Source organism: Copadichromis virginalis, linkage group LG3, assembly GCF_057382275.1.
Source record: "Copadichromis virginalis isolate Kocher_CV1m ecotype Utaka linkage group LG3, C_Virginalis_male_GT1.1, whole genome shotgun sequence".
Taxonomy (NCBI): domain Eukaryota; kingdom Metazoa; phylum Chordata; class Actinopteri; order Cichliformes; family Cichlidae; genus Copadichromis; species Copadichromis virginalis.
Window position 1 is genome coordinate 22712555 of NC_140620.1, and position 144179 is coordinate 22856733.

Below are 144179 nucleotides of genomic sequence, written 5' to 3' on the forward strand. Positions count from 1 at the left end.
TGTTTAACAACTCTTTCATTTAAAATAATGTATAATGATGGGTTGGTGACACATTTCTTATCTTCATCACATTCCTACAGATGCAAATTCAGACATAAGAACAGTGGTTTTCATTACTCTAACTCATTTCTTATTTCCCATATTCACCAAACTTATAGTTTGACTTTTCTTTGATTAAAAATAAAGATGATTTACAACTAACAGGAACATTTCTGTTTTAGCACTCTGATCATTTTTACCACATAAGGATGGATGTTAAGATCATCAGATGTGAAGTCAGGAGGAAGCCGGGGGGCTTTAATCTCTTTGTCTCACCGCTTTCAACACTTGGGGTTCTCAAATGGTATAGAGGAAGGTGTTGAAATAGTTGAAAAAGTAGTAAACATAGGAAAGTTTGCACTGTCACCTTTTCTCTGTCTACCTCTATTTCATCAGTGAGACAGCAAATTTTAAAAGGAGACTTACTAAGCCCGCTTTTAATGTCATTCCTTCAGCACTTTGGTGGTGTTTAATGGATATAGGTTCAAGTGAAACCTAAATATATATTAAAAAAATAAATTTACAATGTTTTCGTGCTTTCTCTTTTAGTATTATGTAACAATATAAAGGCACAGAGGGCAGTGAAATAGCTTTGATTGCTTACAATGAGAACATTTTTTTTTAGTGAATATCCAAAAGTATTAAGTCCTTTCATTAACCACAGATGATCCAAGATCAAAGAAAAGAGAACAGATTGGTCAGTAGGTACTGCTTAGATCTGGGGTTTAAGTTTTGATGGCAATGAACCCCAAAAAGATCTGATTTTATTCTCTAAAAGATTTTTCCTGGACGATTGAGAATGCATCAAGACATCAGATTTTATTGTTTTATTATGAGGGTTGTTGCTTGTAGTGTGGAGAAATGGTCACTAGGGGGAGCCGGTGGTGTATTGTTTACAGCCAGAGGAGGCGTTCATTCCAGCAACAACCTCAGAAGAAAACACGAAAGTGTCACTGCTGTTTTTATAGTCTGAATCACTTTCTTATTTTATCCTTTTCCTTATTTAGAGGCCAAATTTCTATTTTATGATAAAGCTGGTTTTATATTCAAATATGGTGAATATGGTAAATGAGGAATCGCTGTAATTCACATCCAGGGAAGCGCTGAATTAACTGGGCAAAATGTCTTTATTTAAATAGCATGATATCTGAAAAATGCCTAAAATATTAGTTTGGTCCTCTGTATTGCCATGCTTTGTTACTTCCATGCTTCTGTTTCAAACTAAATCCAAGCAAACATCTTGTATGTAGATGTTACATTTGAAATATTATGTTCAGAAATACTGAAAATCAAGGCTTCTCCAGCTTTAAATGTGGTCTGATAGTCATGGTTCACTGAAGACCATAAAAACTGCAGACAAAAATGAAGATTTTAAACTTTTGAAACCATGTAAAGCAGAGTTATAGCAACACCTTTCCACCTGGAGTGGAGTTTCTTGCTAAATTATAGTGTTCAAACTTTTACTTTTTTTATAACTTCACACAGACAAACAAGATACTGTCTGCACATTTAGGGCATACTAACAAAAAAAACAATATAAAACAATTAATTGAAAAACTGAAAAGAATACATTCTTGTGATGATCTTCTATTAAAGTGGCAAAAGACCAGATTTAAAACTAGCGTCACAGCCAGAGGCCAATTCAAGGAAATAGACTAACGCAGACAGCACTCAGAAACATCTGAGAAAAATCTGAGAGCAAAAGACTTTATTTACAGAGTGCGTGTAGGTGCACAGAGTAAACAGAAAGGCGAGGAGAACTTCAAAAATAAACCATAAACTTAAATGGTGCACAGAGCAAAACAATGATTCTATTACTCAATTTACTTCTATGAACTCCAACTAGAAGCATACTATGGTTCATAAACACAACTCCTTAGACAAAAAACACACAAACACTACCTGAGAAACAAGGGGTTAGCAAACATAATCGGTACTGTGAGGTTTCCGTGAGGGAGCCTTGGGGCTATCTGACACTGGGTAACTGCCAGTGCAGGACCTCTGGGGCGTGGGACGAAGAAAACGGGAGTAGTCACTAGAAACGAGGGAAACAGGAGTTAGTTGGTACACTATGATGCCGATCCAAGGTAAACATGGTGAATTGAAAACAGTCTTACTTTGGAGCAGGCGGAGGTGTACCATAGAGGGGGTCCAGGTGAGGGGAAACCTGATCCGATGATGGAATCCGTGAGAATCAGAATGCTGGGTGGGGAGGCAGGCGAGCATGTGAGAGAAGCTGTGGGCTGACCAACGATTGTTTCCAGGTAGGTTATGGCAGTGACTTAGCAGTATCCAGAGATCTTCTGCAAGCAGAAAGCACAAAGGTCAAATTACATGGAAAAACCTGTGACAAGAAACAATAATAATAATAATGGATTGCATTTATATAGCACTTTTCAAGGCACCCAAAGCGCTTTACAATTCCACTATTCATTCACTCTCACATTCAATAACTGTGGCAGCCTTGACTAACGCAGGTTTGCAGACAATCTGGTGAAGTGTGATTGTGAGCGTTGGTCTTAAGAAGTCGGCAGTTCAAATTAAATACAGGTGCAGCCTATCAGCGTTGATGCAGCGGCTCCACCCAGAGATGGAAACACCAGCACTGAGGAAGAACCAAGCACTCCCCTGGACGATGACAGTTCGTTGAAAAGTTGTGTTATGTGTTGTGATCGCAAATTTTGAAGTCAATAAGATACCCTCATTACGCTAATGATGTGGAGGTCCAGCTTTTCAGATCCAATTAAAATCAAATCACTTAAAAAGATCTTCTGGAAACTAGTAGAATTCTTGTATAAGAGTTTAATACACAGAATCATATGAACAGCAAAACCGTACATTTTACAGCAAAATAATAGCAAAAAGCAAAGCTGTTGTTGGGTATTTTCCATTCCACCAAACAGGTGTCAGTTTGCACTTTGTTCCTCTTTTAGTCTCCGACACTTGTTTTACATAACTTTCTGGCGCTACTCCATAACTTCCGAGCGCTGTTGCCAACATCAGTTATTTTTAATTGGGTTCCTTTGACGAAGACAGGCAGAGAGGCTCCCAGGTGCATCTTAGCAGGGCCAAGTTTATGTAACCCTTTGTATGTTGGCCATAATACAATCAAAGGTTACTTATTGATCACATATGCTCATACAACATTCACGCTCATACAACACGTGGCACAAACTTCAATAATATATTTGTGGATAACATTTGACCTAAATATGTGGGTCTTGTGATTTTAAGCATTTAGGTTAATTGCTTATCACAGTGATTCCATTATATAAACACAGATAGATAGATAGATAGATAGATAGATAGATAGATAGATAGATAGATAGATAGTTGTATACACTATCTATCTATCTATGTATGATTGCATAGTATATTGGAAGCAACATATAAAGGAATTTTTGCATAGAACCTGTATCGTATTTTTCAGACCATAAGGCACACTGTTGATTTTTGAGAAAATGAATGAATAATGTAGCAGCTGAGCAAAAAAAAACCAAACACAAAAAAGTGCTCAAAAATACTTCAGGGCATACAAACAGGGTATTTTACTATTAAAATATCCTGTGGTAATAAAGTTTATTCCACTAAGTAGAAAAGTAAAAGAAAACAGAATTAAAAGCCACAAGTAGGTGTGAAAAAAATGAAAGTTTGATGTGACGTTGACATAATTTTCACAAGACATTACACAACATCATATCTTAAAAGCTGTGGATGCTAACAGACAGACAAACAGACAACCTGAACCAATTGGATACCGCTGCCTTCAGGGAGAAAAATACTCTGGTATGTACAAAACAGAAGATAGAATTTTATCATTTCTAATTACTATAATCATTCAGTCTCTTTATAACTATAAATGTTTTCCCTCTTGCTGGAGAATTTTTAGATCTGGCTACCTAACTAAGCTCAGCCTCGAGTATTTCAGTCTCACTCCATTTTATCCGAGCATTCTTCCAACAGTGCCTCAGGTATGTCTTGCTTTGACCCCACAAAAGATGCAATAATGTTTTCTAGATGTGGATTTCCCTTTTCCTCCTCCTCAACTCTTTCCACCACCTCCCCATAGCCCTCTTTCTTCAGATTATCCACAAAGTTTTCAAATAGAGTGAACAGAGGAAAGGCATACTTGAGCACACTCTGATTAGGCTTTAGAAGCCCAAAGAAATATCCACCAGTGTGCAAACCAAACACTCGTCCATGACCGTCGAAAACTGGGCAGCCAGAAGAGCCGTAATACATGAAAAAGTTGTAGGTCACATAGATATTTTCAAATGGGTTATTTTTGATCACCTGATTGACTGCATAAAGAGTGATGTCCTCACAATTTTTATTAACAGCCTCCTCTCGTCTGTCTTTCTCAATGATACATATAGGATCCATTTTTTTCACTCCTCCTCCTGGGTGTCCAACGATACAGGCCTCACCATCTGAAGGTACAGGTCCAAATCTCTTGAGGAGCCCTGGTGGCACTTCCTCTGTTTCTAGCTTAAGTATGATGTAATCAAACTTCTTGTTGCCAAAAAACACCTTGGCATTAATCTTGTTCTTCTCTGATTCGTGTTTTTCAAAGTTAAAGACAGCAGTAACGTTTACAGATTTATGACAATTAGGTAATTTTGATTGAACCCAGTCTTCAAATAAGTGGGCATTCGTCAAGACATAGTTGTCAAAAAGCACAAAGCCTGTGCCCTGCTTTATGGAGGAACCAGTTATGAGACAAACTGACTTGCTGAGCTTTAGCAGCTCCTTGACTTTGTGAATTTCACTAAAAGACTCCTGGATCTTTCCAAAGTTCTCTTTCCCCAGGTTAAATGCTTCCTGTAAAGAATTCCCAGGGAATCTACTTTCCATGTGTTGTTTCAGAGGTGGACACTGGGCACGCAGTAGTTCATAGATGTTCTCAATGCTGCTGCCGCTTTATTTGGCTGCTCTTTTTAGACTGATTCCTGTCCGCTGTGCTACATTTAGATTAATCTTATTTCTGTCTTTCATTGTGATCATTTGATGCTTGTTTAGGTTTTTGCTGTTTGAGTTGTACATGGTCAGGCTGTTGATTTAATTCTTTTGCTTCAGTATTTGCTCCTCGTGAAAGACATATCTGGAATTTCTTATTTTCCAGATTATCAATTTTGTCTGTGCACTCAGTCTTACATTTGTCATTGATGTTGACCAGCTCAAAGTAGCCCAGGTCATCAGTGAAGCAGCCATCTCTTTTTAGAGCCTCCGCCACAGTTATCCCCTTCCCTCCGTAAACACAGAGATACCTGAACTGTTTTAAAGTGCCACTTTTAAAAAGTTGTTGTTTTTTTTTGGCATTTAGTCCTCCCTTTGTATCAAAGTAAAAGATAGAATAGGCATCTCTTGGATGTACTATTTTGGAATCTCGGACCTGAGCCGATTCTACTTTTTCTGATTTACATGAAATGGTCAGAACCTCATGATCCCCAACACAAGAACATGGGAAATGTGTTGGAACAATTGATACGTCATCTCCTGTACCCATCTGAATGATAACATTTACATCTGCACCCTTGACCATCTTCTTATACTTATTTGAAGATGTTATGATGTCCATGTGGTTCCTGCAGGAAATCAGAGTGGGGAAATGGAAGTTTCAAACTTTTGTGGTAGTGAAATGAAGTGTATTTTGTACAAAAGGGAATATGCACCTTATAGGCATCACCATTCTCTTCCTTCATTGTCACTGGATGAGGTGTAGCAGTCTGCAAAATAAGAAAACAAAGTATATTTTCAGTTTAATGTGGTAACTATTAGAATTACTGAATAACCCTATTGAAGAGTTGTTTGACAATGTCAGTAAGGGAAAGATTTATATTTATTTCTAAGGTCAAACTTTGCGTTACACTGGACTAAATATTACATATCAAAAACACAAAAAACTTAAAGATGTATGTATCTTTCAGTCAGCTCAGGTCACATTGATGTGGCCTCACCTGAGAGGCTGGAGCTCCCTGTAGCTGCATGCTCACTCTGCGGCTGTCAGGACCAGGACTGCCCTGATAAAAACATGTGCACGTACAAATGAAACCAGACAAAAGACAAATGATGAAGCATGAATACTGTAGTATTATTAGACAAGCTGTTACTTACAATTTTCTTCCCCAAAAAGGGCCTGACATCCTCAGTTATCTTTTGCCATTTCCTGGGAAACATTTTCTTCTGATATCATAAACATAAAGTCAGAGTATGTAAGATGTTTCTACAGCTGCTTCAATCATTATTATTTTATATTTTTTAATACAGATCTTGTTTACTCACTGTACCACAGTGCAAATACACAAACTTTGATGATTCTGCCATTGAAGTCCTGAAGAAGTGATTTTCTGTGTCAGGCCTTTAATGTATCTTCAAACAAAAATCCAAGTTCAGAATATAGCAAACGTAGTTCAATCTGTGTTAAAAGCAGAATAAATACAGATATAACTTAAAAATAAGAAAGTGTCAAACTCATTAAATGCAATAACAGTTTAAAAATCTATATTTGCCTTGCCAGCGTGCTGGAGTTTTCAAAACTGGATCTGGGCATATAGGGTGCTGTGCAAAAGTTTCAGCAAGGTGTGGAAAAAATGTTGTAAACAGGAAAATAAAGAATGCTTTTTTTCCCTTTTTTTTTTGACTGTTTATTGGCCTCAAATGGCGTATTGCACATGGTTCGCTGGCTTACATGCCAGTCAGACCTCACGACTGTCCACAAGTGTCTCTATTCGGGCCCACTCTTGCTGGTGACGAAACTTGAGTCGCTCCACACTTGGGCCCTCAGTGAACTGAGCAACCAGCCCCTCCCCTGTCGTGGGATGGTGCAGGTTAGATGCTCAGCTACTGGGAGAGGTCTTGGGCCTTGTCCTACCTCAGCCATCAACTGAGTGGCCGAGCTGCTGTGGCAGGCTCTCTCTCCCTGGCAATGTGTCACTGCTTAGTGCCAGGTGGGGATCTGTTATGACGCCGCTTCTCCGGCCGGCAGCCCCAACTTCCCGTCTGCAGCATCGTCCGCATTTCGCAGGTTTCTTTCACAGTGATAGCCAGCTGCCATGCTCAAGTGGCCTGGTAGGCTGTGCTCCCCTAGTGTATTGCCTGCAGTTCGCCGGCTTACACACCAGTCGGACCTCGTTGTGTCTGATATGTCGGCCAGCGAGTGAGTGTTATCCAGCCTGCAGCGCTGGCTCCCTGTTTGGCGTTGCCCGCTTCTTGCAGGGTTGCACAGCCAGTGGGGTCCCCACTCAGCAGCTCGTGAGCTACGCTTCCTCTCCTTACTCTGCCCCTGGGATTCTGGGTTCTGGCCCTGGGCACCCCAGGCCCCAGCTGGGGATCGTTGGGGAGCATGCACGCGGGCTCGTCCTTGCCAACCGCCTGTGCTTTCTGGCGTGCTAACCACGTGCCGTGCGTTTACACGCTTGTCAGATCTCGCTGTGTCTGATACTTCAGCCAGTGAGTAAGAGCTCTCCAGGCTACAACGCTGGCTCCCTGTCTGGTGCATTGCCTGTGTGTCACAGGCTTACACGGCCAACACAGGCCCACTCAGTGAGCTGGGACTTATGACTGACCTTAAGTGTCTCGTTTGAGTTCACTCTTGAGGTTCATCTGTCTGCGGACAGCACGTAGTGACAGTGCTGGGGGTGGACTTTCAGATCGTCGCCTTGCTCAGCCCTCCACTTCAGCAGGCTAGGCTGCCAGCAGAGGTGGGTCGAGTATCCAAAAATTGTACTCAAGTAACTTTAAAATATTATTACTCAAGTAAAAGTGAAAAGTAGTCTTCACAAAAGTTACTCGAGTAAGAGTAAAAACTCTCAAGTAGTGAGTAACTGTTTGAGATGTCTGATTTGATAAATAAATGCTATCAGACAAACAAAAATAAATAAATATACACATTTTTGTATTTTAAAAAGGAATATATGTAAAAACATCAACAAAATAAGGCACAACAATTCTAATTTCCAGATTTCAGATTTCCACAACATTTTTCAAGCAATGATGGTTAAGCTTCAGCAGCAGTTTGCTCTCAAGGTTCTTTCTGTGAAGCTCTAACTGTTTAGCAGTGAACAGGAGTCCTGCATGACTGAGAAGTCCTTCACAAGCTCCAGATGCAGGAAGAGCTGTATTGATTTTGATCGACAGCTTCTTGATGTGAGGAACGCCATGTAATAGAGCCACACCTCCAGTGAATGGACATGAAAGGTACCTCTCCAGCCCTACTTCTGGCTTTCCTGACCCCATGGATCCATCATCTTAGTCGGTTAGGCTGCTGTTTGTGCTGGCCTCATCCAGCTCTGAGTCTAGGTGATGTCTGATGAAGTGGAGACCTGTGGAAAGATGTATGGTTTTCAAAAGAATTAGGTCTGGTCATTATAATGCTGTATACACTGCAGCTGTGGATGTTTGGCAAGAAGATTTGATCACACTGGAGATGTTTTTTACTAACTCTTGTAGAAAAACAAAATCTTGTCATTCATATCCCGCACAAACAGTTTGCAATGAATTCCAGATTAAGTTTAAAATAAGAATGCGTGCAAGGCCAAGCAGTGCTAGCCAATAGATCCTCCTGTTTGGCTGTTACTCTGGGAAAAGACAAGAAAGACGGTGATGCAAGCGTGACTGGAGCTGCGATGTAGCCTATATAATATTTATATTGTAACGTGATAACGTGATGATTCTGTATATTGTAATAACGTGATATTATATTGTTCAAACGTGAAAAGTATATTGTTAGAACAATATATTTTTCATGTGTGATATATCACATTATAACGTGATATATCTCTTCTTTTCTTTTGCCTGGGTGGCAGCTCTACGCTTCCGTATCCGAGGCTTTTCAATGTGGCCTCACAAAATTATCACGACTACAACAACCATGAAAAGAGTTGGATGGACATTGCTGCTCAATCACAGCTGCCTGGTCAATGTTTTTCATTAGTAATTTAGCAAAGTTGACGGTGGTGTGTGTGTCTGTGTGAGTGAAAGACAGAGAGAGGGAGAACGAGAGACAGATTTTGTATGATAAGCTTGATGTTATGGACGCACAGTTTGAGCACTCAGGTCGCATCAGAGCATCAGGCCGTATGGTGTGAGACCTGCATCGTGACCTATGAACTTCTAACCCCTGAGATTCAATTGTACAGTTTGAGCAGGAGCTGAATAACATGACTGAAAGAAATTGCACAGTGTTTGCCCAGCTTAATGCAGACTGTTTAAACTAAACAAGCTGCTGTTTCACATAATAAAGCCTGTCAGCCGCAGTATTGCCTTCTGTTTTAACAGTTAAAGCAGTAGAGACGAGCTGTTGGCATGTGCGTGGAACTCTAGCGTCATTAACCATGCGAGCAGTTAAAAGGACAGCCGAAGCTGCACTCGCAGTTCGAGCTCGACACCGCTGCTGTAACATAAGACTGACATCCAGCGAACCACAGCTAAAAAGATATTTAGAGAAAACTTACCCTTTCCTCAGGTTACACGAGTTGAGTTTTTTCACGCTGAAAAGTTGTTTTGGCTCTCACTGAAGACACCGACGCTGAAGACATAGCTGTTCTTTTGTACTTCTTTTAAGCAAAACATTCTTTGTATGTGACGCCAAGGGTGTTCATCCTCCTCAGCTCCTTTGGCTCTGCGGATGGACAGGTCTCATTCCTAGCTTGACCTGTTACTGCAGGCTGTGTTCCTGTGTTCATGTTGCCTGCTTCACCGGCTTACACTCCAGTCGGACCTCGCTGTGGTGAGTGAGTCTTCTCCAGCTTGTCGTGCCGACTCTCTATCTGGCGTATTGCCCACTTGTCATACGCTTATGCGACCAGCGATCGTAGCTCAAGCGTTGGGAGTTCGCCTTGTAATTGGAAGGTTGCCAGTTCGAGCCCCAGCTTGGACTGTCTCGGTCGTTGTGTCCTTGGGCAAGACACTTCACCCGTTGCCTACTGGTGGTGGTCAGAGGGCCTGGTGGCGCCAGTGTCCGGCAGCCTCGTTTCTGTTAGTGCGCCCCAGGAAAGAGGAGGGAGACGAGGAACCATCATGGAAGGACAAGCCCCTGCACGGTATGTACCACCGGCAGATAGAGGAGGTGGCTGATATCCAGAAATCCTACCAGTAGCTGGACAAAGCTGGACTGAAAGACAGCGCCTATCACACCAGGCAAGACCCCAGGTGCAGGCTGTGTAAAGATGCCCCTGAGACAATCCAGCACATAACAGCAGGGCATACATGGAACGCCCTAACCAAGTGGCCGGCATAGTATACAGAAACATCTGTGCCGAATATGGCCTGAAAGTTCCAAGGTCAAAATGGGAGACGCCCCCAAGGGTGGTGAAGAATGACCGAGCTAAGATCCTGTGGGACTTCCAGATACAGACGGACAAAATGGTGGTGGCTAACCAACCGGACATAGTGGTGGTTGTTAGGTTTGTAGCTTGAACCCATCCGCTGGAACGTTGAAGACAATATAATTACACTGCTAAGCAAGACACAAATAGGCAAAGTTCTTCATGTTACTCGTGCACGGGAGAGAACCAGACAGAGCGCCGTTCCTTCGCTTGACCCCAGTAGCTCTCGTCCGTTCTCCCATACACTGTCCTTTTATTGAGGTTACATGAATATGCATAGGTTCATTAACATACGACGTCTACATACAAACAAAGAGTACCTTGCCTGTGTGTGTGTGTGTGTGTGTGTGTGGGGACTGCTGATCAAAGGGTCAAACATCCTTGGTCAGGAAGAGGGTAGCCTCCCCCTCACCCTAGATGGTTCATCCTAGATAACACGGTGAGGAAGTCCTGCAGTTCATCTAAACAAAGAGCACTTAGACTAGAACAGACGCAACTACGTTAATCCTACCATAAAATAATAAGACACGGTATGACCTCTCATGCTCCCAAAGTGCTGTCTAATACACACAAAGTTTGCAGACTATCAAGGATCAAAACCTCTACCAATCTACAACTAATTACAAAACTCTAAGCATATATAAGTAAATATTTCTAAGCATAAATGACAATCAACAATACAAATCTAACATTTCCCCCCTTTTTGACCTTTATGCCTGAAAAGTTCCCAGTTATGCATACCTCATGTCTGACAGTTTCAATGTAAACATTTTTTTACTCAGCATATGTCAAATCACCCTAAATTACTGTAAAAGTTACACAGTTTAATAAATGTATTAGCAGTTACCCCATTCATTGAGCTCATCTCATGGCAAACTGCATCTTACGAGCAACCAAAGAAATTGTTAATTTAATAGTGAAACTAAAAAAGTAACATTTTCAAAAACATCTCAGCTTGGTGGTGCTTCCTCCGGGTGTGCACATCACATGTCTCTCTGCAGGGTGGTTTAAGCTCTGCAGGGCGTCATGAATGTCTCTTCCAGTTGTTTCCATCACTGTCCATAGGACCAGAGTCCAAATGTATGTAGAATAGACATTCAAACATACTAGTTGGTTTTGTGGTTCGTCAACATGGGTCTCAGCTATTTCCAAGCTGCAGACCTCTCAGCACTCTAGTTTTATGGCCTCTTACCAGCCCCCATCACCTGACTTCAGACCTTCGTCTTGTGAGGGGGATATTTATGACTCCTTAATTGTCCACGCTCTGCAGAAAAAGCTCTCTGTGGAAAGGGTGCTGGGTTCCGTCATCTTACTGCTGTTATGATCCCAGCAGCCTTCAGAGTGTCATCGTATGCACAGTACAGTGGCACAGCGTTAGGTGATGTTCATAGGAAACTGCTGTTATCACCACCATAGCTTCTGGTTCCTGTGCTTTCACAGAATCATGATGTCATCCTCGAACTCCTTCTGCGCTGTCGATGGAGCTTGGCACGCTCCCCTCATCCCACGAGTTTTCATGTTCCAACGCTGCTGAAGGTTTAAGGCAGAGCACGTCGTACACCTTAGTTGTCTTCCTCAGCGTCAATATTGAATCTCTCATTTTATTTAAAATCTCCTGGAAGCTCAGTAGCACAGCTCTCTGTGTGATGTCTGCTGTGCTGAAGATGATCTCTGATCCTCCTGAAGCCTCTCTCCTGGCCTCAGCTCCCATCTTGTGGACGATCCTCTCCTCTATTTTGCAGGCAGTTTCATGGTCCTTGCTGTGGCTCCAAGGTCTGATTTCATGATGGGCCCCAACCAGCTTGACCTTTGACCTCAATCACTGCCTGACTGTCAGCTATGCGCTTCTCACTGGGCCTCTGAAGATTTCTCAGGAGATTACTGCTGCACCTGTATTTCCTTGCTAAGAAGAAAAACTTCTATTTGGAGAGCATGTCAACAATCATCAAACCACATTCTTTAGTTCAGTGAACTTCACTTATAGGCCATCAAAGCCTCATCTGAACATGGGTGCACCACTTGCATAGGTTTAATATTTGTAAATAAAACGGCTAATCACACAAATCACTGCAACAATAATAAAAAACATTGTTTAATGTTAATCCTTGGACCCCTCCTCTTGACGCATGGACACACCCATGCGTCAACTCACCAAACCTGGATTCCTGTCTTAAAGAAAAAGATTAGCTAGATCATATCCCAGGCAACATCAGGGCATCTCCTCCCCTGGAGCAGCACCACCCTGGACCTATAATCCTGCAATGAAAATGTTAGTGTGCTTTGCATATTAAGTTTGCTTAACACCTGGCTCTCCCAGGAGCCTGCATACACACCATCATGGCCTGGAAAACAAAATCTGGAAGTAAAATCAAACTTCATACCTGTAAACAATTGTATCATAAGAGTAATAAGCATTCAACATCAGCAAGACAAGTGTCATGTGCAGGTTTTCTCAAATCAGTAACTACAACTATTACCCTAATTCACCTCAGACATGGATCATCCCATGTACTCTGTTAACATTAATGTAATCAGTGACTTCTCTTAAGCAAAGTCACTCCACTCATATATTATTATTATGGGTTCAAAAGTGGCCAGCAAATGAGCCCATAATAAACTATTCCATAAATACCGTAATCTCTTATTTGTTCTACCCATGTCACTTGTCCGCTTCAGCTGAATCTACCACAGCATTCTCAAAGAAACAAACATTAGCAATACACATTGACTGTGGTCAGACGGAGGTCAGACACAGGTCAACGGATTCTAGAGGTGCCATAAAACACCATTAAGTTAACACTCGCTGTGGAAACAGTAACACTGGTCTCACCACAGTATGTCTCAAACTATATTAATTTCTCCATCAACATATGCCTGTAACTACAGTTTTCTTCACACATAAACCCAGAAATCTCGTAGTAGAGAAACATTAGCCAGTATTCCTATAAATCACATGATCAAACACATGAAGAACCGTAATGCTGTAAAAACGAAAATGCAAATGTTAGCGCTTGCGCAGGCGTATGCATACTTTGTCACAGATATCTCTGTGAGCACACAAGCTAGTGAATGACGCACACATAGTAAATTCACAGACACAGAAAATGGCATTTAAAATGTTAAATCATCACGCAACCTCGAGTGTTGCTGTCATCTTTCTGCTCCTGTAAAGGGAAGCACACACAGACTCATCTGCACCCCTGCCAGGCGGGGGTCAACTTCACACAGTCGTGTTACATCAGTAAAGTCTTGTCAGCTTTTGTCAGCTTTTACCAGTCAGTCAGTTTGTTTTCCTTTCACTCACTCATTCATGCATTCATTCTTTCTTTCTTTGCTGATAGTGGAACCTATCGTTGCATTTAGTTTCCACTCTCAGCAAAATGACGTCATTTCAAAAAGAAAAAGAAGAACTTTAGTTTGGATTACATCGCTGAATCCTTTTGGACTGGGACTGTCATTTAATAATTGTCCCAAATAAGTGGCTTTCTCCAGAGTCCATTTAAATGTGGAGAACTCACTTGGCACAATTTTCTCGACGACGTGTAGCGCTTTTAATTCCCGACGTGCAGATCTGCTTAAAGAACAGAGATTATCAAACAAAACTTTCAGTGCACTGTGAAAGTATCAAAATAAAAAGGCCTTGTTAAGTCATGACACAAGCTCCTCATCTCAGGAGGGTAAATCATACCATTAGCATGGTTTATCATACCATCATACTAATCGGCAGGCTCAACTTCACAACAAAAGAAAAATCATCAGCTAGATTCACTCCAAATCAACCATCAGCTGCACAACACACAACATAATCCTAATGTCTTATTAGCTATGAGTTTAATTACCAGGTCTGTGCTCTTCACTCATTTAGGCCACAGATCTATTTTATTCAATTTTCCTTTTCCCTTCATCATAAAACATGTGACATGCTGTCATGCACTTCACAAAACAGTCTGTTCTGACGTATTCAGAGTTGTGTATCTAAATACAGGATTCACTCGCACATCAAAGCAGGAAACTCAGTGTTTTAGAGTCTCTACTCAACACACAACAACTCCAACACATCTCATTCACTCGTGCTAGAATTCAGTCACCTTTCATTAATCTAAAACCGATCACTAATTTGCATATCAACTATTAACCCACTAAGTTGACAGGACGACAGAAAAGCATGTTCAAAATAGTATCACAAAAGACAATTTCCCTCATACAGTAAATTACTTATGCTGCCTCAATCAAGCAGGAAGCTTCTCCCAATTTACCATTTTAACAACTAAATTTATTGTCTGATCACTGGTTGGTCAAACCAGGATCTTTTTTCTCACAAAAGTTAAACTGTTGTCCTGCAACTTGGAGAGTCAATTTTTTTCTTTAGGATAAATTCAGCATTTGATAACAAGTGTCTGCTAAATTGACACTATTGTAACACTGATGAAAGATAACAAGCTAATTTTCATTGCATGTGTTTGTGTTATTAGGCAGGTCTAATGCATGTCTGTGGAGCTGCATCTCCAGCAGAGCATGTTCTTAAAGCTGCCTTTCCTACACATTTCTCTGCTATTATTTAATCATTTCTTAACTAATGTGCTATGAGTCTTCATGAGTCATTTTGTGTTTGGGATTGTTAGTAGGGTTAATGCATGTTCTGCTTGTGTGTGTGTGATTTTGTATATGTTTCTATTTTCGCAATATTTCAGACTCCGTCTCAATTTTCCAACTTAAGCAGTCAGTTTTCTTTTCCCCAGGTTTGCTAACCCAAATTTTGATTTCCCACATTAAATAATTCCTATGTGTTCTCACCTAGTCTTCTCACTCTGTTGTCCTCTCACTCTTTTGTCCTCTCCCACTTCAACAGTCCCGGCAGTTCTCCTTCAGCTTTGTCCTGTCTAGTAGCTGAAGTGCTGCTGCTGCCTTCTTGGGCGACTTCTTAGCAGCTGCTGCCGGTTTCTTGGCTTTGGCTGCGGCGGGCTTCTTGGCTTTGCTCTCAGTAGCCTTGTTCATCTTGAAGGATCCGGAGGTCCTGGTGCCCTTGGTCTGCACCAGAGTGCCCTTCGCCACCAGGCTCTTGATGGCGGTCTTGACACGGGCCTTGTTCTTGTCCACATCGTAGCCTCCGGCAGCCAGAGCCTTCTTGAGAGCGGCCACGGCTTTCACAATCAGCTCGCCCACGCTGAGGCCGACCTTCTTGGGCTTGGAAGTCATCGTCTTCTTCTTCTTGGCCTGAACCTCGGCGCAGGGCGTGTTTATGATGGAGCCTTTCCCACCACAGCGCTGGCACGTTGAACGCATCATGAAGGGTCCATTTCTTTCATGTCGCTAGCCAGCATGCTAGCTGCATGTGGCTTGCCCGAGTCACTCAGTCCTTTTTGAGCATTTCAACATGCTACCACCGCCATCTTGCTCGCCCCTCCGTGGAATTCATCCAATCAGACAGGAAGATGGGTTTGCTTTCTTCTGCTGCTGTTTATCCACATTGCTGCTGCTTTGCTGGGACTTTTTGTGCTCAGGACTTGCTGCTGTCTCTTTATCATGGAGCTGCATTCCTTATCTTCAGGGAGGAGTGAGCTCGCTTGTGAGGTTGAGAAACACATGGCACTGTAAATAAGTCAGCCAGAAACTTGGCCTGCATGTTTCCAATGATGTTAAACTATAACTTTCTTCCGACCGCTGCATGTGGAAAATTGATTCAGGTCTGCTTTTCACCTGAAAGTGACAAACTAAGACATTTCATTATTATCATCACTGCTTAATCAACACACATCTCTCTCTCTCTCTCTCTCTCTCTCTCTGTGTGTTTTTGTGAACAGTCTTTTCTTAAAAGCAGAAAATGAAATTGTAGTTGTTTTTGGCTGATCAACACAAAACCTTTTTCCTATGATTTTTCTTTTTCACTCTTTTTTTCTTTTTTTTTTTTTTCCGTTACAATAGCTGGTGACCTGCAGAATCACCGCTCTCACTCACAATCAGAGGCAATTACTTTTACACAGCGCACAAAAACACTGTGATGTCAGACACATTCACACTCACTTTTTCATCTGCATAAATAAACCATATGGCTGGAGATATGTGCCATGGTGATCCACAAGCATGATCACCAGTTTATTTAATTATTTTTAATCCAACAAAACAAATAAACAAAAACATGATGCTGATGTTATGAACACTCTACACACAAGAGTCAAGATTCAGGAAAACTGCTCATGGAAACGCTGCACACTCCAGTTATCACAGTTAACATAGTGCTGTTTCCCTCTCTTAGAGTAGTTCTTAGACAGCTCTCGATCTGATAATGTGTAGCTTGCTCATCAGCTCAGAAAAAAAACTGCAACGCAACATCACACAGTAGTTGCATGCTCTGCCCACAGCGGCAAAGTCTTACACTTTCATATTCAATTCAGCTTCTCCATCATGTACTTTTAGATGTTTCATACAGGGTTCAGCATATTAGTTGTTTTCACAGGTGTGCTCCATATCTCAACAATGGCTCATAACAAGATGACAGTCTTTCACACAGGTCAAGTGCCTCTATGCACTTCATTAGTTTAAATATTTACCTATATCACTTCACCTCACATGTCATTGTACTGAATTTAAGCAACCACAAGCTTAATGTAGATTACTTTTAACAACTATCCACCTCAATTACGTCTATGGTCTGGCACACAGGCTGTTGTCGATCAGGGCAAGCTAAAGAATAAACATTTTGTGTCAGCTGCCAGGAGCAAAGTCCAGCACAAACGTCTTTCTCCCTCTAACTCACTCTTGGTTGCTTAGAAACCCATGATAACAACAACAGTCGGTGTTACAGACCACGTGTTCTGCTCCGCACACACTCACACAACAACAACAAAAACGACGACGACGACAACAATGACAACAACACAAAATAGGCCTACTCCGGACGCTCACCCACTCGCGCGACAAAACCCAATGAAGGGACGCTCGGGACACACACCCAGGGCGATTTCAAAACCGGACACTCACCGGACGCTTGGGACCCTTGGGCGATTTAACCAAAACTTCTTTTTCGGGACACTAACCCAGTTATCGCTCCACAAAGTAGCGAACTTCTCAACGCCTCACACAGTGGCGGAGACTGCACAACGACACGGTTATAGAGTCGGCCTCTTTAAACTTACTTGGCGTTGCTTAGAGTGTAATATCAGCCCGAATCCCGCCGATCGCCATTCATCGAGGAGAAAGACAGACAGCGAATCCACAGGAACTTCCTGGCTGACGTCAGTCTTTCAGCGTGCCTCCCCCCCTCGGTGAATGCGATCCCAGGGAGCCGGCATCGAAGGACCAATTAATGTTAGGTTTGTAGCTTGAACCCATCCGCTGGAACGTTGAAGACAATATAATTACACTGCTAAGCAAGACACAAATAGGCAAAGTTCTTCATGTTACTCGTGCACGGGAGAGAACCGGACAGAGCGCCGTTCCTTCGCTTGACCCCAGTAGCTCTCGTCCGTTCTCCCATACACTGTCCTTTTATTGAGGTTACATGAATATGCATAGGTTCATTAACATACGACGTCTACATACAAACAAAGAGTACCTTGCCTGTGTGTGTGTGTGTGTGTGTGTGTGGGGACTGCTGATCAAAGGGTCAAACATCCTTGGTCAGGAAGAGGGTAGCCTCCCCCTCACCCTAGATGGTTCATCCTAGATAACACGGTGAGGAAGTCCTGCAGTTCATCTAAACAAAGAGCACTTAGACTAGAACAGACGCAACTACGTTAATCCTACCATAAAATAATAAGACACGGTATGACCTCTCATGCTCCCAAAGTGCTGTCTAATACACACAAAGTTTGCAGACTATCAAGGATCAAAACCTCTACCAATCTACAACTAATTACAAAACTCTAAGCATATATAAGTAAATATTTCTAAGCATAAATGACAATCAACAATACAAATCTAACAGTGGTAGACAAACAGAAGAAGACGGCCGTAGTGATCGATGTAGCGGTTCCGAATGACAGCAATAACAGGAAGAAGGAACACGAGAAGCTGGAGAAATACCAAGGGCTCAGAGAAGAGCTCGAGAGGATCTGGAGGGTGAAGGTAACGGTGGTCCCCGTGGTAATCGGAGCACTAGGTGCTGTGACTCCCAAGCTAGGCAAGTGGCTCCAGCAGATCCCGGGAACAACATCGGAGATCTCTATCCAGAAGAGCGCAGTCCTGGGAACAGCTAAGATACTGCGCAGGACCCTCAAGCTCCCAGGCCTCTGGTAGAGGACCCGAGCTTGAAGGATAAACCGCCCACAGGGGCGTGCTGGGGAAGAAAATATATATATATATATATATATAAGTATATTCTTATACTCTCTAGACCGAAGAAGTCACTTGGATGAAACAAAACGTTTCTCCCACCAGTTTTGAAAAATTGAATCACTCTAACATGAAGGTGAGATTAGCATTTATTTATTTTTTTATTTTATTCAGAACTGAAATAATAACAGGAGAAAAGGATTGGTGTTACTCACTATGACACGTTTTATATTTGGGAAGTTTTGCCAAAAAGACATGTACACCAAACCTCAAAAAATGTGTCTGACAGAAAATCTTTTCCTGTGTGGGTTTTTCAAGAATAGAGTGTAAAGAATCTTGACTTGAAATAAACAAATTTCCTTTTTCAACAGGAAGGAAAGTTTAAAACAAAGAAACATTACAGTTCATAATGACAACACTAAACATGTCACAAACAGGTTAACAGCATATGGTTTGTATTACATTGTACTAAACATACACAGCAATGTTAAAACACAAGGGGTAAAAAAAACATGATTTTCAAAGGATGGTTTTCATTCCACCAGTAGTTATAAAACAAAAAAAACAGACATAATAAAAACCCTGGGTAATACATCTGAACAGAAAGCTACACACCCACTAAGTAGAAACTTCTACTAAAATCTAAACATTAAACTAAGGCCAGCTACAAGCTTGGTTTTAAAACATCACATCTATATCATTGTAGTGTGCCTTTAAGGGTAAATAGAAAGTATCTGTGTTTTTCAGTCGCAAAGTCAGAAATGTTCTTATTATATAAATTATTTTACTCAGCATGAGGTTATGTCTGCAGTGTAAGCTTTGACTGTAATCTCTCTCAGTATAGGGCTACAGTAACTTCACTAAGCTTCAAATCCTCCTGTCCCCAGAGGCACAGGTTCAGGTTACATCTTATGTGTTCAATTCTTTGAAGAATAATGCATTAGAAAAAAAGGAATCTCTGAAATCAGACATAGTTTGCAACTTGCCCTAATCTGTATACCTAACTGACTTCCATTGGCTCCTCAGCATTGAGTATCTCTTTCAGGTGTGGGTTTCTTTTTGCTGCCTTTTCAACTTTCTTCAGCAGCTCCTCATTTTCACTTTCCTTCAGATTTTCCACAAAGCTTTCAAATATAGTAAGAAGAGGAATGGCATATTCAATGACACTCTCATCACTGTTGACTGAATCACAGATATAACCTGCAGTGTGCAAACCAAAAACTCTGCCAAGTCCATCAAACACTGGAGAACCAGAGGCACCGTGATACATGAAAGTGTGGTAGGTCGCTACCTTTTCTGCTTTACGTCCACCTATCAATATGTCATTAATGCCATGCTCTTTGAGCCAATCACTGATCGTTTTGATGATGAGCAGGTTTTTGTACTGATACAAATGTTCATCAATAGCCTGCCCTCTCTTATCTGTCTCAATGATACATGTAGGATCCATTTCTTTTACTCGCCCTGCTGGGTGTCCAATGATGCAGGCTTCACCATTGGCAGGCAGTGGTCCAACCTTGCTGAGCAGCCCTGGTGGTACCTTTATGTTCTGTGCTCTTGTTCGCTGGTTTGGTTTTGAGCCTTCAGGGTTGAGCTCCAGAACTGCATAATCTAGCTCAGCATCAAAGTCAATGAATGTATTCTCTGCTCTAAAGTAGTAGAAATTTGTTTCTGGCTCAGGCTCCTCATAGTCAAAAATAGCAAACACTTCTACATCCTGCTGCAGCTTCCTTCCTTCAACGTAACCATCAAACAAATGTGCGTTAGTCAGGACGAAAGTATCAAACAGCACAAAGCCTGTTCCCACAGACGAATCTTTAAAATTGATTTTACAAACTGACTTTCCCAGTTCTAGCAGCTTCCTGACTCTGTGAACTTGACTGAAGGACTGTTGGATCTTTCCAAAGTTCTCCTTTGTGAGGTTCAGTGCTTCCTGGAAAGAATCACCAGGGAATCTACGCTCCATCCACCGTTTCAGATCTGGAAACTGCTCACGCAGTAGTTCATAAATCTTGTTTCTATCAACATCACTGCTGGTTTCTATCACTGTTTTTACACGGATTCCCTCCTGTCGTGCTAAATCGATAATCTCTGACTCTGATTTTCTTTCACATTTCCTTTGAGAATTTTTTGATGGGCTTTCTTGCAGCTTTTCATTTTTAATTTTTTTTTTATCTTTTGGAAGGCGTATCTTAAATTGTATCTCGTGTAGTTTTTTCACCTTTTGTGTGCATACAGTGAGGATGTTGGGATCTTGATTGTTGGACAGCTTAAAGTTGCCAAGGTCATCAATGAAGCGACCGTCTCTCTTCAGAGCCTCAGCCACAGTTATTCCCTTTTCTCCATAAACACAGAGGTTCTTGAACTGTTTTACATCATTATTTTTAAAAAGTTCCTTTGTTTTAGTGTGTAGCCCACCAACTGTGTCTATATAGAAGACAGAATAGTGCTCTTTTGGATACACTATTTTGGAATGTTGGACTTCACCTTCAACTTTTTCTGCTCTACATGATATGATCAGACACTCACCATCATCAATACAAGAACAGGGGAAATGTGTTGCAACAATTGACTTCTTATCCTCTTTACCTAACTGAATGATAATATTCTCATCGTCACACTTAATCTTCTCATTGCATTCCTCATTTGATTTTATGGCTTCTAGAACTGTGCAAAGCTGATCACACTGAACAGTATATTCATAACTATCTTGACCAAATTTCACTGTGAATTCATGTGAGTGTTGGACCTAGAGGAAATTAAAGAGATGGTTAGAAACAGAGTGGTGCTTAAAAAGCAAGGCAGAGCAAAATACTCATGTAATGTAACAGGATATACTTACAATGAAATCACTGTCATTTTCCTTCTTCACACATCGTGGAACTGGTGTAAATCCCTGCACAAATGACAGATATTAAGGTGAAATATAAATGAGGTGAAATGTCTCAAAGAAGTCCAGATGCTTTTCTTTCCAAAGCTCCTTAGACTATGATGACCTGGATGACTGATAAGCTACACGGACATTTCAAAAACTTAGAAGTGTATTTATTACTCAATTAGATATTTTCACATCGACATAAGACCTCACCTGAGGGGATTTAGGTCCCTCTGGCTGCATGCTTGCTCTGCTGCTGCTGCCACTGGGACTGTCCTGATGAAAAACAAAAACAAAAAAAGAAAAGCACAGATAAAATTATTTGGCTGATAGATACAGAGTAGAAATGGGGAAGCGATAACACTGCAGCATTGTTAGCTTTTACTTACCCTTTGCTTAGCAAAAAAGTCCCTAATATCACCTGTGTTCTTTGGTCGTTTGGGAGGCATTTTCTCCTGAAATTATGACCATAAAAGCAGAGTATGTCAAGTGCTTGTTCTTAATGGGGGAAGTAAGTCTCTGTTTTCTACTCTATTCTTCAAGGAGTGATGAGTTCAGAAAAATAATTAATATCTAAAAATATCCAGAAATGAAAAATGATGAAAATGCCTGTTGACACATGTCATGAGCAAATTCTTAAAAAATGTCACAATACAATCAAACTCAGTTGAAGCAATTGACCTTGGATGTCTTGGGGTTTTTCCAACTTTCTCCAAGCTCAAGCTTGGCTGCTTTTGGAAAATACACTACACAAGTAGCACCAAATTGCCCGCCAAAAGTCAAAGCTATGTCACACTTCTAGTTACTCTTGAGTAGGGCTGGGCGATATGGCCTAAAATTCATATCGCGATATAATTTGAAGCATGTGCGGTAACGATATATATCATGATATATTCTTTTCTTCTGTATAACGTATTTTCCACACTATAAGGCACACTTAAAATCCTTTAATTTTCTCAAAAATCGAGAGTGTGCCTTATGTGTGAATTCTGGTTGTGCTTACTGACCTCGAACCGATTTTGGCGTGCAGAAATCTGTTAAAAAATGTTTTAGTACAACTTTGGTAAGCCGCACAGCTTGATGGATTATCAGAGCATTATGGCTGCCGTGGTGAGGAGCTTCGCGGAGTAATCTGGGTCCAAAACTCCGTCCGCTTCAGTCCCAAAGTCAAACAAACACTGAGAGTTACAAACGGTCTAAATTCTTTCATCTTTAATTTAATCATCAGTGTTGCTGCTTTATTGGATGTAACTATTAATAAGTTTTACATCCATGAAAACAGAATTTATTAAATTTAACGGAGTCAGAAGTTAACAGGAAGTTAGCTCGCTAGTTTACGCCTAAACATTTCATACCATGTTCTGACTGAGAGATTTTTGAAACTAATTAAAACGTACAGCTCCTTTACCACTTCCAACATAAATGAAGACAGAAAACTAAACAGCAGTGGCGTTTGCAGGGTTACTGAAGTTGGACTACCTGGTATATAATGTTGTGCTACGTATTAGCACAGAGAAGCTGGAGGATGAACGCCAACTTTTTTTCCACTCGATAAAGGTTAACGCGAGGGATTCTGGTGGTTAGGGACAAACGCAATCGCATAGCAGGATGCTATACACGGGCCAAACTTCAGTCAGGAAAATACACAATACAAGGTTAGTTATTAATATACTGCAACAACATGGGAATAGAACAGCTGCAAGAGAATTCAACATTAATGAATCAATGTTACGGAAGTGCAGGAAGCGCAGTTTTTGGCTTTCCCCATATTTCAAAAGTGCTTCATCTCTTTGCTATGATTGTCGCCCGCCATAATTTGCAGATGATAATGTGATAGAGCGATATAGTCAAAATCTCTATCGTTGGCCAAATTTATATCGTTTCTATCGTATATCATTTCTATCGCCCACCCCTACTCTTGAGCTATGCCTCTAAACTAATCAATATAGAGCCCTGCCCAGCAGCTTAATATGGTTGCTTAGAAGGACTTACACTAAAAAAGGGATACCTTTTTGTTTCTCCCAAAAAGGCCTAACAGGAACATTTCAGGAACCAACAGGAGCCAAAATACGGCATCTTCATACTCATTTTTTGCAAGTGTTGGATTTTATTTTTTAACAAATTAGATGTAGCCTGTCTGTATATGGGTATTTTATACTCCAACAGGTATAATTTCAAAATTACAAGCAGAAAAAACCTGGACTAGCTGGCTCATTGGTTTTTCCTGTGATTAGCATGTTTTAGCATGTTAAGACAAGACTTGTCTAATAACTTTATGTATACAGATGTCCCTGGTGAGTGTGTTTGATGCAAGTAAAACAAAGGCTGACGTAAGCTCTTTGTTCTTTAACGTCTCAATGGTTTGGTTTAAAAAAAAAAGAATGCCCCAGTCTGTTATTATCGTGAATAGTCATGCAGATAGCTTAGGTTTACTGGCAAAGGCCAAGTAGATTTTTATAACAAAATTGTCTTCCTTTACTCCTCTTGGCATCAAACAGACAACTTTCAGCTTACACTGAAGCAGACAACGGGTGGATCTGTAAAATCTGACAAAGCTTGAGGAATTGGTGTGTCCGCAGTTATCAACTATTAATGGCTTACACATGTGTGATCTGTGATTGTTTGAATATGAAATTTCAGCGGGTAATGAACAATGAATCACTGCTCGCTTCCACATGATAAGGGGGGGGGGGAGGGGGGGTTCTATTGTTTAACAATGTTTCAGGTGGGGCTTTATTTTAAGTTTGACTCATCTAAGGAGCTTGGAAAGAAAAGCGTCTGGACTTCTTTAAGTTGCTTGAAGACGTTTCACCTCTCATCTCAAGCTTCTTCAGTTCTGAGGGTCAAATGATGGAGAGTCCCAGATTTAAGCCCTGTGGGAGTATCCCACCGAGAGGGACAATGGACCCCCTAATGATCCTCTACCTAATCACATGAGCCAAGGTGTGAAAATGGGTGTAGATCACAATCAGCCAGGGTTTCGGGTGAGTTCATTGTGAAACCTGGCCCCACCCTCTCATGTGATTTCCTGAGGTCAGATGGCCCAGGATGTGAGTGGGCGTTAAGGCGTCTGGGAAGGGATCTCAAAACTGGATTATAGATGGCAGAGAGTTGGTGTTGTAAACCACCGCCTCGGTTCAAAGATGGTAGCTCACAGTGGACATAAATGTCTTCCTTTACACCAACACCAACTGTCTGACTTGTTTGTAATCTCATCACTAAATCCAGCATCAGTGCATTAATATGCATAAGATGGAAAACAATTAATTCTTACAAATGCAGGCCAAGAGTTGTCTGCTGATAGTAAAAATAGTTTTATTAACCGTTTACTACCCACTGGGTCCCTGGTGACGTATCTAGCCAACTCAGGTGCCAGTGATTCTAAAAATCAAGCATGTAAATTCTGCTAACTCATTTTGCCTTCCAGACACTATTTTTTAAAGACATGCAAATTCTTCAACTTTCTATTAATCATTAACAAAAACAAAAAGAAAAAAATATTTAAGTAACTTTTCTTTAAGTTTTCTTAAAAAAATATAACTAAGTTATTGTGGTGAATGGTTTCAACAGAGTTGTTCCTCCCACATTTCCAAATTTCGCTTCCCCAGCAGTGTAACAATGAGATACAATTTGATATTAGGACCAACTTGTTATGCCGAATATTGTAGTGATCTATAACGGTCAGCATGTTCAGCAAGTCATAACTTACACTGAATAAATGCTAAAACTTGAATAATAAATGTGCATTAGTCACTCAGGATGGAAGAACTGCGTATTCTGGAAATAAAGAGAAAAAATAAAAGACAATAATAAACACAATAATTATGACGGGTTTTTTGTCTGTGTGTGTGATTTCTGGCTTTAACATTATGGGTTTTTTTTGTCTTTTCTTCTTTTTTTAATATGCAGAGATTGTTTAACATATCTCCTAGAATAGGGTCCTGTTTATTTGTGAAGTGTCAAAAAAACTACAGCAAAAACATAATAAAAGCGATGAATATCAAACAAAACAAAAAAAAAAATCACACATATCCAAATATGCTTTAAGAAATTATAAAATTTTCCGTTTTTATGAAAGAGAGGAAAAAATCCCATTGTCTTTCCACAACAGTATGTACACTCAACAAAAATATAAACGCAACACCTTTGTTACTGCTCCCATTCCCCATGGGATGGACGTAGAGACCTAAAATTCATTCCAGATACACAATATAACCATCCCTCCCAAACAGTGGTCACAAATCAGTCCAAATGTGTGGTAGTGGGCACATCTGCTATATTGAGATAATCCATCCCACCTCACAGGTGTACCACATCAGGATGCTGATCTGACATCATGAGTAGTGCACAGGTGTACCTCAGACTGCCCACAACAAAAGGCCACCCTGGAATGTGCAGTTTTGTCTCACAGCAAAATGCCACAGATGCCACAAGCAATGAGGGAGCGTGCAATTGGCATGCTGACAGCAGGAATGTCAACCAGATCTGTCGCCCGTGCATTGAATGTTCATTTCTCAACCATAAGCCGTCTCCACAGGCGTTTCAGAGAATATGGCAGCACATCCAACCGGCCTCACAACCGCAGACCTCGTGTAACCACACCAGCCCAGGACCTCCACATCCAGCAGGTTCACCTCCAAGATCGTCTGAGACCAGCCACCCAGACAGCTGCTGGAAGAATTGGTTTGCACAACCAAACAATTTCTGCACAAACTGTCAGAAACCGTCTCAGGGACGCTCAACTGCATGCCCGTCGTCCTCATCGGGGTCTTGACCTGACTCCAGCTCGTCGCCGTAACAGACTTGTGTGGGCAAATGCTCACATTCGATGGCGTCTGGCACGTTGGAGAGGTGTGCGCTTCACGGATGAATCATGGTTCACATTGTTCAGGGCAGACGGCAGCTGAGAATGTCCCAGTTCTTGCATGGCCAGCATACTCACCGGACATGTCACCCATTGAGCATGTTCGGGATGTGCTTGACCGGCGTATACGACAGCGTGTACCAGTTCCCACGAATATCCAACAACCTCGCACAGCCATTGAAGTGGAGTGGACCAACATTCCACAGGCCACAATTGACAATCTGATAGACTCCATGCGACGATGTGTTGCACTGCATGAGGCAAATGGTGGTCACACCAGATACTGACCGGTTCTGGGTCCCCAGACCCCCAATAGCGCAAAAAACTGCACATTCCAGGGTGGCCTTTTGTTGTGGGCAGTCTGAGGTACACCTGTGCACTACTCATGATGTCAGATCAGCATCCTGATGTGGCACACCTGTGAGGTGGGATGGATTATCTCAATATGGCAGATGTGCCCACTACCACACATTTGGACTGATTTGTGACCACTGTTTGGGAGGGATGGTTATATTGTGTATCTGGAATGAATTTTAGGTCTCTACGTCCATCCCATGGGGAATGGGAGCAGTAACAAAGGTGTTGCGTTTATATTTTTGTTGAGTGTATTAAAACATTGTTTAAGACACTGAGGCAGTGTGTATGAAAATCTGATCATTTTAAACTCAAAACTGCCAGAAGATTAAAATTCTACAAGCACCACAGTCAAATTGTTATTTGTAAAAAATTCTAAATAAAATGTAATTTTCAAACCCAAAGACAAGTTCAAAATTCATGTACGATCTTTCTCCTATATGTTGCTTGTTGTGTGATGAAATGGACACTCGGGGGAGCTGGTGGTGTATAATTTACTCAAACAGCCTGTGGAGGCGTTCTTTTCAGCAACAACTTGTGAAGAAAAGAACCAACTTCTCAAAGTATTTTTTATTTCATCTGCTTAATTGGAAAGGGCTCCCTCAGTGTCGACTATATACATTTAATTTTGTGAAATATACTGGAATATTTATAATTAGATTTATTTGTATTTATTAGAGCTCTTTTGTTATATTTTGTAACTGTATCAATTAACTAATGATTAATTATTATTAATAATAATGAATCCTAAAAATAATAATTACATATGGAATTATTTGGTACAGTTTTTTTGTGCGGCTCCTGGAAAATGTGAAACTTCCCAGAGTTTTGGATGCCAGGGGTTTAACAGCCATCTGTATGTGCTTATAATGACAAAACTAGAATCGATATTTGCTTAAAAGAGATTTGCTAAGCGCTAAGGTATTACTGAGGTCATAGTAGGCGGTGTTGTTATACCAGACCTCAGATATCAAAAACATTAAAAACCTAAAGATTCATAAGGGTTCACCTGAGAGTTAGTTATCTCCTCGTGGCTGCGTGCACACTCTGCTGCTTCCAGGAATGTACTATAAAAAGATACACATAAAAATGAACTCAACCAGAATGTTAAGATCATAAATTAAGAAGTATAAACCAGCAGAATTATTAACCAAAATGTTACATTTTTCTTTATGTATGTAATGCATGTGTTAAGTTGGAGTTTCATTTCACAGACATTTTATTGACTTCCTGGTTCACACTCCAAAGGCACACAGTGAGCAAACAGACTGCTATAGTCCCTCCTCTCAAACCTAAAGGACTGTTTGAAGAGCTCAGGTGTGGCTTACACATAAAAGCAACTCAGATCCAAGTTCACTTGGACTTCATCTGAAACTTGTAAACTTGACAGTTTTTTCTTAGAGGTAATAATCCTTAAAAAACAACAACAAAAAAAACCTATAATAACTGGTTATATCAGATGTAATTTATCTGACTTTATAACAGAGGAAATTAGATGACCAAAATAGTAACACTAACTCTCTGAGTGAGTTTGTGTCTGGTAGAAAGGCACAACGGCAGCTACACATCCACAGACGATCGTTTTTTTACTCACCAAACTACTGCTGCGCTGGAGAGATCCGCTGACTTCTGGAAGGAAGCAGGAAGCAACTGAATGATACTGAGCGGGAGGAACCTGTGACCAAGAGAGACTTGATCTCATGGTAACCTATTAACCAATCACATGTGAAGAGGTCTTTTGGGGGCGTTTTTACTTTGTGTGTTAAAAGCTGGATGGGTGTGGGAATAAACCCACAGTTGAGTTAAATGAATCAAAAAAGTAATTTAAGCTTTGCACATGTCTGTGGCTCTTAGAAACACTGGTCTAGAGTTGTGTGTGCGGACAGGGGTGAAGAAAGAGAGGGAGATATTATATGATTTTATAATGTATAACCCTCTGTAAGACGAATAAATGAATCAGTATGGTGTTTTCCTTCATTTACATGCTGTTTGATTGGCTGCAGTGTCCTGAGAGAGAACCTGGCACTCTGTGGATTACATCTTTCTCTTGGATGTGCTTTAACCCTTTAAAGCCTAGTGCAGGGGTCCGCAACCTGTGGCTCCGGAGCCGCATAGTCCTTATTTAGTCCTTATAGTGCGGCTCAGCGTGGTTTGGGAAAATAAATTATAAGTATGTAGCTGAAGTGTATTTTATTTATTTTAGTTCTTTTTTTTTTTTTTTTTTTTTTTTTTTGGATATACAATTTTTATTCGTTATCAAGAATAGCATAAAAAATAACAACCAAACAGAAAAGAAAGAAAGAAAGAGAATAAAAAAAAAAAATTTACACATCCACACACACACACACACACACACACACACACACACACACACACACACACACAAAAACATATTTTCACTCAATTACCCACAGATATAGAAAGAGAAAAAGATAAACTCCAAGAATGAATTGTCCTTTACACTTACTTCCTATTTAACTGAGAACATCTTAATCGCAACCACCCCCCCTCAACAGTTGGAACAAATCATTTGGCAAATAAGAAAGCAAAGGGGACCAAACTTTGAGAAAGAGACCCTCATTTCCTCCTAAAATAGCAGCAGTTCTTTCGTGAGGAATAACTTTAAATAATTCTCTGTACCACAACGTCACAGAGGGAGGTTTATCCTTAACCCAATTAATCAGAATACATTTCCTAGCTACCAGCAATAGTTTGTCACATAATTTGCGCTGCAAGTGATTCAATGTTACTTCTTTTGAGGGTAGGCCAAGAAGAAAATACCCGGGGTCCCTTTGAATCAGGTTGTTAAAAATATTACTTAGTTCTTGAGAAATGAAGCTCCAAAATCTTTAGATTAATTTACATTCCCAAAAGTAATGAAAAAAAGTGCCAGTTTCTTTTTGACATTTACTACAAAGATGGGAAATATGAGGTGCAATCTTATGCAAGACATTAGGAGCTATATAAAGGCGATGTATGATTTTGTATTGGGTTTCTCGCAAGCGGTTACAAGTAAAAGTGGAACTACTCATGTTAATGGCTCCTTTCCACTCCTCTTCGGTGTATTGATTATTAAGATCTCTCTCCCATTTATAAATAGCGCTCAGTGTGTTGCTACTAAGAGTATATAGGAGAGAGTAAAAAGCTGAGATAAAATGAGTTCTGTCTTTTCGCTTAATAAGAAATGTCTCAATATCATCATATATAACTATTTCTGAAGACTGTGGAATTCTAGAATGAACGAAGTTACGAACCTGGAGAAAGCCAAAAAAATGGTCTCTAGGGATATTAAAATTTGACTGCAATTGCTCAAAGTTCATCAGTGTGTTGTTTTGATACAAATCGCCAATTACCCTTAATCCCTTTTTGTGCCACTTATCAAACATGCTACAAGACATTCCTGGAACAAAATCGTTGTTTCTCACTAAAGGAGTCAAGAACGAAGTGCAATCTTCTCTACCCAACCTTTTACGCATTTCCCCCCAGACCCTTATTGTATTATAAATGATTGGGTTATTCTTAATCCCCATTTTTAATATTGTTTTTTGTCACAGACAGCTAAGCTCCAAAGGGAATAAGGTAAAGTGGACCAAGAGTCTAGGTGAGAGTGAGAATTTAGATAAGCATGTAGCCACTCCCATAAGACACAGCTATGACATGCCCAATTATAAAAAAATTAAATTTGGTAGGCCTAAGCCTCCCCTATCCATAGGCAGTTGTAGAGTTCCAATCCTTAATGTAGGTTTCTTGCCACGCCAGATAAATTTTGAAAAGGCTTTTTCTATATCACAAGAAACTTTCTGAGTGATCAATAAAGGTAGCATTTGTAGGGGATATAATAAACGCGGGAGAATACTCATTTTGATTAAGTTCACACGCCCCATAAGAGAAAGCGGCAGTTTTTGCCATCTAAATCTTTTTTGATTTTTGGTGATAAGTTCAGTTTCCATAAATCTTTAAGAACTGGTGGAATGTTTAGCCCAAGGTATGTAAAGCCGCTGGGGGACCATTGAAAGGGATTAGAGAAATCTGGCAAAGAGTTAATCTGATCACCCAGTGGCATAACTTCTGATTTCCCAAAATTAATTCTGTAACCAGAGAATGAGCTGAACTCATGTATGGTAGACATAATAGCTGGTATTGATTGTTCTGGTTTTGATAAGAACAGCAGAATATCGTCAGCGTACAATGCTATCTTATGATTTGTTCCACCTATTGTTATACCATGCACATCTTGGTGCTGGCGAATAGCCTCAGCTAGAGGTTCAAGTGCTAATGCAAAGAGGAGAGGGGACAGGGGACAGCCTTGCCTCGTACCTCTTTGCAATGGAAACGCTGATGATTGTATACCATTAGTTATGACACAAGCTTCTGGAAGTTTGTAGATAGTTTTAATCCATGCAATAAAACCCTCGCCTAAGCCAAATCTCTCTAATACACTAAATAGATATGTCCACTCGATTCTGTCAAATGCCTTTTCGGCATCTAAAGATATAACATAGGCTTTATGATTTGTCTGATTCGAGTATTGTATAATATTTAATAGTCGTCTAATATTTGTAGATGAGAAACGATTTTGGATAAAGCCTGTTTGATCAGGGTTTATGAGCAGTGGGAGAATGCCCTCAAGCCTCCTTACTAATAACTTGGAGAGTAATTTAGCATCGACATTAATGAGACTGATCGGTCTGTATGATTCACACCTATCTGGAGATTTATTTTTCTTTAGAATTAACAAAATATTAGCCAGTCTGAGTGTTGGGGGCAACTGTTCATTCTTAAAAGAGTCTAAAAACATATCAGTCAATGGTCCTGCAAGAAGGTGACTTAGTTTTTTATAAAACTCTGGGCAGAAACCATCAGGCCCTGGTGCTTTTCCTCCTTTAAGGGAGTTAATAGCAAGTCGCACTTCCTCCTCTGTCACAGGGTTATTTAACTCTTTCCTGTGACTTTCTGATAACGATACAACAGGCACCTTCTCTAGAAATTCCCGCATCTTCCCATCTGTATTACTACACTCTGATGAGTATAAGTGTATATAAAACTGCTTCATAATTTGATTAATATCCATTGTTTTATAATGCTTAACATGTTTATTATCAAACAGTGATTGTATAACGTTTGAATCTGTCCTGCCTTTTGCTATTTTTGCTAAGAGACGGCCAGGTTTATTCCCAGATTCATATAATTTATGCTTAGCAAAGAAAATTGCTGCCTTTGCTCTTTTAGTCAGTAATTGATTTAAAGCTGAGCGGGCTGCTTCTAACTTCTTAAGTATAGTTTTGGACCTGGAGATTTTAAACTGCACTTCTAGTTTTTGTATTATGTGCTCTAAATCGAGTTGTTCTTTCATTGACGCCTTTTTCTGCGCTATAGTGTATGAGATAATGCTACCCCTGAGATAGGCTTTAGCAGTTTCCCACAATAAAGATGGGCTTACATCTTCCGTTTTATTAGTGGTCATAAAAACATTCCACTCTTTAGTGATATACTCAATAAATAGTTACTCAATAAATGAGGATTCATCCTCCATCGGCGGGAATTTGGCTCAAAATAAGGTGGGTGAATATTTATACTTACTACTGAATGATCAGATAATGGACAAGACCTTATTGAGCACTCTTCCATCCTATCCAACACCGTCCTGGATGACAGGAGCAAATCTATTCTTGAGAAGCTCTGGTGGGGGCAAGAAAAAAAAGTGAAGTCCCTATCTGTGGGGTGAGCTACTCGCCAGGAATCAAAAATTTCTAGATCAGAACAGAACTCTTTCAATCTAATGCTTCTTGGCGACAATTCACTCCCTGGTGGAGATTTATCAACCCTAGGATCAAGAACACAATTAAAATCACCTCCCAACACCAAATATGGGGAAGCTATGGCTGAAACATGGGTTAAGAGATTGGGAAAAAAAGAGACATCTTCTGAATTTGGACCATAAACACATTCTATAGAAACAGATTCTCTAAATAAGGAACCAGATATAAGAATGTAGCGTCCTTCCTTATCTTTTATGACTTTTTCTATGATTAGAGGCAACTTGCTATGGATAAGGATGGCTACTCCTCTGCTTTTTGTGTTATATGATGAGTAAAAAACTTGGCCAACCCAATTTCTTTTTAGTTTTGAGTGTTCCAAATCATTTAAATGAGTTTCTGAAAGTAAGGCAATTTGTGTTATTTCCTTTTTCAAAAATGAAAGAAGTTTTTGTCTTTTAACAACATTATTCAGCCCTTTAACATTTAAAGCAATTATTTTGAGGTCAGTCATATCAGCTCAATCTCTTTTGTTATAGTTTCTTTTTCCCCCTCTATTATAACATGATGTGTGGGAAACCATTTGGAGTGCGCTACTGCAATTAAGGAAACAGATGTTTCCATAGAAGGGGATGCGGGTAATTTTAGATACATTATATAGACACAAACATGAAAAAATAAATAAATAAATAAATAAACAACAGAAACAATAACCACACATATTAATGATAAAAATAAAATAAAATTTAAAAAAAAAGGGAAAAAAACAACCCCTAAAATCCCCCCCCCCCCCCCCCCCCAAAAAAAAACGATCCTACGATCCATCAAAAAAGAAAACTTGGTCTCATGAAACCGAGCAAAAGTCACTGACAGAGAGGCAAGGAAAAAAAAGAAGAAAAAAAAGAAAAAGAAACAAAACTTCCTCTCCAAACTCCCGCATGCCACCGAGAGAACCTCATTTATATATCTGAGTTAAACATGTTTTACTTTATAAAGTTTGTAAGAAAAAACAAATAACAAGGGACGGGACAGTTAAAGCATTCCTTAATAAGTGTGCAACTTCCAGTTACAATATACCTTAACATGGACTGGCTATCCTTAAATTAAGAGTAATATTTAAGTGCCGTAATAGAGTTAATCATATTCAATCAATTACTGTCAGTGTTCAAATTAACTCAAACTGTTCAAAAAAGCAAGAGCATCTTCAGATTTACGGAAGGAGTAATTGTTTCCTCCGTGAGAAAAGTTAAGTGTAGCAGGATAGCGCATATAAAAGCGCATGTTTTTCTGGATACGTTTTTGGCACACTCCGTTAAACGCACGTCACATCTCTTTTACTCCTGTTGCCAAATCTTGTCGAATATGAATGATCTGTCCATCATAAGTCAGGGGGTCATTATCTTTAGCTGCAGTGAGGATCCTAATCTTGTCTACCGGATTATGCACCTTAATAATCATTGCACGAGGGTGATTAGGTCTTGATAATCCAATGGACCGATGGGCTCTGTCGATTTAGATTTTCCCCTGTTTAGTTTGAATACTCAACAAAGTCGGTAACCAGCCTTCGAGGAATTTCACCGGTTCACGACCTTCAGTGCCTTCCTTTAAGTTCAGAATTACAATGTTGTCTCTTCGGCTCCGGCCCTCCAAGTCTAGACATTTTTCCATAAGAGTATTCACTTTAGTCTCCATATCAGCCAGTCTAGTTTCCATACCTGACAGCGAGTCTTCTGCAGTTGAAATGCGATTCTCCGTGTCAGAGATCCCTTGAGAATTTAATTCCAGTTGTGCCGATATACTTTTTAGTGATAATGAGAGCTCGTCGAATTTATTCTCCATCATAGTAGATATTTTGTCCACGACTGTCTTTGATATTTCCGCAGCGAGCGCGTCGGTGTCCACAGGTGTACTTGGAGTGGTAGCTATGCTCGTCGACATACCCTCTTTCGCTTCTGATTCTTCAGGAGATTTGTTAGATGCAGATTTTGCAGCTCTTGTAGGAGGCATTTTAACAGACTCTTGTTTAAAGTTTTTATCCCTCAAGGTTGTACAGAACGTATCGATAATAAAGCAGGATATGCTCAGTGGCGGCTGGAGCTCAGAAAGACCTCCGCTCAGTCTGACACCATCACGTGACCAATCAATTTTAGTTCTTTTTTAACTTGTGGTTCTAAATTGGAAGATTATTGTGATATTGAAATATAAAAATAAAATTATATTTTATTATTTTTTTCATCGCTCAAAATAAGCGTCACACTCGTGGAAGTCGGTGTACCCGCCGAAACGCCGTGCATTTATCGAGACTTTCAACCATTATTATTATGGATCTTTGGATCCACATTATGTCAGCAGCTGTTCTCCACCGTGAACTATGTTAAAAACAAACACGGCGCTCACACCTCACAGATGACAGCTTACAGTCCTGCATAAAGATGAAAGTGACTTCGTACAGCAGCGGTCTGCAGACGCTGTGCGCAGAGGTTCAGGAGCAGAAGTCCCATTGTAAACATATCACGGCAGACCCGACGATGTTTGCATGAACATGCTTTTCAGCATCTCTTTATTGACTACTTTTCACACACGGTTGCTGTACGCATACAGCCGGCTGTAGCTTTCCAGCTCACAGCCCGACACACACCAACACAACAGCATAGAGAGCACAGACGTTAAGGCAGCGTGATTGCGGGTGCCACTAAGGTGCGTCCTTCTCACCTGCAGCGGCGTTGCAGATCACGCCCCGCCACACACATTAACCAGGTAAAATATTTAGGCAGAATTTTGCAAATATCTATTTTTTAGCAGCATTGTGCTTTTTTTCCAATTATTTTTTAAAAGTCAGGTCAAGGCTCCAAAATCCCAAAGGCGATATAAGGGTGGTGGCTCACAACAGTTTTTGTTTGCTGGATCATTTTAGTTCAGCTGGGTGTCTTTCCTTTTGTTATATGTCTTTAAGAGTTCAAAATGTGTTAATTACATAAATAAAATGTAATTTTCTCTGTAGCACTTCATGGATTTCATAAGCAACACACCTTAGTTGTTCACACAAAGCATAAAAGTAAAAACCAATATACTGTCACAGCCAGGGGATCAGCAGGCCGCTGCCTAGCGTTCTCTCTCTCTCGCTCTCTCTCTCGCCAGGGTGGAACTTATGGTGGGTTCACGCCCTCGGCCCATGCCCCTCTGAAGAGGAAACACCTGGGCATCATCAGTGCAGCCAGCATTTAAGCCAGGGAGTGGCTTCTACTCATCGCTGGATCGTTGTGTGTGACTCGCGTTAGTGCAGCCCAGCTCTGAGCAAGTTCTCTTTCGTTTCCCTGCGCAAAACCTCTAACGTGTGTTTCCTTCTGTACTGTCCTGTCCTGGACCCGACCCTGCATTCCCCGAGTGGATTCCTGTTTTTTATGTGAGTGTTTGGAGAGAGACTGGTCACGATAGGAGAGAGTCAGAAGAGGAGCAAGTGTCTTTTCCCTACCTGGATTTCCCCGGAGCCTTTTCCCTGTCACCGCTTTGTGTCACGGCTGCCGAGGCGAGCCGTGTGGAGTTGGAGAAAGGACCCAAGAGCGAGCAGTGTATGAAAAGATTAGTGGAGTTTATTTACAAGGTGTCAGTGGCAGGAACAGAAAACGAATAATGAGACAAACTAACGGAAACCTAAACTGGGAAAACTAAAGAGCAACTAGAAATCCACAGGACACGGGGTGAAAGGCAGAGAGACGCAGACTGACGGAGGATACAAAAAAAACGCAGAGAGACACAGATGAATGCAGAAAAGCGCGGACTTACATGGAGTAATACAGACGAACCGGCAACAGGCAGGAGAACACACAGGGCTTAAATACACACACCAGTAATCAGGGGATGAGAGACAGGAGGGCAACACAGCTGGGAGAAATTAGAGCTGACGGGACAGGGGAAATGTAAACTGAACACACTCACATCAGACATGAACCTTCAGAATAAAACAGGAAATTAACAGACAGAGAACCAGACAGGACACTGAACTTGACAGGCAGACTCATGAGCAGACACAATAACACCATGGACAGACAGAGGGAACACAGAAGTGGGAGCAGGCAGGCAAAGAACAGAAACCTAACAAATGGCAAAATCACAACAGAATACACACTCGGAATGAACAAAAGCATAAGGAAACACAAAACACTGAGTCCTCAGACTCAGGCCATGACACTTTGTATATAGCACTATCCCCTGCACTATTTGTATATACACCTGGTGGAACTGTAATAAATACCAACTGTGCCTCTGAGTCCTGCGTGTGAGTCCTCAAGCGAATATATATATACACTATTATCTTCATTTTAGATGTCAAAAAGTATTTGTGGCTCCCAGTGTTTTCATTTTGCGTGGAAACTGGGTCCAAATTGCTCTTTGGGTGTTAAAGGTTGCTGACCTTTGGTTGTATTAAATTTGATACATGTTTTTCGTGACTTTAAATTACAATACATTTTGAAGCAAATGTTATTGTAAATGCTAGATTTAGCAAATATGATACAAATTAAACCCTAACCCTAACCCATTAACTAAAATGAACAAAAGTATAGTAATTAAAATTTAGAGAGTGCCAAGATGAGTAAGCCTGATGAAACTTTACACTAAAAAAAGAAAAAAATGTATTAATAGCAGAAGGAAGCACATTGGTGGGTTTCATCACAGTCTCTAGTCACATGTATTCAACAAAAATACAAAAGACTTATTCATCAAGATACTGATCAAAGGGCAAGTTTATTGCAAAGGTTTGCTTTTTATAGCAACAATAAAAGACCACTTTATCTTGAAAAAGGACATTTATGAGGCACTGAAATATGGACTTCACACGACCAGGGGTTCGCTATCTGGCATGGGCAATGACTCAGAGGAGTTATTAAAAGTGAGAAGCATTTACTATAAGCTTTAAAATGTGTACTTTTAGAATGTGAATAAAGGGTTGTTTTTTAAGATATTAAATGCATCACCACAGGTGAGTAATCAGGAGGGTTTTCCATTTTCATTTAAACGCAATCATGAAAATTCTCATAAGTGAGCAAAGGTAAACAGGTAAGAAAGCAAATTATTAACTGCTCTTTTTAACTTTCTCTATTTCCAAGCTAACGTTAGCTAGTCTTGCTCACTGATGACAATGGCCCTCACGAGTGCAAGTTCATAAACACTTATCCAAGTCCTTAACATGGAAATAATCTCAAAAGCTCTTAGGTGAAACTGTGAGATCTGATTTTTCTAAGCACATTACCAATAAACAGCATTTACTACAATGAAAAAGCTGCCCAACACACATTTATTTAGTAAATGAACTATATAAATCTTAATTATGCCAACAGGAATGACCCTTTAGACATAATTAATATTTCAAAACATGCAACAGAATTTTCTTTATGAAACCACATGTCCAATAAAAAAAATAAATTTCCATCATTTTAACCACCTTTTGTTGTTTTTATTACTTATTTAATACAAAGTCATCAGCAGTAGTCGTGATAAGAGAGCAGTTTGACTTTGCAAAGAAAAGCTTTGTTTCTGACGCATATACAAACTGTTAAATGTTTACAGGTCATCACTGTTACTGAAACAAATTCCATTTTAAACATAAGAGTGGGACCCTGTCCCTACGGGTTCCTTACACATTCTCATAGACTGGCTTTATCTGATAAGTATGGTGAGCCTGAGAGGTCAAACACAATGCAACTTAAGAAAGCACCCGCAAACAGAAAAATACTCCGGAAGCACACAAAACACAATAGAAGTAAAAAAAAAACTAATAACCAAAAAAAAAAAAAAAAAACAAATCAACAGGCAACACAAAATAGGAGTGTTTTTTGGGGAGACATTAAGGTGACAAAACAGCTGTGGGAGTGCCAGACACCAAAGTATGCAAAGAACTGCACAAAGAGATGTAAGAAGCAAAGGGTTCATCAGTGTTGTGAGGGAGGAAATTATGCTTGTAATGTGCTTTTTAATCATATTCATATAATACTGTAGATAAATATTCACCATTAGCTATTTACTGCTAGCCGGTCCCTTCCGCAGCTGTTCCATCACGTTATAATCTCCTCAAAAACACTTCAGTTGAATAAAACACACTGCAATTTAACTGAAATTGCAGTGTGTTTGACTCAGGGCCACTGTAGATTAGCATCTGTGGGCAGGCAGACTATGAGGACTGACTCGTTTGTGGAGCCATTAAACTACAGTCTTTGGCACTTGGTCACTTGATTCATTTTAGTTCTGGAGTTTAATGCACCTTACATCTCATCAGGCTTTATATTCACTGGCAAAGCACATGTATTTATATACATTTGTGCTGAATAACAGCAGAATCTGTGTCTTTATGCAAATATAAACCAATGGTAATATCTTTGTTTCTACGTTGTGATTACATGTGGAATCTACTGGTCATTCTTAAATAACTCAAATTTGTAACCGTGTTCCTGTTCAGTAAGTATTAATGTTCTGAATTAACCTCCAAACGAATGGAGTGACTGCGGTTATGTGTCAGACTGGAACTGGGCATTTAAATGACCCTGTTCTGCTCGTCCATGGAGGTTTTGCTTCATAAGTCTATTCATTCATAAACACACATGTAACAAGTTGACACCTACTGCTACATTAAATTAACCACTTACCAACTTCAGCTTCATATAAATTACAACAACAGACACTCAAATTATTTTCAAAAACAAAAGAGTACATTAAATGTAAACAGTGCAATGTGTACACAACAACAATTTAGACTGGACTGGGTAACACTTTACAGTAAATAGTAGGGAAATTTACTTTAATGTTTATGATAATGTTTACTTATTAAAAACTGATTTGAAACCCAATCTGTGAACATTATCCAACTGAGGGCTGTCGAGGTGCCATGTGCTGAATCTAGTAATAGTTTTTATTCACATGTACTCCTAAACTCAGTTTACAGGCCAAACCAAAGACTATTAAATGCAAGTGAAACACTCAAACCTCCAAGCCCTACCACCAGCATTTACTTACTCCTTTCCATGACAACAGAAAAAAAAAAGTTTTCTTTCAGTAACCAAAATCTTTCTTTAATATAAAAATCCTGAATCCAAGAAAACAACTTTTAAGTTGGTTTTACAGGTGAACTGGTGGTTGATGGAAACAGTATCACCCCTCCAAGTAAACAAATATATAATATAAAAGTAGTTTGTGTGTGGCAAAGTTTATCTAGAAAAAAAAATTTGGATATTTTGAATGTGCCAGTGCAATTCGTATTATATAACTGGACCACACACTAATTCTTCCTGGTCCTGGAGATATTTATATGGACATGGCTGCAGGAAAGGGATCCTATTCTTCAGATTTTCAGCTGAAATTTGGAAACCGTGGGCCTCACTAGAAGAGAACCTGGAGGACACAATAAGCTCTGAGGTGATTTTTATCACAACCTTACATCCTCTCACAACAAGAGTAACATTAGGTGAAAGCATGATAGAAATCTCAACATTTAAGTGTGCACTTTGTGACTATAGAGGCATGAAACAACCAGAAGACCATGTCATAAATCCAGGCTGAGAATTCAGAGTGATTGATGTCATCCAACTGTGGCTGCACAGTCAAGGGAAAACTATTTTTCATCAAACCTGAACTGTGACTTTGATAAACATGATTCAGTTATTACAAGTCTGACACCTGATGAGACCTGTTTAAACTTGGAATGGCATTCACATGATTAAATATGCCAGAGAGCTAGTGCATAAGAGCAGATTTATTTTCACTTTCATTAACATGGCAGAATAAATTACAACACCTTATGAATTCTATGAAAACTGTGCAACAAATTGCTGCCGAGAGTCACACCGGACCTTTGCGTTTTATCAATGCTGTGAGAGACGTATTCTTTCATTTCTACCACAGTTCAGCATAACAAACAGAATCAACATTACACATAGTACACAGCGTACTTCAGTAATTTGCATTGGCACAGTCAAATACTGTCATGTTACAATTAATCAATGTGTCCAAATGTTACCCAGAGCTGTCCTTATTATAAGCAATGTGCAAAGAGCTACAACAATCCAATACCGATAAAGTCTAATGAGAAAGAGAAATGTTTTATTAAAAAAAAAAGAAACAAAAAAAAGGGGAGTGTGCAAATTAAACACGAAAATCTGTAAGACGGAACAAAGTAAAGCATCTTTCAGCTCAACAGAAACAGCATGCATGACAGCAACACTTCCAGAAGGACCAAAAGATTGATCTGTCAAACTACTGGCTCTGCGCTCCAATCATTCTGTTTGGGTTGGCAGCAGTTTTGGGGTCGTGTTGAGACTCTGACGCTTTCAGTTTACCCTGCAGTAAACCGTGCGAGAGTTTAGTCCGAGAACACGAAGCAAAAAACTTTGAAAGCAGCTGCAATCGGTTCCTTGTAGCGCCTACTGTGACAGTTTGCTATCACACGTGTCCTGAGTGTAACTCGACTCCAGTTGTACTTATGGCGGTGTTCCTCTGGGCTTTACTCCAGGCCCAGGGAGAAATTAATGCCGTGAACAATACCAATGATGATGGGTTGCCAAGCAACCAAATATCTGAGCCAGTCGAGAAGCTGCCCGTAAAGGACATGCGTCTTCTCCCAGCTGGAAATTGAGGAATTAAGGACAAAAATCATGTTTTCTAGACAAATTTCAGGGGTGCACTGTACTGATAAAGAACAGTGAAATCAAATAAGTAAAAGCACATTATGTTGAATGTTACAAGGACAATGTTAATACTTTATGCTTTTTCAGTTATTTGGAGATGACTTGCTTCATAGAAATCACTTTCTATGAAGAGCTTAAGAAGTTCCTACTTTTTTGTTCATTAATTCAATGTTATCTTCTCTTTCTAAAGAAAAACAACAACAACAACATATAACAAAAAAAACCCCAGCAATACTTCAATTTTCAGCCCTTAATGGACAGCAAAAGGATACGGGTTGTTCATCATCCTCTTCAAGTCAACCTTCTCATTGCAGTAAGGACACGTCTGCTTTTTACCCACAATGCACCAGCCACGGATGCAGAACTCGTGGAACCTATTGGTTGAGGATCGAGTTAAGGCCGAAAGAGCAACCTGTTTACTGAAATAAATCATCATCATATAAACTCCATCTGTGTAACTAAAGCCATTTTGACTTACAGGCGGCTCCCTGACATATGTAGCTGCTACTTTTCTGCTAAGCTTGGCTAACTAAAGTCACTGAACCAGACCTCGAGCATGTTTTTTCACTTTTGGAGCATTTTAATGTAATCGTATATCAAATAATATCACTTGCTGTGCGGTTAAGAGGCCATCCAATAAATTTGTCCTTGAAGCTAGCAAGCATGAAAGTTAGCGTAACACTCCACCTCTAATATTCTTCAGTTCAAAAAGATGATGGAGACGATGATGGAGGACTCAGTCCTACCTTTGCCCCATGTGACCTAACAATTCACATGTGAATGGGGCAAGTTAGGGTCTCTCAGGAACACCTCCACAGATGATTAAATAACTGGGACTCCCCGTCAGCTGTTGGAGTTGAAGAAGCCCTTCAGATTAGAGGTTAAATGTCTTCAAGAACCTTAAAAGAAGTCGAGCTGCCCTCGATTTAAGCACTTAAGATTCCTGGACCTGGGGATCTATGCAGATATACGTCAAGATCTTTTGAAATTATAAAAAGCCTTTGGACCTGTAGGAAACAACAGGACTTTAGGATACAAGTGTCCACAGGAGAGCTGGTAGGTGTCTTCTATAAATCCTTCCTCCTCCACGTTCACCAGGATCCTCTGACCACAGACCGCACAGATATCATTGGTTAGGCTCCTGCTGGGCATGCCACCCTTGTTGTAGTACTGAAAACACACAGGTGCAACATCAGCAGGCATACACAAATGTTGTTATTGTTTTGTGTTTTACTTTTATTGATTTATATACACAAACAACAGTCAAGTTTCTGTAGCCATTTTCTGTCAAAACTGTTTTTGATTGTGTTTGTGTTAAACTTCAAAAATGATGACAGCCTCCAAGACTATGTGTAGTGTTTGCAAGAACTTAAGCTTAAATGTAATTGTACTTTAAAACACTGTTAGCTTTATTTATTCACAAACCACCTAAAGGCTGCTATGTTAAACTGGGAGGGCAAAAAACGTGTTTTACCCCGATTGTAGAGGCCATGCAGTCCGAACAGATTTCAGCAAAGTCTCTGCCCATGACGCCGTAGTAAAGTCCATAAAACAGCATAATCACACCAACATCCATCGAGTCCTCTGCTTTGATCCTGTACAAAGAGAAAAAGGAATAACTCTGTTATTTAGCTGTACTCATGTCAGTACAGCTAATTTAACTGTACTCAATGGAACTGAGGGGTGTTTAAATGGAGCTTTGTAACTACCACTTAGTATCCAAAAAGCCACTAAAGAGGCGTTACACTGTATCTGAAGGTATTCTGTCCTGGACATGTAAAAGGTGAAAGGTCAACTGTTTGACAGCTCACTCAGCCAAAATCATATTTAAGATGTTAAGACCACAGTTTAATCAAATTAACCATATCTTCAACTCTTGACCCCTCAGAGTCACCTGATTTATTAAACTTTAATCTGTTTAAAACATGCAAACATTTACCTTCACAGCATGAATATTTTCTAAGCCAGTTAACCTAGATGAGGTGGATTAGCATTTTGTTGCTCTTAATTATGTTTCCTGTATCCTTTGGCCTGCTGGATATCTTAAGCAAGGGGATACCCACATCTGGACTGAAAGTATGTTTGAGGTCTGTTAAAAACCACAAGCACATCAACTGCAAAATCTAGTTTGTATCAGGATCAGTGGATGCTCTCTTCATGATTTGTTTACCTGCCTATTCAACTTGTGATAAATGTATGGGGACATGAAGGGACATTTATATCCACTGTATCGTCTTCATATACTGGTTCAGAACTGATTTTTCACGGAGTGACTCTGAACTAAAACTTTTCAATACTTCCATTGAAAGAGGTTTATTTGTGTTTTGTCCCACTATCTTAAACTCTTCCATGCAGTTGAAATCTCAAATAAAACAGAACTCAGGGAAACTCAACCAGAAGTCAACACTGTAGCACCCTCTACAGTTCACTGCTACACTTGAGTGGCACTGGTAGCTTTCTGCATGTTTAGCCCGTTCTGGAAATGAAACTCAGCGCAAGTGAAACTTAATGAAGTGAAACTTAATGAAGTGAAACTTAATGAAGTGAAACTCAGTGAAAACAGAAAGCTCAAAAATAAAATGTATTTACAAAGTACACAACTCCAATAACTTGAGTTTCTGACAGTATGTGAAGCAGACTGTGTGTCGTTGCTCTAACTGCTCTACATTTGGATTTCTGAATGCTTTTTGTTTTAATACTTTCAGTGTTTAACAGCCACTATTGTATGAACAGTGGCTCCATTCTGCATAAGGGTTTTGTCAGGAAGGGCATTCAATTCAATTTTATTTATATAGTCCCAAATTACACACAACAGTTGCCTCAAGGCACTTAATATAGTAAAGTAAAGATCCTACAAGAATACAAAAACCAGAAAAAAGCCAGCAATCATATGACCCCCTATTAGCAAGCATTGGAGACAGTGGGAATGAAAAACTCCATAATATAAGGTGAAAAAAATCTGCCAGAACTACGCAGATCTACCTGCTGTGGTAACTGCTTGTGAATAAGGGAACAGCCCAAATTAGTTTTGAATGACCTCTGTGTGATTAAACAAGCTCATTAAGAGCTGAGCTGTCAGCACTGACTCACCTGAAGAAGACGTTGAAGCCGAACATGGTGAACATGATGGCCATGTAGCCCAGAACCCCGACTGCATAACTCAGCTTGTAGATGAGCAGAAACCACTTGTAGACCATCCTGGAAATTCAAAGAGACAAAGACAATAGTTGTCCTGTTAGTTATCATTCACCATGACACACTGTATGTGTCACTGGACACATCTGCTTTGAATAAAAGGGTTTTAAAATTAGGAGCTAAAGTTCTAATTGGTTTTGCTTTGTTAAATTTTATGTATGTATATCTTTTTATTTGCCTTTGTTTTGCAGTTTTCTGCTGGTTTTATGTTTTTCATCTTATTATAAAGTATTAGGCCAAAAAGCCAAAAAGCCAAAAAGGGCTCCCAAGTGTATAAACAGAAAATACTTAATTTTAAAGCTTAAATTCTACATTATTTATAAACATAATGACCCAGATGTCTACAACTGTAATGGGTCTCTATTTCTAAACTATATATTAATTAGCCAAAGGATAAAATACGGTGTAATTGTATGTAAGTTGCCATACCTCAGATAATCCGTTGTGAAATCTTTGGTCTTTCCTTTATTTCAGTAAAATAAACTCTTTAGTTTGTCTCCACTGTTCCCCTTACCTCGGCGTCCTGCAAGACAGCGGCTTGCGGGTGGCTCTGAAGATGACGTAGCTAGTGATGACGGAGAACATCCCCCACATGGACAGAAAACGCCACCAGTACAGTTTGATGGTGAAGTAAAGAGGAACCACCCACATCTGGACCAGAGTCACCAGCTGTTGAGGACAGAGACAAAGTCCATATTCAGTATCAGACTAAGCCTGCTACATACAGTGGTGCGAATGGTAAACGAAAATAGCACATTTCTTCTCTCCCAGAGGACCAAGTCCTTTATACAATATCCTTCATTCACCCAGTCACACAAACTAAACTTTAGCTGCTTTTTCACTAACATTCACACACATTAACAGCAATTTGGAGTCACCATCTTTCCCAAGGATAATTGCCTGAAGCAGAGTAAATACAACATGAATTATTTAAATTATTTCCAAAAGTTATCCAAACCTACCTGGCCATATGTGAAAAACTAATTGCCCCTAATCCACATAACTGGTTGTGTGACCCTTGTGGGGGGGGAAAAAAAAAAAAAAAAAAAAAAATGCAAACAACTAACTAACAATGAGCACTGTGGAGGAATTTTGGCCCACTCTTCTTTGCAGAATTGTTTTAAATCAGCCATAATGGTGGAGTTTTGAGCATGACCTGTTTAAGGTGAGGCCAAAGCATCATGACTGGATCATGTCCAGACTTTCACTGAGCCCAAAACCCCAAAACCTTCAATTTGGTGTTTTTGAATCACTCACTCGTGGATTTGTTCTGCTGCATAATTGAGCTAAGCTTAACTGGACATTATCCTTCAGGATTTTCACCTGCAGATGGGGAAACACCATTGTTGTACATCACTGCTAGCAGGAGTGAGTATATGCTAACAGCTGCAGTTAAGCTTACATGTGCAGAACGACACTGACAATGACACAATAAATGCTTGTAAACAAGTGTAAGGTGACTTGTTTCCTCTAAAGGATTTCCTTTGTGAGAAAATAACATCAGTAATGTAGTTAAGGCTATAAAACAGGCAAAAAGGAGCCTGAGAAAACGTAATTCTCAATATTAAAATATAAAAAAATAGTTTTATTTTAAACCTATTCAGCATTACTTTGTATCTACATGAATAACAATGGCACCAGGCAAATAAAGACAAACATCCTGTGCATAAAACTTTGCAGCTTCTAACCACAGCTGATGCCAACTTTATAATAGGTTTCACACAGGAAAAGGTACAGCAGAAACGTTCAGGACGTGGCCAAATTTATTCTCAAACCGCCTCCTCTAGCTTCTTTCCATCATCAGAGGACAAGAAACTTTTGATCGTTTCTACAACTAAAAATCTGACATTTGGCTTTACAGAAACCTCACCATGTGGCTTGTGCTTACCAGAATTATTGGGCCATACTCAACCTTACAACTTCCACTGCATGCTTAAACTTTTGTTAGTATGGTCATGATGCACATGGTTAAAGCTGTTAACACTCCACACTTTAACTGCTCAAATGATTACGCAGAAATCAATATGAGACCAATTCAAATTAAAAAACAAAAAAAAACAAAAACAGCAGCAATTCACTACCTCTGAAGTGGCCATACAGTCTAAAAATTGTGGCCTTGACTATTTAACATGTTTTGTTCATAAACACTCAATTATTTTCAATTTTATTTTATTTATACAGCACCATCGCAACAACAGTCGGCTCAGAGCACCTTATACTGTATTGTAGGGATGCAACGATACCAATTTTTTCAAACCGATACGATACCGATACTTGGATCTGAGTACTTGCCGATACAGAGTACAAAAACCGATACTTCTACCACACACACACACAAACACACACACACACACACACACACACACACACACACACACACACAAACACACACACACACACACACACACACACACAATGAATTGGAAGACAGGTTTTATTTTATTCTCTGCCGATAATAAATAATATCTTAATAAAAATGACCACAAAAAAATTTCAAGTGAAAAATAAGCACTTCTGTTAAATTATTGCAGAGTCTCCACATTGTAATTTAACAAAATATCACTGAACTATTGGCACTGTCTCGAGCTTTCGGAATAATAAATAAACTATAGCTGTCGAAATTAACGCGTTAATTGCGATAATTAAATTTTGGAATTAATTACGTTAGAATATTTAACTATTTAGCGCAACACGCAGATAAGTCGCTCCCATAATTCCACTTGATTTGTTTACCGCGCCACTGAAAATGGAGAAGCAGGAAGCGGATGGCCTTCTGGATGGGGAATTTAAATACAAGAAGAACATAGATGGGACAATAAACAAACGCGTTGTAATTTGCACTCACTGTAGTAAAGAGTTTCAATTTCACCGTTCAAATTCGACCTTAAAATACCACCTTAATGCCAAACACGCGTTTGTCGGGGCAGCAGCTTCACCCGGCCTGCGTCAGACCACTCTTAGTGAACGCAGGCCACTCGGTAAGTCTTCTTTGGACAAACTGACCGACAATATAGCCAAATGGATAGCAAAGGACTGCAGACCGCTAAGCATTGTGGAGGACAAGGGCTTTGCGGATGTTTTAAAGGTTGCATCTCAGGACGCGTCCTACAAGCCCCCAGCGAGAAGCACAATAACAATTCGAATCCACGAACTGTATGAAACGGAGAAAAAGAAAAAAGAAGAGGCTTTAGTTCACACAGAATGCGTGGCTCTGACAGGAGACCACTGGACATCATTGAGTAATGACAATTACCTGGGAGTTACTGCGCATTTAATCACTGAAGCCTGGGGTCTGACATCCTTTGCGCTGACTATAATGAAAACGGAAGAGCGGCACTTTGCGGAGGCTTGTGCAGAGCAGTTCCAGACTGTTGCTCGCAGGTGGAGAATTGAGGAGAAGGTGACAACAGTAGGCACGGACAGTGCGCGCAATATGATCGCCGCGGCTCGCATCATGCCATTCAATCACATGCCGTGTACCGCGCACATTCTACAGAGATGCATCACAGTGAGTCTCGCAGACAGTGGCTTTGTCACTGCGCTGGCCAAATGCCGCAAAATTGTTGGCCATTTTAAGCACAGCCCAGCAAACACAGCAGAGCTGAACGCAGAGCAGGTGTCACTGGGGCGCAAGCAGGAGCCGTTGGCCCAGGACGTGCCTACGCGCTGGAACTCCACGCTGGAGATGGTGAAGCGCTTGATCCGCAACCAAACTGCAGTAACCGCGACTCTGGATAAACAAAAGCATAAACTTGTCCTCCTGACGCCTCCAGAGTGGGACAAACTTCAGAGACTGGAGACACTTCTAGAGCCCTGCAGGTGAGCCTGTCATTGTGACCATAATTGTAGGTTTAGATTAAATGTATCAAACATACATCTTAAATCAGTTTTGTTATTATGAAAATGTCTTATTTAAAAAATAAATGAAATCAAATATTTTATTAATATTACCTAGTATTAAAAAGCTTTTTTTAAATTTGCTGTCTTATCTCTGTGTGTGTGTGTGTGTGTGTGTGTGTGTGTGTGTGTGTGTGTGTATTCCACTGCAGATATGTGACTGAACTGCTGGGAGGAGAGGCCTACGTCTCCTGCTCTGTAGTTCTACCAGCCTTCTGCCACCTGCGCCGTGTCATGGAAGTAACTGATGAGGACCCTGCATATGTGGTGAGGTTTAAAGAGAAGTTTAAGGAAGACCTTGCTTCCCGCCAGGAACATACCAACTATGCATGGCTCCAGATCGCAACTGCACTGGACCCACGTTTTAAAGACCTACGCAGTGTGCCCAAGACTGACAGAGAAGCAGTGTGGACCACACTGGCAGGCATGCTGCATGAAGACTCTCCTAGAAGATCACACACTGCAGAAGAAGGTCCAGCCAAGAAGAGGCTGAGCCTGCTGCAGATGGACTCTGACTCTGAGTCAGAGGAGGAGGTACAGCAGGACAGAGCCATACAGCGCTACAGAGCAGAGCCCTGCACTGCCTTAGAGGACTGTCCCTTACAGTGGTGGGCAGCTCATGCAGGAGCCCACAGCCAGCTGGCCCGCCTTGCTCGCAGATACCTGGCCACTCCTGCCTCCACATTTTGCCTGTTGAATTAGGCCTATGTTCTGTGAACTTGAAGATGTATATGGATAAAACAATGTGCTAGATTTAAACGGGTGGAAAACATTCAGTAAAAATCCCTCACAATTATTTGAAGCCCTGTTCTGCTTGTACTGCTTGTACTCACAATTAATAATAAATAAAACAAACAAGTGTGTTAAAAACCACTATCTGTCCCGATTTTTACACATATATACACACATATACACATATATTTCGAGTTGCGATTAATAAATTTTTAGGCTGTGATTAATTCGCTTCCAGCACAACACCCAGCCTACGTCAGACCACGCTGAGTGAACGCAGGCCACTCAGCGTGGTCTTAGCATTAAATAACACTAACAAGTGTGTAAAAATCCGCTATCTGTCCGTATGTTTGCACACATTTTGGTCATATTTCGAGTTGTGATTAATCATGATTAATTAATTTTTAGGCTGTGATTAATCTGATTAAAAATTTTAATCATTTGACAGCCCTAAAATAAACACTTCTGTTTGGAATAAAATAAATACAAATTAGGTTTGAGAATAAAATAAATTTTAAATTGTTGCAGATTTGCAGTCCATATTGTAAACAAACAAACAAAATAACGAAAGTATTTGGCATTGACGAACGAACTCCCCATCTGCCCGTGGATCATCAGTCCACTGTGCCATTAAACCAAGGACTGACATCGTGCACACACTGCTTGTCTTTACCTCTTTAGAAAGTTTTGGCACCATTATCTCCCTGATGTGTGGGCGGCTGGGAATTTCATATCGCAGCTCGAGTACCGTATTTTCACGACCATAAGACACACCGTACTAAAAGGCGCAGTCTCAGTTATGTGTGCCATTACTGTATTTAACACACATAAGGCGCACCTGATTATAGGGCGCATACAAGTATGGGTGTTTAAAAATAAAGCGGGAGCAAAACTGAGTTTGGTACTCACATTTTTATTACCGGTAATTGTCATCAATCAAACCCATGGAAGTCCTCATTCTCTGTGTCTGAATTGAACAGCTGCGCTAAATCTCCATCAAACATGCCAGGTTCACTTTCTTCACCGTCAGAGTCACTTTCCGTGCCGTGCGGCTCCTCGGAAATGATGCCGGCTTTTGCGAAAGCTCGAACAACAGTGCCAGCAGACATGTTAGCCCAAGCATCTACAATGCATTCGCAAATTGTGGCGTAACTCGCCCGGCGCTGCCTTCCAGTCTTAGTGAAACTGTGGTCTCCATCGGTCATCAATCGCTCCCAGGCCGCTCGCAGCCTTACTTTGAACGGGCGGTTCACACCGATGTCCAGCGGTTGGAGTTCCTTTGTCAGGCCTCCCGGAATGACAGCAAGCTCACAGTTCATTTGTTTCACTAGTTTTTTCACATCGGCTGTGAGATGGGCACGCATAGAGTCACAGATTAAGAGCGATGGTGATGCGTCGAAAAAACCACCTGGTCTCCTTACATACACCTCCCTCAGCCAGTCTTTCATCATTTCCTCATCCATCCAGCCTTTTTCATTTGCCTTAATGATGATTCCTGCTGGAAACTTCTCTTTAGGCAAAGTCTTTCTCTTAAAAATCACCATAGGCGGCAGTTTCTGTCCATTAGCATGGCAGCCAAGCACAACAGTAAAAGAAGACTTTTCGTGCCCTGTTGTGCGTATCGCTACCGTGCTGGTCCCCTTCTTCTCCACAGTGTGACTCACCAGGATGTCGAAAGTGAGCGGCACCTCGTCCATGTTTGTGATGTGGCTGGGCTGGATGTGTTTGTCGGCGATGTGTTTGCTGCAGTAGGAGCGGAAGATGGCCAGCTTTTCCTTATAATCCGCTGGAAGTTGCTGCGCTACCGTAGTCCTGGTCCGGATGGAAAAATGGCACCGTTTCATGAAACGAAAGCACCAAGACGGACCTCCTCCGAAATGTTCAATTTTCATTTCTTCTGCTAGCGAAACCGCTTTTAGCCGAATGGTGACCGTCGAAACGCTTCTCCCACTCGTTCTTTGCTCGATGATCCACCGCTCGAGTCTTTCCTCCAACTCGGGCCACCTCGCCTTATGTCCGCGGAAACTCAGCTGCGTCTTCTTGACCTGTCGGAGCTTGTTTTCTAGCTTCCTCCACTTGCGAACCATCGATTCATTAATCTTAAATTCTCTTGCGGCTGCTCGATTTCCGTGTTCCTCCGCGTAGCTGATGGCCTTCAGTTTAAACTGTGCTTCATAAGCGTGTCTCTTTGCCATTTTCAGGGTTGTTAAAACAATGATGTTCTGCATAATGCACATACCTGTCCTTTTATACAGGTATGTGCGATTGTCCCGGTATATACGATCAACGCCCACACTTCACCCTTTAGCGTTCTCATGGTGTTCTCTACTACGTCCTCCTTACAACACACAGGACGCACTGCACTATAGGGCGCGCCACACTTTTTAAAGAAAATCTAAGGCTTTTATGTGCGCCTTATAGTTGCGAAAATACGGTATGCTGAGAAGAATCCTATGTTTTCCACGACTGGCATTGGCTGGTCATCCAGAGCGATAAAATGAGTCGGAGCCTCTGTTATTTTAACCGCCTGTGGATTTTCTCTTGACATTTTTCATTGCTTTTCCAAAACCTGAGTTAAAGTTGGCTGTTCCGGTCCACACTGCTGACATTTTGTTTAGCCTAGCTACAGCAGCCTCCAGTTTCTCTTTTTTTTATCTGGAGCTGCCAGTCTGACTCCTCTAACCCTGTGCCTGTTTAGCACGGGATGTCCCCCTAGTGGCCAATCTAAAAAACTACAACAAAAATGACAAGCCACCCTCTGATTAATGAAATAAGTTAGTATCGGTTCATGGTATCGGTTAACTTTTACAAGTATGAGTACACACACATTTTACAGTATCGGCCCCGATACCAGTATCGGTATCGTGCATCCCTACTGTATTGTAAAGACCCCACAATAACACAGGGAAATCCCCAACAATCAGAGAACCTCCTATAAGCAAGCACTTTGGCGTCAGCGGGAAGGAAATTCTTCCTTTAAACAGGAAGTAACCTCAGACAGAACCAGACTCAGGGAGGGGCGTTTTTTATTAAATTTTTTGGCTGTTGTACATTGTAGATGGTTCCTTCCCAGATAGAGATCAGTGCTGTTTGTTCAGGTGGGATTCACATGAGCTTGTACCTCACTGTCTGAAAGTAATGTAGTGCACAGACTGCTCTCTCAAAAAATTTTAACCCCATCCCCAAAATTTAAATGTATTATTTAACCCTCTGGGGTTGACAGACGCAGCGGCACGATTTAAGATGACAGCAAGAGAGCCTGAAATTCCGTTTGAATTTGTGTTGAAAGTGCAAACTTCAAACTACGTACCAGTTTTTAAATTGTGTTGATAGGCCAAGAAAAAGTTATGATTAATAATATTCACATACTCCCCGCTTACTGCAAGAAGAGACGATAAACACCAAACTTTCTAAAGACAGCGCTCGCATTGCAAGCGAAACCCCACTCCACAACATGGCATCCCCGTTCTTACTGGTGAAAAATTAACCACATCAATCAATCAATCACTCAAAAAAAAAAGAAAAAAAAGAAAAGGCAACCTACAACATTTGGTTGCTGAGGCTGAGGGGAAAATTTTGAGCGCTATGGTGGCAAGTGATGGACAGCAATATTGATAGTGAGTTTTGAAAATTTGTTGTTGTTTTAAGTGTCACAACAATGAGACGGCTACTTAATGTGGATCAGGCATTGAAACCTTTTTTAGGCTGGAAGTAGTTTCGGAGCCGGACTCTGAGCTGGAGAGTGACGAGTATGACGATGAAGTGGAAGACTACAAGAGGTAAAGAGGGGAAGAGGAGGGGAGGAAGAAGAGCCTCTCACATCCACACAGAGTGCACTAGGAGGTCTGCAGAGAGAGGGAAGGCGTGACACACCCACCAGGTCCAGATCTCCACTGGCCCAGGCAGCAGAGCCACACCTCAGCTCTGAGTCCTGGAAGTCAGAGAAGGAGGCTGACATTGCCCCAGAATTTAGCAGGAGAACACCAGGAGTCCAGATAGAGACATTTTGCCCTCATAGTCCAACAGATTTTTTCTTATCGTTTTTTTCTACTCACACAGTCAATACAAATTTGTGCAAACACGAACAAAAATGCTGCAAATAAAAAAATAAAAAAACAAAAATCATAATTTAGGCAAAAAATACAAATGCACTGAGACAGAACATCTCTATCAGTTTTTTGGTCTCCTGATTTACATGTCACTTGTGTCACTTCCAAGTCTCAGATTACTGGAGACAGAATCATATCTTGTCTGTGCCCCTTCCATCCATAGTGATGATGAGAGACAGATTCTTCACCATATTTTGGAACATCCACCTCAGTGATCCTGAGGTGGATTTTAAAAAATTGACGCAAAGAAGGGAACACCAGTTATAAGTATTTGGGGGTTGTTCTTGATAAGACTCTGTCCTTTGAGTCACATCTTGCTGCTACAGTGAAAAAGGCTCAACAAAGACTGTACTTTTTAAGGAGGTTGAGAGGTTTTAATGTTTCATCTGAAATGATGACTCTTTTTTACAAAAGTTTTATTGAATCTGTTTTAACCTTCTGTATCATTGCTTGGTACGGCAATATGTCCCTGAATAATAAGACCAGACTTAACAACCTGGTTAAAGTGGCTGGCAAGATTTCAGGGAGGTCTCAGGTCCAGCTTGTGGACTTTTATAACAGGCAGGTGCTGAGGAAGGCCACCTCTGTCCTGTTGTGTTCAGATCATCCTCTCTTTAATGATTTTCAACTGCTTCCATCAGGTCGTCGTTACAAAGTGACTGCAGTGAAGACAAAGAGACATAGACTGTCTTTTGTACCCAGTGCTATTATCATAGTTAACAACACTAAACCATGAGTGTTGTTGCCATTGCACATTGCACTTTTTTGATGAAAAATCTAGGTTGTTTTATCAGGCTTATATTATATTATCTTGGTGAGTGTATGTGATGTGTTGGTTGTCTGTTTGTTTGTTTGTACGGACATACTGCAAATCAATTTCCCGTTCGGGACAATAAAGTTACCATTGACCATTGACCATTGACCAGGCCATGACAAGCATTTTAGAGTCAGGCCTCTAAATGATGAGATCCTCAGTGCCTGCCAGGCTCATTACCAAAAAGGAGGGAGTTGTCAGTAGATGGTGGATGGTGGCAACCAAAGCAAAAACTGGGATGACACAATATATGAAAGACAAATCCACTAAATGGGAGGTGAAAATGTTTATATTGGCTGAATCAAGAAGTGGCTACACCATCAGCTTTACCATATACACTGGCAAGAATCAAACTTCAAGTGAGCATGGGCTGGCCTATGATGTGGTGATGAACCTCATTCAGCTTTTTTGTCTTGGCACTGGATACCATGTTTACTAGGGGTGCAACGATACACAAAATTCACGGTTCGGTTCGGTTCGATACTTTGGTGTCACGGTTCGATATTTTTTCGATACAAAATAAAATGTTCAAGCATTTTTAATTTGTCATTTATTAAAATTATAAATATATATTTTAACTCAAAAGTACAGTTTTTAAATTTAACCCTAACCCTTGTGCGTGTTTTTTATTTTGACAGCGAATGCGCACCTGCGGACCACTTATGTGCACCCCTGGTTATTTAGCTCATCATGTTGCAGCCACAGAAATTATTTTGTCCATGAAACCATAAAGCTGCACTTTCTTTTTGCCTTATAGTCTGATTTGTCATAACTTTTCCGTTTTGCGGTAAGCTTTTCTTTGGCTGTCACTGCACAAATTATCATCACTCACCAATCAGTACTGTCGCTCTCTATACACAGTTCGCGCGATTGCAAAGTGAAAGCAAAAAACAAGCGCAAATTCAAACGCGATTTCAATATGTCACATATTGACAGTGGCTCACCGATGCCAATGACATAATTACCCAGCTACATTTCCGAAAGAATGCAAAAGCATTGACATATATTTTTCCTTCCTACAATAGCCCGACGGGCAGGGCAGAGATAGATTTTGGTAGCCCGACTGGAAAAATCTCTAGCCCCAGGACGTCGGGCTAGCGATTTTGCAAGCCCTGTATCTGATTGAGGAATCACTCATCTTTGGAAAAGAGAGTTTATTACAGAGAAATGTCTCTTTCCAAAATAAAAGCTATACTATACGCTTCTTCTGGGCTATATTCTCAGCAGCATATTAAACATATCAGGTCCCCATAAGGAGAATCATGTGCTAACGGCTGTCTAAATGACTCGGGTAAAGTTTGTAGCATGCTTGCTTGTTGTTTTTGTCTTTGCACTAGGATGATGTCGGCGTAAATGTGCAGTCATATTCGTTGTGTTCCCACTAGTGCTTTCAGGTTAACCTCGTTAAAATGACCTTAACACCACAACACGGCAAATCTCCGTTAACGAGCTACCCCTGATAGCCCCGTGCATGGGGCTAGACAGCCAACACGTTAACGAGCTAACTGCGCTAACACACTAGCTCCCACCCATGTAATTGAGCATTGCATGGCACATCCAACATACTGTGTTACTTTGGTTCATGACGCGCTTACCTTCAGGGTAGAGCTGGGCGATATGAGATTTTTTCATATCACGATATGTTTTTTTTCATTTCAGGCGATAACGATATCTATCACGATATAAGCCAAATAACTATATTTGTAAGATTTAAATGTGCCGTTGCTCACAAGTAAAATGTGAAATAATCAGCAGCTTGTTTTTATTTAAATATTTATTTCCCATAATAAGTTCAACAGGGTAGATGTACTTAAGGAACATGAGACTTTTTCAGATAAATAAAGGCAAATATTGCAAACTACACAAAAGGCAGCCGCTAAAGCGTTTAAGTTTCAAAATAGAACAAACGAAACAGACTAAATTGTCAATTCCACTTAGAAACAAAATATTAATTCTAAAAATAAATCTTAGTTTGTTTTACAGAAGAACAGACAAAACTGACTAACTTTTGTCAATATCAAATAAAGTGAGAACTAAAAGGAAATTCTCAATCTCTCCTTGTTGTATAGCTGAGCTTTTCAAACAGTTTTAACAGTTACTTTAGTCTGACAAAAACCGAATGACGAATTAGCGCTTCCAGTCAGAGACTGAGGCTACGTCCACACGTACACGGGTGTTTTTGAAAACGGAGATTTTTCGTTTTAAAAAATAATCCCGTCCACACATAAAGGCAGAAATGAAGGAAAACGCTGCTATGAACATGCCAAAGCAGCAGGTGGAGCTAGATTCCTAACCGTGCAGAAATGTTGGCCAATCAGAAGTCTAGAAGCCTCGGTGGGAAAAAGTAAACAAAGCTGTCGTATGTGTGGACGGACAGTAACTGTGTGTATATGTAAGCATTTAAACACTGCAGAGAGTAGAATTAACAGTAACAGTATTGTAGAAATTCGTTTCACCGAAACAATAACGTGGCGCACAGTGTGACGCATGCACCCGTTTATTGTATTTCCAGACTTGCTTTCGGCACAACTTACAGTGCACGCTACTCTGTTTTTTGTCAGACTTGAAATAGCCGAAATACCTTCACACTACGGAACTTCTATGGCTCTTCCGTTCGACAATCTCTCCGGCATTGGAACCATCATCTGTTTTCTCTTCGGTCACGCTCGGTTGATTTTTCTAGTTGGCACACTCATTTCCTCCATTACGCGCTGGCACCATTACCCGCTGGCTGCTTCCCAAACAAACACACGTGCGGCTTGGCACTTGTGCTGTATGTAACAAGTCACGCGACGTGACGCTGCGGCTGTGATTGGTTCGGCTCTGCGCTACTTAATTTGGATTGGTTGACCTTTTTTTATTTTTTTATTTAAAGAGGACAAGAGCGGCAGGTCTATCGCGATAGCTTTACTCTATCGAGTAAAAGTTATATCGCGATACATATCGTTATATCGCCCAGCTCTACTTCAGGGCCATACGTCACATGAAAACCAAAATAATTCCAAACGCCAGATCTGAATGAGGGTGGGGGAGGTTCAATTTGCCATGTTGCAAGGAGAGCTTAACTTCTGTCTCGCTAGCTTGCCCTGCGCTCTTCCTTCTGACGATGCTGTCTGTGTTGAGCGCTCAGTGGATCTGCGCTCGACAGTGCAGCCTAGGCGGAGTAGTCGAACGCAGATTCACTGAGCGCTCCACACAGACACCATCGTCAGAAGAAAAGTTGATAAAATAAATTACAAATTTTGTATTGTTCGATACATATGCGTACCGAACCGAAAGCACTGTATCGAACGGTTCAATATCGATACGAATATCGTTGCACCCCTAATGTTTACATAGACAATTTTTATACCAGTCCCAGACTGTTTCTGGACCTGACCAGCATGAGGTTTGGTGCATGTGGTACCTACAAGGAAAACAGAAAAGGATGTCCCAAAGACAGGACAAATGCTCTGAACAGAAAATGTCAGAGGATCTGAGATGGATCAGAGGGCCCACTTGTTTTTGTGAAGTGGATGGACACACGGGAGGTGTCCATGTGCTCCACCATCCATCCCTGCATTTTCAGAGGAGACGGTGAAGAGAAAGGTGAAGGATGGACACTTAGCTATCGGAGAAATCCCCTGCCCCACACCAATCATGGCATATAATAAAAATAGGGGTGGGGTTGACCTGTCTGACCAGCTCATTCAGTATTATTTCACTCACAGAAAAACTGCCTGCTGGTACAGGACCATGTTGCTGCATTTTGTGGACATTGCGACAACAAATGCATTCACCTCGCATCATGAGATATGCAGTGCCAACCAGGTTCAATCCATAGCACACAAAGATTCTATAGTGTTTGTCAGCTTTGTGGGATGGACAAGACAGGTGTTCCCCACAGCAGGAGAGCTGAACACATTCCTGTTCAAACTGTCACCGACACAGACGCTGCCCAAAAAGCCACTAAAGGCAGACTCAAATGTAAGCGCTGTCTCCAGGAGGACAACAGGTGGAGTGACACACCCTGAAAGTGTCAAGCCTGTGGTGTGCCCCTGTGCCTTGTGGTGAAGAGTTGTTTGAAAAATTCTACATAGGTTTTTAAAATGTACTATTTATATTAAACATGATTTGTTAAACATGTTTGTGGTTTTTACCATAAAAAAGAGACAAATCAGTGCCTTTAGCCTCCCTGCTGGCAGCACTCACATTGTAGGAGCGGTGGTGCCTCTGCTTCCACTGCACCAGGACTATCTGAGCCACCACCAGCGTGGCGATGAGGATCAGCACCATCTCTGCGTGCATGGCCTCATGTCCTCTGTGCTTCATGTGCAGGCGCTCGTGTTGCACCCTGTAAAGATGAGGAAGAGGAGGATTAAGAAAGGAGTGAATCATGTGCCGGAGAGTCAGGACTAAACATGAATTTGTGGGGGGCAAAAGCTGCATTTATTTTCATATTTGTTTAAAAAAAACTAAAAAGCAGATGTTTTTGGATATAACGTATAAAGAAAATGCAGAAGAGGGTGTACTCACTTCCAGTTTTCTCTGTGTGTCATTTTCAGCAGGTCGTCCTGGAATGAGGGACAGAAATAGCAGCTGGGAGCTTTGTGGGTCTCACTGGACACTAATGTAGGTTAACACAACTTCCTAAACTGAGAGACAAGCTATTTGATGAACTGTGTTTCCCGCCTCTACCATAACAACATAAGACCTAATGTTTCTGTAATAAGAAAGGCGTTTCCTTAAACATGCCTCTGTTGTGCCACGTCGAAGCCACAGTATTCACAGCTCACCTGAACTACGGAGCTAATTAGCCTCAGTTAGCCGCTGTTTTCTTCACTTGCCACGGACAGTAACGGTCGTTAAAGTTTATAAACAGCTAGACTGAAGAGTTTAGCTCACTCACCTGGGGATGTACACCCGCCATCGTCTTGCTTTCTGTGCGCTTCTGGTGCAAGCTATCCGGCAACCAGCAGCTAGCTTAGCCCGGTCCCTACTGACCGAGTAAGGAAGGCTAAGGGTGCCAAAATTAAACGCGATTCAGAGCGACCCCTCCTTGTCAGCTATGAACAAAGATATCATAGTTTCATTTTAAAATCAGATATTATTTAACACTTTTCCAATTCAGTTTAGGTTGAGTTAGTTTCCAGAGAGGGTGAAGTTACTAAATTGTGAGAATTATTTTTCTGTCAATCCTAATTTCAATTATTTGCCTGTATGTATCAGGACATTTTGTTAAAATTGTTTGTTTTTCCCAAGGTAACATCTCTCTGAGTGAGACAAGGCTCAACACGGTTGGTTTATGCTTGAAGTACCCAGAGTTGTGTTCAATTTTGTATCCATAACAAATCCTTCACTGGGGTGGCATAAGGAGGACCCACAGGAAAAATAAAGTAAAGCAAAACTGTCATTGAAAAATACAAGCTTTTAATAATAGTAATTAATAATAACCCATTAGCATTATATAAAAACACAGTACTGCATAACAGTGTAAAAGTCAGTTGCTTAGAAATATGTAACTTTTTTACCAAGTAGAAAATCAGGTACACCCATCTACCTACTTAATTTGACGAACTTCTCAGCCAACACCAACTCAACATTTCATGTATAGCCTGATTTATTCCCAAAATAGTCCGACACACTGGGTTTTCACAGTATAGTGAACTAATATAGTTGTTCAATGTCTGAAAACATTTCACAAATGTTATTCTGTAGTGTTAAAATTTACATGATGCAGTTTATGTTCTCTGAGATTCTTCTTCACGTCACTGAGTTAGATGTTGAATAGTTTTCATCAGTTACAATCTATCAAATATTTAAGCATTTGCCCAAGCAATGCAGCCCAACGAGAAGCAACAGTGTACAGTCTAAAACCCCTTATTTGAATGAATGAATTTCAGCAAGAGAAGACAGATTAAAAACAAAATCTTTCGACACCTATTGGATCTTTATTACTTTAAAAATTATGTACAAGTAAAAATACAAAAAACTAACTAACTTTGCCAGCATGCATGGAAAACAAAAACCAGTTATTTCAAAACTAAGAACATCTCATTTATAGTCACAAAACTGCTAGCTTGTTTTCTGTTCAAGATTCATTTTATTTTTAAGATTAGATGACAGCCATCTTTCAAACTTCAACCTACAACAAAAAAAAAAAAAAAAAAAAAAAAAAACCCTACACAGCTGACTCATGTTTGATTGCAGGTCCATCAACGTTGACGTCCAGCCTGAAAGTGAGATAAATTGAGATAAAGTTAGATCTGGAAGAGAAGAGTTCACAAGCAAAGCTGCAATCTAATGTTCGCTCAGACATCCAAGGAAGATTTGAACCATCTTTGGTGTTTAAACCTCTGGTGGAAACTACGAATGGCAGGAAAAATCATCATCACAGCGATAAACTCTTCAAAGACGTAAGACTTCAACAAGTAACCGTACATACCAGCTTTAACAGCCTGGAGCCTTGTATCTGTGGCAATTATCTCCCTGAAAGGAAGAATACAATTTAGTTCTTAGAACAAAGACATTCAAAAGTAGAACTACAATCCTCTAATGTTCGCTCAGACATCCAAGGAAGATTTGAACCATCTTCGGTGTTTAAACCTCTGGTGGAAACTACGAATGGCAGGAAAAACATCATCACAGCGAACATTCCCCTTCCACGTTTTAATAAAGACTGTGGCTTCACGGGCATTTAAGGGGAAAAAAAAAAAAAAAAAAAAATCTATACGTGATTGCTATCACATGTACTTTTTTAGGGGGAGAAACTCAAGAGTTAAATGGCTACAGTCAAAGTTAAAGGGGACACATCTACAACACCCCAGGACTTTAAAGCAGAGTACAAACTTACACATATACAAGTAATGTGACCCAAATGTTCAAATGGTGATAATTAGAAAAGAGGATCCAATATCCGTTTTTGTAACTACAGTGTCATACATCTCCATCATAGCCACGAACAGCTTGGAATACCTACCAGCTTCAGGAACTCTGACCACCAACACTTGTGCTGGAGAGTCTGCAGGTTGATCCTTTACAGAAACATCCAGTCAGCCTGAAAGTGAGATCGAGTTTAGGTCAGTACACAAGGCAGAAAGACACAAGATACAACAGGAATTAAATGTTCGCTCAGACATCCAAGGAAGATTTGAACCATCTTTAGTCTGTAGACCTCTGGTGGAAACTACGAATGGCAGGAAAAATCATCATCACAGCGAAACAATTTCAAAAGGTAAAGTCCAAAATATTAACAAATACATACCGGGAACAGCTTTGGTGACACAACAGGTTTACAGCTGGTGGGCATAACTGAAGACGTTCATCCTGAAACAGAGATCGAGGCAGAGTCAGCTCTGAAAGAAGACGTGTCAATAACAAGAGTTGTCTGTGAAGGTTCTCAGTCATCAACAAGAGTTAAACTTCAAAGTGTTCGCTCAGACATCCAAGGAAGACTTGAACCATCTTTGGTGTTTAAACCTCTGGTGGAAACTACGAATGGCAGGAAAAGCGTCATCACAGCGAACTGTAAACTCCTCAGAGCAGCTGTACCGCGATCAAATTACCTTTAATAGCTTACCCAGAATCAGGTGCAGTGATGCTGATCCACATCTGCTCCTCTCTGTCCAGAACTCCCTGAACCCAGCATGCTCCCTTCAGTCGCTCAGACATCCAAGGAAGACTTGAACCATCTTTGGTGTTTAAACCTCTGGTGGAAACTACGAATGGCAGGAAAAATCATCATCATAGCGACTGACTGGGGGTTTACAGATTTAAGACACTTTTCCAGGGGAAAAAAGATTTAGATTCTCTCGGTATTTCAGAGAAAATATAAAGTAATTAAAATTTGCGTTCTCAATTTGTATGTCTAGAAATTAAAGACGTACACTGTACAGTCTACCCTGGAAAAAGCAGTTCAAAGAAATCCTTAAAAACTGAAAATCACTATGCCCATGATGAGTGGGCTAGAGACCAGGCACAGATTTAACTGGTCAGCAAGTATTTTCTTACACTGTACAAGTTTTAGTTAATGCATCAGTGGGTAACTTAACTGATAAACTCACCTGCAGATTTTAGTTCTTGAGGAATTCACCCCATCTTGCATCCTGATGCACCAGAGCACCTTCCACACAGTGCTGTCCCAGTTAAGCTCATTCTCTGTGGCTGATGGGAACCTGTGGAGACACTTGCTGCATTAGAAAGCCAGCATGTTAGCAGTAGCTGCTAATTAGGAACAGCTAGTAACGCTCAGACATCCAAGGAAGATTTGAACCATCTTTGGTGTTTAAACCTCTGGTGGAAACTACGAATGGCAGGAAAAAACATCATCACAGCGCAGGAAGACGCTTCATATGCATAACAAAAAGCACAAAGGAAAACTTACCTTGACTGTGCTGGAGACAAACTGTTGTGTGTGTCATCCTCGTCAAAAAGAACGCTGTTGAAGCGTCAACATCAAGCTGAAAGAAGAAAACACCATTCAGTTAATAGTTCAAGGCCACAGTGACCAGAGTAACTGGATCTCAAGAGAGTTAAATCAGCACAATTACTACACATTAGCTTTTACACTAGTCTGCCGTTTCATCCAAAGTCTACAGATCTGTGCATCTACAAAAGGGCCAAGATCTTGACATCTTTAGCCTTTGCGATCTTGTTTTACTTAATTTATAAATACAGATTAGGCATAAAATGTTTTCTATGATTTAGTAGTTCCTATGACAATTTAGTAGGTGTGTGCATACCATGTATTTCCTTTTAAAGTAAAGAGTTCTTATTTGATTTTATTCAAGTGGGTATTTTACTGACACTGACAATTTGTAACTTTGCTATGAAAACTACATTTCATTCTTATTAGTCTTAAATAAGCAAGTGATTTCAAATCTGATTGCGGCAGACATTTTTTTTTTAAATTATATCATGTAAATTATTCCTTTAATACAGGTTGGCTCTAAATTCGTACTTTTGCACTTTTTGTAGTTAGGAGGATTTTTAAAAATCATTTTATTTTTCATGCATTTTTAGTAAGTAACCCATTCATTAACCGTATACCTAAAATAACTGAGCTTAATGCTGTTTCACCATATCTGATACCAAAGGTCTATTTCCCTGATTATAATTTGTGCAACACCCCCACCACGTGTTCAGCTGATGGAAATTTCTGGATACTCCTTGCTTATCGTTTTAAATAAAGGGCGCGTTTAAAAAAAAATAGTAATAAAATTGTAAAAAATTATAAAACAATTGAGCTACTATTGACATGCCTATTGATAAAACTTAAAATTATTACATCTTCAGTCACATTTTAGACCCTCTTCATGCCACCACATGGTTTTAATTTATATATCACTTGTATGTATGACTAACGCAGCGGTGTAACTCTAACTGAAGTGTAATAAACTCTGAATAAACTCTACAGACGTGATGTTACGAGAAAACCACGTGACAAGTTTACAACGACTCCCACACAATCTGCCGCCATCCGTGAAATAAACGCCTCATCGCTGGTAAATATCGGCACGTTACATCTCAACACAAAGTAATTAATAAATACAACGTTACATTTATTAACTAATATAAAGATTAAACGCATATTTACCCAGACGCAGACCAACACCCTCCACCTCGACTGCAGGCTCAAATGACGGAACACAGAGTTCCTCACCCTTTTATCTACAGGCGGCGACTAAATGGTGTAATTCAGTTTTACCGCCGCCTGCTGGACCGGAGGCTGAACTGACACAGTTAGTGCCTTCTTTTTAAAATGTTATGTATTAATTTCACGTAAATAAATAACTAATGCATGTCATATACATAATAATTTCATATTATATTTCTATTTATTGATATAATACATGGCACATGGTTTCAAAAATATTTAACTCTGGTTAAATGGTGACATGGTGCGTTATCCTGCTGGAAACAGCCATCAGAAAATGGGTACACTGTAGTCATAAAGGGATGGACAGGGTCAGCACAGGCCTGTGGTGTTTAAATGATGTTCAGGTTGTATTAACACCATACTTGCACCACCTGCAGCAGCCTGAACCATTGATATGAGACAAGATAGAACCATGCTTTCATATTCCGGCCCTACCGTCACAGCAGAGATTGAGACTCATCACACCAGAAAAGTTTTCTCTCTCACTTTTCTCATGTGAATTTAGCCTCAGTTTCCACCGAGTGTGGCCTTCTGCTGCCTTCCTATCAGATTGAAGCAGTCTGACCACTTTCCTCTGACCTGGATATTTTTCTCTTTTTCAAACCCTATCGATGAGTGTTGAGGAAAATCCCAGATCAGCCATTTCTGAAATACTCAGACCAGTCTGTCTGGCAACAACAACCATGCTCAAAGTCACTTTAATCACATTTTTTCCTCATTTTGATGTTTGGATTGAACTTCAGCAGGACATCTTGACTATGTCTTCGTAGCTAAATCATTGCGTTGCTGCTGTGTGATTGACTCATTAGATATTTGCATTAAGGCAGAAACTTATATCATGAACCAGACAGAAATAAACACATAAAAAACATAATAATTAGAATATATGATGAATAAATAAAACCAGCAAAACTTGACTTCTCTTTAATTTAATATTAGATTAAAAACACAATTCTGTTAAACGTATTTTTCTAAAACAATTTTGAGTGGATTAAAGGTTGATCAGAGGGAGAGAGACACAGAGATAAAGAGAGAGAGAGCCTCCCTCACTGTCACTGAATAACTGACTAACAGAACAGCCAATCACCTCTGCCCTGTACTCTCCATCTCGCTCCTGATTGGTGGATGCTGCAAAGATGACTGTTTGGTGCGTTCCTCCTCTTCCCCTCCTCTTCATCCCCTCCCTCCTCTGTGTGGTGGTGCTGCTGCTGCAAGCTGCTGGTGTTGCCGTGACGATGATATCCTCCCCCTCCCACACACACACACACACACTAAGAGGACAGGCAGCAAACAAGACGCTCTCGTGACGCGATGGCTTCAGGCTGGAGAACAGACAGCAGTGATCGGCTGCGTCTGAGGAAAACATGGTGAGTGCTCTCTTTAATTTCCAAGATGAGAGGACAGACGGACGACTGCGTGGACAGATGGATGGCTGGATGATTGATGGGTGGAGGAATGTGTGAGGATGACAGCAGCAGCAGCTGTAGCATGCTGTGTTTTCTTGATAGGGAGAGAGAGAGGGAAGAGGGGAGGATGGACAGACTGCAGATGGATGAAGGTGGAGGACTGAATGAATGAATGCATGAAGAAACTGATCAGCTTTAAAGCACATACAAGCCTGTGTGTGTGAGTGTGTATGTGTTTGTGTGTGTGTGTGTGTGTGTGTGTGTGTGCTGCCAGGCCTGTAAATGCAGGTTAGCATCCTGAGTGCTAACAGTAACAGTAGGTACGTCACTCCTGTGAACCAAAACTGGGCTGATCTGCTTTCATTTCTACAGCCACATATAAACAGACAAACACATACAGATATGGATGGATTAGCAAACAGACAGCAGGGGCAGGGAGCAGCAGGTCAGAGCTTGTTTGATGTTTGAAGTTAATGCTTCTTCATTTAAAGTCAGTCGAGTGACTACAAAAAATAAACTGACCACAGAGATGAAGAGAAGATGTTGAAATTACTGAAAAGATGCCAAATAAGCAATAATGATACAGAAAAAAAGCCAGAAGACATGAAAAACATCTACAAGAACAAGCAAAAATGACTAAAGAAGATATGAAAAAGGCACAAAATCGCTGCAAAGAGACCCAAAACTGAAAGTTAAAAGCATAAAAAAATAACAGAGAAAAAAACACAAAGACACAAAACTACAAAGAAAATCAAACCGACTGCAAAAGAAATGCAACAGTTAAAAATGTGCAAAATCTCCCCAAAGACGCATCGAGTCACCACAAAGCGAAGCAAAGCAATCAAAAATGCAAAAAAAAACATATGCAAAGCCATAAAAAAAGTACTCCGAAAGAAGAAAAACAACTGAAAAAAATCACTAAAGAGATGCTAAATAACTTTTAACAGATGCAAACATTCAACAAACAAATAACAAATGTAAAGAGATACTAAATTAAAAAGACAAGACACATCTGACTATTCTCTTCTGCTTATCCAACACCAAGATAAAAATCTAACATCATAAAAAACACAAAGATTTATAAAATGAAAATAAAAGAAACATTGTAAAATTACAATAAAGAGACACAAAATTAGCATGAAAAGATGCAAAACAGCTACAATGACACACAAAACGACCACAACAGATTTCACACACACAAAAATCATCTCCACACAGAAAAAAACCCTGAATAGGAAACAAAAACTGTAAATCACTACACAGACACACCAGCAACCAGAACAGAGGCAAAATGCTACAAAGACGAGCATTAAAAGATGCAAAATCACTGCGAAGGCGAACAAAATAAATAAGAGTCACAAAACATTAAGGATGGACCAGGACTTCATTATCATCACAGTTATTGTGTTACATTTAAGTTTGTAACTAAATAGTTAGAGGTTTTGTAAATGGTCGTATCCAGGACAATCTAACCCTGATAACTGAGCTTAAGTGTTTGAGTTCAAGTATGTTATGACCACATGGTCAGTAGTGACAAGTATGAAAATATATGTCTGCAGGATGAACTGGATGAACTACAAATTACTCAAGAAGGAGCAAAGCTACTAGAAAACACATCAAAAAGATTACTAATCATCCATTTACTTAACAGCTCATCCAATATAGTCTATCCTAGGTGAGTGCAGAGTGACAAGCTGGGTCACAGAAAAGACTTTAAAGAAAAACAAGATGAGAGAAGGAGCCAGAAAACTAAGAAACAAAAACAGAAATTTGACTATAAAAAGAAAAAAAATATGCACGAAGAAGTGCAAATTGCAAACAAGCATAAAGATAGTGAAAAAGAGGTGCTTTGATGAAATCTGTAAACTGGGCATAAAATTAAAAAGCCTACAAAGACAAATAAATAGATGAAGTGATGAAACATTTTCAATAGAAACCATGGAGAAAGAAAAAGGTAATTACAACTTATAGAAGAGAGACAGAGGAGTGATTAAAACAAAGAGAAAAACAGAAACATTCCCACGGGAATACAAAGGGAGACAGATCAGATTACCTGACTCTGTGTGTATGTGTGTGATGCCACACTGTATATTTACTGGCAAGCTCTTCAGAAACTGGTTCCACTGGTACGTTTCTCAGGCTGCAGGCAGGATGTTTTGTTTTTTTTTCTTTTGACTTCTAAAGAAATCTCACAATCCTCTAATGGACGCTGCTCTGCTGAGCCAACATGATGTAAGTCTCTCTCTAATTAAATCAAAGTATTTCGTTTGTAATAACCAGCCTTTTGTTTAACCGGCATTCAAAATCAAGTGAAATTAATGTATTACTATGTCAGGTGCCCGTGATGTCTATCTTTTAATGAATACAACAACTTTGATTACTTACTGTTTCTGATTTAAATGATGACTTTCCATTCAGCGCGTGCTGTTAGCTTATAAAATGTTCATATATATGTAATTAGTTAAGAGTTTCAGTTTCTTCCTTTGGAGTTACTGCACTGAATCATTCACTTCCATCCTTCTATGTCCTCCATATTTCTTGAATGCCAAGCAGTAACTTAGAGTTGCCTTACTTCTAACTTTAAGCCTCAACAAAATCCAAACAAATAAGCTATTAAAAAAAAACAAACTTGCAAACAAAGGTTTATGGAAGCTGTACAAAATTTGTACAGCTTCCATAAAGAGAGAAACTAGAGAAACACACAGACCAAAAGCATTCTTTGTAGCAGGCTGTAAATATTTCTGATGTACACATGGGATTTTAACAGAGCTGTGTATGGAGATCTACTCATGTTTGGAGCCTCTAGTGGTCCATAGAGGAACTGCAGTTTTTTGGACTTGAGCATGACCTTTTAACCCCAGACACTGTAGATGCTTTATGAGCATATTTAGTTTATAGACAGTGAGCGGCCCAAGTTGATCACAATTTATCTTTAAATGGTAAGACTGTGAATGCAGATGAGTTAACAGCAGTTTGAGCTCATCTGGCCAAAGAACCATTGAGGTGAGGCATCCGTCCTTCCACAGTTCACAAGAATCATTCTTCCTCCTACAGTATTTGTCAGATTTTGGTGAAACTTGCACACAATGATCACCTAATAGGTCTTCACCCAAAGCCAAGGTCAAAGTTAAGGTAATAACCTGTGAATAGTGATGAACTGTGAGATCGATGAACTACTACATTGTTGATGTTACTGTTTATAATCTTTTTGAAGAGAGCAAAGTGACTCCTACAGAATTACTTTTACAATGAAACTGTCCATGATAGATATATTTTGGGTTTTTAGTCAGTGCTGTACCTCTACTAAAGTGGGGAACGACGAGAAAATATCTCAGTTCAAGACCACTGTGATCAAAAGATGACGATCATTTTCTTCTGCAGTAATTTACATTTGCTGGGAGTTCCCGGTCCATTCATTAAGATACAGGGAAAAGCAGAAGCAGGGAGATGAGCAGCATGACAAAACATGAACACTAGGAGCTGAAATGGAGGTGGGTTGAAAGCAGCTTGCAGATGTGCACCAACAGCAACTGTGGGCAGGTTAAAGCAACTTATATAGCGTCCTGTGTGAAATTTACCAGCTGGAATTGTGGATGGGTTTGACTTGTAGCTGATATAGATCTGAGCAATATAGTGTAGCTATTCCTCAAAATAGTGTGAGAAGATTAAACACAGACATCAGTGTGAACCCGTGTATGGGAGAACATGCAGATACATTCAAAGCATTGATGAATCGCTGACTCTTCTTTATGAATCTGTGAGGAAAGAAAACAAAACAGAGAGAAAGGGTTCGATTGTCTCTTTGCACTGTGGCAGTTACAGGCAGCCACCACACACAAGTGCACACAAACACAGCAAAAGCATTGTAGAGCAAAGAAGGACTGAGAAGAAAGAAGAGTGGAAAGAAGGGAAATGTCAGAAAAATAATTTCCTTCAATGTGCCACGTTTGTGTGTGTGTGTTTCAGACAGACATAAAGTGTGAGCTTGTCTGTGTAAGGTTGCTTTCACGTCAGTCGAGGTCGTGTTTTCTGGGGGAGGAGGTGTTAAAACAGGATTATATACAAGATCACAGAGAACTCGTAACCATAATCCCTCCTCTTTGTGAATTATTCATGAAAATATTCCTTTTTATATTTTACCCACAGATATGGGAGTGTATATGCTTTGGCTGAGCAAAGTGACAATGAAAAATAAACCTAGACTCCAGACACAAAGAGAGAAGGAAAACAGTCAGGCTTCCAAAAACAGCACTGCTCATAACCTTGTTTTGTCAACTAGTTAAAATTTACATGGATTTACAGCAAAAGAAAAGCAGCCAATTACTTAAAACTGAAAACATGAAAACAACATTTTCTCTTATAAAAATGATATTATTTATGGCTTTTACACTTGCCAGTTTTTATTTACATACATGTTAATTCATAGTAATATGGTAATTTAACTTACTTTTATTAAAAAGTCAAGTGAGTTTATTTTCTTTAATTCTTCTAGCAATTAAATAAAAATGTTAAATTTACAAGAAAGAGAAAAAAAGAAAAATCAAAAACATTTGCAAACCATAATTAAGAACACAATTATTCATGCAAAAACAACATTTACTGTTCACAAAAGCACACAGTTAGTCATTCGTCACATGTGTAATAAAATATGACATTCATTTTATTTTTTATTGTATTTTGATTTATTTGCAGTGGTGTAGAGTGTACACATAGTAGTTAGTATTAAATGTTCGTAAATGTAAAGTTATTTTAATCCTTGCATATGAAACACGTAACATGTTTCATTAGATGCATGTCCCCCCTTAACCCACAGGCAGTGAGCCTGCATCTGTTATGGGGTTTCCTGCTTTATGTGTACAGTGCACTGTACACTGGTAGTGTGCATTTAGTTAAAGTGTTGTTGTTTTTAAAGAACTGACAGATTAATGGTTTTTTCTCCATTTTCAGTGGAACAAATTGAGCTTTTTTCTATCATGTGCTGTGGGACCATAGCTAAAAGTCTATTTTTAGGCGTTCACACTGATTCAGCATTATTACCACCATCTCTGTGACTTTAACATGATAGTAAAAAGAAAAAGCAAAAAAAAAAATTAACCAAAAAAACAGACCTGGAACACTTTGTGAACCGAGCCATAATCATTGCAGCTCTCAGCACACTGCCAGCTAAATTTAGACTAAATTTCTGGGATTATAGAGGACATGATTGCTTCACTTTTTGGTGTATTTCCTTCTAGCTTGTGAACCCCCTCACCCCAGTCCTATGCAGTCTGTTACTATGGAAACCAGAACCTCCCTCCCCACCCGGCTCCCTCTCTGTTCTCCATCACTTTGAAGACATTTTGTTGACCTACATTACTGCTTCCAGAAGCTCTTCATAGTATTTTACTCCACATTTGCTGTTCCTGGTGGTCCAACAAGCAACAACATCCCCCTGTTTGTGGCATCTGTCCATGGGCTTCCTATACAGGTTAAGCTTGATGTATCGTACCACTTGGGAGGCTATCCAGTCAGGTGAAATATTAAACCCACCTTTAATGCATTATGTTTACATGATAGAGGGTGAGTAGCAACCAGGTGCAGCCAATTAAATGCATGTGGTTAACTGCTTATCAACACCTCTATAAAACTGAAATTTTGATAGTCGTCAAATGTGAAGCCATCTATGCAACAGCATAAAGTTGGTCCAAATTGGGTCATGCAAAAGGAAAATTATCCCAAGCACACAAGTGAATGTTTAACAGAATGGCTGAAAAAGAAAAGAACCAAGATGCTGCAACGGCCCACTCAAGTCCAGATGTCACCCTGACTGAAATGCAGTGGTGGGACATTAAGGGAGCTGTGCATAGATGAACTCTAGCAAACCTCAAACAGCTGAGGCAATGTTGTAAAGACATAAAACGTGTAAAGAAGAGTGGCCATAATCCCTCCACAACAATGTGAGAGACTGATAAAGTCATGGTTCTTTAATGTGCTGAATCATGCAGTGTCGTTTTAAAAGAGTTTTTCACCAGACAACATAGAGTCCTGTGAAAAAAACCCTCTTTTTCATGTGAATATATCAGCATTTGTGTATTTTTTCCAGCTAGTACACATAGTACTATAAACACACGTTTATATTGGCAACTGGAAAAACTTTGTCGATATTAATTAGCAGTTCCCGGGAAAGTTGGAAGAGTTTTTAGAGGCAAATAGTCGCATTTTAACAATAAACCAGTGGACATGTATGTTACCTCTCGTAAAACCTCTCAAACGCAGCATTAATTAAATGCATTTGAACTATGGAATCCAATCCAATTTAAGAGCAACTTAAAGCCAGGAAATATTAACATAAATCAAACAGCGTCATATCAAAATATTAAAGTGAGACTATGCCAAACAAAGCCGACAGTACTAAAGCTTGATTCATTAGCTAACATTAAGAAAGGCCAGAAAGAGGACCAGGCTGGCTAGACAAGACAATTTAAACCACTTTTATCTACATTTAAATCAAATATGTCAAATTTGATTTACATGTAGAAATAATTTTACAGTTTGCCAATATTTGTTTTTCCTAAAAAACATTATACAATCTATCTGTAACCAGTGTTACAGAGTAATGGAATACATGTACCGCCGTTACGTATTTAAAATACAAATTATGAGTAACTGTATTCCGTTACAGTTACCGTTTAAAAAGGTGGTATTCAGAATACAGTTACTTTGTTGAAATAAATGGATTACACTGCGGTACTTTCCTGTTTCATATTGTCGCGGGTCAGGACTGTTTGGGTTTTGTTTGACAGCTACGCTCTTTGTTCCAGGCGGCAGCGTTACGGTTGCCATGGTTACAGGGCGACGCTCTCTCTCTCTCTGCGACTGTGTGTTTCCTGGGTGAGAGAGCGCCTTTTCGTTGTTGTTGTTGTTGTGGTAAGCTAACAGGCAGAACGCTACAAGCATAGCTCTAAAGAATGTAGCATCATGGGCAGTGTAGTCCGTGTTGCAGGGAGAATGGACTGCCATACACGTTATGGGTCTGTGAGCGCGAGGAGGGAGAAAAAGGGGAGTGGAAAGGTGCGAGTTGTCATCGAGGAAAAACGGGAGCTGGAAGCATGTAAATATAATAATAACCACTTCAGCCAAGAAGAGTGCCTGACGAGCCCAGTTGTAAGTAAGCTATTAAGACTCGACTGTACACCGTGTTCGTGTTTTCCTCCGAAAACAATAAGTTCCGTTGCAGCAGTCTTTCAACACCTCTCTCTGTCTCTCGCAAGAAAAGTTGACCCACACAACAAAGTAAAGCTATTTTTCGGCTACGAGCCGACAGGGACCCCGCCGTATTAGTCAGAGGTCCCTTTACTACAGTTCGGAGTCGCGGACCTTCAGTAACAGTAATAAATCACACAGCAATAGTACATTCACGTTGTTGTAAAAAGCATGATAATATATTGTAACGTTCACAAGAACCAGACGGTTGGGGTCTCAGTTTGTCCGTTTATTCGGCACATAAGCCAGCGGGTTGTTAACTCAGGGGGAAGCGCTCTCGAACTACACCTCTCTTCAGCCTGGCACACACACAGAACAACCAGGTCCCCCCACCCCTTCCTGTACACCACCCTCACTACTTCCTGCAGCCCAACCAAACATGAATCTTAAAGGAACAACAACAGTGTGCAGAGAAAACCAACATGTCACTGTCCAGTAACACTTAACCATCGTTACACTGCCCCCCCAGCAATAAGTTCCTCGTCCCCGAGGGAACGACACAGTCTCTGAGGCGGGGCGGTAGCCTACGTTCCCTCCTTGACCTCCTGAGCCCCTGAGGAGGACGCGGAGCTTTGGGGCTTTGGGGTGAAGAGTCCGAGGGGGGGGGAAACGCAGCCCCGGTCGGGGGCCCCTCTGAGCAGGGTCATGGACGCTCTGTACACGTCCCTCTGGAAAGGAGGGGAGGGACTGTCCTCTGTAGGGGGCCATCCGGTCTCTGTGCAGCGCTACTATCCTCCCCCTAGGAGGCAACTGCACCCTGTAAACAACCTCCCCCACTCGCTCTAGGACGCTGCAAGGCCCCACCCAGCTGCTATCCAGTTTAGGACACCGTCCCTTCTTCCTCTTTGGGCTGTAGACCCACACCAGCTCCCCAGCACGGAAGTGCCTCCCTTTAGTGGTGATGTCGTAATTCCTCTTTTGGCGCAGGCCTGCCTTCGCCAGCTGCTCTCGGGCGTAGGAATGTGCAGAATCCAGCCGGTCCTGCAGCTTCCTTGCGTAGTCCCGGCCCGGTGGTGCCTCTGGCGCGTCCGGGGGTTTCCCAAAAGCCAACTCTGCAGGAGTTCTCAGCTCTCTCCCTAACATGAGCAGGGCAGGCGTACATTGGGTGGAGTCCTGCACTGCCGACCTGTAGGCCATGAGGGTAAGGGGAAGATGGTAATCCCAGTCCCGTTGGTGTTCTGAGGTAAGGATGGCTAGCTGCTGGGCCAGCGTCCTGTTAAACCTTTCCACCAGCCCATCGCTTTGGGGGTGAAGTGGGGTGGTGCGGGTTTTCTTAGTCCCAAGGCGTTCACACATGGTAGCAAATACCTTGGACTCAAAGTTACGCCCCTGGTCACTGTGGAGGGTCTCTGCTGTTCCAAAGCGGCTGAACATCCCCTCCACTAATACATCAGCGACCGTCTCAGCCTCCTGATCTGGGATGGCGTATGCTTCCGGCCACTTGGTAAAATAGTCCATGGCCACAAGAACATAGCGGTTTCCTCTGTCTGTGCGAGGAAATGGGCCCATGACGTCCACAGCTACTCGCTCCATTGGGGCTCCTGCTGGTTGCTGCTGAAGCTGAGCCCGGGACTGGTCTTGTGGCCCTTTGTGTGAGGAACATGCATCACAGCTGCGGCAAAAGTCCTCCACATCCCTCCGCTGTTGACCCCAGTAATAGCCCTGGCGGAGGCGGCGAAGAGTCTTGGAGACCCCAAAGTGGCCAGAGCCAGTGTTCCCATGGCAGGCTCTCAGCACAGCTGACCTCAGCGACCTTGGCACCACAACCTGCCACCTCTCCTCCCCCGTGGCAGGATCCTTCCAGGCACGCTCCAACACCCCCTCCTTCAGCCTGAGAGCTGCAAACTTGGCCCACAGCCCCCTGGTACAGATGGAAAACCCAGTGACCTCATCCCAAAGGGGTTGCTCCCCCTTCTCCAGCCACTGCAGGACCGGCAGCAGGTCTGTGTCTTGTTCCTGCCGTGCCCTCCACTCCGCTGCATCCACCACCAGAAGAACCCTGCAGGCGAGCTGTGCTGCTCCGTCTATTGTCGTGAGTTCCCACTCTATTTCCTCTCGCTTCTCACAGTAACGGCAGCCAGCTGCAGCACATGGGCGGCGAGAGAGGGCGTCTGCGTTAGAATGGTGCGTCCCTGCTCTGTGCTCCACGGTGAAATTGAAGGCTTGGAGCTCCTCCAGCCAGCGAGCCACCTGTCCCTCTGGCTCCCTGAAAGACATCAGCCACTGAAGGGCAGCATGATCAGTTCTGACAACAAATGCTGTGCCGCACAGGTAGTATTTAAAGTGTCTCACCCCCGCCACCACAGCCAACAGCTCTCGTCGTGTGACACAGTAGCGCCGCTCGCTCCTGTTCAGGACCCGGCTGAAGTACGCCACCACCTTCTCCCCTTCCGGTCCAACCTGCGACAACACCGCTCCCAGCCCCACATTACTTGCGTCAGTGTCCAGGACAAAAGGCAGGGCGGGGTCAGGGGGGGCAAGGACTGGGGACTCTGTCAGCGATCTGCGGAGGGTGTCGAACGCCTGCTGACAGTCCTGGGTCCAGATGAAGTCACGGTCCTTCTGCAGCAGGTGGAAGAGTGGTGCGGCTATGGAGGAAAAGCCCTTCACAAACCTCCTGTAATAAGATGCCAGTCCTAGGAAGCTTTTGAGCTGTTTCTGGTCTGCTGGTGTGGGCCACTCGGTAATGGTGTGAATTTTTTCCTCCAAAGTGCTGATGCCCTCACGACCCAGCTTGTGGCCCAGAAACTCCACCTCCCTCCTCATGAAGTGGCACTTGTCGGGATGCAGCTTCAGGCCTGCAGCCGCCACCCTCTCCAACACTTGTCTCAGGGCATCCAGGGCAGCATCAAAGGAGCTCCCGTGCACTAGAAGATCATCCAGGTAAACCAGACACCGTTGCCGTGGGACGCCAGCCAGCACACTGTCCATGAGCCTCTCGAAGGTCGCAGGAGCGTTGCAAAGGCCAAAACTCAGGACTTTGAACTGCCATAGTCCCCTGTTAGTGCAGAAGGCTGTCTTCGGTCTGGATTCCGGGGACAGTGGCACCTGCCAGTAGCCACTCCGCAGGTCCAGGGTGGAAAACCAGGAGGACCCGGCTACTAAGTCGAGGGACTCATCAATCCTGGGAAGGGGGTAAGAGTCTTTCTTCGTCACTTTGTTGAGTGGTCTGTAGTCCACACAGAAACGCATCCTAGGACTTTTTTTCTTAGGCACCATCACCACCGCGGAGGCCCACGGGCTATCAGATGGTTCTATGATGCCCGCCTTCATCATTTCACACAGCTCCCTGTCTGCAGCCTCCTGATGAGCCAGGGGCAGGCGGCGGGGGCGCACTTTAATAGGCTGGGCATCCCCGGTCTCAATGACGTGCTCTACCAAGTGTGTCAAGCCAACATCACTTTCTTTCAGGGCAAAAATGTCACTAAACTCTTTTAGTACCTGCCATAGACTCTCTTGCTGCTGTGGAGTCAGCCCCTCACAGTTCTTTGACCAGATACTCCTCACTGCTGAGAGCCTCTCCTCCTCCTCCTCCTCCTCCGCTCGCTGTTCTGCTGGCGGGTCTGCAGGGGTCTCTGCGGTGGAGGTGGACGCCGCGGCAGATGCTGTGCAGACCGGGGGAGGAATAAGCGGCACCTTCTTCCCATCAGGGAGTACGAGGAGGCCTTTGCCTAAGTCCAGTACACCACCAATGGCTCGTAAAAAATCCAGCCCAAGGATGCAGGCGTCCTGCACGTCAGCCACCCAGGCAGCATAAGACACACCGAGGTCCCCCACCTTGAACTGGAACACTCCCTTCCCTCTCATTGGGGCCAGATCACCGGTCACAGTCTTAAGTTGCACGTTAGTCGGTTGTACAGCAGCTCCGGTTGGGACAATATCGGGTTGGACCAGCGTTGCATTGGATCCCGTGTCCAGCAGGGCCGTACAGGACACCCCCGCAATCGTCACTGGAACATGGCAAAAGCCGCCAACCTGGGTCCAGCCCACAGTGATGGCCGCACCGGGTGGAGGTGGCGGTGGTGTGGGGATGTCGTTCTCCCAGGCCCGTGTACTCCCGCCTACATGGGCCCGTGGGCGTTTCCCTGAACCGCTGCAAGCTTGGGGCACTGCCTGATGAGGTGTCCGACTTGTCCACATCCCCAGCAGCTCTGAGGTCGGCGGTGTGGGCCAGCCCGAGGGGAAGGCGACTGCAGCGAAGCTGTCTGCACCAAACTGCACAGGCCCGCTGGCGTCTCCATCTGTTCCACAGGTGCTGACACAGCCCTCACCACGTGTGCGTCGTCAGCGCCCCCAGAGGATCCTGCAAGCATCTCCCTCTCCAACGCTAGCTCCAGGGCTGCACTGAGTGTGGCCGGCCGAGCAAGCTGAGTTTGCATGCGGAGCTCTTTAGGGCTCAGGGCCTGCAGGAACTGGTCCCGAGCTAACTCCGCCTGCACTGATGGTGGCATGCTGTCATACGCCCTCCGGCAAAGGCACTCGACTTCATGGGCCAAAATGCGGAGGGGCTCACCTGGCAATCTGCGTCTGTTGTGGAACTCCGACCTCAGCAGCACTGGTTGGTTATACTGCCCGAAGCGCCTCTGAAGTGCTCCGACCAGAGCATTATAATCTCCCCTCTGCTCCTCGGTCAGCAGCAGCAGGCATGCAGCTGCATCCTCACACAGGCACAAAGCCAATTGGAGAGCTTTATGTTCCTCAGACCAGCCAGCTGCAACAGCTAACAGCTCAAACTGTGCGATAAACACTTCCCATGGCGTCTTGCCGCTGAACTTAGGCGTTTTTATATTCGCTGCAGCTTGCTGGGCGCCGCCATGTTTGTTTACATCACGTGACGGCGCGCCAAGCGAGGTCGACTCCTTCCCGCCGGAATCGCGGCCGCTGTGCGAACAGTTCCCGAGCCTAGTCAAACCTGGAGAAAATCCAGCCTCGGCAGACAGCCGCAGCGCCGTTTCCCTCACTCCATGGGCGGGCGAGCGCGGACGAACCTCCCTCTCCTCCGTCTCCTTCTTAATCCTGCCCGGCAACATCCTCGTCTCGTAACGGCAAGCGTCGCCGGCAACAGGGTCTCGGGCGTTCTGGGGTTCTTTTTTTCTTTCTTCACTTCTGACACCAATGTAACGTTCACAAGAACCAGACGGTTGGGGTCTCAGTTTGTCCGTTTATTCGGCACATAAGCCAGCGGGTTGTTAACTCAGGGGGAAGCGCTCTCGAACTACACCTCTCTTCAGCCTGGCACACACACAGAACAACCAGGTCCCCCCACCCCTTCCTGTACACCACCCTCACTACTTCCTGCAGCCCAACCAAACATGAATCTTAAAGGAACAACAACAGTGTGCAGAGAAAACCAACATGTCACTGTCCAGTAACACTTAACCATCGTTACAATATTAAGTAATCCAAAGTATTCAGAATACGTTACTGTCATTGAGTAACGTAACGGAATAGGTTACAGAATACATTCTGGGGCATGTATTCTGTATTCTGTAATGGAATACATTTTAAAAGTAACCTTCCCAACACTGTCTGTAACACAAATCTAAGAAATTAAGTAAAACAAAGAAAAAAGAAATGTTATCAGATCCAACGAATAATGAATTTTATAAGTTACAAACACAGTTACGAAGTCTAGTTCAGTGAATATAATGGAATAACATATGCCAAGTTTCACTGACTACAAACTCACTAGCCTGGATAATTGTCAGTCAGCTAGCCAAAACTGATTGGAAACGTGGTTCCTCACAACAAGTATTATTTGTCAGATAATAGCATTAAAAATGCTTTGAAAGGGACCAATGGCTCAAACATGGTTGAGAAGTCAAATTCAGTGACTCAGCTCAGAGCAGGTGAAACTGAGCAGAGAACTATCTGCTCTGGCTGATACTTACTTTATAAGTAAGTTGGCCCTTACTTTATACCATCAACAGGCTAAACTGCTGAGTTATATATAAATTTTATCTTTTAGTTGTCATAAAGGGGGAATTAGCTACAGAGACCAATGATGTATTTCTACCAGACGTTTTAATGGAATAAAATGGTAATTTAGCTCACATCATTGAGACAGGCTCCAGTGGCCACTGGAGGAACTGCAGTTTTTGAAACTTATGTTTCATTTTTTAACTGGTGACATTGCTGCTTGGTGCTCTTTAAAAGAAAAGCACTCTATACTATTGCTTGTGATTAGATAAAATATCTGAAATGAAAATATAGAAAAGAAACTTTGGGAGCATGAGAAATAACATTTTTTTTTTAAAATTACTTTCATTCTGACCGAATTTGCTTTGTCCTATCGCGTGTTTGCAGACTGTAACCAAGACAACTCAGCTCCACTTTATGGCCAGTAAAAGCAGATCCCTGGCTGGTTCATTCAGAGGGAAACTCATACATGACACTTGGTCAAGTAACTGCAGGATTTTGTGATTCCGTGAATGCCTGAAAAGATAAAAGGCATTGCACACTCATTACCCATGGAAATACAGTTTTCCCAATGCCATAAAGGTTTTTCATTTAGTGGCAGCGAGAAGAACAACAGTTTGAGGTACTTTAACCCATCCATCCATTCGCTTCCATTTATCCTTTTCAGGGTGACACTGGAGCCTATCCCAGCAGTCATAGGGCGAGAGGCAGGGTACACCTTGGACAGGTCGCCAGTTTGTCGCAGGGCTAACACACAGAGACAGACAACCATTCACACTCACATTCACACTTATGGGCAATTTAGATCGATCAATTAACCTATCCACATTAACTGCATATCTTTGGACTGTGGGAGGGTGTCGGAGTACCCAGGGAGAACCCACGCAAGCACGGGGAGAACATGCAAACTCCACACAGAACTCATTGAACTCAGGACCTTCTTGCTGTGAGGCAACAGTGCTAACCGCTGTGCCACCGTGCTGCCATTATAACCCACATTTATTAATCAAATTTAATCTACCTGATTCAATCTTAAGACTGAGACAAAAGCAAAATGAAAAAGTATAAAGGAACACAGTCAAGAGTTCGAAGCTTAAGTAAATAATCTCTCTTGTCTCTCTGTGTTTATCTGCTTTTCCAACTAATCCTCATCCCTCTCTCTGTCTCGTTTCTGCAGGACACAGTGTGATCTGCCCACAGCTTGAACCCTATGTGAATCAAATTAACACCATAGTTCATTGCTTTTCACCCAATAAGACCTAAAGAGGATTGACTACTTTCATTCACTCGGTTTATGTGCTTGAAGAAACAACACATGGAAGCAGAAAGATGTTTTAAATGGGATATGTACCTAAATGTGGACACCTGGACACTCTTTCCCCCCATAGTGGAATAACCTATGCCAAGTTTCATTGACTACAAGCTCACAAGCCTGGATTACTGTGCCCTGAAATTACAGAAAAACCAAACCTGCATCTGGATTTCTGGCATTCTTCTTTGTGTGTGAAATGTTGATGTGCTTTTCCAGAGATCTAGCATCCGCCAAGAGTTATCACAAGGAGTTCATATGAACATTTGATCCTTTTTATGTTGAATACACAATGGAATAAAAGGGTGAGACAAGGAGCTTACAAAAACAAACAGTACAAAAATACATCTGGAACCTTGTATCTAAACATAAAGCCCCTTCCCCTGGCTGCAGAGTGGAAAAAGGGGTGTGTTTGGAGGTTTACCCTCACCAGGCTGCCACTTGCAGATGGAGGCCCACCAACACTCCCCAGATAGCAGCAGTGAGGAGTGCACCGTCCTGGAGGCTCCACCTGGCAAAAACGCCTGCCCACAACATGCAGGGAAGGTAGGTATTCAATAGGTGTGCAAATGTCCTGAACTACATATGAAAAGTGACATGAAAGCAAGCAAAAACGTGTCCAAATATCGCACAAAGCCAAAATCAGCTTAAACCTTGGAGGTAAATTTCAGTTGGCTAAGAATAAACCTTTCTGTTAAACATCAGTGGTACAAAAGGAAACCAGAAGTCTTCCAATACCATACAAAGTTATGCCTCGCCTGTAATTCTGTTCATATCCATTCATGTTTATGCTTAACCTCCATATTATAATCCTTATTTATTTTTATATTCAATCCATATTTATTTATTTATTTATTTATTTTATATGGTAAATGGCCTGTATTTATATAGCGCTTTACTAGTCCCTAAGGACCCCAAAGCGCTTTACATATCCAGTCATCCACCCATTCACGCACACATTCACACACTCCAATATTACCTCCAATATAGACTGTCCCTGCCAGCTAAACTGAAACTGAAGCCAAAGATAGGACATCTACCTACAACACATGACAAGCGTCTCAAGTTTTACACAAACAAACGATAACTCTTTGATTTTTTCTGACTTGGGTTTGGTAGTATATGCCTATATGAACAAAATGAGAATAATTCAAACGCCATTTAAGTTAAATGGCGTTTGAATTATTCTCATATCGGATGTTTTCACAGATTATGTGTGCTGATGACATCAGGAGTTTTTATAGATCATTTATGCTGATGTTAGCATTATTCATATGGCAATTTAGTAAAGCGTATTAATCTTTTGTGTCATTGTGAATTCAAGTAATATTGTATTTTTTTTTAAAGAGCTCAAACAAAGAAAGTTTCTAGCTCCCCCAAGGTTTTTCTTGATTCGTGTGACCCAGACCTTTGACCTATGGCCTTGGAGCATTTCATACTAAAATGGTGTATTTAACATACATTTTTACGCAGTTCGTGATTCTACAAATATGGTTTCATTGTAATATCGTATCGTATCGTATTGCAAAAAAAGTGCATGGTACAGCACACTCTGTGCCCTTTCATAGTGTATATATCACACTCAATATGGTTTCTTTAAATCTTGTCTTCTATGTCAACTTTGTCCTTTGGCACTAACAATGAAGGTCTAAGTCAAATGCTTAGCCATCCTAGGTACTCATGTCGCCCAAGGCCTTGTATATACCTGTAACGTTTAAAGATGAGCCATAAAAAATTGGGGTAATATAACATTTTTACTGATTTTCACTTTTGGTGTGACCTTGAACTGATTTTCAGCAAAAATAAAATCAGCTTGAGCCTTTATTGGTATCTACCATCAGACTAAATTTGAACATGATATCTTGAAAACTGTGGCAACTAGCCTGCTAAAACATGGCCAGATAAACAGACAAATGGAACCAATTACATACTTGTAATTAAAGTAAAGACTGGACTCTAAAAGACTGGATGGCTGTAGCTCATTAAGTAGAGCAGGTTGTCTACAAACTAGAAGGTTTAAAAAGTTGCAGTTTTATAAGAGGTATGTGTGCTGCTATTTCTTGGACAGTTTAAGTGACTATAACAGAAAATAAAACTGTGCCCTGTGATGAAATATGATGCAAAAACAAAGTTTATAGGACAGATATGAGCAAGTTATGGTTCTCAACAGTAAATTTTGAATTCACATTAGAGATTAGATAAAACTTTATTAATCCCTCGGGTGGGTTCCTCCAGGAATTTCTGTAACATGTATTTTCAGATTCAGATTCAGTCATACATATAGAAATGACTGAATCATGTACTGCAAAGTGTAAGCCCAAAGCCTAATCCATGTTATCTATATGTTGTTCCTATTTAATCCAGTTACTGATTAGCAACTGTACAACAATGAGACTAAACTAAAGACAAACAATATATCTAGGCTATCATGGGGCATTCAATTCTTAATAGTGTAGCTTCTCTCTCCTCTTTCCTCCCTTCATGTAATCCTTTCAATTTGCAGGTTGCTGACTTGTACTGCTCTGCCTGCAAGTGCGCTCTGTGTGAGGACTGTCTTCCCAACCATGCAGAACACCCTAAGGTGGCCCTCAGCCAGGCCCTCGAGCAGCACCGCAACAACCTGCAGGAAAGACTGGGCACTGTTCAGGACAGGTACAGGGTGAAATACTTGATACAACATTAAGAAACTTTATTCAGTCCATTAATCTGTGCCCCCAACAAACCCTTATGTTAAACTGTTGTGCAGTGGTGCTAGTTTCCATTTATCAACAAAAACACACACAAACCCCCCCAAAAATTTTAATGCTGAATTACTTTTTTTAAATATGTATTATAAACTGCAGAAGTAAGCCAATGATAAACATCAGCTGGAGTTTATTAGGATTTTATTATTTTTATATATTGTATATTTTTTAGTAATTCCCAGAGACCAGGAGAGGGCTCTCTCATTAAGCAAGATTCATTTAAGAGTCACTTGGGCAATGCTCATTGATTGTTTTTTGCAGCAAAACACAGATGTTCCCTAAATGCCTCACATTTGTTAAGAAAAAAAAAGATAGAAGAATAAAATAGAAGAGTGACAGTGTTCTGGGCCAAGGACTTTTCTCAAGAAAGACAAATAATCTCTGGAATTTAATTTAAATGCTACTGTGGGAATGAGATAGTCAAAAGATTTCTTAAAAGACATACGGGCTTGGGTAGAAAGTTAAAGAAGTTACTAAGTATTTATATTGAAAATACCCATCCATTCATGTAGGGAATTATTAGTAAACAGGGAGTAGTAAATGTAGGTCCCACATTCAAATCGCACTTAAAATACTAAAAGTCACATTTTTTCGTTTGCAAAATTGGAAAAAAATAAAATACAAATCAGCTGATAGCATTTCATTCTTGTAGCTCCAACAGGTACAAATGTATTTGCTGTGGAGAAAAAGTTGCATAACAACTGACATATTCAGTTAAAGTATAATGTAGGCATACTTAATATAACTCAGTCACAAGTAACTATTGACAGACAGTGGATGGAGGAAAGAAGAGATGCTGACATCTAGTGGACAGTGAGCAAAATACAGTACAAATGATTTACCAGGCTATAAAATCTTGACATTAACAATAACATGTTATTAATTTTTCTCAATTAAAGTTACAGGTTGCATATGTAAATATTTAACAACATAAATGTAGCATAAAGAAAGCTTGCTATTGTTGTTTTGCAAATTAGATATGTAACTGCCTTTCTCTTTTGTGCGTGTCCTCTCTAGACTCCCTCAGATTTCAGATGTACTGTCCTTTGTTAAAGAGATCCTCCAGCAGCTGACCAATCAGAGGGCTTCCATTGAAGAGGACATTCAATCGAGCTTCGAGGACTTACACAAGCAGCTGGATGTTCGAAAGAGTGTACTGCTGATGGAGCTGGAAGTTACATACGGACTCAAACAGAAGGTGAACAGAGTTTGTTTAATTTTTCCTTTGATTCTTTGGTAAAAGTACAACCTCCTCAGTCACTGGTATACTTCTTTAAATAAAACAAATCAAATGAAAAAGTCTGAAACAGTCTAATGAAACTTTTCTTTTTCTGTCTCCAGGTTCTCCAAGCCCAGATAGACAGCCTTCTACGGGGAGAGGGGGACATGACAGCCACCTGTACCCAGGCAGAGGAGGCTCTGGCTGGAGATCCCTGTGTGGCGAGCCTGCAGGTGGAACGAGAGCTGTGGGAGAGGCTGGGTGAGCTTGCTGGTCTTGGTTTGCCATGCCAGCCGGAAGAGAACGACCAGCTGGATCTGGTGATGGAGACAGATGGGTTAAGGAAGTCCATACACAACCTGGGGACTATTGTTACAACCAGGTGAGACAATTCAAATCAATTTCAACTCAGTTTTACTTATTTAATGCCAAATCACAACAACAACTGCCTCAAAGCAATTTATATTGTAAAGTAAAGATCCTACAATAGTACAGAAAAACAGAATAAACCCAAAAGTCAGCCAACCCTGTATGAGCAAGCATAGGGGAAGGAAATGGAAAAGAAAAACTCCCTTTCAACAGGAAGAAACCTCTGGCAGAAGCAGGCTTAAGGAGGGTCAGCCATCTGCCACAACTGGTTTAAAGTGAAAGGGGAAAGACAAAAGACTGTGGAAGAGAGCCAGAGATTAATACTAACTAATGATTACATGCAGAGTGGTGTGTAAACACATAGTGAATAAAAAAGGTGAAAAAAAAACAAAACAGAAACACTCAGTGCATCATGGGAACACCCCAGCAGCCTAGACCTACTGCAGTGTAAAGATTAAAAAGTTTTAAGCCTAATCCTAAAATCAGAGAAGCTCATTGTTTGTATCATTTATGCGCAGCTCCCTATAAGGTCCCACCACAGCATTTCAGTCAGGCTGAAGACTGGAACGGGCCATTGCATCACCTTGATCCTTTTCATTTCCAGCCATTCTGTTGTACATTTGCTGCTGTGCTTGGGAACATGACTCTGAATCTGAAGAAAATAAGAGCAATCTATAAAATCCGCTGTATACCAAAGTATTCCAATCAGTGATAAATAGCGAGACGTTTTAGCTGTATTTTATTTTTAGAGAACAACAAACTGTTTTTCCAGGCTAAATTGTCATCTTCTAAATTATTAAAGATTACTAAGCACCCCAGCTTATCAGCTATCTGCTTTAAGGTGCATCTTTGAAAGTTATACCAGGAAGGCAATAAATTCTGATTTAAGTCTTTCTTTGTCAGAGGAGCTACAGTATCCAGAGTCGTACGCAGTGACGATATAAAACTATTAACAAGATAACAAACTCTGTAAAAGCAGCGTTCAGGTAACTGCTCTGCACTGTGTTGGTATAAGGCACTGAAGAAGATGCAGCTGAGGAATTATATCCATGGCCGACACAGTCTCTAAGGGGATGGGGTTTTGGGGCATTTCAATGATGATGAAACATATTGAACCATGTGGTTTTGGATTTAATGCCATTTCATTAACACTCGTCTTTGTTCTCGTCCTCAGTGCGGTTGCAAGCCAGAGCGAAGCCATGGGTGCAGGTCTTGAGCAATGCATTGTTGGGCATCCTGCCTCTGTTACCATTGTAACAAGAGACAAGTCAGGGGGAGCCTGCAAGAGTGGAAATGCGATCCTCTCTGCTGAGGTTCATTCTACACCTAAACTCCATAAAATTAAGTTCTACTCTGTGTTCACACTTCAATGCAAACAGTGACAAAACATTATGATGTGTCGATGTAGGTATTCACACCAGACGGCAGCATAGTAGATGGTGAGATAGTGGACCACAAGAATGGGACATATGAATTTGTGTACACGGTGCCAAAGGAGGGTGACTTCTCACTGGCTCTCCGTTTGTATGACCAGCACATCAAAGGAAGTCCCTTCAAACTGACTGTCACCAAGACTCTAGAGGCTGAACTAGACGTAGGTGGATCTTTCTTTCAATATTAGTACATTTCTACTATCCATTTGGCAAATAATGTCTATATTCCTTTAATAGCAACTGTGATATACACCAACAGCCTATGTACGGCTCATTCATGTCCAGTGTCCTTTAGCATCTGTGCTGAAGGACACTGGACATCAGGACCTGAAACATCAGCTTATGACATTACTGTCTGACACTCACTTTATAATTATTGTTATGAAGGCCTAGTCAAGTAGTTTTGCCTAAACCTAAGAGGTTGTTAATCCTCTTCCCATCAAACGAAACTTGCATCCAAGTATGTCCAATCTCACTGCAAAACTTTGTGCTAATGTCCTCACACAACACAGAAAAGCTCGTATTGTTGACCACGTCGTGCTTGTCTCTTGAAGTTCAGAGTTCTTGAGCAACAATGATTCAAGCAACATGACTTAAGCAATTATAAAACCTAAATTTATTTGATTGAGCTTACCCTAAATTCATCGATACATTGACGTTGGCAAAGGATGTAGGAAGCTTTCCAAACAAAAATCATATAACCTTCATAGTTACTGTGTATTGTGTTTCCCTTTTTGCTCCCTCTCCAGGTTTCTCCCTCTACAACAACGGCAACCAACTCAGCAGCCAATGCTACGCCATCGACTGGCTCATCTGAAGGAGCAAAGAGACGAGGAAAGTCACCTGGTCAGAAGAAGAAAGGCTCAAAGAGGGCCAGCAGTGCCCTTGGTACCCCACGGCGCAAAACTCAGAACCCCATTGAGGACGACCTCATTTTTAGGATCGGTGAGACATTTAGCTGGAAGAAACGAATCGTACAGACAGACTAGGATATTGTACACTTGCTTTTTTAAAGCTAATATATTCTCATTTTTGTGACACTGAAAGGCCCTTTTAATGCTTCAATCAATTTGGGCTTATTTCTCCCCATCATATGCATCACTTTTTCCAACATGGTGGAATTTTCATCTGGCTGATTTCAGTGTCTGTTACCTGTTTCATGTTACAGTTTATGAAGGGACTAAAGTAATGACATTGTGAATTTTAAAAGCTCAGATTCACCAAATTGTCAGTATTGTAGTATTGTTGTTGTTGTTTTTAATTTTTTTTTATTTTAGCACACAAGTATGATGGGACTGTCAGAATAATTCTAGTATTGACATCATAGCTAATCTTCTCCTACCTTAAACACTTCATAAATTTGTCCTGGAACAAAAATGTTCGTATGTGTGGTGCACCACACATACGAACATTTTGTGTGGAATGGTGAAATGCCCAGTTTTAGTCTTGATAATAATATTCCACTCAAATGTCTTTTAGACCTCGCTTCAATTCATTCAAAACTTAGGTAAATGTGAAATGGTCTTCCCATAGAAAGCCTTTCTTTAAAGTCAGTAACACAAAAAGAAAACATAAATATTCACCTTTTACTTTCAACAAAATTTACACAAATGAGCCTTCTTTTTAAAATAGAAAACACAATCCATGGGTATTTTGTGTTTGAGGGGGTAGGTCTAGTCCAAATGTATGTTCAAGGAAAATTGAACTCAAATTGAAGCTTCATGCAAAAGGTTAGTGTCTCAGTTGTTTATGAAAACATTTTTATGTATAATAGAATTTACAATCATATTTTGCACTATTCAGGAACAAAGGGAAGGAATAAAGGAGAGTTCACCAATCTTCAAGGAGTAGCTGCCTCTTCCAATGGTAGGATACTGATCGCTGACAGCAACAATCAGTGTGTCCAGGTATGGCCTTCGAAAAGCTGCAGGGTTCATATAAAAACCCCAAATTTATATCGAAAGTTAAACAATGTATATATGTCCAGATTTTCAGCAATGAGGGAGAATTTAAGAGTCGTTTTGGAGTGCGGGGACGATCGCCAGGTCAGCTACAGCGTCCGACTGGTGTAGCCGTGCACCCCAGTGGTGACATCATTATTGCTGACTACGACAATAAGTGGGTCAGCATTTTCTCCTGTGAGGGCAAATTCAAGGTATGTGTGCTGATATGTCAGGGTTGAAGGGGTATTGTACTTTATTGCAAGCAAACCCTCATTCTAATGTTTTCAGTGTTGATTTATGCAGCAATCTTATTGTTTGTATTTGTTGTTCACCAGGCAAAACTTGGCTCTGGCAGACTCATGGGACCAAAGGGTGTGTCTGTGGACCAAAACGGACATGTTATTGTGGTTGACAACAAAGCTTGTACTGTCTTCATCTTTCAGCTGACTGGAAAGCTTATTACCAAGTTTGGAAGCAGGGGCAATGGTGACAAGCAGTTTGCAGGTAATGTGGACTAAATTATATTATTTCACGTAATTTAATTCCCAAAAATGTACTATGGGCTGTAAAGAATAAATATACATAAAGAAGAAAAGGCAAATATATGAAGAGAAAATGTTTGATTCTGGATTGTCTTGAGATTAACGGCTCTTTAAAAAGTTAGTACTATATAGAAACCATTGATGTTTAAGATAAGATAACCTTTATTACATAACCTTATTATTATGTTTTTAACCCCATGAGGTCTGAGTCATCACTGGTAATGAAAGCAGTGCTAGCTGCCCTGACCCCATTTTTTGGTGACCAGCACAAAGTATAAGAAATATAAATAGTCAGTTAGAGCAATTAGATTGCGTACCCTTTTGTCCCCTGACTGCCAAAACAATGAAAATGATACGTCCTAAAAGTTAAGGATTGGGACAACTGATGGCTTAGATCTGAGAGGGTTAAAGCATTTACCCCCCAACTTTTGGCAATAAGGGAACAAACAACATTTTAACTTGCATTTCTCTTTTGTCCCAGGTTTTGAGGCTAGGGTTGTAGTTATCACTGATGACCTCAGAAGGTTTACGTGCGCTAATAAAAGTATTTAGGTGATGGTTGGCAGTTGCTAAGTCTGAAAATTGATTTAAGAACTGAGTGCACTTGAAATTCTGTTTAAAGTTTAACCCTATGACCTTTAAATCACTTGATGACCCCAACCTTTAACAGTAAAATATTGTACATTTTGTTTTTTCTTTTCTTTTTTCCCCTTTTTCTTTTCATTCTAAGAGACTTCAAAAACTATTCAGATATACAAATACCAGTGTTACCTTTCTCTAAAATACTTGCGAATTGAAAGTGTTAAAAGAGGCTAAAGCTAATTGAAAATACATTGTTCGTTGTACAATGTACAACCTATTTCTTTGTTCCTGTTTTTCTTTCCTAAAGGTCCACACTTTGCAGCAGTGAACAAAAACAATGAAATCATTGTGACAGACTTCCATAATCACTCTGTTAAGGTATAGCATTTTACTGAGCTTAAAGGATAGTTTTAGTGTAATGTTATGGTAAAAAAAAGCTAATATTTCATATCAAGTCCAAGTATGGTTTCAGAGGATTCAAAATAATATATCTTTATCATTATTTCTCGGATTAGGTTTTCACGCTTGAAGGAGAGCTTGTACTGAAATTTGGTTCAAATGGGGAAGGAAACGGCCAGTTCAATGCTCCCACTGGTGTAGCAGTGGATATTAATGGGAACATCATTGTAGCTGACTGGGGCAATAGCAGAATACAGGTAAAACGTTAACATATGAAAAAACTTTTATATACGGTCAACCTTTTATATATGAAAGCCCTGCTGTGTAAGGTTTTTATATATAAATAATACATATCTTCGACATTTCCAGGTGTTTGATGGCAGTGGCTCCTTCCTGTCCTATATCAACACATCAGCAGACCCTCTTTATGGACCCCAAGGTCTGGCTCTGACTTCAGACGGACACGTTGTAGTGGCTGACTCTGGCAATCATTGCTTTAAAGTCTACCGCTACCTACAATGATGGAGGCTTGGATGATGATGGGGGATGGTGACGTGGACGCGATAGACAAGTTGAGGTTTAAATGAAGCGATAGAGTGAGCACTGTCAAATAATATGAATTACTGCATGAGCCTCTAACTGCTCCCTGTGAATGTTGAAAATGGGATAGAAGGGATGAAAAAGTCAGCGAAAAAGTGTTCAGTTCCCATTCTGGGTTCCAACCAGAACTCATGACGGAAGTACCTAATTTGAATATTTTTGGTGATTATTATTAGGTAAGATCATAAAAAAATAAAATGAAAACAAAACATTGATAGCAGATGAGTCTCAAGAGGGCTTAAGATTGGCTCACGTGAAAATCTCAATAATTTCCAGCTGTCATACAGACATTGCAGAATGGGATGTAGATAAAAGTTATGCAATACTGGTTCAGAGATGTCAAATTTGAGAGGTTCAGTGTCTATAAATGGACTAATGAGGAAAGCTTTAGATAATAAAATGAAAAAAACCAAAACCAAACAAAGGCTGCAAGAGAGATGACAATGATTTCTTCAGAAACAACTGCTTACTAAATTTATGATGTGGTCAATGAGACATAAAAAGGAGCAAAGGCATTAACATGGACATAAAGGGACATAATGGAAATAATGTGGAGAGAATGAAATGAAAGACTGAAAGTTTTCTAATGTTCTGCCTTCTTGTGCTGTATGTAATACACAAAATAATTGATTATGAGCTAAAAGAGACCTATGTCTTCCAATTTCATTACATAATTAGAGACTTCCACTGTGGATTTGGTGCCACACTTTAACATCCCTTGAGCAAAGCACTTAACTTAAAGGTAGCGCAGCTGGAGAGGACAGCAATTGTGCTGAAGCATACAAGATTTTATTTCTAAATATGACAAAAAAATTCCAAATTTATAAGACATAGACCACTTTTAGTCCAAAGTGCATTGTTTGTACATTAGGATTGTTTGAACATGGAATGTTATTTTGATCCCATATAACAGTATTCTTTACAAATCTTAGGTAATAGATTCATTATTAGAAATGATTGCTTGACTCTAATTCTGACTGTCTGAATTAATGACTGATTGACTTGATTTGACAAAAAGCATTGTGTGTCTATGCTTGGTTTGAGTGTTCAGATATTTTTTTCCTGATAAACCTGTTGCAATGAGGAAAAAGTGAAAAATTTATCGTATATATTTGTGAAGATACGTTTAATAATATTGCATAAGCTGTAATCAACATATTTGGACTCAGTAACAGCAGCCGTCTTTTGCAGGAACATTTACAGGTCTAGTGCCCTCATGAGCCCTTTGAGCCATTTCGTTTCCATTGCATTTTAGGATCAGTTGATTTTATGATGTCAACAAACCAGTTTTACAATGTCAAGGTCTGTGATACCAATTCACAACGCATAAGTTAACAGAACTGATGTCCCATGAAATCAAAACAACAACAACAGTGACAACAATGGAGGGGACCAGGATGGCTGTTGCATTTACATTTGATGTGCTCCCCAGAACTCCTTGCTATGTCCTGCAGTTGAAATGCCCTATTTTTACATATTTCTCTATGCTTGTCACCATGGCAACAAAATATCAGAAGGATATTTTGGGGGAAGGAATTCTAGAATGTCTCTATTCATTCTTCCTTATTGACAAGGATACAAGAATGCTTTAAGAATTCTGAAAAACTGCTCTTGCCCGCTTGTAAAATTCCACATATTCTGTCAAAAAAGAGAATACCTCAGTGTTCTAGAAGCATGCCTCTGTTGTTATGTAACTGTTGACACCAAACATATCAGACATCTACTGCGAGCTCCCATTTTACAAGTCTAATCTAAAAGACAATTTACAGTAACATCAGTAAAGTATAGTTAAAGTAATGTTAAAGTCTCAAGCATTAGCCATTTACATAAAGTGCTATATGCCAGTAATAACAACACTACAAAGCATTTACATAAACTGTTGAATAGGTAAGAGAAGAATTTATGTTATTTCCATCCGCGACGAGTTGGGGAGATTTAACATGCACTATTAATATACTGCAAACTTCTTTGTTGATTGTGGTAGTTTAAGTGGCATCACATCAATTACTTACACATTTAGTCTTTCCTGAAACAGGAATTGAGAAACTCATCATTATGTTCACAGTTGGTCAGAGATTCTCTAAGTTATATATTTTACTACTTCTATTTATTGCTTATTATTTATTTATCTAATTAGTTATTTTCATCTTGCCATTTGATTGTGTTACACCATGTGCATTTAAATTCATAAGTGTCTGTTACATTTCATCTTACTAGACATTTCAGTCTTCAGGCTGTATTGAAATGGGACTGGAATTAGAACTGCTGTTAATATTTTATCAAGTTTCCTTTTTTTTTTTAATCTTTTGTTAAATTAAAAAAAAATCAAGCTCATCAGTTAGCAAAAATAGCTCATTAGCACCTTATTTTGGGATCAACAACACGTTTAACTCAAAACTAATAAGTTAGCTGTAAAAACAGTGCAGTACAATGACCAACCTTATGAAAACATTAGCTTTAAATGGCTAATACTGCTTTTTTCTTACATAACTGATTACAAGCTAACCTATTAATTTTGACTTGTTTGTAGCTGTCAGTTTTGATGTTGAATGTTGATCATTTTTTCACATAGAAACAACAAAATCACTTTTAATAACAATGAAACAACTTCATCTTCAATACAATGACAGTAATCATTATTCAGTCCAGTAAAAAAAAGGTTGGCGCCTCCTCGTTTGTGTAATTTGTTAGTCTGTTCATGGATTTGCTAAGACTATATTTTCTAACATAAGCATCCTGTAATGCTGCTAAGTGTCAGATTTTGCTCATCAACTTGAAATAAGATCTTTTGATTTGTTGGTACTATTGATTGTTTTAAAGAAATTCGACTGTGTTTCCTAATGTAACCTGGGCTTTGTTTACTGAATATTGAGCCTTAATGTTGGTATTACATATGAATGTTGTTTGATCTGGTAGAATTGCCTTCTCAGTAATTTTGAAGTAATGATTGTTTTGGAAAAATACAGTAAAGAAGATTTAATTAGAATTTCAGACACAAACAGCTCATTTGTAGCCAACACAGCCATTGCAAATTTTCTTTTGGAAACCTGAAAAATAAAAAATAAAAAATGCCATTGCACATATGTACAAATGTGGGTGTTTTACGTGTAAGATTTTTAGCAGAAAATGCAACAGCATTGTGTATTGCACTGGTTTGATTTTTTTCCCCCCTGCAATCCTATTATGGTGTTTTAGAAGACAGCTTTTAAAATACTGATCGCTTTCATACAGTGTCACTTTCAAGGTCTTTCTTGCTCTGTAACTGCTGTCATGTCTGTTCACTGTTATGGGCTATGACTTAATATTCACATACACTCAACACTGAAAATAAAGCATTGATTCCTGAATAGCAGCTGTTACTATGGCTTGGTTTTGTCCAAAATGTGAGCAATGTCAACTAATTTACCATCTATATACTTGGAGAGCCTTAGTCACAAATGTTAGAAAATATCAAAGGTTTACATGATGGCATGGGAAAGTATAATGCCTGTCATATTAAGAAAGCAGTGTTAAATATCTCTACACTAATGACAGTCTTGTATTCTCATTTCTTTGAACAACTGCAAAATGTTTATATAACATTCTTCAAACATCACTTAGTCATTTTTTAAAGATATGACTACTTTGTGCTTGGAACGGTTCACAGCCAAGTGTGAAGCGGTGGGAATGAGGATCAGCACCTCCAAATCTGAGGCCATGGTCCTCAGCTGGAAAAGGGTGGCGTGCCCACTCCGGGTCAGGGACGAGTTCCTGCGACAAGTGGAGGAGTTTAACTATCTCGGGGTCTTGTTCATGAGTGATGGGAGAAGGGAGCGGGAGATTGACAGACGGATTAGTGCAGCGGCCGCAGTGATGCGGACGCTGTACCGGTCTGTTGTGGTGAAGAGAGAGCTGAGTGTAAAAGCGAAGCTCTCAATTTACAGGTCGATCTACGTCCCTACCCTCACCTATGGCCACGAGCTGTGGGTAGTGACCGAAAGAACGAGATCGCGGATACAAGCGACAGAAATGAGCTTCCTCCGAAGGGTGGCTGGCCTCTCCCTTAGAGATAGGGTGAGAAGTTCGGCCATCCGGGAGGGGCTCAGAGTAGAGCCGGTGCTCCTTCACATCGAAAGGAGACAGCTGAGGTGGTTCGGGCATCTGACAAGGATGCCTCCTGGGTGAGGTGTTCCGGGCATGTCCCACCGGGAGGAGGCCCCGGGGCAGACCCAGGACACGCTGGAGAGGTTATATCACTCGGCTGGCCTGGGAACGCCTTGGTGTTCCCCCGGATAAGCTGGAGGAGGTGGCTGGGGAGAGGGAGGTCTGGGCTTCTCTGCTTGGGCTGCTGCCCCGCAACCCGACGCCGGATAAGCGGAAGAAAATGGATGGATGGATGGATGTTCTCTGCCTGTGACAAAACTGGAAGGTTAAAAGGTTAACTTTTGCTCTTCTGAGCATTTGAGTACTAGGGCATCACAGTTAATGTTTGGCTCACTCTTAATATGTGTATAAGGGCACTTAGTGATGAATATGAATCAACTTTACAAATTTAAGCAGTTTATTTATTTATTTATTTTACTTTTTGGTTCAGTTATTTTTTGCTAAGTACCTGACTACCTGATTTACCTTTAGATGTCAGCCTAACATTGAATACAAGATGTAAAGATTACATTTGGTGTTTGTCATTCATGATTTCATCTGGTCTAGTTCTCGAATTCTACACTGCAGCACTGTTTAAAATATTAATCTACAGGGAGTGCAGAATTATTAGGCAAGTTGTATTTTTGAGGAATAATTTTATTATTGAACAACAACCATGTTCTCAATGAACCCAAAAAACTCATTAATATCAAAGCTGAATGTTTTTGGAAGTAGTTTTTAGTTTGTTTTTAGTTTTAGCTATTTTAGGGGGATATCTGTGTGTGCAGGTGACTATTACTGTGCATAATTATTAGGCAACTTAACAAAAAACAAATATATACCCATTTCAATTATTTATTTTTACCAGTGAAACCAATATAACATCTCCACATTCACAAATATACATTTCTGACATTCAAAAACAAAACAAAAACAAATCAGCGACCAATATAGCCACCTTTCTTTGCAAGGACACTCAAAAGCCTGCCATCCATGGATTCTGTCAGTGTTTTGATCGGTTCACCATCAACATTGCGTGCAGCAGCAACCACAGCCTCCCAGACACTGTTCAGAGAGGTGTACTGTTTTCCCTCCTTGTAAATCTCACATTTGATGATGGACCACAGGTTCTCAATGGGGTTCAGATCAGGTGAACAAGGAGGCCATGTCATTAGTTTTTCTTCTTTTATACCCTTTCTTGCCAGCCACGCTGTGGAGTACTTGGACACGTGTGATGGAGCATTGTCCTGCATGAAAATCGTGTTTTTCTTGAAGGATGCAGACTTCTTCCTGTACCACTGCTTGAAGAAGGTGTCTTCCAGAAACTGGCAGTAGGACTGGGAGTTGAGCTTGACTCCATCCTCAACCCGGAAAGGCCCCACAAGCTCATCTTTGATGATACCAGCCCAAACCAGTACTCCACCTCCACCTTGCTGGCGTCTGAGTCGGACTGGAGCTCTCTGCCCTTTACCAATCCAGCCACGGGCCCATCCATCTGGCCCATCAAGACTCACTCTCATTTCATCAGTCCATAAAACCTTAGAAAAATCAGTCTTGAGATATTTCTTGGCCCAGTCTTGATGTTTCAGCTTGTATATCTTGTTCAGTGGTGGTCGTCTTTCAGCCTTTCTTACCTTGGCCATGTCTCTGAGTATTGCACACCTTGTGCTTTTGGGCACTCCAGTGATGTTGCAGCTCTGAAATATGGCCAAACTGGTGGCAAGTGGCATCTTGGCAGCTGCACGCTTGACTTTTCTCAGTTCATGGGCAGTTATTTTGCGCCTTGGTTTTTCCACACGCTTCTTGCAACCCTGTCGACTATTTTGAATGAAACGCTTGATTGCATTAAATAATCACTTAAGACTTATTCTCTTTTGTTTCTTCATTTTGTTGGGTCTACTTCTGGATCTAAAGTGTGGACTTGGCCCCGTATTATATTAATAATACTACTGAAACTGTTAAAATGTTTTAGCATACCATACTCTTTCAAACCATTTAACTCTGTAGTCTCAGCTATACTCAATTCTGTATTCAATACTTGTCTTTACTTGTTGTTATAACAGGGTTTTCCTGCCCTATGCAGATACAACAGAGGTAACACCAAACAGCTGGGCAAGTTAAACCAGATGAGACACATTGACGCCAAACATTTCACAGTGCTGCTCACCAGAGGTGAGTCGTTAAGAGCATTTGATACAAGCAACCCAACAAACCATAGCCACACAGCACAGGTTATAGCTGTGATGGTGTAGAAAACTCTCAGCTTTGATTGGTCAACCTTTTCCTTTTCCCTACCTCCTTCCCCTGGCCCTGGGCGAATCAGAACAAAGAGAACAGAGAGGCTGCAGAAAGATATGATTATAATGGATGGAGCCAAAAGGCAGAACAGTGGGGCAGATTGGTAGTTAGGAGGTAATAAGAGTGCAAAACCCATCAGTCCAAAGCTCAGCAGCCAAGCACAGCCGATGGTGATGTTTCTGATCCTGACCCCACGAGCATTTCTTAGGCTCATGTAGGTGATGGGGTGAACAACAGCCAGATAACGCTCTACACAGGTCAGGACGTGGAACAATAACTCTCCATAATAAGCAGTAATAGAAGCAGATAATCCTACTGCCACACTCACTAAGTGATTAGTGTATGTGCCACAATACATGACCAAACACCCTAAGATCCAGATCAGCTCCATTGCAGCTATATGGTAGGTGAAGATGTCAGAGTGGGTTGCTGTTTTAATAGAGCGCTGCTGCCGCCATCTTTGATAACCAGAAAAAAAGACGAGAACAAAGACAGTGAGGAGGAGGACGATTCTCAATGTATGGAAGGGAATCAATTTGGATGGATTTATGGGGCAGGAATTGTCCAGAAGATTGCTGGAGGTGGAGTTAAGTGACATAACTACTGTATGATGTAGATCTGAGAAGAAAAAGAAACAGTCAGTGGGACAGACAGTGGAAGTGCTGATAGTTCACAGTTATAATGCACCTTATTAAGGAAATGCTAGAGAAGAATTCTGATTACTACAGTGCCAGATGGGACAGGCAAAAATGCAGCTTAATACAGCCCTTAGTTAGTGTAGCTTTGGGAGTAATAGTGGGAGTAATGACTGGTCATTGAAATAGTTTTTTTCTGTCAACAAACACTCTGACATGGAATGTTAATTGTAAACCAACATTATATTACAAAATCAAAATGAGGTGAATAGGAAATTTGTAGCAGTAGAAAAAATATTTTCAGAAACTAAGAAAAACAAAATGCCAGTGTGTTGCTCACGCATGATATCCTATTATCAGGCTGGTGGAGTACAAAAACAAAGAACTTATCATTATCCTCTGTTATCTAAAATGTTATAAAATTGTGGATTTTTCCACACTGGGCAAAACATAAATCAAAGCAAACGTCTATAAATGATACTTAAACAAAAGTTCATCTCTCACTGACTATAAATATTCTCAAATTCAAAGCACATTTTTTTCTTTTATCCTTGAAATTATATAATTCTGTAATCCCAGTAAATTGTCTCTGATTTATCAGAGACTATCTTGTTTCACAATAGTTGCCAAGTGGGAGCAGTTATGAGCCCAGACAGAATATACTATGTTTGCTTCATCACAAAAAATCAACTGATTCCCTAAATTAATCTAGTGAGGATTACTGCTCAAAGCTGTAATAAAACAACAGCGCTGTGACTTGGACCAAAGCAAAGTCGGGCTTTTTAGAGTAATGCTGAAAAAAAAGTTCCAAAATTGTCACTGAATTAGCCTTTACAACACTATTAATAACAAGCACCCAACATATAAAGGAAGTGATCTAATCACAGAAAAAGGAAAGCAAAAAAGTAGATCATCCATCGAATAATAAATTAATGTATAGTTAACACAGATTAAAACACTTTCATCTCCCTGGAATCAGTATAAAAAGATAAATAACAGATCAAATATTTGTGAAAAACGGCATTAAAAAATTAATGTTAATATAATCAAATATTAAATAGCACCTTTATGGTTGAATTGTTTCCTCTGGTTTGCGTCTCCAAACTGACCGACTGCTCTTCATTCTAAAAGTGCTCTGATGCTTCTGCCGGTGTTCAGGTTGCTCGCAGTTCACACAGCAGGACTTTTGCATAATTCAATAGGTGGTACTTACTGTAAAATACACCATTAAATTATACTTCAGCATTTGGGTCATAGTGCTGCATTACAGGGTACATATTTATTTTCTAACAATTATAGATAATATATGTAGTAAAAATCAAATTCTTATTTCCACCCCAACATGTAGGAAACCAAACTAACATGGAGTTTGTGTAATTAGTGCAACTGGTTTAGGTTGAGTTTCTTGTATGTGACAGAAAATAGCATACAGTTTAGGACTTAAAGAATTTTAATGTCCATTTTTTACTCTATCAGTCCATTACATCAGACAGTATTCAAATGGCTTGTAATCTAAGACAGGTGTTCATTCAAACTAAGCAATGTCATGCCGCATGTGTATACTAAGAGCAGTTTGATGGGATCTAATTTACAGCATGTACGTGAGGATTTTAAAATGCATAACTCTAGCTTCCATTATTATTAGAAGATTACCCTGATACATACTGCAACACATAATAGTGAAATACAATGTATATCCATGGTTAGATCATGCTTGCACACACACTAGTTTCATTCACTAGACCCAACTTTGAGTTTAGATAAAAATAAAAAGAGCTTTTGTGTGTCATTGAAAAAAAAAAGAAAGTTTGTTTTTAATGTGAAGCAGTTATGATGATTATTTTATTTGTTCTCCTTTTCCTATGTCAAGAATTTGAAAACCCATCCATCATCCCATTTTCTTTCACTTATCCAGGGGGCAGCAGTCTAAGTAAAGAAGCACAGACATTTCTCTCTCCAGCCACTGGCTTCAGGTTATTAGGGAGAACACTGAAGCATTTCCAGACTATTCATGAGATGTAATCTTCTCACTGTGTCCAGGTTCTGCCCCGCAGCCTCCCTCTGGTGGGACACACCCTCTCCCAGAAGGCCCCCTAGTCAGATGCCTGAAGCACCTGAACTGGCTCCTTTCGATGTGGAGCAGTGAATCCACTCTGACTGAACATCTCACCGTATCTCTAGCGGAGAGGTCAGCCACCATTCAGAGAAAGTACATTTTTGCCACTTGTATCTGTTTTTAGTAGCATGGAAAACTAAACCCCAAGGGTCTGTTAGTTATAAAGGACTCGAGTAACCTATAAGTACTATTACTGTTGCTGAGTAATACTCGGATTTTTACCTATAATCTTTGATGAAGGGTTAAAAAGAGAATATCCACAATGTCCAAGACTCAGAATGTCTCATACTTATGTTCTCCTTGTGTATATATGTCTATTTATATATGCTTTTCACAGCTTAACTGTTTATTCTATCATTACATATATAATTCATTAGATAATAAGTCAAGCACCATTTGAATACAGCATTCAAATCTAATGTTTATTTACTGTGTGTGATGCTGTTTTTCTGAGGACTAATTTAAGTCTTCATAGTGGGGATATAGTGGTCTTTTGGAGGTATGTAAGGACGACACGAGAGCTTATCACATTTATTCTAACTTTAATCTCAGCTTCACTCACTTAGCTTTCACAAGACCGCAAAATATCTCCTAGAACCCAGAAATATTACTCCTCTCACTTCCCTTCTTTCTGGGTGTGAAAGAAGCAATGACAAACAGCAATGAAAAACTCATTTTTAATAACAATGAAAAAACTGTTGTTCAATACAAGACAGTAAACATTGAGTCCATATAAAAACTCGTGCCATCTTCCCATTCATGTAATGATCTGTTAACAGTATATTTTCTGAGTTTTCTTACGCTATGTTCACACTGCAGGCGAAAGCGCATCAAATCAGATTTTTTTGACCCTATGCGACCCATATCCGATCATGGTATGACAGTGTGAACGGCACAAATCCGATATTTTCAAATCAGATCTGGGTCACTTTCGTATGTGGTAATGAATCCGATACATATCTCTTAGAAAGCGACTGCTGTTTGAACTGTCACATCCGTCTTTTACGTCACTGACACAAGACTGATGCCAATTATCAGAGAAGCGCCGGAGAAGACATCGCGAACGCTTCCTGGCCATCCAGTGTAGATGTCAGTGAAACTGTTGGGAAGACAACGTGAACATTTTATTTGTACTGTATAATCTGCAGATTCTGACAGAAATCTGCAACTATCTTTGAATCACCGCTCCTCTAAAACAGCAATAAGGATAATTATTAGGTTATCTACATTATTATGTAAATAACAAAATAACTTAAAGCAAAAATTGGGAAACATAAAGTCCAAAGTCTTTATATTAAGGGCCATCAGTCAAACAATATTGTTTGCTCTGGGTCTAAACAGAGCGCGTTGTGTGTGACGTCTTCTTTTGCGCATGCGGGCCGCTTTGAGCGTTTGCTGTCGCATTTTATTTGTAGTGTGAACGAGCAGATTTGATCAAAAAATTGGAATTGAGCATTAAGACCTGCAGTGTGAACGTAGCCTTAGTCCGTTTCAGTCAGTTAGTCACTTCACAGATCTTTCTCGCTCTTTCTACTCTGAGCACTCAAAGCACTTTACACAACTTGCGTTATTCACCCATTCAAACAAGCAGTTTTTTTTAACCCTCTTTATATGTAAGTGAAACCTGGGGTTAGTATCTTGCCCAAGAATATTTAGCATGTAGACTTGAGCAGCTGGGGATCAAACCACCAACCTTGCCATCAGTAAGTGACCTGCTCTACCACCTGACCTACAGCCACCCCAAACTTTCATGTGTGAAGATGTAGAGAGGGTTTTTGTCGGGTTTTATGAAGTTTTCTTTTTATTTTGCATGTTCAGAAATTCTGTTTTTCCTTTTGTTGCCTCAGAGCAATGTTGTGCAATAAGGGCTTATGTTCCGAGGGAGACTTTTATAACAGTGTGTTTGTATGTAACGCTACATTATTTCATGTATTCTTACACAATTTTTTACACATTTCACATGTTGCTGATGTGATACCTCTCGCACTAATTAAGGGATTAAAAAAATTAAGCGACAGTTGCCAGGCCACAAGGCATATGGGTGACTATGATAAGATTCGACCTCTTCTAAAGCACATTCTCGTGAAGCTGAAACATTGTGGATGAGCCAATGGTGTCATTTAAATGCAAGAGCTAATTAAAAGAAAGAAAATTGGGTTTCAAAATGTTACTCCTAGCTGAATATTTTCAATTCAACTCATTGCAATTTTATTTATATAGTGCCAAGTCAGAGCAAGATCTGATGGCATTTCACAGAAATTTGAAGGTACTGGGAAAGATGTCCAACCACCTGAGCTTCCAGGTGTAGGGGAAAGTCGAAATGTGGCCTCACATCATAACTGAACAAAGTCAGTGCAAATCCAAAAAGTGAAGTAAGTGAACCAGTAATGAGACATTTCAAATGTATGAGCAGAAGAAGATGCAGAGACCCACAGTTCTGATTCCAAATTATGATCTCAACTTGGACATTACATAACTTTGGCCAACAATATGTGAAAACCTCATCAGCCCCAACTGGTCACGACTGATGCCTGCCCTTCTCTGAGCCTAATAACAGGCCTTTTCAAGTGTTTTTCCAATCTTTATTTTAAAATTTGTTGACATGTTTGAAAGAATTACCTTTGTCCTTTAGATGCAGGTGCACACCTGAATCTTGCACCATGTTGCACCATTCGTTTATGAAGTGGCTGTTCCAATGTAGAGGTCTGTGCACTCTGCGCTGCGCTCCACAGCACACACTACGTTGTCTTTGGAATGAGCCAGTTTTTAGTCTGAGTGTGTGGCTGGATCTGAAGTACACTGAAGTGTCATGGTTGGAGAAAATTTTTTTCTGATAAACTGGCTACATAAGGGATGACGATGTTGTTCCGTTATTAATTTTGTTTCTCCCTGGGTAGTGTCTGAACAAGGGAATGTTTTTTATTGTTACTCTCTAACACTTGTGTAAAACAGAATGGCCCAATGTGAGTCAGCAAATGATGTTGAATAATTTTCAGCATGTATCATCAAAATGTGTGCAGTAGAGTATAAAAATGTAAAATGAGTTGCTTGAACATGTGCCTATCAAATGTATGAATGTTTCACATGTTGACCAATAGAAGAGTATGAGAAGCACTGATGACATAGATGCAGATTATGTTTTTGAGCTGTTTATTTTCGTCAGCTTATCAAGTGTGCTCTGCATCACAACAAAGTTTAGCGATGAAATAGAAATTGCAGGATGTACAGCTCAAAGAACCACATTAATTTATGCTGTAGATAAACATCATGACAACTATAGGCTGATTCCTGCACATTTTTACTAACATAAATGTAAAAAAAGAATCTACTGATAATGAAATGCATTTTAACGGGTGTGATGTAGATGCTTCTTGTCTCAGCTAAATATACTTTTGAACTTGCCAGTGAACCTAATCAACATAGTCACAGTAAATATCATAAACATGCACAAATTATTCACTATATTACAAAATGTGAATGTGAAAACATATATAAGAGCTACAATTAATTTGGCTTTAAATAAGCATAGACTTTATTTTTTAAAGTTGTTCATCTGTACAGGGAAGGTTTAAAGTTAAACTTTATATGCAAACACACACAAAGCACAAATAAGCATTGTACAAACAATAAAGATGATTTGTGCTGTCATTTGCATGGCCAGCAGCCATTATTCTGCATGTGAGATGAGAACTTTTGGAAGACACGTCATTAAGTCAGTTTTGCATTTTTTTCCCAATTCAAACAAGGATGAAAGCAATGTGGTTAAAATTTCACTTCAATCCAGGACCCTTTTCAAAGATTAAGATAACTATGACAGCTGACCATATCTATGATGTCACATCTAGAAATAACAAGTGATGGATCAAACATGTATCTTATGATTACTTTCTTTTGAGTACAAAAAGGACACTTTTCGCCCTTGAAAAAACACGTTAGGATTGGCCTTGTACGCTTTTTGAACCCCGAACAAGCTGCCTATAAGCTACTGGAACCAGTTCATAAGCTAGAAGGATAGCACTTTTCAGCTTATCATAATTCAGACTGTCCTAAGCTGACAATGAGGAACAAATTTCCTGGGCCTTGCCTACCAGCTTGCATTTTAGCAGGATGGCCTACACATCCCGCGCCCAGCGGAAGGCTACAGCTATACATTCAAATGACTCAAAATAACTGTCTACCTCAGTGTTATGAAACACTTAAGCCAGCTGACTTTTTTCCTACATCAAAAGCTTCCCCTGGCTGCAGAATGGAAGCAGACGTAGGAAGGGAGGCCTGTTGGAGTTCTAACTGTTGAAGCTTGACAGTTGTCTCCACTTCCACCTTTTTCAACTTGTGATTACTCAGAAGATAACAAAGGCCAAATAAAAAATGAATGCCTGAAGGAAGAGCCTACACTCAGCTAGACACTCCCCTGTACTAACTGGAGAGAGTATCCCAAATACACAGAATTGGCTAAAGTTATTGTTTTTTTATGTAAAAACTTGGGATTTTAACATATTCATATACAATGCATGCTCAATCATCCAAAAAAGTAAATCCGTCCAAATGAACAGAATCAACCTTTTGGGAGATATTCAAAATAGTTTCTTTAAATATTTTCTTCTATGTCAACTTTGACCTTTGACACTAACAGTGAAGGTCAAAGTCAAATGCTTATTCATCCTTGGTACTCATGTCACCCAAGGCCTAGTATATTCTTTTAAAGTTTAAAGATGAGCCATAGAAAAATTGGGGTAATATAAAGTTTTTACTGATTTTCCCTTTTGTTGTGATCTTGACCTGATTTTCAGCAAAATTAAATCAGCTTAAGCCTTTGTTGGTATCTACCATCAGAAAACATTTGAAAATGATGTCTTTATAACTGTGGCAAGTAGACTGCTAGTCAAAGGAGCTTGCAAAGAAAAGCGTCTGGACTTGTTTAAGTTGCTTGAAGACGTTTCACCTCTCATCTGAGAAGCTTCTTCAGTTCTAAGGTCAAATGGTGGAGAGTCCCAGATATAAACCTAGTGGGAGTATCCCCCCACAGAGGGACAAAAGGACCCCCTGATGATCCTCTAATCGCCTGAGCCTAGGCGTGAAACTGGGTGTGGGTCCCAATCAGCCAGAGTTTCGGGTGAGCTCATTGTGAAACCTGGCCCCACCTTATCATGCGATTTCCTGAGGTCAGATGGCCCAGGATGTGAGTGGGCGTTAAGGCGTCTGGGGAGGAAACTCAAAACTGGATTATAAATGGCAGACAGTTGGTGTCGTAAACCCCCGCCTCTGTTCAAAGATGGTCTCTCACAGTGGACATAGATGGCTTCTTTCACTCCTCTTTCAAACCATCTGTCCTCTCTGTGCCACAAACCAGCCAATCACACACTTGGATGCAAAAAAACTGATTGGCTGTTTTGGTCTCCAATCAGGTCGAAATGACGAAATGCAATATGCCAGAATCCATTTAGTCCAAAACTCAAAAAAGGCAGTGGCGGAGGAGCACAGAGTGGCGGAGTTTGAAATATTACTCTTTCTGGGTCACAAAATAAACTTTTAAGATATTTTCATGTGAGAATGGTGCTGTGTGAACTTCAAATATCTGCTCGACTTATCAAGACATCACATATTTGTATAAGTGCACTAACGTTTTTGAAGATGCCTGTTACCCACCAATAAATTTCTCCTCAAAATGCAACGCTTGCACCTTCAAATGTTTTTTTTTTTTTTACGTGCGCTCAGAATAGTGGCACAAAAATAACGCCATAGGTATAATGATAAATGACGTGACAGAGACTGTATCTCAGAAATATTTATTCTAATTCAACTTATCATGTGGACTCTCCATTACAGAAAAGTATCATAAATAAAAAATAAAATTAAAATTAAATTGAAATTCCAGTATATACAGACCAAAGGACCACAGTGCAGATTATTTTGTGCTGTACATAAACATCATGACAACTATGGATTGATTCCTACACATTTTGACTTTTTGCTTTTTATTAACATACATGTAAATAAAGAATGTACTGATGGCACAATGAAATTTAACTAGCAAAATGAAGATGCTCCATGTCTCAGCTACATATTTTTGAACTTGCCAATGAACCTAATCAACAGTCACAAAAACATACAAAAATTATTTGCTATATTAGTTAGGCAGGCACGGCGTGAAGAGAAATATTTTAGAGCTATACACCACTAATTCTGTAAAAGGTTAATAAAATAAAAAGTTAATGCTGTTTTTAATTTTCTCATGTATGTGTGCTTACAGTACAGCTAAAAAAACCCCCCATACTTTCCAAAGCAAAACAACCTGCCGTATTTATCTCTACCTGGTGAATTTGATACAAATGTGTTTTCAACATTCTGTTACCCAGATGGAAAAGATATACATAAATCTTATAAAGTTTTTATCTGTCTTGTATGAAACTTGTATGGAAAGCATGCAAGAGTGAAAACAGATATAAGATCCCTTGAAAAATTATATAATGAAGCTTGTATGTTTTGGATACTTACTAAAAAAAAATATGAAAGTAATGAGAAAGTGGCCACTTTCATGAGTAAATCATATATGTTTTTACTATTTCTTTTCCATATGGGTAATGATGAAGTGAAGGTTCTGTTTTCAAGCTTATAAATACTACAGAGTTTAAATAAATCATTACTGCCTGCCAGGCCTCATACAATCTCACACAAAGGAAAAACACGCACAAATAATTTATTCTGTGTTGCATCCATAAAAAGCAGTCTAAACACATGGGCATTTGCTCAGTTACATCAAACTTCATCAGTGTGGACAAATGCTGAATAACTTGTGTCCTCTGTTAAAAACTCTCCAAAAGACTAGAGTTCTGTTAAATAATAATAAAGCCATGAAAACAAATTTGATCATCATTATCTTCAGGACACAGGGCAGTATCAAAAGCCTACAAAGTTACATGAAGCCAGTTAAGAGTTATTGATCAAAGTCTTTTGTTATTATAGTAATACAACAAAAATTGTTCCAAATGTTGTAGTCTACTATACTTTTTCAAACCATGTAGATCTATAGTCTCTGCGGTACTCAATCCTGTATTCAATCCTTGTTCTTCATTTGTTGGTATAACAGCAACATGACAGTCTTCCTGCCCTATGCAGGTACAGCAGAGGTAACACCAAACTGCTGGGCAAGTTAAACCAGATAAGAAACATTAACACTGAACACTTGACAGTGTTGCTCACCAGAAGTGATTTGTAAAGAGCATTTGATACAAGCCACCCAAAAAACCATAGCCACACAGCACAGGTTATAGCTGTGACAGTGTAGAAAGCTCTCAGCTTTGATTGGTCAACCTTTTCCTTTTCCCTACCTCCTTCCCCTGGCCCTGGGCGAATCAGAACAAAGAGAACAGAGAGGCTGCAGAAAGATATGATTATAATCGATGGAGCCAAAATGCAGAACGTTGGGGCAGATTGGTAGTTAGGAGGTAATAAGAGTGCAACACTCGTCAGTCCAAAGCTCAGCAGCCAAGCACAGCCGATGGTGATGTTTCTGATCCTGACCCCACGAGCATTTCTTAGACTCATGTAGGTGATGGGGTGAACAACAGCCAGATAACGCTCTACACAGGTCAGGACGTGGAAAAATATCTCTCCATAATAAGCAACGTTACAAACATATAATCCTACTGCCACACTCACTAAGTGATTAGTGTATGTGCTGCAATACATGACCAAACACCCTAAGATCCAGATCAGCTCCATGGCAGCCATGTGGTAGGTGAAGATGTCAGAGTGGCTTGCTGTTTTAAAGCGCTGATGCCGCCATCTTTGGTGACCAACATAACAGACGAGAACAAAGACAATGATGAGGAAGGTGATTTTCACTGTATTGAAAGGAATAAATTTGTATGAATATATGGCGCAGATATCGTCCATAACATAGTTGGAGGTGGAGTTAAAAGCCATAACTGCTGTATGATGTAGGTCTGAGGAGAAAAAAAAAACAATTAGAGGGACTGGAAGGGATTGACAGATCACAGTTATAATGCATCTTAAACAGTCTCTGACAAATTAGTAGCGCTTTAGGCGCAATACTGTGAGAGATAACTGGCATTTTTTTGTCAACAAATACTCTAACATAAAGTCTTAATTGTTAATCAACATTTAAAAACAAACCACCATAACATGGGTATGAAATTTTTGACAGTAGAAAAATATACTCAGAATGAATTAAAAATACAATATTTTGCTCATTCATAATATCATATTATCAAGCTGGTGGAGTATAATAATAAATAATTTTCCATTATCCTCTGTCATTAAAATCTGATCACATGTAATTCATAGAGTTGTTCACAAATAAATCAAAGAAAAGGTCTATCTATGACACTTAAAGAAACGTTTTCATTTTTAAATGAATATAAAAAATTTCAAATCCAAAACACATTTTCTCTCTTAATTTTAACAATTCGGTAATCCCATTCAGTGTTCTCAGATTTACCTACAAATAAGGATCTTCTCATTGTAGTGACTCGATTTCACTACAGTTACAAAGTGGAAGCAGCTATGAGTTCCACACAGAATATAATGTGTTGACGTTATCATTAGAAATTATCTGGTTTAACTTAACCTGACCCACTAAATTTAATCACTTCCTCAAAGGTGTAATAAAACCATAGCGCTGTAACTTGACCAAAGAAAAATGGGCTTTTAAGAGTAACCTTTGTTTTGAACAGGTTTAAAAAAAATTAATGAATTCATTTTTTAAAAACTATTAATTACAAGTTCCTAACATATACAGAAAGTGAGGCAAAAAAGGTAGATAACCTACATCAAAATTTAAATTAATGTATAGTGAGCACAGCTTGAAACACTTTAATCTCAGTTGCATCGGTACAAAAAGATAAACAACAGATTAAATATTTTTTTGAAAAAGAAAGCATTTAAAAATTAACGTATCACTATAATCACCTTTATGGTTGAATTGTTTCCTCTGGTTTGCGTCTCCAAACTGACCGACTGCTCTTCACTCTAAATGTGCACTGATGCTTCTTCTGGTGTTGATGGTGGTCAGAGTTCCCACAGCAGCAGAACAATGGGGGCCTTTTGCATGACTCTATAGGTGGTTACTGTAAATTACAGAAGCAAATACTTGACCATTTGCGTCACAGTAAGGTATTGCAGGTTACATCGGTATTTTCTAACAACTATAGATAATATATGTAGAAAAAAAACAAATTCTCTTTTTCACCCCAACATGTAGGAAACCAAAAACTAACATGGAGTTTGTGTAATTAGTTCAGCTGATTTTGGTTGAGTTGTATATACGTGACAGAACAGTTTAGGATGTGTAAATAATGGAAAAAATCAACATGCTTAGAATTGTTAATGTCTATGTTTATTCTATCAATCCATCACATCTCACAGTATTCAAACGGCTTGTAATTTAAGACAGGTGTTCATTCAAATTAAGCAGTGTCATGCAGCCTGTATGTACATTGAGCAGTTTGATGGGATTTAATTTACAGCATGTGTGTGAGGATTTTACTATGCATCCAGTATCAACTCTACTTCCATTATCATTAGAAGATTTATTGTAACCCTGATACACATTGCAAGCCATAATTCTGAAATGCAGTGTATATAGTGTATAATGTCTATGTTTATCAATATTTAAACCTCTCTGTCTTAAATATATATGGTTATATCATCTTATATCATCTTATATCATCCATTATAGAGATCAGAGCACTCTTCGTTGCACTCCACAGCACACACTATGTTGTTTGGCTTGTGTTTTGCCAAGTGCACTTCTATGTTCTGACCTGAGTTTCTCTGCTTCTTTATAAAGGAAGACAATATTGTTCCGTTTGTCATTTTGGCTATGTTCACACTGAAGGTCTTAATGCTCAATTCCAATTTTTTGAATCAAATCAAATTTTTTTGTCTGTTTGTTCAGACTACAAATAAAATGTGACAGCAAACGCGCTCTAGTGTGAACCTTCAAAGTGGCCCGCAAGCGGACCATTATTATTATTATTGTTATTATTAGAAGATTTATTGCAACCCTGATACAATAAAACACAACACGTTCTGTTTAGACCCAGACCAAACAGTATTGTTTGACTGATGGCCCAAAGACTTGTTTCTGACTTTATGTTTCCCAATTTTGCTTTAAGTTATAAAGTTATTTTGTCATTTACATATGGCCTAATAATTATCCTTATTGCTGTTTTAGAGGAGCGGTGCTTCAAAGGATAGCTGCAGATTTCTGTCAGAATCTGCAGATTATAAAGTACAAATAAAATGTTCACGTCTCTCCAACGTTGTCTTCCCAACAGTTTCGAAACATCTACACGGGATTGCCAGGAAGTGTTCACAATGTCTTCTCCAGCGCTGATAATTGGCGTCTGTCTTGTGTCAGTGACGTAAAAGACGGATTTAATGCGACCTGACCGTTCAAACAGCAGTCGCTTCCTAAAACATCTGATATGTATCGGATTCAGTACCACATACGAAAGTGACCCAGGTCAGATTTGTGCCGTTCACACTGTCATACCATGATCGGATATGGGTCGCAGGGTCAAAAAAGCCGGACTTGATGCATTTTCGTGTTTGAACTAGATAATGTTTTTATTGCTTTAACAATTGTGTTAAATAAAATAGCCTAAGGTAAGTCAGCAAATGATGTTGAATAGGTTGTCACGTTTACAAGATACAACAAGACTTTCATGTTTCTATGGTAAACCCAAGTGAATCATGTAGGCTCTGCATGAAACGCAACTTATTTTATTCTTGTGTAGATGGCATGATACAATCTAGTAAGAGTGGATAGTTGCCTGGAATCACAAAATGTACAAGACCACTGGGGTTATAAGAGGCAGACAACCATACAGACACAATTACAAGTTAATTTAAACATGTAATTTTGTTTTTAATGTAACAAACACCCAATTTACTTTTTTCAGTATACCAAAAAAAGTAGTGGAGGCTACTCGATTTGACTGAGATGGATGCCTTCCTGAAACCACAATCCAAAGCATACGAGACTGAAAGTTATTGACTTACTTCACTCGAACATGATATGAACAATTTAATCGAGCCTCTCTGCATATCATGTAGTTTCTACACTATATAGTTATGCTTAACTTTAAAGCATGAGGCACTTATGTTAAATACACGCAAGATGCTTACGTAAATCCAAGAGTTGGCCAATCCCTTTTTTTCAGTGTATGAGCATGCACCTTAAAACATCCTGTCTAGTACAACTGAACAACCTGAAAAAAATACATATATAAACACGTGCAAAGCACAAACAAGCATTGTACAAACAAAAAAGTTGATTTGTGCTGTCATTTGCATAGCCAGCAGCCATTGCTCTATATACGACATGAAAACTTTTGGAAGTCAAATCATTTGGTCTGTTTTCCATTTTTTTCAAACAAAGATGAATGCCTTTTCAGAGGTTGACATAACTATAAGAGCTGAGCATGTCTATTAGGGCTGCCACAAAAACATATAGAACAGAGAGGCTGCAGAAAGTTATGATTATTATGGAGGGAGCCAAAATACAGAAAGTGAAGCAAATCTGTAGTTAGCAGGTATTAAAATTGTAAATTTGCAAAAGAACAAACAATAAATTAGAAAATAAATATACACTTTTGGAATGGGGGAAAAGGATCAAGAACATTTTTAAATAAAATTTACAGTTAGATGCTTAAAGTCACCTTGGAGTGGTTTAAATGAACCCTTATGGAAGGAGAGAAAAGAGTCCAAATGAGGGGTCAAGCACAATGCAGGAGTCCTTACTGATGTAGTGCTTGTGGAAGATGTCCTGTAGCAGAGGTAGAGATGTTCCAATTTTCTTGGTAGCTGCTTTAACAATCAGCTTATGCGTTGTTGCTGGCTGAGGTTGCCGACTTTGGTCACCTGCTTCAAGCGTCTCGATACACCACACTAACAGCCAAAAAAAAACCTAACACCTACTCCACTGGTGATGGAGTAGGTGTTAGTGGTCCAGGTGAGGTCATCTGAGATGGGAACGTGATACTGTTAACAGTCTCTACCGTGGAACCGTGGATGCTGAGTGGTGTGTGGGTGGAGCTGGCGTTCTGGTGCACCAGAACGCCAGCTCTGTACGCCAACTCGTCGTTGCTGCTGATGAGTCCAACCATGGTTGTGTCATTGGAGAACTTGATGATGTGGTTAGAGCTGTGTAGGGCAGTGCAGTTGTGTCAGGAGAGTGAACAACAGTGGGCTGCAAACACAGCCCTGAGGAGCTCCTGTGTTAAGTCTGATGGTGTTAGAGGTGTTGCTGCCGATTCAGATGTACTGAGGCCTATCTGATAGGAAATCTACTATCCAGTTTCAGAGAGAGGTGGAGTTTATATTGCCACTACCAATATCAACCCACAATCTTCGATCCTCACTCTGAGACCTCGGTAGCTTTAAGGCCTATGGCGTTATTTGTGTGCCTCTATTCTGATGTTGTATTTTGAGGAGAAAAATATAGTCGATACTGCTCATGAGGTTAGCCTTAGTTAGCTTTTTCCACTCCCGTATGTGTTGGTTAATTGTGTGCTGATTATATACCCAGTGGTCTACAGAACGCAGCCCCGTGTGTTTTCTGTTTGAATTTTGCAATAAAACCTTTATTTCACTTAGTTACTCGTGTGAGGACTTAAGAAAGAAAGAAAGTGTACTTTATTGGTCCCCGAGGGGAAAATCCCTCTCTGCATTTAACCCATTCACTCAGTGAGGCAGTGGGCAGCCACTGGGCGCCCGGGGAGCAGTGTGTAGGGACGGTACCTTGCTCAGGGGTACCTCAGGGTAGCTGTTCAGGGGAATCGAACCCCCGACCTTCCGATCATGGGGCCACCACTCTACCTACTGAGCTATCCCTGCCCCCTAAGTATGTTGTTACTCCCTGTCCCCTAGCAGAGGGGGTCGTAACAATCCACATACACACACAATAACAGCCCTTCTTGCTCAGTTGTTGGCATTTGCTCTTGCGCAGATCTCTGCTTTGTGTGCCGACAGACATCTGCGGACCTGCTCTCAGTGTGATTATAGCTACATTACCAATTAACACAATCAGATCCAAGTAACACCGAATAATAACTTTTATGAGTTACAAACAAAGTTGAATAGTCTGTTTCACTGGATATAATGGAATAACATATGCCAAGATTCACTGACCACAAGCTCACTAGCCTGGATTATTGTCAGTCAGCTAGCCAAAACTGACAAGTTTTGGGGTTCCTCACAAAAAGTCATATTATTTGTAACTTACCAAGGGACCAGTGGCACAAACATCCAAGTCCAATTCATTGCCTCGGTTCAGAGCAGGTGAAACATATCAGACACCTGCTGTCAGTGCAAACCAGACAGGAGATATTTCTTACTTTATACCATCGAACGGCCAAATTGCTGAGTTATATAAAAATGTTCTCTGTCTTCTAGTGGTTATAAAGGGAGAAATTAGCTACAAAGACCAATCATATATTTCCTAGCAGGCTTTTTAATGGAATAAGATGGTAATTTATCTCACATATGAAGACAAGCTCAAGTGGCCACAGTTTTTGGAAACTTCTTACATATCATTTTTCAATTGTGGTCATTGGTGCCTGGTGCTCTCTGTGCTGTTCCTTGTGATTACATAAAATTCCTGAAATGAAAATATAAAAAGAAAGTGTCAAATTATTTGAAAAAATAATTTCATTTTTTCTCTGACCAAATTTGTTATGTCCTATAGCATGTTTGCAAATAGTAACCAAGACCCCTCAGCTCCAATTTATCGCCAATAAAAGCAGATCACTGGTTGGTTCATTCAGAGGGAAACTCATACATGAGACTTGGTCAAGTAACTGCAAGATTTTGTGACTCCATGAATGCCTAAAAAGATAAATTAAAAGGCATTGCACACTTACTAACCATGGAAATACAGTTTTCACAATATCCATAAAGGGCTTTATTTACTGGCAGCGAGAAGAGCAACAGTTTGAGGTAATATGACCCACATTTGTTAATTCAATTTAATCTACCTGATAACACTTATATGTACTTCAATCTTAAAACTGAGACAAAGGCAAAATGACAAAGTATGAAGGAAAACAGTCAAGAGTTAGAAGCTTAAATATACAATCTCTCTCGTCTCTCCGTGTTTATCTGCTTTCCCAACTAATCCTCATCCCTCTCTTTTTCTCGTTTCTGCATTACAGTGTGATTTGCCCTCAGCTTGAACCCTTTGTGAATCAAATTAACACCATAGTTCACTGCTTTTTTACCCAATCAGACCTAAAGAGGACTGACCACTTTCATTCACTATAATTCTTTTGGTTTATGTGCTTGAAGAAACAACACATGAAGGCAGAAGGATGTTTTAAATGGTATATGTATGTAAATGTGGATGCTTGGAAACTCTTTTCCCCATTAGCGGAATAATGTACACCAAGTTTCATTGACGACAAGCTCACAAGCCTGGATTACTGTGCCCTGAAATTACAGAAACAAACAAACCTGCTTCTGAATTTCTGGCATTCTTCTTTGTGTGTGAAATGTTGATGTGCTTTTCCAGAGATCTAGCATCCGTCAGGAGTTATCACAAGGAGTTCATATGAACATTTGATCCTTTTCTTTTGAATACATAATTAAATAAAAAGGTCAGTGTAACATCCCCATAAATGAGGCCTGGGGGAAGGTGTGGGGAACAATAACAAACAGACCTAGAAAGAATGAGAAGGAAGCCAAACACGGGAGTATGGAATATATTATGGTTTTATTATGAATTCTCTTAACACAAAGAGATGGCAACGCCGCTTTATAAATAAGAACAAAAAGGAAAAATGGTCACAACTCAGTCTTATGTTTCTAATGAAAGTGGAAGATCAAACAAACAAACAAAAGCACTTCTGAGGCCCAGAGGCGCACCTTGATCATTAGCAGTGGCACACCGCACTGCTGCCCACGACACATTTCTTCCCTAACTTATATAACATCTTAATATCTTAAATGCCAAGTCGATCCAAGGGCGAAACGAGTGAATGAGCAGCAGCTGCGTCCTGGGCAAAGAGAGAAAGAGAGACAGAGGCTGTGTCCCAATTCAGGGTCTGCACGCTTGAAGTACGCACACTACGCGTACTACGTACGGTGCGTACTATAAGTATGAGAAGTGCAGAAGTGAGAGGCTTGTGAAATGGGACGGTCTAGTCTTCGTCGCGCTGTTCAGGTTGCCTAGTAACCATGATACTAACCGCGAGAAACGTTAAATACAGCTTTGTGTGACAGAAATGAAGGAGAAAAAATGTTTTGTTGGTCATTCATTTTTGTCATGACATCACTGTGATTAGTTGAGTATCTGAGGCTGAAACCATGGGACTGTAAAACATGATTGTTGGGCTTCATTTCTTGGCTTTAAAAACAAAAAAGCCAAGAAATGCACTATGCGCCTCCAGGTGTTTTATCAGATTCGAGGTGTTACCTCCTTTGCACAGTATCACCTTAAAGCACTTGTTGCAGGCTGCTGAGTTTGCATCTTTTGCTGTGAAGTACAGCCAGACTTTTGACTGCTTCGCCTCGGGCATTTTTCATCTGTAGGTTGAAATAGCTGATACAACATTAATAGCCCCACTGCGAATTGCTACCTGGGACACAAAAACCCCTCCACCACAGGTGGGATCCCAGGGGTTATGTTGTCTGCGGGCATGGAAAATTGGTCCTAGTTGAGGGACCAGACAAAGAGTGACACCGGTAGGTTTTCACAGATCCTGTGTGAAAACTTGCCTGTTTTTTTCCTGTCTTCAGAGTTGGCTCTTGGAGTGGGGAGTAGTATTTTTCCCGGCCCAGTTTCCACCTCCCCACTGACACAGCTGTTCTGCTGCATTCTAGAGCTGTCTAGTTTACCTGAAGTTTGTCATGGTCCCTGTGCCTCACCAGCTGATCCTGTATTAGGCAACATGTGTTTTGTTGTTTTTGCTCTCTCCCTCTCTTTCTCTCTCTCACCGCAGTGCTCAATATGGGCTCCCGCCCCTGGCCCACGCAACTGACATCTACACACCTGCTGCCTATCTGTATAATCGCGAGGCCTACTTAAGACGGCAGCACTGTGTTACTCGTCGCTGGATCGTTGAGCAATCAGCGTCAGTCACTCAGTCGTTAGTGAGTGAAGTTGTTCGTCGTTAACTCTAGTTTCTGTGTACAGATCTTCCCCGGATCTTTCCCTGCCTGCCTGTCATCCTGTGGACGAGTGTGTGGATTTGTGTTACCCAGTTGTGGAGAGAGGAGAGAGATTCTTTGGAGTGTGTCTGATTTCCGTTCTTCCCCTCACATACCCCGGACTGCACTTTTGTCCATCCCATTTACCCCGTGCCACTGGGCTGTGACAAACGCGGGCAGTGCCATAGCCAACTCTGAGTACCTTGGCGCTGATTCTTAATCCAACTGTGGTCACCTCCCTCTGCCAGGTTGCGGTCAACTTTGGAGGTCTTCCTGAGTTGAGCCCAGCAGGGCGATGTCATCCGCGAAGTCCAAATCAGTGAGATTATGCGCTTCGTGCCAAGAGACACCGATGCCAGCTTGGTCAACTGATCATCGCATGATATAGTCAATTACCAACAGGAAGAGGAAGGGGGATAGCACACATCCTTGTTCGACGCCAGTATTGACCTTGAAGAAATCTGTGCAGCTGTCATCCGTCCGGACGCAGCAATGGGAGTTGGAGTAGAGAAGCATCTACAAACAGCTGAGGGACTCTATAGTGGCGTAGGATAGCCCATAGAGTCAGCCGGTGGATGCTGTCAAGAGTGAATGAAATTAATAGAAATCTTCCTTTGGTATTCCAATGTTTGTTCAATGATCATGCGGAGGGTGAAGATTTGCTCGACACACGACCGGCCACTCCACAAGCCATCGTTCGTGGCAGAACACTTTCCTGGGTACCAACAGTAACGTGATGCCCCGCCAGTTGTCACAGTCACCCAAATCAGCTACTCTGGGATGAGCTAAAAGAGGCTGTGGTCAGCGCAGCAGAATCGAAGATTGGTCACCGACAGGGCAGCTTCAAGAAACGCTGGATCTCCGACCGTTCATGGGAATTTATCGATCACTTCTCTGTCTGAAACAGTCTTATGGAAGTTTTCTTTTTCTGTCTCCAAGTTCTCCAAGCCCATATAGACAGCCTTCTATGGGGAGAGGGGAAAATCACGGCCACCTGTACCCAAGCAGAGGAGGCTCTTTCACACCTATGCGGAATTTAGACTAACCAATTAACCCATCCCCACAAACTACATGCCTTTGGACGGTGGGAGGAAGCCAGAGTGCCCGGAGGGAACCCATGCAAACATGGGGGAATATGCAAACTCCACACAGAAAGACCCCGGCCTGATGGTGGAATTGAACTCAGGACCTTCTTGCTGTGCAGCAAGATACTAACCCTGACTTGCTCTCTGATGCATCCATCAGAGTATGAATGCATATTAATGATAGTTAGAAAAGCACTCACCGTATAGATATGTGCTTGTGTGAATGGGTGTGTATGGGGTGAATGCAGCGTGTTGTATAGAGTGCTTTGAGTACTCCAGGAGAGTAGAAAAGTGCTGTATAAGAACCAGTCCATTTCCCATCTGATATATACATATATATAGTCACAAATGTTAGAAAATGTCAAAGGTTTACATAATTGGATTGGAGAGTAAAATGTCTTACCCATTCTGTATCATATTAATTAACCAGTGTTAAATATGTCTACTCTGATATTCTCATTTTTTGAACAACTGCAAACTGTTTATAACATTCAACACTTAATAATTTAAACCTTGCAGTTTTCTCACAGATACAGTAGTAGTCATATCTTTAATAAACTGACTAGAGCATCTCAGTTTATATTTGACTCCTTATTAAGTTGTGTATCAAAGCATCATTGCCAAAAATGAATCGACTTTAAAAACACAAGTTTTTCTTTTACTTTTTTAAATGTTGTTATTTTTTGCTGATTACCTGACTTTATCTGATTTGACATTAGACATCAGCCTAGAATTGAACACAAAACCTAAAGATGCATGGAATTACTTTGTACTAAGTGTAATTCTATTCTCTAACACAGTTTAAAATATCAATAGACACATGTTCCATTAATGTATAATGAACGGCTAAAAATGTGTTAATAAAATCTATCCATTTTTTACAAATGCAGCTAGAATGATTGACAATATGACAGAGACTGCATCTCTGAAATATATATTTTCATAAAGCTTATCAAGTGATCTGTCATTACAATAAAGTATCATGATAAAATTGAAATTATGCACAGGCCAAAGGACCACAGTGCACATTATTTTGTGCGTTACATAAACATAATGACAACTATAGGCTGATTCCTACACATTTTTACTGACATAAATATAAATCAAGAATGTACTGATGATGTAATGAAGTTTAACTAGCAAAATGAAGATGCTGCATGTCTCAGGTACATACTTTTGAACTTGCCAGTAAACCTAATCAACAAGGTCAGTAACAAATATTATAATATTTACATAGTATCACAAACATACACAAATAATTTGCTATATTACAAAGCCAGAATGTGAAGAGAAATGTTTTGGAATTAAAAAAATTTAAAAAAGTCATGAAAAGTAATTTGATCATCATTATCTTTAGGACACAGGACAGTATCAAAAGCCTACAAAGGGACATTAAACCACCAGTTAAGACTTATTGTTCAAAGTTTTTTGTTATTATAGTAATACAACTGAAACTGTTCCAAATGTTTTAGTATACTATACTCTTTCAAATCATGTAGATCTATAGTCTCTGCTGTATTCAATCCTATTGTCATGGCTGTGTGAAGGCAGACAGGAATGGTGGACCCAAGCGCAGGACTCACTGAGCTTTATTACTGGTTCCAGGCAAAAAAGAAAACTGGCTAAACTGGGCAGGCAGGCAGGCAGGCAGGCAGGCAGGCAGGCAGGCAGGCAGGCAGGCAGGCAGGCAGGCAGGCAGGCAGGCAGGCAGGCAGGCCACACAGTGAAGGCCGAGTGTGAGCAGACATTAATGACACGACAGAGAGCAAGGAAAACAGGGTTTATAAACACAGGGGAGCAATCAGGAATGGGAGACAGGAGGGGAACACACCTGGGAGAAATCAGTGCTGACGAGAGAGGGAAAACATAAACTGAACACACTGGCATCAGACACGGACCTTCAAAGTAAAACAGGAAACTCAAAACACACGCAAAGACACAGACTCAGAGACGCGGGTTTTACAAAGAGACCTGACTACACTGGAACAGAGGGAACACAGAGAATCATGAAGGGCAAACAGATCAAAACCTGGGACCTAGAATTAACAAAACTAAAATACAGGCAGCAATAACATCAGGGAAATAAATAAAACTATTCAAATCACTGGGTCACAGACCCAGGACCATGACACCTGTATTCAATCCTTGTCTTCATTTGTTGGTATAACAGCAACATGACAGTTTTCCTACCCTATGCAGGTACAGCAGAGGTAACACCAAACTGCTGGGCACGTTAAACCAGATAAGAAACATTAACACTGAACAATTGACAGTGCTGCTCACCAGAAGTGAATTGTGAAGAGCATTTGATACAAGCCACCCAAAAAACCATAGCCACACAGCACAGGTTATAGCTGTGATGGTGTAGAAAACTCTCAGCTTTGATTGGTCAACCTTTTCCTTTTCCCTACCTCCTTCCCCTGGCCCTGGGCGAATCAGAACAAAGAGAACAGAGAGGCTGCAGAAAGATATGATTATAATGGATGGAGCCAAAATGCAGAACGTTGGGGCAGATTGGTAGTTAGGAGGTAATAAGAGTGCAAAACCCATCAGTCCAAAGCTCAGCAGCCAAACACAGCCAATGGTGATGTTTCTGATCTTGACCCCACGGGCATTTCTTAGACTCATGTAGGTGATGGGATGAACAACAGCCAGATAACGCTCTACACAGGTCAGGAGGTGGAAAAATATTTCTCCATAATAAGCAACGGTAGAAGCGTATGATCCTACTGTCTCACTCACTAAGTGATTAGTGTATGTGCCATAATACATGACCAAACACCCCAAAACCCAGATCAGCTCCATGGCAGCCATGTGGTAGGTGAAGATGTCAGAGTGGCTTGCTGTTTTAAAGGAGCGCTGCTGCCGCCATCTTTGGTGACCCACATAAAAGACGAAGACAGAGAAGGCCAGGAGGAGGATGATTCTCATTGTATTGAAAGGAATAAATTTGTATGACTTTAGAAGGCAGATGTCGTCCATAACATTGTCGGAGGTGGAGTTAAGTGACATATCTGCAGTATGATGTAGGTCTGAGGAGAAAAAAAACAGTTAGAGGGACAGACATGGGAAGTACTGATAATTCACAGTTATAATGCATTTTATCAAGAAAACAGTTTCTTGACCAATTAGTATAGTCAAGGACTGTGTAACTACCAATTGTACTAATTGTACAAGGATACTGAAACGCAGAACTGACCGCCACAGGAAATCCTTTGTACCGGTGGCAATAAGACTGTAAAACTCTTCCTCGCTCTGTAGGTGATTTTCCTGGGGATTAATAACAAAAGTTATTCTGTTCCCATTCAGACCGTGCAATAACACCCAATGTTTGTTTCATCTCCCTATCATATGCTGCTACTTTCTTTTATTCAGTTGCACAATACTATGTCACTTAGAATCACCTGCACTGATAGCTAAGCTATTTATTTTTCAGGATATAGCTTTATTGTTATAAACAGCACTGTTTTGACTGCACTAATTGGACTGTTTTTAAAGCTGCGTCTGAAAAAATGGACGGACACTGTGACATCTTACATCAGTTTTTGTGAAGATGTGTGTGTGCCAATAAAGTCATTTTGCACATACAACAACAATAAACCATGGTTCACTCCTGAACCCCAACATCTTCGTAAGGCCAAGGAGGACGCCTACAGAAGTGGTGACAGGGCCCTGTACAAGCAAGCCAGGAACACACTGACCAAGGAGATCAAAGCAGCTAAAAGGATCTACTCCCAGAAGCTGGAAGAACGGCTCTCAGCCAAAGACCCTGCGTCAGTGTGGAGGGGCCTGCAGGAAATCACCTGCTACAGATGCCCCCCACCCACTGTTAAAGCAAACAAAGGCCTGGCCGGCAAGTTAAATACCATATTTTCGCAACTATAAGGTGCACATAAAAGCCTTAGATTTTCTTTAAAAAGTGCGGCGCGCCCGATAGTGCAGTGCGCCCTGTGTGTTGTAAGGAGGACGTAGTAGAGAACACCATGAGAACGCTAAAGGGTGAAGTGTGGGCGTTGATCGTATATACCGGGACAATCGCACATACCTGTATAAAAGGACAGGTATGTGCATTATGCGGAACATCGTTGTTTTAACAACCCTGAAAATGGCAAAGAGACACGCTTATGAAGCACAGTTTAAACTGAAGGCCATCAGCTACGCGGAGGAACATGGAAATCGAGCAGCCGCGAGAGAATTTAAGATTAATGAATCGATGGTTCGCAAGTGGAGGAAGCTGGAAAACAAGCTCCGACAGGTCAAGAAGACGCAGCTGAGTTTCCGCGGACATAAGGCGAGGTGGCCCGAGTTGGAGGAAAGACTCAAGCAGTGGATCATCGAGCAAAGAAAGAGTGGGAGAAGCGTTTCGACGGTCACCGTTCGACTAAAAGCAGTTTCGCTAGCAGAAGAAATGAAAATTGAACATTTCCAAGGAGGTCCGTCTTGGTGCTTTCGTTTCATGAAACGGTGCCATTTTTTCATTTGGACCAGGACTACGGTAGCGCAGCAACTTCCAGCGGATTATAATGAAAACCTGGCCATCTTCCGCTCCTACTGCAGCAAACACATCGCCGACAAACACATCCAGCCCAGCCACATCACTAACATGGACGAGGTGCCGCTCACTTTTGACATCCCGGTGAGTCACACTGTGGAGAAGAAGGGGACCAGCACGGTAGCGATACGCACAACGGGGCACGAAAAGTCTTCTTTCACTGTTGTGCTTGGCTGCCATGCTAATGGACAGAAACTGCCGCCTATGGTGATTTTTAAGAGAAAGACTTTGCCTAAAGAGAAGTTTCCAGCAGGAATTATCATTAAGGCAAATGAAAGGGGCTGGATGGATGAGGAAATGATGAAAGAGTGGCTGAGGGAGGTGTATGTAAGGAGACCAGGTGGTTTTTTCCATGCATCACCATCGCTGTTGATCTGTGACTCTATGCGTGCCCATCTCACAGCCAATGTGAAAAAACTAGTGAAACAAATGAACTGTGAGCTTGCTGTCATTCCGGCAGGCCTGACAAAGGAACTCCAACCGCTGGACATCGGTGTGAACCGCCCGTTCAAAGTAAGGCTGCGAGCGGCGTGGGAGCGATGGATGACCGATGGAGACCACAGTTTCACTAAGAGTGGAAGGCAGCGCCGGGCGAGTTACGCCACAATTTGCGAATGGATTGTAGATGCTTGGGCTAACATGTCTACTGGCACTATTGTTCGAGCTTTTGCAAAAGCCGGCATCATTTCCGAGGAGCCGCACGGCACGGAAAGTGACTCTGACAGTGAAGAAAGTGAACCTGGCATGTTTGATGGAGATTTAGCGCAGCTGTTCAATTCAGACACAGAGGATGAGGACTTCGATGCGTTTGATTGATGACAATTACCGGTAATAAAAATGTGAGTACCAAACTCAGTTTTGCTCCCGCTTTATTTTTAAACACGCATACTTGTATGCGCCCTATAATCCAGTGCGCCTTATGTGTGTGTTAAATACAGTAATGGCACACATAACTGAGACTGCGCCTTTTAGTACGGTGCATCTTATGGTCGTGAAAATACGGTACATTCTACTGCAGGATGGACAGACCCTCACGCTTCACCCTCCCCTCCCCCGAGACATTGCTTCAGACATTGACCCCCAACACACCTCCCACCCCTCCTCCCTTCCCCCCTTCCCAATCCAATCTCAAAGACCACCCCCACCCTCCCCATTCCAGACTCGACAACCACCACCACCCTCTCCAATTCAGACTCAATGACCTCCATCACACCTCTTAGCCCGCTTTCCTCCTCCCTGAAACTCAGAATACACACTGAGGATGTGAGGCGACTATTTCAGAAACAGAAGCCCAGGAAAGCCCCCGGACCAGACGGTGTCTCACCCTCCTGCCTCAAAACCTGTGCTGAACAGCTGGCTCCCATCTTTACTCGCATCTTCAACAGATCCCTGGAGCTGTGTGAAGTTCCCTCCTGCTTCAAACGCTCCACCATCATCCCTGTTCCCAAGAAACCCACCATCACAGGAATGAACAACTACAGACCTGTCTCCTTGATGTCTGTGGTCATGAAATCCTTCGAACGACTGGTGTTAGCACATCTGAAAGACATTGCAGGCCACCAGCTGGACCCTCTGCAGTTTGCCTACCGGGCAAACAGGTCGGTGGATGATGCAGTGAACATGGGGCTGCATTACATCCTGCAACACCTCGACCGCCCGGGAACTTATGCCAGGGTCCTGTTTGTGGACTTTAGTTCGGCTTTTAACACCATCATGCCTGAACTTCTCTCTTCTAAACTCTCCCAGCTCAGCGTGTCACCAGCTACCTGTCAGTGGATCACCAACTTTCTGACAGACAGGAAGCAGCAAGTGAGGCTGGGGGAGATCACCTCTGAAACTCGGTCCCTCAGTATTGGTGCCCCTCAAGGACGTGTCCTCTCACCACTACTGTTCTCCCTCTACACTAACGACTGCACCTCCAAGAACTCGGCTGTTAAACTCCTAAAGTTTGCAGATGACACCACTGTCATTGGCCTCATTCAAGATGGTGATGAGTCTGCATACCGGCAGGAAGTTGAGCGGCTGGTACTCTGGTGCAGTCAGCACAATCTGGAGTTGAACACTCTTAAGATTGTAGAGATGACAGTGGACTTCAGGAGACATCCCTCAACTCTTGAGGGGGGAACATATCAGACGGCTGTCTGATATGTTCCCCCCTCACCATACCAGACAGCCGTGTCGACTGTGAAGATCTTCAAATTCCTGGGTACAACCATCTCCCAGGACCTGAAGTGGGAGACCAACATCAACTCCATCCTCAGAAAGACCCAGCAGAGGATGCACTTCCTGAGACAACTGGGGAAGTACAGTCTTCCACAGGAGCTGCTAATCTAGTTCTATACTGCAATCACTGAGTCTGTCCTGTGCTCCTCCATCACAGTCTGGTATGGAGCAGCCACTAAACAGGACAGGAGCAGACTGCAGCGGACTGTACGGGCAGCAGAAAGGATCATCGGCGCCCCCCTGCCCACCATCCAGGACCTGTACCTCTCAAGATCCAGGAAACGAGCAGGGAAAATCATCACAGACCCCTCACACCCTGCACACAGACTTTTTGACCTGCTGCCCTCTGGCAGATGGTACAGAAGCCTGCAGACCAGGACCACCCGACATAGGAACAGTTTCTTTCTCCTCACCGTCTCCCTCCTAAACAGTTGAACTGTCACACTGCTCCCACTGCCAGACTGCAGCTGCACCTTTTGTACATTCTGTGGTATTCATTTCACCTCATTTGATTTCTGTATTTTATGTATATAAGTTTAGATAAATAAATAAAGTTCTTCTTATTTTATCTTATAGATTTAGGTGCAATACTGTCAGCAATAATTGGTACTTGATATAGTTTTTTTTTGTCAACAAATACTCATAAATAACATAAAATAACATACAATCTTAATTGTCAACCAACATTTAACAACAAACCAAAATGACATGGGTAGGAACTTGTTGACAGTAGAAAAAGTATACTCCAAAATAAAAAAGAAAAAAACAACAACACCAGGAAATAAGTAAATCAAAGCAAATCAAAGAAAAGTTTTCATTTTTAAATGAATATAAAAAATTTCCAATCCAAAACACATTTTGTAATTTGTAAAATTTCTTAATTTTAATAATTCTGTAATCCCATTCAATGTTCTCAGATTTACCTACAAACCAGGATCTTGTCATTATAGTGATACATACTGTTTTATGTTATTAAATATGAACTGATTTAACTGAACATGACCCACTAAATTTAATCAAGAGTGGATTACTCATCAAAGCTGTAATAAAACCATAGTGCTATAACTTGGACCAAAGAAAGATGGGCTGTTTAGAGTAATCTTTGCTTTAACAAAGAATAAAACAAAAATAGGTTTTAAAATAGTCACTGAATTAGTTCTTTTCAAAAATATTAATTACAAGTTCCTAACATATAAAGAGAGCGAGGTGAAAAAAAAGTAGATCACCTACATCAAATTTTAAATTCATGTATAGTTAGCACAACTTGAAACACTTTAATCTCAGTGGCATCAGGATAAAAAGATAAACAACAGATTACATATTTTTTGAAAAAGAAGGCATTAAAAATGAAGGTGTCACTATATAATCAGATATTAAAGAGAACCTTTATGGTTGAATTGATTCCTCTGGTTTGCGTCTCCGAACTGACTGACCGATCTTCACTCTAAATGCGCTCTGATGCTTCTTCTGGTGTTGATGTTGGTCAGACTTCACACAGCAGCAGAACTATGTCAGCTTTTTGCATGACTCAATTAGTGGCACTCACTGTAAATTACAGCAGCAAATTATACTTCAGCATTTGGGTCACAAATGCTGAAGTATAATTCATCATTTGTCAGTACAGGTGTACCCTGCAAATACAGGGCTGTCAAGAATATGTACATAGCAGAAAAAATATGTTGAATAAGATTTTTAATGTCTGTATTTTACTCGATCAATCAGTTAGATGTGACAGTATTCAAATAGATTGTAATCTAAGACAGGTGTTCATTCAAAGTAAGCAGTGTCATGCAGCCTGTGTGTACACTGAGCAATTTGATGGGATCTAATTTACAGCATGTACGTGAGGATTTTACTATGCATGCAGTATCAACTCTAACTTCCGTTATTATTAGAAAACTTACTGTAACCACGATACATATTGCAAGCCATAATACTGAAATGCAATGTATGTAATGTAGAATGTTTATGTTTTAACCCTCTCAGGTTAAATATACATGGTTAGATCATCTATGATCATCCACACCAGGGGCGATTCTAGGATCAGAGCTTTGGGGGTGCTGAGCACCCAGAGAGCTGCTCAGCCAGGCAAGATAAATTTTACTCGTCATGATGAGACTTCTTCCCTGTCTCTGTCAGTCCCCGCATCCTTAAATGTCTCCAGTTGTCCCAAGTTCCCTCTGACTGTCTCCTCTGAGCATTTAAACCCCTGTTCCTCCTTCCTGTCCTCATCGTCTGTTGTCTTCGTCTCCGTTATCAGTCATCATAATTTTACCATCTCTGTGCAAGTCTGCAAATTTCTTTATTAAATCATTAGATTCTTAAATTCATCAAGTCTCTCTGTGCCTGGGTCCTCGTCACAAAACACGAAATCACTGTTTTGTACATTTCAACACAATTTAATCCCCACATTTGTGAAAGAAAAGCAAAACACCTTTTTAAAAGTCTGTAACCAAACCATCAAATCTGATAAAGGTTATTTAAATGCTGCAAAAGAAGAATGGATTGGAATTTAAAAAAAACAAACAAACATATTCTAACCTTAATTACTGCGGGAAAAAATGATGCTCATAGTGAGTAAGAAGTAAACTGAGTACGTTTTTTGGACAGAGTTTCACTTTTAATGTGTATGTATAATACAGATACAGATATATAAAAATACACTCCAAAATAGAGTCCTTGAAACATACAATTGTACAAAATGTTAATAAAAAATATAAAACTGGAGGCAACTTTGCCTCTGGTACAATGTATACTATGTATTAAAAGATCTTTACTGCAGATACTACTATGGCTCTGCAGATTTTTTCTTTTATTTTAACCTATGTCGCCTCACCTTGAGGCTGGCAAATCACTTTTGGTGGTCAAGTCTCTCAAGCAGTTTAACAGTTTCTGTTGTGCCTGTCACTGTTCCCTGTCTGTTTTCTTACCTGGTTCTTCCTGACCTTGTACTTTCTCCTCACATTCCCCTCTTTCCTCTCTCCCTTGTTGGGCTGACAATCATAAACAAATAGATTGTATTCAATTAGATGAAAAAATTACATTAATATAAAAAAAACACTATTAATATCCACTAACAAAAAAAAGTCCTCTCTCAGTGTACTTTCAACCAAAAGGCAAATAACCAAACCACATGTACATCTAATAAAAGATATAAATATTGAAACACTGATCCAACATTATCCTTTATTGATGGATCATTTGATCTCATACTTTTACCTGAATGTGGCTCCTGGGTTTAATATCAGCACGTGCACATATTTCAAGATAACCAGCTTCCCTCATTCCATTTCAAACAAGAGAGTGTGTTGGGATGCCTGGGTCGTTGACCCAGGGTTTTGAGTTTATTGTATTATTTATCATTTCTATTCTTTGGTTTCTTCATTAGAGTTATGTCTTATGGTTTATGTCTCTGTGTAATCCTTAGTTGCTATATCCCCGTGTCCAACGACGTTTTCGGTCACTGAAAACGGAGATTTTTAAAAACTCCGGCCAGGGTGGATATTTTGAAAACTCAGTTTTTGCATTTACGTGTGGACGAGAAAAACGCAGAAAATGCATAAAAAACAGTGTCAAAGGTGTGCACCTTTTTTGACGTCACACTATGCGCCACGTTATTGTTTCGGTGAAATGAATTTCTACAATACTGTTACTGTTAATTCTACTCTCTGCAGTGCTTAAATGCTTACATATACACACACAGTTACTGTCCCTCCACACATACGACTAGGTTCTGCTTCTATGCCCCATCCTTGTTTACTATTTCCCAACGAGGCTTCTAGACTTCTGATTGGCCAACATTTCTGCACGGTTAGGAATATATTGCCACCTCTTGCTTTGCCATGTTCATAGCAGCGTTTTCCTTCATTTCTGCGTTTACGTGTGGACGGAATTATTTTTTAAAACGAAAACGGAAAATCTCAGTTTTCAAAAATACCCGTGTACGTGTGGACGTAGCCTTAGTTATGTGCTTAAGTTACAATACAATGTAATACAGAGTAGATCGTATTGTAGGGTCACAAACATAGTTGGAAAACACGTGTTACGGAATAAATATATATTCTTGCGTATTTTCTGATCATATTGTTTTATGTAGTTTAATAATAAAGGCCTCTATAAAGCAAAGCCAGCTGTGAGAAAGAACTAGGTCAGAGGGTGATAGGTCGCCTAGCAACAGAGGTTGAAGTTAGGGGAAGTTTAAGAAAGAGGAAGTTTAGTGCAGAGCAATATTAAGAACAGGAAACCGGACAGAAAAAGCAGTAACACGCACACACACACATTAGTCAGGCCAGAAGGAGTTGTTTTTATCGAAACTATGTGTGACGTATGACTAATTATATTATACATATTTTGGCTTCTAAAGCTTCAGATGTGCGGAGGCTTTAGCCCGGTGCATATCTCCGTTTCCAGAAATGAATAAAAGAATGATTTAAGAGTTTTGATCAACTGCGTCGTGTTCTTTCTATTCAGTAAGGGAAATGAAAGAATCGGGTTTAATACACGTTTTCAACACTGCAGGTTACCTGGGTGTAATGTTTTTCAGCTAAAAAGAAACATGGTCTGACTCCATCCATCCATCCATCTTCATCCGCTTTATCCGGGGCCGGGTTGCGGGGGCAGCATCCTAAGCAAAGAGGCCCAGACCTCCCTCTCCCCAGCCACCTCCTCCAGCTTATCCGGGGGAATACCAAGGCATTCCCAGGCCAGCCGAGAGATATAATCTCTCCAGCGTGTCCTGGGTCTGCCCCTGGGCCTCCTCCCGGTGGGACATGCCCGGAACACCCCACCCAGGAGGCGCCCAGGGGGCATCCTTGTCAGATGCCCGAACCACCTCAGCTGGCTCCTTTCGATGTGGAGCAGCAGCGGCTCTACTCTGAGCCCCTCCCGGATGGCCGAACTTCTCACCCTATCTCTAAGGGAGAGGCCAGCCACCCTTCTGAGGAAGCTCATTTCTGCCGCTTGTATCCGCGATCTCGTTCTTTCGGTCACTACCCACAGCTCGTGGCCATAGGTGAGGGTAGGGACGTAGATCGACCGGTAAATTGAGAGCTTCGCTTTTACACTCAGCTCCCTCTTCACCACGATGGACCGGTGCAGCGTCCGCATTACTGCAGCTGCAGCCCCAATCCGTCTGTCGATCTCCGGCTCCCTTCTCCCATCACTCATGAACAAGACTCCGAGATACTTGAACTCCTCCACTTGGGGCAGGAACTCATCCCCGACCCGGAGTGGGCACTCCACCCTTTTCCAGCTGAGGACCATGGCCTCAGATTTGGAGGTGCTGATCCGCATTCCCGCTGCTTCACACTCGGCTGTGAACCGTTCCCTTGCGAGCTGGAGGCCCTCACCTGATGAAGCCAACAGAACCACATCATCCGCAAAAATCAGAGATGAGATTCTGAGGCCACCAAAGCGAAAGCCCTCCGCCACTTGGCTGCGCCTAGAAATCCTGTCCATAAAAATTATGAACAGAACCGGAGACAAAGGGCAGCCCTGGCGGAGCCCATCACCCACCGGGAACGAGTCCGACTTATTGCCGGCAATGCGAACCAAGCTCTTGCAACGGTTGTATAGGGATCGAATGGCCCGTAGCAATGGGCCAGACACCCCATATTCCCGCAACACCTCCCACAGGACACCTCGAGGGACACGGTCGAATGCCTTCTCCAAGTCCACAAAACACATGTAGACTGGTTGGGCAAACTCCCATGCACCCTCAAGTATCCTCGAAAGGATAAAGAGCTGGTCCAGTGTTGTTCAACACATTCATCATGGTCTGACTCATACCTAACTAAGTTTAAATGCAGCTAACATGTCCTGTTTTAAGCCACGCACTTACACTTACACCTCTCAGCCACCATCACACTAGCAGAAAGGGCGCTAGAGCCAGAGTAGGGGAGAGGTGAGCTGGAACAAACCATTTTGGGAGGGTGTGTGTGTGTGTGTGTGAGTGTGTGCGGGGGGGGGGGGGGGGGGTATCTATACTTTTGTTGTTAAAATGTTACGTCTCAATTAAGTACTGTATGCTTCTTATATTGTTAGTAGTGTGTCACACAAACAGTAAATATTGTCAAAAACGTAAGAAATCTTTAGGGGTGCTTTGATTCATTTTGGGCTTAAAAAATAGGCTAAACTCACCCCTGACCCACACACTCATTTCAATTTTCATTAGTAAAGAGTAATGTGCACCTGTGTTTTACAGCACAGAAGAACTGCGCTGTAAAGTTTCACACAGAGTGACAATGATGTGTCATAACATGAGAATAATTATGACATGATGGTGGACAACTCAGATAAGATAAGATAAGATAGAACTTTATTAATCCCTCGGGTGGGTTCCTCTGGGAAATTCGATTTCCAAAAAAAGCACAGAAACGACCGAAGTTACAGTTACAGAATTGTTATATATATATACATATATAAAAAAACACCCAGCACGCCCCTGCGGGCGGTTTATCCTTCAAGCTCGGGTCCTCTACCAGAGGCCTGGGAGCTTGAGGGTCCTGCGCAGTATCTTAGCTGTTCCCAGGACTGCGCTCTTCTGGACAGAGATCTCCGATGTTATTCCCGGGATCTGCTGGAGCCACTCGCCTAGCTTGGGAGTCACCGCACCTAGTGCTCCGATTACCACGGGGACCACCGTTACCTTCACCCTCCACATCCTCTCGAGCTCTTCTCTGAGCCCTTGGTATTTCTCCAGCTTCTCGTGTTCCTTCTTCCTGATATTGCTGTCATTCGGAACCGCTACATCGATCACTACGGCCGTCTTCTTCTGTTTGTCTACCACCACTATGTCCGGTTGGTTAGCCACCACCATTTTGTCCGTCTGTATCTGGAAGTCCCACAGGATCTTAGCTCGGTCATTCTCCACCACCCTTGGGGGCATCTCCCATTTTGACCTCGGGACTTCTAGGTTATACTCGGCACAGATGTTCCTGTACACTATGCCGGCCACTTGGTTATGGCGTTCCATGTATGCCTTGCCTGCTAGCATCTTGCACCCTGCTGTTATGTGCTGGATTGTCTCTGGGGCATCTTTACACAGCCTGCACCTGGGGTCTTGCCTGGTGTGATAGACCCCAGCCTCTATGGATCTTGTATTCAGAGCTTGTTCTTGTGCTGCCATGATTAGTGCCTCTGTGCTGTCTTTCAGTCCAGCTTTGTCCAGCCACTGGTAGGATTTCTGGATATCAGCCACCTCCTCTATCTGCCGGTGGTACATACCGTGCAGGGGCCTGTCCTTCCATGATGGTTCCTCGTCTCCCTCCTCTTTCTTGGGTTTCTGCTGCCTGAGGTATTCACTGAGCACTCGGTCAGTTGGGGCCATCTTCCCAATGTATTCTTGGATGTTCCTTGTCTCATCCTGGACTGTGGTGCTGACACTCACCAGTCCCCGGCCCCCTTCCTTCCGCTTAGCGTACAGCCTCAGGGTGCTGGACTTGGGGTGAAACCCTCCATGCATGGTCAGGAGCTTTCTTGTCTTTATGTCAGTGGCTTCTATCTCCTCCTTTGGCCAGCCTATTACCCCAGCAGGGTACCTGATCACGGGCAGGGCGTATGTGTTGATGGCCCGGATCTTGTTCTTACCATTCAGCTGACTCCTCAGGACTTGCCTGACCCTCTGCAGGTACTTGGTGGTTGCAGCCTTTCTAGCGGCCTCTTCATGGTTCCCATTTGCCTGCGGGATCCCCAGGTACTTGTAACTGTCCTCTATGTCTGCAATGTTGCCTTCTGGTAGTTCAATCCCCTCAGTTCTGACTACCTTCCCTCTCTTTGTTACCATCCGACTACACTTCTCCAGTCCGAACGACATTCCAATGTCATTGCTGTATAGCCTGGTAGTGTGGATCAGTGAATCGATGTCTCGTTCACTCTTGGCATACAGCTTGATGTCATCCATGTACAGGAGGTGGCTGACAACTGCTCCGTTCCGTAGTCGGTATCCGTAGCCAGTCTTGTTAATGATCTCACTGAGGGGGTTCAGGCCTATGCAGAACAGCAGTGGGGACAGAGCATCTCCTTGGTAGATCCCGCACTTGATGGTAACTTGTGCTATGGGCTTGGAGTTGGCCTCTAGTGTTGTTCGCCACATCCCCATTGAGTTCCTGATGAAGGCTCTTAGGGTCCCATTGATCTTGTACAATTCTAGGCATTCCAGTATCCAGCTGTGGGGCATTGAGTCATAGGCCTTCTTGTAATCAATCCAGGCAGTGCACAGGTTGGTCAGTCTGGTCTTGCAGTCTCGGCTGATTGTTCTGTCTACCAGTAGCTGGTGTTTTGCACCTCTGGTATTCTTGCCAATTCCTTTCTGTGTCCCGCTCATGTATTGACCCATGTGCCTGTTCATCTTAGCCGATATGATGCCTGACAGGAGCTTCCATGTAGTACTGAGGCAGGTTATTGGTCGGTAGTTGGAGGGGACCGGTCCCTTCTTGGGGTCCTTGGGGATCAGGACCGTCCGGCCTTCAGTTAGCCATTCCGGGTGTCTCTCGTTAACTAGCAGCTGGTTCATTTGTGCTGCCAGACGCTCGTGGAGTGCAGTCAGCTTCTTCAGCCAGTAGGCGTGAACCATGTCGGGCCCTGGTGCTGTCCAACTCTTCATACTGGAGACCCTTTCTTGGATATCTGCCACTGTGATGGTTACTGGACCCTGTTCAGGGAGGTCGCTGTGGTCTGCCCTCAGATCCACTAGCCACTGAGCATTGCCGTTATGGGTTGCATCCTTCTCCCATATGCTCTTCCAGTATTGCTCCGTCTCCAGCCTTGGTGGTGCTGTTCTCTTATTGTTCCCTTGCCACTGAGAGTACACCTTTGCTGGTTCTGTGGAGAACAGCTGGTTTATTCTCCTGCCTTCTATCTCTCTGGTGTACCTCCTCAAGCGGCTGGCCAAGGCTGTGAGTCTTTGCTTGGCAGTTTCCAAGGCCTCAGGTATGGACAGCTTGCTGTATTTCTTAGGCACCTTATTTGTCGCACCTTTCTGCAACTCCGTTAGTTGGCTAACCTCCCTCCGTGCTACTTTGATCTTGCCCTCTAGCCTCCTTCTCCATGGAGGGTACTGCCCCTTGTGGCTGTTCAACTTGTAGCCAAGCATCTCACTGATCACTGCTGCCGTATTGTAGATCAGCTTGTTAGTGTCGGTAATCGTGGTTGTAGGTATTGCCCGTAGTGCTGCATTAACATCATCTAGCAGACCTTCTGAGGGTACTTCACGTAATCTTGGTAACCGGCTACGGGGGATCCAGGTTTCAAGCTTGGCCATGATCCTATTTTTCAGGTCAGTTCCTCTCGCACTCAACGATCCTTCTCCTATCGCACTTGGGGCTATGTACCCAATCTCGGGTGATGATATCTCCCCCCTGACCTGGCGTCCTGACTCCTCCTTGCCGTAGCATTTGTGTTGTACCTCGTCAATCTCTAGCTGTGAGAGCAGTCCCTTCTTTCGAATGTTGGAACACTGAGCTACTAGTTGTTTCGCCGTCATTGTGGATGTTGGGTATCGAAGAATCCATAGGTCCCTCATCCTATTCATGTAGCCCCTTCCGCCGGGGTTACTTGCGTAGTAGCATTCCAACAACGCCCTGTTTTCGTCCCTTGCCCACCGATGCCTATATATATATATATATATATATATATATATATATATATATATATATATATATATATATATATATATATACACACACACACACACACACACACACACACACACACACACACACACACACACACACACACACATATATAAATACAGAGACAAATATAAATAAAATATACAAAGGGGATAAATAGAATAAATAGGAATAAAAAATAAAAATACAAGTGAACTGCACATTTCAAGTATTGAGTCTATTGCACTGTTGACTATTTACAAAAAGTATTGCACAAGGTATTGTACAGTGAGGTGAAGAGGCACTACAGCTTAGTTGTTCCCCCCTCCTTTGTCCTCCTGTTTCCCCTCCCTCTCCCCTCCAGAGAGGAGTTAAACAGTTTGATGGTGTGTGGGACAAAGGAGTTTTTAAGTCTGTTAAGTCTCGAACTGAAGCCTGCATTAAGTCATACATGCAAATAAGTTTCAAGTATTTTTCTTTGTTCTAAAATTTGATGACATTTTTGGAAGAGTGACTTTTATCCTTCAGCTGCAGATGAATCTTGTCCTGTTGAGGTGGCTATTCTATCTTGTGCCAGGTGTTAATGAAGTGGCTGTTTGGTTTCTCCATTGTAGAGGTCTGTGCACTTTTTGCCACACTCCACAGTACATACTATATTGTTTATCTTGACTTTGGGAGTTTTTTCTTTGCGATGAGCCTTTTTTTCTGAGAGCATGGCTGTGTCTGAAGTGCACTTGGATGACATGCTTGGAGAAATTCTCCTGAGATTCTCTGATAAACCTGCTACATAAGGGATGACGATGTTGTTCCGTTTCTCATGTTGTTTCTTCCTGGTTGGTGTCTGAACTAGGGCATGCTTTTATTGCTTTCTAACAGTAAGTCAGAAAATAATGTTGAATATGTTGTTACTTTTACAAGATACAAAAGACGTTCATGTTTCTATGGTAAACCTAAGCGAATCACGTATGATCTGCATGAAATTCTACAACTTAATTTGTTTTTTGTTGAGATGACATGATACAGTGCTTAGTTGCCTGGACTCACAAAATTCACAAGATTGCGCAAAATTTCAAACCACAGGAAAACAACTGGGGCTATAAGAGGCAGACAACCATACACACACCACATGTATGCTATTGCTACATATTGTGATCTAACCTTTCAAGGACAAAAATGTAAAGAAAAATCTTTAACAAGATTTGTATCGTACACTGAAAAAAGGCCATGTTGGATTTATTTAATTCAATAGTGGGCATTCATTGCACACAATTGTTTTGCTTTGGCATAAATTTATACAACTGAGTTAAATCAACACTTATCCATCAATAAGTGTTGATGAATGTGTTGAATAAGTGTCACTTACTGAACACAGCTTTTTCATCTGCAATAAACCTGTAGTTGTCTGCCTCTTATAACTCCTGCAGTTTGATATCTCATGTGATCTTGTGAATTTCATTAGTCCAGGGAACTAACCACTCTTACTAGATTGTATCAGGTCATTTCAACAAGAACAAATTAAGTTGTTGAACTTCAAACTGATCCTACATGATTTAATTACATTCATAGAAACAAGAAATTCTTGTGTTTAAATTACAAATTAGACTTTTGTAAATGGAAAACCACCAAATTTCCTTTTTTCATTATACCAAAAAAAGCTGCTTGACTTGACTAAGATGGACGCCTTCCCCAAACCACAATCCAAAGCACGCGAGCCGACTCACATGCAGTGTTTAACATTGCTATATTACTGACTTACTTTACTCAAACATATGTGAATATGAATAATTTAATCTACCCTCTCTGCATATCAAGTAGATTCTACACTATATAGTTACACTTTACTATGAAGCATGAGGAAATTATGTTAAACACGTAAGATCCTTACATAAGTCTAAGAGATAGCCAATCCTTTTTTTAAAGCCTGTTTGACAGCTTGGTGGTGCAGTGGTTAGCACTGTTGCCGGGGCTCAAATTCACAATCTGGCTGAGTTTGCTGTAGGTTCTCTCTGGGTTCTTTGTTTTTCTTGTACAGTCATGCAGGTATTGGGGTTAGGTTAATTGGTGATTTAAGATTAGCCACAAATGTGAGTTCAAATGGTTGTCTGTCTTTCTGTGTTAGCCCAGAGATAGACTGTGGAGGGTGCACCTGCCACAGGCCCCAGCCTCCCCCACAACCATGACGAATATTTGCAGAAATAGGTTGTTGTTGTTATAAATCAAATATTAGACCCTAGACTTTCTTGAACACTCGAAAAAACAACTCTTGAAATGAAATTAAAATAATCATAGAAAGGATTTCATCTTAATAAATGTCTTTGTAATAGAATTAAATAGTTTTATCGGACTAATATAATTTGCATCAGATCAACTCAATTGAATTAAGTTGGACTCAATTGCAGTGAGTAAGTAAATCCATCATTAATTAATTAATCTGGTCCAACTGAAGTACGTACATTAAGATAGAATAACAGAATTGGCAATGCTAATATAAAGCCATTTAGTCACGTGAAAATTCTTCCCGTGATTTTTTTATGTTCATTTAAAAATATATATTTTTTTGAGTTAAAGTTAAATGAACTGCTTAGAACATGTGCTGTATGCATTTTTCACTTCATGAGCAATAGAAGAGGATGAGAAGCTGCAGACTATATACTTAAACTGAATGAAAATAAACAGTTAATCAAATGGACTCTCAATTACAATAAAGTATCACAATAAAATAGAAGTTACAGTATGTCCATACGGACCACACTGCACATTAATTTGTGTTGTACATAGGTATCATTCAGTTCAGTTTATTTTTTATTTCAAGCATGTACATTCACAATCATTACAAAATATCACTCCATTCTTCTGTTTGAAAGGTGTAGGACGAAGCATGCACTTATTTTGCCCTACCTTCTCAACTATAAGGTGATTTCTACACATTTTAAATTCTGCATGTCTCAGCTAAACATACGTTTTGAACTTTAAACATCCTGCCTAGTACAACTGAACAACCTGAAAAAAATACATATGTAAACACATACAAAGCACAAACAAGCATTGTACAAACAATAAAGGTGATTTGTCCTGTCATTTGCATAGCGAGCAGCCATTGTTCTGTATGTGACATATGATAACCTTGGGAAATCAAATCATTTAGTCTGTTTTCCATTTTTTCAAACAAAGATGAATGCTTTTTCAAATGTTGACATAACTATAAGAGCTGAGCATGTCTATGATGTCAAATTTAGAAACCAGTCATGGTCCCAATGTGTATTTTATAGTTACATTCTTTTTTGTGCAGCTGAAGAAATAGTGCTTCTTCAAGACATCGTTTTAGACAGAATTTCCTCTGCTGCACTTTTCAGTCATGCATTTCTCCCAAATGTTTGATTTAAAAATACACTTACATTAGCGCCACTAAAAGGATCTATTTCAGGATATTGTTGTGGTTGGGCTGTTGACTTAGCCCTGTTTTATAATAGTAAAAAAAAAAAACTGAAACAGTTCCAAACATTTTAGTATATTATACTTGTAAAATCATGTATATCTCTCATTTGTAGCCAAATTCAATCCTTGTCTTCATTTGTTGATACAACAGGAATATGAGAGTTTTCCTGCCCTATGCAGAAACAGCAGAGGTAACACCAAAGATTTGGAAAAGTTAAACCAGACCGCATACACAAACACTGAACACAGGGCAGTGCTGCTCACTAGATTTGAGATGTTGAGAGCATTAAATACAAGTATCCCAACAACCCATAGCCACACAGCACAGCTTATAGCCGTGACAGTGTAGAAAGCTCTCAGCTTTGATTGGTCAACCATCTCCCTTTCCCCACCCGCTTCCCCTGGCCCTGGGCGAATCAACACACAGAGAACAGAGAGGCTGCAGAAAGATATAGTTATTATGGAGGGAGCCAAAATGCAGAACAATGGGGCAAATCTGTAGTTAGGAGGTATTAAAACTATAACACATGTCAGTCCAAAGCTCAGCAGCCAAACACAGCCGATGCTGATGTTTCTGATCCTGACCCCACGGGCATTTCTTAGACTCATGTAGGTGATGGGGTGAAGAACAGCCAGATAACGTTCTACACAGGTCAGGAGGTGGAAAAATATCTCTCCATAATAAGCAATATTAGAAGCGTATGATCCTACTGTCGCACTCACTAAGTGATTAGTGTACGTGCCACAATACATGACCAAACACCCCAAAACCCAGATCAGGTTCATAGCAGCCATGTGGTAGGTGAAGATGTCAGAGTGGCTTGCTGTTTTAAAGGAGCGCTGCTGCCGCCATCTTTGGTGACCAATATAAAAGATGATGACAGAGAGAGTGAGGAGGAGGATGATTTTCACTGCATAGTAGGGAATCAATTGGGATGAATTCATGGGGCAGAAATAGTCCAGAAGATAGTTGGAGGTGGAGTTAAGTGACATTTCTGTTGTATGATGTAGGTCTGATGCATGAGAGAGAAAAAACAATTAGAAGGACAGACAGTTAAAATAAATCTTGTTAAAATAAGACGAGTTAGTGTAGTTTTGGGAGCAAAAGTGTGAGTGGTACCCGAAATATTTTTATACAGCATTTTTCTTTAATCAACAAATACGTTGAAATAAAATGAAAAGAAATGACAGGGTGTTGGTCATGTATAATATCATGCTGTAAAACTTGTGGAGTGTAATAACAAACAATTGATCATTATCCTCTGTCATCTAAAAATTCATCAAATTGTGGATTAGTCTGCACTGGGAGGGAAAACAATCAGAGCAAACATCTATATCTTCTATATATGGTATAAAAAGTTTCATCTCTCAGTGCATATTAATATGTTCAAATGCAAAACACATTGTGCCACTTATCCTTGATCCTTTATCTATGATCTAATCCTGTAATCCCAATCAATGTTCTCAGATTTATGTAATCTACAAACAGTGATTTCTTCATTAAACCATAGCGTTGTAAGTTGGACCAAAACAAAGTGGGGCTTTTAAGAGTAATCGTAAGAAGAATAAAACAGAAAATGAGATTCAAAATAATCACTGAATTAGCTTTTGCAACACTATTAATTACAAGTTCAACAAGAGATAACATTAATATATAATAACTACAGATTGATACACTTTAACCTCAGTGGCATCACGTTAAAAAGATAAGTAACAGCTCAAATATTTATAAAAAAAACATTTAAAAATGAATCTGTTGCTAAATTATAAGAGATTAAAGAGCACCTTTTTGGTTAAATTGTTTCCTCTGGTTTGCGTCTCCAAACTGACGTCTGCTCTTCACTTTAAATATGCACTGATGCTTCTGCTGGTGCTCAGGTTGCTCACAGTTCACACAGCAGCTGAACTATGTCAGCTTTTTGTATGACTCAAATAGTAGCACTCACTTTAAATTACAGCAGCAAATTCTACTTCAGCATTTGGGTCGTCTTCTAGGGTACGTCTGTATTTTCTAACCACCATGGATACTTTGTATATCAAAAATATATTTTTTATTTTCACCCCAACATGTAGGAAACCAAAAACTAACATGGATTTTGTGTAATTAGTGTAAATGGTTTAAGTTGAGTTTTTATATGTAGCAGAAAATAACATACAGTTTAAGACTGTTGAGGATATGTACATAGTAGATTAAATACCTTGTATAAGATTTTTAATGTCTGTATATTTCTCGATCAATCAGTTAGATGTGACAGTATTCAAAGAGCTTGTAATCTAAGACAGGTGTTCATTCAAATTAAATGGTGCCTTAATTTGAATGACCCTGTGTGTACATAAATAATTCCGATGGAATCCTTTTTATAGCATGTGAGTGAAGATTTTAGTTTGCATAACTCTAGCTAGATTGTTAGAAAATCTCTGTTCAGTGCTAAGTCAAAATCCAAACAAGCAGAGTAAAAACAAGCGTCTCTGCAGAAATTTACAACTGTAATTTTTGTGATAAAATGTTTTGAACTACTCATTGTAGGTGCATTCTTCCCTGGAAATTCATTTTAGCATAATACCTTTTTTTTAATTCAAGTACAGAGGATTACTTTCTCTCACTTTTCCTCTTCAAAACTCTGTCTTTGTCAACCACAGTATATTCAGTAGGTGTCATGATTGGCTGTGTGGCAGATAGGCAAGCAGGAGTGGTGGACCCGAAATGCAGGACTCAGACACGGAAGTGAAACTTAAAGTGCAGCTTTATTGCTGGGGAAAACCTCGTACTAACTAAACTCACCAAAAGACCAACAAAAGTCTGAACAGAGGAGCTGAGGACAGAAACACTGGAAAAGATATACTAAACTGGAGCAGGTGACTAAACACTAGAAACACTAGAAACACTAGAAACTAGTGATGGCCCGCTTGAAGCTAAAGCTCCGGTGCGTGCGTCAAAAAAATCAACACACTGCTTCTGTGTCGAAGCTTGATTCGTTTTTGCCATATTCACGTGATCAGTGATGTCCGAAGCTTCATTTAGAACCTAACTGCTTCGGTGTCGTGTCCAAATTCATGGGCTGCATCTTCCTGAGGCCGCATTTGTAGACCGATTACGTCACAGCGACGCGCCGAAGGCTGTCCAAATTCGTAGACTCCTCCGAATGCAGCCGACAAATGCGTCCTCCTTTTCCCCGAATTTGAAGGATGGGTCGGGTGTGTCCTTCGTGGCCTACCACATCCCAGAATTCATAGCGCGGCCCAGCCAAACTCCAGTTTCCAACAATGGCGGCCGCTACTAAGTTTTAAAATTACTCATACTAATCTTTCTGGGTCACAAAATAAACTTTTAACATATTTTCAGGCGAGAAAGTAGCTGTGTAAACATCAAATATCTGCTCAGTTTATCAAGATATCGCATATTTGCAAAAGTGCTTCGACGTTTTCGGAGACGTCTGCTACAACCTGAAGGAGAGAATTCTTCAAATTGCAGATGAATATCCAACTGTGACAAACATTGTTCTGCATACAGGGTCAAACGATGTGTCCAAACAACAGTCGGAGGTTCTGAAACGGGACTTTACTGGATTATTAAATACTGTAAACTCTCTGAATGCAGTACCGCCGGTCAGAGGAGGAGACGAGAGATTCAGCAGGTTGTTTACACTGAATAAATGGCTTATATCAGCATGTGCTGACCACTCAGTATATTTTTATCAACAACTTTAATATTTTTTGGGAACGCAGGCATCTGTTTAAAGCAAATGGATTTAATTTTAACAAGTCAGGGGTGAAACTGTTCACCTCCAACTTGTTTTATTCCATACGTCATCCATCTGTGCTTGGTGCCAAGGCTGAGATAAACGAGGAGTTATCTCATAAAGAGGAACAAACAGTACTCCAAGAACAGACAAAGCCCAGCAGAAACCTTGAGGAGGAGCTCCATTTGCCCCCACCCGGGAAGAGCCTCAGAAAGGAGAGACATCCATGGCATCTGAGGAAGAGCCTCAGAAAGGAGAGACATCTAAGGCAAGAAGAGGGGTCCCTATTTGCCTCCAACTCTCTCAACAACACCAACGACCAGGACAAGGGACCACGACCTTCCCCAGTCCCCCAAACCCCTGACAGGCCATCACCCTCCTCCCCCTCCCTTTCTCCCTCCTCCCCACACCTGAAATTCACTGAGGAGATGATGGAGCGGGTCAATGCTGGGCTCAGATCTACCCCCCGTCCCAATCCCTTTTTGTCCCCCATAAACCCCCCACCAGAGCGGCCAAAGGTTCGCCATCGAGCCCCACCCTCAACAGAGCAATCGAAGTCACATTGCCCAGCCTCGCCCCCCTTAGTTCCTCCTTACCATCTTCATGCTCTGTCTCCGCAGTCTGATGCGTGATGTGTGAAGGGTCCGGGCTGTGAGGATTATGGCAGTGATGACTTTTCCCAGGAGAAGCTGGGACCCTGTTTACTAGAAGGTTTTAAAATTTCTGTACTTTTAGGTGACAGGAGACATGTGGCCTGGTCAAAACACAGAGAGCTGCACTCTAAAAGATCTTTAAACATAGTAAACATACCTTGTGTGCCACAGACTGCTCCCAAACACGAGGGGACAAGTAATACCTCTAAAACACTTAAGTTGGCTTTATTAAACATTAGATCTCTAGCTGGGAAAACATTTTTAATTAATGATTTAATCACTGAGCACAGCCTTGATTTTATGTTTTTAACTGAAACTTGGTTGGACCAAAGTAACAGTGGAGCTGTTCTCATCGAGACGACCCCTCCTAACTACAGTTTTATCAGTGAGGTCAGGGCGAGCAGGAGAGGAGGAGGGGTTGCTGTCTTATTTAATGAATCATTTCAATGTAAGCAGCTATCTCCTGGAAGTTTTCAGTCTTTTGAATATGTGGCTTTACAGCTGAAGGCCCCATCCAAAGTTGTGTTTCTTAATGTTTACAGGCCTCCCAAATACTGCACAGACTTTTTTAATGACCTCAGTGAACTGCTGTCTGTGATCTGTGTTGATTTTGACTGTGTAATTATTGTTGGGGATTTTAACATCCATGTGGACAACCCTCAGGACAAAGGGACTAAAGACCTGAGTAACACTCTGGGCAACTTTGGGCTGACTCAGCATGTAACAGAGGCCACACATAATAGAGGACACACTCTTGACCTACTGATCTCCAAAGGCCTGAGCATTTCAAAGGTTACTGTGTCTGATGTGGGCCTGTCTGATCATTACTGTGTTTTCTTTGAAAGTAAAATCTCAGCCCACACAAATATATCAACAACAGTGATCACAAAACGGTGTATAACTGAACACAGTAGTGCAATTTTTAACCAGGTCTTCCCATTAACACCTGACCTGCCCAGAGGGTCAGTCAATGAGCTCGTCAATAGCTTCAATGCTAACATGTTAAATGTAATGGACACTATTGCTCCCATTAAGGTGAAGGTTATCTCTGGAAGGAAAAAGTCTCCATGGAGAAACTCCACACTGGTGAAAAAAGAAAAAAGAGAGTGTAGGAAAGCTGAGCGCAGATGGAGAAAAACAAACCTCCAGGTTCATTATGACATTTATAAAGAGAAACTTCACAATTATAATTTACAACTGAGGAATGCAAGGAGGTCCTACTTCTCTGACATCATCACTAAAAACAGCCATAATGCTCGGGTCTTATTTTCTACAGTTGACAGGCTAACAAACCCTCCTGTGTCAGTGGCAGCTGAACTTCATTCGACCATGGCCTGCAATGACTTTGCCAAATTCTTCACTGAAAAAATCCAAAAAATTAGACAAGCAATTGGTTCATCAACAGCAGATCCAGGATATGTACTGTGTCCACCAAAAAACTGTTTAAACACCATGAAACAGTTTCAACCTATTAACAGCAAAGACCTGGAGGACATCTTAGGTCAACTGAACTCCTCCTCCTGCTGTTTAGATGTCCTGCCAACAAGTTTTTTCAAAAAGGTCTCAAAGACTTTAGAGTCAGACCTGTTACAGATCGTCAACTTTTCTTTATTATCAGGTGTGTTTCCAGAATCACTAAAAACTGCTGTAATCAAACCTATACTGAAAAAGGACAATCTTGACAAGACACAAATGAACAACTACAGGCCGATCTCAAATCTCCCGTTTTTAAGTAAGATCATTGAAAAAGCAGTTTCTCAACAGCTCAGTTACTTCTTAAAACAGAATAATTGCTACGATGCCTTCCAGTCAGGTTTTAGACAGAACCACAGCACTGAAACCGCTCTGACCAAAGTGTTTAATGACATATGTCTGAATACAGACAGTGGAAAAATGTCAGTCCTAGTTTTACTGGATCTCAGTGCAGCATTTGATACAGTTGACCACAACATATTACTCAAACGACTGGAGAACTGGACAGGTCTTTCAGGAACTGTACTAAACTGGTTCAAAACATACGTAGAAAACAGGAAATACTTTGTATCAATAGGTAACTTCACATCTGAGCAGACAAGTATCACATGTGGAGTTCCCCAAGGTTCCATCTTGGGACCCCTTCTGTTTAACATCTACATGCTCCCACTGGCACAGATTATAAACAACAACAAAATAAACTATCACAGCTATGCAGATGACACACAAATATATATCACAATGTCACCAGGAGACCGAGGCCCTGTACAGGCTCTTGGTAAATGCATTGAGGAAATCAATGACTGGTTGTGCCACAATTTTCTCCAGCTAAACAAAAACAAAACTGAGGTAATAGTCTTTGGCGCCAAAGAAAAACGATTACAGGTCACCAGAGAACTTCAATCTATACATCTAAAAACCACAAACCAGGCGAGAAATTTGGGTGTAGTGATGGATGCAGACCTAAACTTAGAAAAACACATTAAGACAATAACAAAGTCAGCTTACTATCACCTCAAGAATATATCAAGGATAAAAGATCTGATGTCTCAACAGGACCTGGAAAAACTAGTCCATGCATTCATCTTTAGTAGGCTTGATTACTGTAACAGCATCTTTACAGGTCTACCTAAAAAATCAGTCAGACAACTACAGCTCATTCAGAACTCTGCTGCTCGAGTCCTCACTAAGACCAAAAAAGTGGACCACATCAGTCCAGCTCTGAGGTCTTTACACTGGCTGCCTGTCCGTCAGAGGATAGACTTTAAAGTTCTGATGCTGGCCTATAAAGCTCTGAATGGTTTAGGACCAAAATACATCAATGACCTCCTGACCCAGTATGAACCATCCAGATCCCTCAGGTCATCTGGATCCGGTCTTTTATCAGTTCCCAGAGTCAGAACCAGACACGGAGAAGCTGCATTCAGCTTTTATGCTCCTTATATCTGGAACAAACTCCCAGAAAGCCTCAGATCAGCTGAAACACTCAGTTTATTTAAATCCAGGTTGAAGACTCACCTGTTCTCAGCTGCATTTGAATAAAGCACCAAATCCACACTTTAAGCTTAAATTTCAAAACTTACATTTAACTACTGATTTTATCTACTGTTCTGATTTTATCTGTTTTGATTTTATATACTGTTTTGTTTGTTTGTTTGTTAATTAGTTAGTTAGTTTATTTGCTTGTTTTAATCAATTTTAAATCATGCTTTTTATTTGTTCTTGTTTCTAATGTCTCTGTAAAGCACTTTGAATCACCTTGTTGTTGAATTGTGCTATACAAATAAACTTGCCTTGCCTTGCCTTGCCTTACCCACCAGCTCGATAGCCAGCCGGGAGCTCGAGGGTCACTGAAGCCGCAGAGAACGGCACAACTCCCGGCACATCATTTTCAGATCACCGCGGACTTTCGCTACTCAGGTTAAACGTAATATATAAGTCACTTAGACAACCTCAAATGTTATTGCTGGGCTTTTTTCAGTGTTTTATTTGTTCATGAGTAAATCGGTTTGGCTGAGATTACAGTTGTTAGATTAGATTAGATAAAATAAAACTTTATTAATCCCCCGGGTGGGTTCCTCCTTGGTTTTTACACAGCTGACTAAACGTCAAACAGAAAACTGATTAAACAGAAGTGTGAGATGGTCGAGAATTTACACCAGTGTCCTGTTATATTTTAGATAGCAAGGAGCAGACGGCCGAGTTTATTAAACTCCACCGAGACAGCGGTGACGCTAATCTGAAGGCTAGACTGTCCAATTTCCCCAGCCGTTTACTTCCAGCCTACCCGACCTTCTGAGGACCTGGCCCACGTAGACCGCGAAGGCCAGGTCCTCAGGAGGATGCAGCCCATGAATTTGGACACGACCATTGGTTTATAAGGAAATGAATCATTCGCGGGATTTGTGGAGCATTTTGATGGTGACAGATAGCGAACCACTGATCATTCCACTGAGAGATTTAGAGCCAGCGAGGAATAGAGGAGGTTCTGTTGTGTGGGAGAATTTTGAGTTGATTTTGGTCAATCGGGTGGGTTTTGCAGCTTTGTGTTCTGGCCGCTTGCTTTTGTTTTGTGCGTGTTTATTTTATCTGAAAACGGGAAAAAGGTAAAATGTCAAAAATCTGCTTCCATAATATAAATATCATTAAATAACTTTAGAAAAACTTCAACTTGACTCTTTACATGTAATGTTGTAAAAATATATATTTTATTGTTTAGTTAATCTGAAAATGTTAGTCTGCCAAATGTGCAGCAATTGAATTTATTTATTCTCTTTATCTGATAGTTTGTGGGGCCCAGGTAGACTGTATAACTGCAT

General features: G+C 40.8%; 5 protein-coding genes, 2 long non-coding RNA genes, 6 other non-coding genes and 1 pseudogene across 16 annotated transcripts; 1 reads left to right on the forward strand and 13 right to left on the reverse strand.

Moving 5' to 3' along the window:
• Window positions 1-3969: 3969 nt before the first annotated feature.
• LOC146713465 (serine protease FAM111A-like) lies at window positions 3970-5581 on the reverse strand (annotated as a pseudogene).
• Window positions 5582-18792: 13211 nt separating this feature from the next.
• Window positions 18793-28365, reverse strand: LOC146713466 (serine protease FAM111A-like). Of its 3 annotated transcripts, XM_085448269.1 has the most exons (6): window positions 28323-28363; window positions 27738-27795; window positions 21900-21965; window positions 21724-21786; window positions 21478-21531; window positions 18793-21384 (listed from the first exon to the last, which is right to left on the reverse strand). In XM_085448269.1, the coding sequence occupies exons 3-6, from the start codon at window positions 21957-21959 to the stop codon at window positions 19636-19638; spliced, it is 1926 nt and encodes a 641-aa protein (XP_085304395.1). In that variant the 5' UTR covers window positions 21960-21965; window positions 27738-27795; window positions 28323-28363; the 3' UTR covers window positions 18793-19635. The 3 variants fall into 3 exon arrangements, with proteins under 3 accessions (XP_085304395.1, XP_085304402.1, XP_085304409.1); XM_085448276.1 differs by lacking the exon at window positions 21900-21965; XM_085448283.1 differs by lacking the exons at window positions 21900-21965; window positions 27738-27795 and having other exon boundaries at window positions 28323-28365.
• An 11842-nt stretch (window positions 28366-40207) lies between these two features.
• Window positions 40208-58910, reverse strand: rnf175 (ring finger protein 175). The gene is made up of 9 exons (XM_085448296.1): window positions 58792-58910; window positions 58419-58456; window positions 58095-58236; window positions 44866-45020; window positions 44247-44354; window positions 42631-42751; window positions 42193-42326; window positions 41429-41530; window positions 40208-41093 (listed from the first exon to the last, which is right to left on the reverse strand). The coding sequence occupies exons 1-9, from the start codon at window positions 58810-58812 to the stop codon at window positions 40973-40975; spliced, it is 942 nt and encodes a 313-aa protein (XP_085304422.1). The 5' UTR covers window positions 58813-58910; the 3' UTR covers window positions 40208-40972.
• Window positions 58911-59813: 903 nt separating this feature from the next.
• Window positions 59814-61527, reverse strand: LOC146713468 (uncharacterized). The gene is made up of 5 exons (XR_014917916.1): window positions 61462-61527; window positions 61147-61208; window positions 60862-60939; window positions 60328-60371; window positions 59814-60115 (listed from the first exon to the last, which is right to left on the reverse strand). It is a non-coding gene; the product is annotated as an uncharacterized LOC146713468 (long non-coding RNA).
• Window positions 60190-60282, reverse strand: LOC146713469 (small nucleolar RNA SNORD14). Its single transcript, XR_014919639.1, has one exon. It is a non-coding gene; the product is annotated as a small nucleolar RNA SNORD14 (small nucleolar RNA).
• LOC146713470 (small nucleolar RNA SNORD14) lies at window positions 60442-60533 on the reverse strand. The gene has a single exon (XR_014919862.1). It is a non-coding gene; the product is annotated as a small nucleolar RNA SNORD14 (small nucleolar RNA).
• On the reverse strand, window positions 61010-61102 carry LOC146713471 (small nucleolar RNA SNORD14). The gene has a single exon (XR_014919528.1). It is a non-coding gene; the product is annotated as a small nucleolar RNA SNORD14 (small nucleolar RNA).
• LOC146713472 (small nucleolar RNA SNORD14) lies at window positions 61315-61406 on the reverse strand. Its single transcript, XR_014919420.1, has one exon. It is a non-coding gene; the product is annotated as a small nucleolar RNA SNORD14 (small nucleolar RNA).
• Window positions 61528-61538: 11 nt separating the features above from the next.
• LOC146713473 (uncharacterized) lies at window positions 61539-63554 on the reverse strand. The gene is made up of 3 exons (XR_014917918.1): window positions 63478-63554; window positions 62266-62341; window positions 61539-62056 (listed from the first exon to the last, which is right to left on the reverse strand). It is a non-coding gene; the product is annotated as an uncharacterized LOC146713473 (long non-coding RNA).
• On the reverse strand, window positions 61542-61634 carry LOC146713474 (small nucleolar RNA SNORD14). The gene has a single exon (XR_014919751.1). It is a non-coding gene; the product is annotated as a small nucleolar RNA SNORD14 (small nucleolar RNA).
• Window positions 62126-62218, reverse strand: LOC146713475 (small nucleolar RNA SNORD14). The gene has a single exon (XR_014919408.1). It is a non-coding gene; the product is annotated as a small nucleolar RNA SNORD14 (small nucleolar RNA).
• A 1176-nt stretch (window positions 63555-64730) lies between the features above and the next one.
• Window positions 64731-92599, forward strand: LOC146713476 (tripartite motif-containing protein 2-like). Of its 2 annotated transcripts, none has more exons than XM_085448319.1 (14): window positions 64731-64907; window positions 79285-79962; window positions 81920-82068; window positions 83178-83358; window positions 83502-83761; window positions 84923-85061; window positions 85157-85342; window positions 85931-86126; window positions 86985-87088; window positions 87169-87336; window positions 87460-87628; window positions 88556-88626; window positions 88764-88904; window positions 89017-92599. In XM_085448319.1, the coding sequence occupies exons 2-14, from the start codon at window positions 79864-79866 to the stop codon at window positions 89167-89169; spliced, it is 2016 nt and encodes a 671-aa protein (XP_085304445.1). In that variant the 5' UTR covers window positions 64731-64907; window positions 79285-79863; the 3' UTR covers window positions 89170-92599. The 2 variants fall into 2 exon arrangements, with proteins under 2 accessions (XP_085304445.1, XP_085304452.1); XM_085448326.1 differs by lacking the exon at window positions 64731-64907 and adding an exon at window positions 71621-72089.
• Window positions 92600-95413: 2814 nt separating this feature from the next.
• Window positions 95414-96058, reverse strand: LOC146713477 (uncharacterized). Its single transcript, XM_085438207.1, has one exon. It carries the CDS (start codon window positions 96056-96058, stop codon window positions 95414-95416), a length of 645 nt encoding a protein of 214 aa, XP_085294333.1.
• Window positions 96059-105526: 9468 nt separating this feature from the next.
• Window positions 105527-110552, reverse strand: LOC146713478 (uncharacterized). The gene is made up of 3 exons (XM_085438219.1): window positions 110365-110552; window positions 105676-106204; window positions 105527-105559 (listed from the first exon to the last, which is right to left on the reverse strand). The coding sequence occupies exons 1-3, from the start codon at window positions 110550-110552 to the stop codon at window positions 105527-105529; spliced, it is 750 nt and encodes a 249-aa protein (XP_085294345.1).
• Between the last annotated feature and the right edge of the window lie 33627 nt (window positions 110553-144179).

Excerpts from the sequence above, each read along its gene's own strand:
- LOC146713477 (XM_085438207.1), bottom strand. The coding sequence starts at position 96,058 with ATGGAGCTGATCTGGATCTTAGGGTGTTTGGTCATGTATTGTGGCACA.
- rnf175 (XM_085448296.1), bottom strand. The coding sequence starts at position 58,812 with ATGGCGGGTGTACATCCCCAG. Across the intron at positions 44,355-44,865 it reads CTGTCTTGCAGGACGCCGAG|GATGGTCTACAAGTGGTTTC; the intron begins GTAAGGGGAACA and ends TTGAATTTCCAG. Across the intron at positions 42,327-42,630 it reads GCATGGCCTCTACAATCGGG|TACTACAACAAGGGTGGCAT; the intron begins GTAAAACACGTT and ends GTGTGTTTTCAG.
- LOC146713478 (XM_085438219.1), bottom strand. The coding sequence starts at position 110,552 with ATGGTTGGACTCATCAGCAGCAACGACGAGTTGGCGTACAGAGCTGGC. Across the intron at positions 106,205-110,364 it reads CCTACTCCATCACCAGTGGA|ATGGCGGCATCAGCGCTTTA; the intron begins GTAGGTGTTAGG and ends TGGTCACCAAAG. Across the intron at positions 105,560-105,675 it reads TCACAGCTATAACCTGTGCT|CAGTTTGGTGTTACCTCTGC; the intron begins GTGTGGCTATGG and ends TAACTTGCCCAG.
- LOC146713476 (XM_085448319.1), top strand. The coding sequence starts at position 79,864 with ATGGAGGCCCACCAACACTCCCCAGATAGCAGCAGTGAGGAGTGCACC. Across the intron at positions 85,343-85,930 it reads CTCTAGAGGCTGAACTAGAC|GTTTCTCCCTCTACAACAAC; the intron begins GTAGGTGGATCT and ends CTCCCTCTCCAG. Across the intron at positions 88,627-88,763 it reads TCCATAATCACTCTGTTAAG|GTTTTCACGCTTGAAGGAGA; the intron begins GTATAGCATTTT and ends TTCTCGGATTAG.
- LOC146713466 (XM_085448269.1), bottom strand. The coding sequence starts at position 21,959 with ATGCCTCCCAAACGACCAAAGAACACAGGTGATATTAGGGACTTTTTT. Across the intron at positions 21,787-21,899 it reads ACTTTTTTGCTAAGCAAAGG|GACAGTCCCAGTGGCAGCAG; the intron begins GTAAGTAAAAGC and ends GTTTTTCATCAG. Across the intron at positions 21,385-21,477 it reads AAAATGACAGTGATTTCATT|GTCCAACACTCACATGAATT; the intron begins GTAAGTATATCC and ends AATTTCCTCTAG.